The 110,040-nt window shown below is 37.8% G+C and overlaps 1 protein-coding gene across 1 annotated transcript; it reads left to right on the top strand.

Moving 5' to 3' along the window:
- The first annotated feature begins 20,562 nt into the window (after positions 1-20,562).
- On the top strand, positions 20,563-77,075 carry atp10a (ATPase phospholipid transporting 10A). Its single transcript, XM_077198422.1, has 21 exons — positions 20,563-21,213; positions 38,284-38,488; positions 39,839-39,924; positions 44,256-44,362; positions 45,057-45,188; positions 46,033-46,163; positions 46,377-46,629; positions 47,429-47,646; positions 47,744-47,938; positions 50,045-50,606; positions 55,131-55,234; positions 56,393-56,519; positions 57,170-57,354; positions 59,959-60,310; positions 63,611-63,687; positions 66,980-67,105; positions 68,011-68,211; positions 68,787-68,867; positions 69,726-69,830; positions 71,613-71,800; positions 72,627-77,075. The coding sequence occupies exons 1-21, from the start codon at positions 20,786-20,788 to the stop codon at positions 73,360-73,362; spliced, it is 4,599 nt and encodes a 1,532-aa protein (XP_077054537.1). The 5' UTR covers positions 20,563-20,785; the 3' UTR covers positions 73,363-77,075.
- Positions 77,076-110,040: the final 32,965 nt, after the last annotated feature.

The following is a 110,040-nucleotide window of genomic DNA, read 5'->3' as shown; positions in this document are numbered from 1 at the left end:
TGGACCACTGAGCAACAGTCCAGTGCTGCTTCTCTGTAGCCCATTTCAGGCGCTTCTGCCGCTGTTTCTGGTTCAAAAGTGGCTTGACATGGGGAATGCGGCACCTGTAGCCCATTTCCTGCACACGCCTGTGCACGGTGGCTCTGGATGTTTCTACTCCAGACTCAGTCCACTGCTTCCGCAGGTCCCCCAAGGTCTGGAATCGGTCCTTCTCCACAATCTTCCTCAGGGTCCGGTCACCTCTTCTCGTTGTGCAGCGTTTTTTGCCACACTTTTTCCTTCCCACAGACTTCCCACTGAGGTGCCTTGATACAGCACTATGGGAACAGCCTATTTGTTCAGAAATTTCTTTCTGTGTCTTACCCTCTTGCTTGAGGGTGTCAATGATGGCCTTCTGGACAGCAGTCAGGTCGGCAGTCTTACCCATGATTGCGGTTTTGAGTAATGAAACAGGCTGGGAGTTTTTAAAAGCCTCAGGAATCTTTTGCAGGTGTTTAGAATTAATTAGTCTGTTCAGATGATTAGGTTAATAGCTCATTTAGAGACCCTTTTCATGATATGCTAATTTTTTGAGATAGGAATTTTGGGTTTTCATGAGCTGTATGCCAAAATCATCAGTATTAAAACAATAAAAGACCTGAAATATTTCAGTTGGTGTGCAATGAATCTAAAATATATGAAAGTTTAATTTTTATCATTACATTAAGGAAAATAATGACCTTTATCACAATATGCAAATTTTTTGAGAAGGACCTGTATATATATATATATACAGAACACTGTTTATATACAGAATATATAAAAATTTAACTTTATTTACAAATAGTCCCAGTTGTTTTTCTTAGGAATGTTTAGAATTTTCTAAGCAATGCTTTCTCCTCGTCACTCTCCAGTAATTGTTCCAGAGCTTGTTCCACCGTAAATCGTTTACTGCTTGCCATCATAAAAGTGCTTAAACAATAAATAATGCTATAATTGTATGTGTATATGTATATATATATATATATATATATATATATATATATATATATATATATATATATATATATATATTATAATTGTTCTGTCTCTCTCTCATATCTCTGTGCGCTCTCGCTCCGTAAAGCCTTGTTTATACTCGACGCGTCCGTTTGCCTTCTGTCATCTCTGCCACTCAACGCTGTAATTGTATATAGTACCACCCCTTGCAAGGCTACAGAGTCCTCCGATTTGCTAGAATACGTCATGGTAACCTTCCTCTGATTGGGTAAGAAAAATATTCCTCCATCGGCAATTTTTCCATTGGTTGTTGCTCGTGAATCTGCCAAACAACATCGATTTCATTGGACTTTAGTTTGACGAAGTGGTATTGCGCAACAAGGAAGTGTGTATGCAAGCCGGGTAAGTTTGTTATCACTGTTTTCAGCAGAATCTGAGGAAGACGGCAAAAAAGACCGCACCTCTCTATCATTAATAGTTTTTAAGATAATTACACATTTGTAAAATTATGTCATTTTGGGCGGTACCGCCCAATCCGTCCCCTGAGGGTTAAGAGAAGAACTCTAAATACATCATGTAAATAATAATATTACTAAATATTCAATATTTGTTCAATATTGCTTGATGCCGCAGCGTATCCAATGTGCGTATCTCCTAATGTTGGCTGACAGTTCAATTTGTTTGTCAATACATGTTTGATGGACAGTTCAATATTCATTCTGTTTGGGGATACAAACAGTTCCTGAATCTACTTGTGTTGGTTGTTATCCTGCAGAACATGCATCCAGGCCACAGAGATGAGAACAGACTGTAATCAAGGTGACTGACACCTTGAATGATGGTGCAGGCCTTGCTGTAATAGATGCTCCCTCTACCCTCTCCTCTAAAACCTTGTGATACAATGGTAAAAAGTTCTTACATTTACTTCTGTAGTTCACAGGGCACATTTCAATAGAATCGGAAGACGGTGTTCTGTGTTCCACATTTCCATAATGCATTTGTCTTGATGAATACAGCCTATTCATGCCAGGTTCAATAAAACACAAGCTTATAAAGGCATATTCTGGGTTCAATACAAACTCAATCAACAGCATTTGTGGCATAATTTTGATTACAACAACAACAACAAAAATGCAGCTTTTCCCATTTTTACTTACAGAACAGTCCTCATTAGCGCCCCCTTTGAGAACAACAATGACATGGCGTTTGACATTTTGTATAATAACTGTATGTTTGTATGTAATTTTTCATAATAAAATTGTATGCAAAATTAAATACTTAAAATATATTCTAAATAATATCTAAATTATTTTTTTTAATAAAAATCTTATTTTTTGTCAACAAAAAAAAGGATTACAAAATAAATTAAAAAACTGGTATTAAAGTGAACATTAGGTGCATTCAATCCAGAAAAACAAGCAACGTTTGTGCATTAATGATTGTGCCATTAACACTAAGTGAGTGTGTTCAGGAGGACGAGGAATTCCTCAGACTTAGGATTCCAAATATAGCACATGAATGCGTAATGATGTCCCTGAAGGAATGCTAGAGGAGGAAAAACACCCACTAAAAATAAAGAAAATAGTGTATAGCAATATTTATATATAAAAAAAGACACATGTAAAAAGACTTTTAGAAACAAATGTCTTTTTGGTAATTTGTACTATACAGGTATACTGTACTGTGACAAACATCAGCAAGCTTTAAGAATACCACCACGGACCAGCCTAATTCTGAATAGAGCAGTTTAGTTTGTGTGGGCTGTGCATTTAAAATCTGACACATCATGACTGGGCGTTTTACAATCAGGCATCAGATGCAATCAAAGCTTCTAAGACACTGAAGGCTTTGGCGTTGAAAAGAAGCCGTAACATATACACTACATCTTAAGGAATAGATTACCCAAAATGTTCTGTTGTTTAATCTCTATAAAGTCATATCCAACATTGACCTAAATCATAACAACATTGCAGGTGCAATGTTCACTTCCCTTTTTCGTCATGTTTACACACTTCTTTACATGTTTTCGTCATACACACTTCTTTATGCACTATCAGCAATGCCAAAGATGCTTGTCATTGGTTAGTGCCCGACAGCAAGCTGTTGTTGTTGTTTTTTAAGTGCACTTAGTTGCTTACAATTACTTTTCTCAGTCTAAGAGCAAAGCAAGTTGAAGGAAACTTTCAAAAGCACACGCAAACCAACATTTCTTGGCACATTAAGTGCTTACAAGCACAAGAGTTTACAAGAAATACCCAGACCCTTGCAAGGTTTTCAGCCACTCCACTTCTCATTTCACATCTCTCTTCATTTCTGTCAAGGGGAACAAGCATGTTGCAGTTCTCTAAGCAAACATTTTATTTCTCACGATTTTTTGTTTGCCTCTGTAAATAATGCATTTGCTTTCCATGGCATATAATAGTGTTTCTGAGATGAAATTTGACAATGAAATGTCCATGAGATTAATCTGTCTATGTTAATGTATGTGCAGCACATGAGTTGGCTTTGTATGAAAATGAAACTTAAATTAATTTAGAAAATGCAACCAAACAAAAAAAACAGCATGTCATATTAGTACAAAGTATACATCTTCATGATAAAGTAGGCAAAGTTCTTGAAAATACAGGGATTCGGACACAGACTGTGATCTCAGAGTGTAAAGACCTGCACATTTCCTACTTCCTGAAATGAGAATGAAACATTTATGACCACAAGGCAGGAGGTGAGAGTAAGTATGTAAGAGAAAGAAAAGGAGGGGTAAGCGGGAAAATCTATTAATTATTTGTGAGCACTTTGTTTTCTACATAGGAAATGTCAAATGTGGAATTAAGAACCTATATAAATAAAGTAATGTAGCAAAAGAGTATATAAGTTATTCATACTGAATAAGTTGTACAGTACATGTATGTAATGATAAAAGTATTTTACCACACCACTACCATACTACACCCTTAGCTAGTTTATATACATATATATATATATATGGAAGGGGGGGAATCACATTGTGAAATACATGTTTTTCTCCAAAACACATTGGTAACAAGTATTTGCGCCCATTTAAATATATGGTATTTGATCAAATCCATAGAACCCGTCCCGTTTGAAGTTAGTGTCAGTAACTTTTCAAACGTTTCTATGGTCAGATGAAACAAAAAAGAGAGCTTTTTGGCAGCAAACACTTAAGATGGGTTTGGTGCGCACAGGGATAAAAAAGTACCCCATGTGTAAAATGAAATACTCTGCTGTATCTTTAATGCTGTTGGACAATTTTCTGAGGTACTGGACATCTTGTTCAGATACATGGCATCATGGATTCATTCGATCAAATACCAACAGATAAAAAATCAAAACCTGAAAGAAATCTTATAACGGGCCATGTTTGGATCTTCCAACAGGAAAACGGTCCAAAATAAACATCAAAATCAAAAGACAAATGGGTCACTGAGCACAAAACCAAGCATCTGCAATTGCCAATCCCAGTCCCTGACCTGAACCCTATAGAAAATGAGTGGGCTGAACTGAAGAGAACATGGAACTGGGAATCTGAAGGATCTAGAGAGATTCTGTTTGAGGAATGGTCTCTGATCTCTTATCAGGTGTTCTCCGAACTCATCAGGCATTATAGGAGAAGACTCAGAGCTGTTATCTTGGAAAAAGGTTGCAAAAAGTATTTAATAAAAGGGGGCAAATAATTGTTCCCAATGTGTTTTGGAGAAAAACATTTATTTCATAATGTGATTTTCCCCCACTTTCAATTCTTTTACTTCAATGAAAGGTTAGATTTTTCAAATGAAATATCAAAAGGATTAATATATATAAGTGCACTTGTATATATCGTGATTAATCGATTTGACAGCACATATATATATTTTTTCAGCTTTACTTCACGTAACGATAAGAATACTGCTGTAGGCCAATCCTTTTTGTAATTACAATTGGTGCTACTAGTAGTGCTAAAGTTACACGCTTCACCTTAAAACCATTACCAAATATTGACCTTTGACTTTTAAAGCAAAAAACTACAGGTATTTTACAAGCATAATAGTCCCTCTAGTGCTGCGTGTTCTTCGGGCGAGTAGGAACACAGGAAGTTGAACAATGTGAGCGAGAGGGGTCTTAAGGGAAAATAATGAGCTGATCAAATGAGGCACTTTTATATCCAAGCAGCAGGCCATGGCAAACTGAGATGTATTTGTGTTGTGTGGGTAATGCGAGCCTGTAATGGATTAAAGAAACACGATTCTATCTTAGCGATGTTGAGCCACACTACCGTGCACAGAAGTGATGAAGATACTGTTAGACAGCACTGCCTCATGGTACCGCCGTCGTGACTGTGATACACAACACCATCCTAATGTCACCTAAACGCACAGCAATCTCCAACGCACCCTGCAGAGTACACAAACACACTCCCTCCCTGCTCTTTTTTTTCTCTCTCTCTTCTCTCTCTGTAGACGCCAATATATCATCCACTGCTATGGTTAGGAAAAATGCACTTCGGTTTCCAAGCCAGAGCCGGTATGATAATTTTGCAACTCTTCTAAATCTAAGTGGGCTGATAGTTCTTTAATTAAGCGGACCAGTGGTTCCTTCATAAACTCTTGGGTGGCTGAAGTGATCAGCCTATGTGCTTTCTCATTAAATACCAATTTAACTTTCAGGCTTCAGCATTGCTCTTGTTTTAGAGGGGTTAGAAGCAGTAGACCACAGAGGGCAGTTTGGCAGCTGTTGACCTCTGCCGGGAGACACTGGTTTATCAAGTCGGAGTAACACATTCAATCAAATTACTCCCACCTAACCTTCCTCTCTCTTTCTTTCTTTATCTCCCCCCTTCCTTGTCTCCCTCACCCCTCTTCATTCCCATAAATCAGCTCCTGCACTTGCCATATCAAATGTTGTTTGGGGTTTCATTTATGGTAAACTCCATTCGTCTGCCAGGATTGGCCATCCAGAGTTTTAACATTTTCTACATAATAGTTACCATTAAAAAAAAAAAATGAATGAATACTTTAATTCAGCAAGAATGCATAAAATGTTAAATAAATCAAAAGTGACAGTAAAAACATTTACAATGTTATAAAAGATTTATATTTCCAATACTTCTATTTCAAATAATTCAAATACTGTTTTTAACTTTGGAGGGGGGCTGGTCACAATTTCCACAAAATATTAAAAAGTAAAACTGTTTTCAACATTATTAATAAGAACCATTATTAATAATTTAGTACCAAATCAGCATATTATAATGATTTCTGAAGGATCCATAATATTTCCAAAATATTACTGTTTTTACTATATTTTTGATCAAATAAATGCAGCCTTGTGAGCATAAGAGGCTTCTTTCAAAAACAAAACAAAAATCTTAATTATTCTGAACCTGGACAAAACATTTGAACGAATATTTATAATGCAAATAAAATATTATCAATTTATAGTTTACTTGGGCCTTACTTTACTTGTCAATAAAGAAAGATGTTTTTGGGGTTATCTGCCCCAAGTTACCAAGCTAAACCAACTTTTATGGACATGTCCTATGATAGTGCTATGATTATTGGACATGTTGTTTTATGGTATAGTCTACTTTGAAATACCTGTATAAATATAATGGTATATGGAAATGGTAATCTTTCAATACCATAGTAGCCCTATATATAAAAACACATACACAAACAGACAAAAACATAGTCTTATCCACCTTATTTTTCAACACGGAAGTAAGATGTTTTCTGTGAATGTGCGAGACTTCCGATGTATTAGCCGCTATAGGGAAATAACGAGATATATCAAAGTTCAGCAAACTGTAAAACTGTTAGCACTACAAACCAGCCTGTTAATAATTAAGAAACTACATTAAAACAATTTCGTAAGAAAAACCAGTTTGCAATATTAAGCAGCATAATGAGCTGTTTTGTACAGCTAAAAATAACTGGACACGTTAAAATTACAAATTCCCGCTCTAACCTGACAAATAAGGTGGATACCATTGGTAACTTTGTAAGGCGAATGGGTGCTATAATTCAATTTGAATGATCCAATAAAAAAAGCATGAAGAGGTGTTGAGAGTATCTTTAAGGTTATGTTAAAGTCAAATTCAACATGGCTTCTAAAAGGCAGAAATGCATGCGGTGATGACTATTTCTCCAGGCTGCATTTGATAAACACTGGCCATAAATCAGAGCCGAATCAATCTAGATTACCCTGACAGTGGCTGAAATACACTCAATAGCACTAATAACACGGATAGCCTCTCATGTTTCTCTCCATGTAACCACTTGTTCCCTTAAAGAAAGCTGGTGGAAAAAGTGCAGAGGTGAGCGGAGCGCTCTCACAGATAGATCTGCTTGAGAGACAAGTGGAGTGATGGACACTGAGAAAGAAAGCTGGAAAAGAGAGAGCAGATGTATTACCTAATGTCCGAGCATTTGCTTGGGGGGGGAAATCACCTGTATTGATTGATCTACTCTTTGCCGGTATGCCTCTTTCCACCGTATTGTTCTAATCTAATAATGCTCTTAACAGATGTGGCTGATACGGTCTCTCCATTCTGGATTCGGATCGTTTAATGTCTGGTTTGTTTCTCCCATCGGTTCTGCTTTAATGGACTCTGAAATTCCATCAGTAAGGCTGTCCTTTCCCATACGATCTAATCTGAAGTGGAGGCATTGTGATCTCAAAGACAGCTGAATACCCGCACTTAATGGTTTGAATTATATGTGCAATTAATTGTGTCTTATTAGTTGCTGTTTTTTTTTTAAGTCAAGCCTTTACGTAATTTACCGTAGGCCTAACTAATTGGGACATCAGTGAAAAAAAACTTAGCCTAAATTATAATGCTACTGACTTAAACCTCAGCCTAATTTTGCCACAAACAGGATTTTATATTATTTTAAGAAATCATTACTAATTCAAATTTTAATACTTTAAGGGTTTCTTTCACGGTCATGCAAATCGTGAAAATTACAGACGAGACATTTTTTTAAATTGTTATTTCTGACCAGGAGTGCAAACTTTATAAAAGACTTTAATTTTTTTAAGTTGCCCAGCATCTTTTTGCATGAAGAGACTTTAAATGTAGGGACAGAAATCTCTCATTTTCATGAAAAATATCTTCACTTTTGTTTCAAAATGTGATTGAAAGTCTTTGAAATGACATGAGAGTGAGTAATTGATGACAGATTTTGTCGTGGGGTGGGGGGGGGGGGGGGGGGGTGTACTTTTTCCCTCAAAAAAGTTTCAGGACCAATAAGCCAAGTTCCAGACAATGTTGATGACCTACATGTACTTGTCAGCTCATTTAAAACCCACCGCTCATGGCCCACCACATCCCTCCTCCTGAATGATTTCCCTTCTCTGGATGGAGCTTATTGGTAGGAGTCTAATTACCATGAGCACAAGTGTAACTGCTGTGCTAATCGGTCTCAGAGCTGTTGTCCCGTTTCTATGTTCTCTCTGGTGGTTTAGAGAGCGTTTGTTTTAATATTTGTGGCAGTGTGGTGCAACAGACTCCCACACACATCAGATTATCTCCTGAAGCCCACTCTCAGTTTCTTGAGGTCTAAAATTGGGTTTCTCTTTCTCTCTCTTATATAAAACATTTGACTTCTCTTAGGCCTTTTCCTCACCTCACACACCCTAAACTGTGACTACCAACAGCTTAAATCTGGACTCAGTCAGATTTAATTAATATAAAGTGCTGTTTGTGTGGCTGTCACTGCGTGTGGATCTTGCCTCAAGTCTTACAGACTGGTCTTTTTTTCAAACAATGGCTGAGTAGTCCACTCCAGTATTTAATGTTACTTCATAAAATATTATATTAGAAAAGATTGTGTTGATAAACAGGTTTATAGTGATTTTTCAAATGTGTTCTCTACTGAGTTCATTCCACTGCATGGCAGTGTTAAAACACTTTGTGGACCTTCTGGTAGGCTTCTGCTGTGCAGCGTCTCTTAGCCCATGGAGGCAATGTGAAAACTGTAACCTGTTATTTATTTCCTTCTTGCTCTGCCCCTGTGCTGCCACTCAGACTATCTTTTGTGACAGGAAGCTCAAATGTGTCAATGTGGGTGGTTTCGCATATGTAAGGGTGCGACAGTGGACTCTTCCTCACACTTTACACTCTACCTGAGATTCTGTAGTCATGCCTAAGTTTGTACTGTGGCAGTGTGCTTTCTAATATGACATTAGCTCTGTTCCAAAATAGTGAGCTAGCTGCCTGTCTAACGTCTACATGGTCACATACTTTCTTGAGGCATCCAAAGGCTGTCAGCTACAGTAACTAAAATGGTACCTTATAGACTGAAAGACTTAAAAACATTTTATATTGGCAGCAATTCTGGTATATGTTCACTTATATGTTCAAAAAGGTCAATTGTACATTGTCAATAGTGAAGTAATGCATGAAGCACCGCTCACACAGAAGTCACTTTCGAGCCAAGTTGCCAAGCAAGCAACAACAAGTGAAACTCCAGATTGCACTTAATCCTATTAAATTGACGGGATTTCATCAGGCAAAATGACACAAGCATAACAAAATCACTAAAAACGAAAATTGAAAAAAAAAATTAAATACAGAAATAAAAATAAAATCTAAATAATTCTAAAATAACAGAAACTATAGGCCTATATGTGATTAAAATTACTGAATTAAAAATATGCATTTTCATTAGCTATTTGTCATGCATTCTGGGATGATGTGGACATTTTGGTCCAAAGAAACTAGTAATTAGTCATTTCTAATAGCCATTCTCATTTGGCTTCAATAAAGAAAGCATGTAAATAAGTGACTCGCCGATCGCTGAGTTCCCATCTGTCTGTAGCCACTTAGCTCATGTTAACCACGTCTATGTGTTCCATGTTTAGAACATATGACCAGATGGAGAGCCACTATAGCATGAAGATCGCCCACTGTTAGATTAAAATAGCCACATTCCCTCAATGTGTTCACACAACACCTTACAGTGGGTGTCGCATGTCATATACAGGGCTTATGTCATTCTCATTTTCGATGAGCCATCCTTTCCAAGAAAAGGAAAAGAAGAAAATCAATTTACCATGCACTGTTCTGAACGTCAGAGATTTTAGTCGTCATTTTAACACTGAACCATATGGTTAAATCCTAGTGTAGTGAACAGTGGAGGAGAGACAGAAAAAATAAAATAAATGACCTTTAAAGGAATAGTTCATCCAAAAATTAAAATTATCCCATAATTTACTCACCCTCAAGCCATCCTAGGTGTATATGACTTTCTTCTTTCAGCCGAACACATTAAGAGTTATATTAAATAATAAGCGATATTTTGTTAGAATAATATCCATGTTTAAAAATTTCTAAACTATAATCACTGGCTTCCAGCAACGTCTGTATTCGCATTCATGAGAGAGTTGAACCTCTGACCTGACATACAGTAGGACGTATATAGCTCCTCTTCTTTTATATCGAAATCCTCCAACATTTTTCTTTTAAACTTCCCATTTTAGACTTCTAATTTGTGACCGGATTTTGTTTTGATCTATCCTCTGCGATTCCACATTTGATAGTTCTCACCTTAGCTTACATGCTACGTCATTTGACGGGTCAGAGGTCACCCTTCCACCGGAACTCGATTGTCTCATGAACACGTGTACGGCAGTTGCCAGAAGCCAGTGATTATGGTTAATAAAGTTTTAAATATGGATATGTTTCTTACAAAAACCCTTCGCTTCACTTCAGAAGGCATTTAATAATTTATTTATTTATTTATTTTCGGTGAACTATTCAATTAATGATAGTGAGAAAATGTCATATGTCAAAAGATGGTCCAGTAGCTTTGGTGACTGAATTTAAAACATTTTGTATTTAAAGGAATAGTCATAATCATTATTTACTCACCCTCATGTCCACAAAGGGAGATATTCTGAGCTGTTATATGAATCCAGAAGACTTGAAATGTGAATAAGTCGTGCGGTCATTATACAAGACATTTATCTTCATGTCTGTATCATAATAAATATTCAGTTCTTGAAGCTTTAATACTTATTCATATAACACCGTGGAATAAAACTTGGACTTGTACAATTCCTTGAAATATATAAATAAATATTCAAAATAAACTCATACAGATTTTAACAATTTGAAACAGATTTCTGTTTTTTGTGAACTTTCACTTTAAAGTCAGTATGAAAAGGGAGTGCATACGAGTGAAATGACTTCTCGAACAAGTAAACACGTAGGGCGGGGCTTGATTTTGTCCATTGGGATTTGATTGGCTTGTTGTGGTTTGCTATTGCTGTGATCTCATGTGAGTGACAGGTTGTCCCACCCTCGCATCAGTAAACACCTCATCAGAGAAGAGATGTTGTTGCAAGAGGGAGTGGAAGTTAATTTGGTTAAAGATTACAAGATTTGTTTTTTTTTTTAAATATGATGTGCACAGATACAGTAAATAATTTACAACAAATACTGCAATATTGCATAAAAAATATATGAATTTTCAGTTTTGATTCCATGGTGAATTTAATGTGCCTTAGGCCTACTCCAGTGCATTTTAAAGTATTGGGGGGTGAGGACCTCATCAATCGTCTAAACTAATTATATTTCTCATTTCTCTATCGTGATTGATGCGTAGTACTCAATCTCGTCAAAACAGCTATTTAGAAATGGAAATCATCACAATTGATCAGATGCAGAGTGATGGTCACAAGAAAGTCATTAGCAAGCACCCTGTAGAGTGATATATGAAAAATATGAACTGCTTTTCCCCACTGAAAAACTCTTACTGACATTACTTCCAACTGGCTTTGGATGATGTTAATTGCATTTGGTGCCGAAATGCTTTGGGTGAGCCTTGTGAAAGCATCAAATGTCTGCAGATGGCTGTGTGGGCTGATCAGTGGAGAGTGTTGTACGGATGATTATATTTTTATTTGACTCTTTATTATTGTCTAAAAAGAAACGTATACATACAAGAATAACGGTTAAATCGGCACCTTGTTAGTCTCTTTGTTAGTCTATCTGCTGTCAGTTAACCCGTTCTTCTGTGTTGAGATGCTTGAGTTGTTTGACATCTCCTTACGATCAGAGCGAAAATAGATGTATGCTTGATATTTACAAGGGGAAGAAATAGCAGTGCTGTTTTCCCATGCCATTAGTCAATTTTATTATTTCATTAGTTTAAAGGGCATTTTCGAGTACCCTCGGATGATATTAGAGCTTCTTCGTGCAGGCAGAGAGTGGCACTTTGTCTCCCATATCAACACCATCCAAATCATACTCCTGTCTCCAGGCAACCAGGACCAAATTTAGGAGGATGTTATCTAACTATTCAGAGCCATTGTAAGGTGTCTGACAGGACCATCTCCAGCCTGTGAACTTTCTGTTAATCCTAGATCTTCCCCACCAGATTAATGTAATATAATAAGAGCTTGTCTCATTGCTGGCTATTACAATTGGCTTTTACCTAGCATTGATTGTAATACTCCCACAACAGCTTGTTGATCATGGAAGCAGGAAAAGGAATGAGTGGTCGGGTTTTTTGAAACGCGATGCTCCTCGCAGTATAACACTTATGGTGCCGATGGGTTCAAAATAACCTCGTTTTCCTCACTGCACCAAAATGGTCCGCAGTGAATGAGTAGGACAACATAGAATTGAATTTCACTAAAGAGGTTAACACTTTGAGGTTGTATATAGCTCTGTGTCTCAAAGCGCTCACACATGTACAGTGCTAACTCCTTTTCTCTCGCACACACACAAAGGCTGTTTGGAATAGCATATTAGAATACTAATCTCAGTATTTCTGCAGTATATAGTATGCATACTGTGCATATTAATTCATATTAAAACCTGGAGGAGCACTAACAGAACAAAGTGCATTGAATATTGTAATCCCACAATGCAATGCGCTCACATTTCTTGTAACTAATGAACCTGAAGAAATATCCACCACAATCTGTTTTTTCCATCTATTTCTCATTATTCATTTTCATTAATAATTAAGAGTTAGAATGTTTTTACACAAAATTAGATTAAAAATGCAATTAAAAAACGTTTTACTAAACTAAACTATTAATAGTATTAACTATTTAAAATAAAATTTGGTAACACTTTACAATAAGGTTACAATTCTAACTTAATGCATTAACTAACAATGAGCAATATATTTGCTACAGTATTTATTCATCTTTGCTAACATTATTTATTAAAAATACAAATGTTAATTGTTAATTCATGTTCGCTCAGGTACATTAACTAATATTAACAGATTAACAGCAACTTTTGATTTTAACAATGCTTAAATGATGCAATCAACATTAAGTGAGATTGATACATGCTTTTCATTGTATTTTTCAATTGTTAGTTCATGATAACAAATAGTTAACTAATTTTAACAAATGTATCCTTATTGTAAAGTGTTACCTAAAATTTTAAAGAAACAGTGCAAAAATGTTTACATTAAATGTTTGTTGCATAACAGTATTTTTCGTAAATAGTATGCAACATTCAATGTACACTGTATGGTATGCACTCAGCACTTTTGAACACAGGCAAACACCCTTGGCATTGTGAGTGTACTGGATGGAGTCTAGCTCCCTCTGCTGATGAGTCTTATATCTGTGTGTGTAATTGTCTTTCATTTCTACTAGACTGCAGCACAACTGAAGTCATCTATACATCATTACACCAAACTAGAGAGCCAAATGTAGAATAGATGGGACAAAACGGACTAAAAGAAAAACATATCATGAAAGTCAACATTTTGATTTGCTTTAAAAGTAAAAAAACAAATAAAACAAACCCATGAAATACATTATTTTGAGTTATTTGTTTTACGTAGATTTACGATTTATTATTATATATTTCGAGCTCTTTTTTTGAGTGTAATAGCAGATACTGTTCTTTACTCCTCCAGATCAAACCCCAGTGTCGCTCTGTTTCTGTTCTTGAACCACCTGACCACTCCCCAAATAACTCATCTTTAACAGATACTGCTGCATCCTCTTGAGAATGGCTCAGAAAGCACATCCTAGTGTTTCAGAGCTCTGCTTGTAAAAGAGTAGTGGTGATTGGGATGCGAGTGTGTGCTATCAGCACGAACTGCCCTCTTTTACTCATTAAAGCAGCCACGGACAAATGATGAAAACAAAACATGCTCTCATGATGCAAAAAAGTATTGAATTTGAAGAGTTGTTTATAAAAAGAGCACTTCCGCAGCATTGCGCATGATAGACTGAGCTAGAGGACACTATGATGAACCTTGTTGAACTATTGACATTGTTGTCAGTGTGGAAAAACTAATGTGCTTGATGTCACAGATATCTATTTTATAGAGATTTATTCTCTTTTTCACAGTCAACTGAAAAAAATACATAATTTCTTAAGGGACACGTCTGCTTTATGTGTGTGTTGTTCAAGTTTTGCTCACATTGGAGACCTAATGTTCCATTAAGTCAGTGTTTCTCATACTTTTTCTGCCATTCCCCATTTTGGAGGTAGGGAAGGGTTCCGTTCCCCACCTGTACCCAATAGCCCCAACAAAATGTTAATAAACTAGGCTTTAAGTTAAAATGTATTTTATCAACATGACATTTTAAAAACATAAACATGACAGTAGTTAAAAATAATAATGCAATTGTGTTTGTATTTTGCCTCTGATGACATCAAATTCAGAAACGGAGAAAATAAAAGTGTGGACTAGTTGTGCTTTGCTTTATTTTGTCCCTTCGCAAACTGCATTCAAAAAGAACAATTTTTTTTTTAAAGGAATAATAATAATCTCAGGGTTTTTCCTGGCTCAAAACGAGCCGGAGATGGTAAAATCCTAATAATGTACGTATTTTAGGTATTAAGAGTATTTTGTATTTTTCGAAGACTGTCATGTAAGCTACTGTGTTTCCCACAGTATTTTGTGTGTGGACCTCGGTCCCTGTAGGGGGGACCAGGGGCATGCTCACCCGGAAGAAAAGTTTGTACATTTTAAAGATAAATTCATAAATCTGGTGCACTTTGAAAGTTCAAAATTAAGTGATTAACTAATTTAGTGTCTGCAATGAGCCTGTTTTGTAGTAGGCTACACATCTTTTCTGAGCCAGAGACGGATGCAGGCACTTAACAGACATTAAGATGAATGGGAATGTGAAGACTTCTCCAAGTACTGCATTTATTGAGTGCACCTGGATAGTTCACCCAAAATGAAAAATCTCTAATTTACTCATCCTTGTGTAGCTCAAATTTGTATTTAGCACAGAATTTTAGTCTAAAAAATTGGATAGTGACCAAATGAAAAAAAAAAGCACTAAAAGTAGTACTCTAGTTGGTCTAGGCTGAGTTAATGACAAGACAATGATAATTTTTCAGTGAACTATCCCTGTCATTTAACCAGTAGTTGTAGTTTTGAAATTGTGTGCATTGTTTTATTTGCTGAAAGGGCAAAATTTGACATGCAGGAAGAAAAAAGAAAAATGAAAACCACGGTCTATACTGCAGATTCATTACTTGTGCTTAAAATGTGAGCTGTACGAAAGACCAAAATAGAGCTGAATAATATGTGCAAAGCAATTTTTTGAAGTTGTGCTATATGCGCAATAATCCACCAGAGGACAGGACCTTTGTCTCGCCAGCACTTTTGTGTTTGGAACTCATCACAATGCCATCTGCTCCTTTTCACATAGACCTAAATATACCCAAAACAATAATACAACCGGAAATTACCTATGCGACTTCAACAGTCAGAGAAACAGCATAAAAAACATACTAAACCCCATAATGTCCATTACTTTTGTTCTGAGTATATCAAATTTCAACCAACTCATTAATCTTTTCTGCAGAATATTGCAAAGCTTCAAATGCATTCTGGTGTGAAACGTGGAGATATTCAAACCACTTACACAAATTGCATGGCTCACTGGTTCATGGCTCACTGGTTCATTGTAATGGCTTATTATAGCATTAAAAAGCAAATTATGATGGAAACAATTTCAGATGTGAATGACAGTATGTGTTGACAGGTTGGAGAACTGCCTAAATATAATGGTGTTTAATTTCAAGTAAAATTGTATTCTTAGTAAATTGGGTGTGAATGAACGAGTCTACAGTACAGCAAGCGGATTTTTTCAACTTTGATATTGTTAAATTCTTCCCTAATGAATAAGATATGGTCTAAATAATTCTAATAATCTGTAAAGATTATATTTTATCTTAAACAATAAGTCGTACTACCCTTAACATAAATCATCGCCATTATGGAGATGAATTTAGTTATGATTGCATTCCTCCGCTGTGATTAGATGACTCAAATGAATCACTTTAATTACCCTGTGCTCATACGGTTGATAAATGATGTTATAATTTGTAAACATGGGTGATGTGTAAAACGAAGAAATCAATGATAAGTGTTACAAATATTTTCCATTGATGACACCACAAGTTATCAGCACATAAGTATAAAACAGACTGTAAAAAATGGCAACAACTGTACCACAAGAGGGCAGCTTTTTCAGATACAACCCCATAACAACATCAACGGCTAAATGTTCTAATTCAAGATTCATTCGATCTGTTAAATGACAATAATAAATCCACTTGCTAAGCACAATGATGTAGAGCAGCAAAACAGTGGCAAATGCTGAATCAGGTTTTAAAGCCAGCCACTCTCCAGGTTTATTGGAAGTGGAGGTTGCATCTATCCAAAGCTTCAGATCTCAGCAGATTTGCAAGTGCTGGGTCATTTAGCCCTGAGCGCAGGGGGCAGAGGGAGATCAATCAGGGCCCTATCCAACCCACTGTCACCCTTGATTTGCAGTACTAGTGTCCAGCTGTTGGTTTTGAGAAAAAATAATGGCTGATTGGACTCGGTGGCATCTTGGCATTGGGGAACAATTCAATTTCCCTGTGATGGATGGTCAAAGAGTGCCGGTCCTGAGACACTGCAGCATTCTGCTACAGACCCAACGCAGACCTGAAAAACAGTAGCGAGACAGGGAGAGTTTCCAGTCATCGAGCTGACTGCCAGAAAGCCACTGCAATGAAGCACTTTTCCCAAAGAGAAAAAAGCCATGTGGTCTCAGTCCACAAAAGCATGGGGAAAGACTTATGGGGATTGATCTAATTTCCTTTTCTGGTCGTCTGAGCAAGCTTTTCAAAAAACTGTGACAAAATTGACTGTGTAGTAATTCAAGGAATAAGCCATTTCACATAGACTAAAGAATCTCTATCCAAAGCCAATTTCACATGACTATTCTGAATGAAGCACAATGATGAAGTTGACCTTGTAACTCCTTATGATTTGAATTATAGTAGAAAGCATTAAATGCTACTGCTTGCATGTTTATTCATGCAAGAAATAAAATTGCTGTATTCAGACAAATTCAAGCAATTCACATGGCAAAGATAATTAATTTAATCAAGGCCAGCTATGCATGCTTTGGATGCCAAAAATCCTGTCCAAAGTACAGGAAAAAAAATCTGATTCAGTCCATTACCAGACAACTATACATTTACAACAAGAATTTTCAAGTTTTTCTAAATGCAATGCTGCTTTCCAGCACCCAAGAGAGAATATAAAATACCCTGGGCTGAGTTTTAAAAGGCAAAGTATGGTACACCGAAATGCCCTTAAGATTAATAGAAGTTTAAAATCTTTGACTTTGCAGTCTGACACATAAATCACCATGTAGCACACAATCCCTGCAGAAATATCCTTCATTTACACCAGCAGGTATTACAGAGAAAAAAATAGTGACCTATGCTCAGCATTTTCATAAAAGAACAAAGCAACACACTGTTACTAATGTATTTGCCTCTGCTGATGTCAAAATGTTTTTTTTTTCCTCATTTGATCAATAGCGATAGCAACTGTTTTATCTATTTAAAACTAGATCTAACTCATTGTCATGATTTATTGCTTAGATTTTATAGATAACTAGAAATTCAGCAGCTGGTATATGCCGCAGACAGATGTCAGAGCACAGAGACAACTTGCTTTGTTTACTTTTCTGTTCAAGGGTACACTACTAGAAAAAAAGAAGAAATTGCCTATATCCTATCCTGAATGGAATTCAAACCAGCTCTTCCCGTTCATGGTGAAAATCTTGTACCATTAACCCATACATAGATGCCACATTAGCAGCTGTTTCTATGGGCTGCTATGCATAAACTGTCTGCCATATTGGAATGGCCAAAGCCGGTCCATCATCACTCGAGAGCAAGTTGGCCGTGCAACTGCAACCGTAGTTATATGCATGTATGAATTTCTAAATCTGCAATAGACTTCAGCATGTGAGTTTGATACCTAACCCAATACAACAAGATGGAGGCATTAGCTAAAATGACATTAAAATGTTCCTATAGTTTAAAAGCCTGTAATATTGAGTTGATGCATATAAAAACACAAACCAATACACTCCAGCTGCACAATGATGACCGTTCCGAGATGGCGAATGCGTCAACGTATCTTGAGTGGTCGAATGTGAAATTTACCTATAGATATATATCTATGACATTAACCCACCTATTTCTGTAATCAAACTATGCCAACCTCATATCTGTTTACACAACTGCAACAATGGCAACTGTATAACATGAAACAGCTATAATAATCATCAGATTACTGTCTGTTATGCAGTGGAAAACAAACATGTTTTCATTTCAGTCCTCAAGTTAACATACAGAGTTACTGCGAAGTTGTTTTTCTGTATTCTTAAGACAGATGGTTTTATTCAATCAGAAGATAACAAGGAAGAGACATATCAAAGAGTTTATTAGACTGCATAGGCGGCACGTTTGCTTTCGTCTCTTTACAGGGCCCTGAGTCACAGAGAAGCTGATTAACTTGTTTGTGGAGATAATATAAACATCATGAATCGTTAATAGTTTCTTGGCTAAAGGAATCTCCACCAAACAAGGTCGTCGATTTGGGCGGGACCACAATGTCATGAAACGTTCATGTGCTATTTTTAATTGCGCTGAAATATCCACATTTTTGGTGTGGTCTGTTTAATAGTCCTCTGGAGAGGCAACCATCATAAAACCTACCTAATACCACACTAAATAATGTCCAATAGTATACATTATATAAATCCCTCTGTTTTGAGCATTTTTACTTCTAGAAGTAAATTTTTTTACGACCGGCATAAACAAGCGTTGCCAATTTGTTCATAATTATATATGAACATATATATATACATATATATAATTAATATAATTACTTAATTTCGTAATTTGAAAAATTACGTTTGTTATCTATAAAATAACAAAAGCACAAGAGTAACTGAAAATAAGTATCATGCAGTAACACAAACAGAACACACTTTAAATAATTTTGTCTGGATCCTGAGGTTCCATTTGTGCCAAAAAGTAACTGTTTTGTTCAATACATTTACACTTGTTTACAGTCATTGTTCAGATAAATTAGTATATGTTGATGTGTATGTTATTTGTTTATATTGTAATGCTTATATCTGTCATTTGTGGAAGGTTTTTTCTAAAAACTATTCCGTTCCATCTGTGGCAAAAAAAAAGTCTTGACTGCTTTGCACATACATTTGTCTGTCTACTGTTATTGCTGTAATTTTATTTGTTTTGTCCTCCCTGTCATTTGTTTGTGCTGCTTGTGTTGTCCTGCCTATCGTGTGTTCAGCTCAATTTTATGTTTTATACGTTTTACAGATATCAAGGTAAAAAATGTCAAAAACTTTTAGATACATTTACCTTTATGAATCTATAGTCCTGAAGTTTCCTTCTTTGTGCTTTGACATAACATTCTGAGTTCAAGGAAGATGGTGAGAAAACTCACTATTGAAAAAATAGACGACAAGGAGGACGACACAAATTAAACAAAGGCAATAACTGTAAACATAAACACAGTCAACATATTTTTCGCCAAGAGAATGCCATGTTAGGTTCCACATTTCTCTATTGTCAATAGTAGTTTTATGTACTCTCGGTTTCAAGTTGTTGGGAATGTTGTAAGTTTCATAAAAGCAACATATTCAACAACACCTGCCAGAAATCTGACAGATAGGTCACTTCCTGTAGGATATCTGATGAGACACTAAACCCAGACTAGACTATTCCTATTAATAATTTCTGACCCTGCTACTGTATATCCAGATGACCGACTAAAGAGACGTAGGGAAACTAAATAACTGAATGAGAGCATCTTGAAAGTAAAGAGTGACTGAGGTCATTCTGACAGAATTTTTACTTTTTTTGCGAACTATGCATTTTTGATAATAACTAGTTATCAAAAATGCCTAGTTGGCAAAAAAAAAAAGTACAGATTAGATGCAAACGCCGAATTTCGGTGTATTCTAAGCAAAAACTGTATTTATTCTAGCGTCTTCCATTGGAATCGCTTTTCTCAATGGTAACGCGTGGCACTTCCAGTTAAGATGCTTCACTTGTAAGTGGGCGGGGCTACGTTTGCGTCAGCGGTGACGTTATTTTTGTACCTCCCGTGATTGGCTTGTTTTTTTAACACGGTCTGGGTAAAACCCCGCATGTACAATCATATGGATAGACTTTGAATAGTAATACTGATCTGTAGGTTTATCCTAATGATTTATGTTACTAAAATGTGTAACAGGGCGTACGTATAGTCGCTCGGCCCTGCCTTAAAGCATCTTCATCTACTGAGGGAAAAAAAAAGATGCCGCTGTAAAACTTTTCAGTATTAACGACAGAAAGGGAGAGAATTGACGCGATGGGTGAGGACGATAAAACAGAATGAAGATCATTTCATACTGTCCTACATCATCAAGGAGGATCAGCATGATTACATAGATACCATCTTTTATTTGTTCAAGGAAAAGAGACAAAAGTTTTGGGCGAAGTATGGCGCGAGAGACTGAAGAGTCTGGAGACACGAAAAGTACCAAAGTGAAAAAGCATAAAAGGAGGAAAAGCAAAAAGGAGAGTAAAACAAGGATTGTACACGCAAACATTTTGTATGACCATACCAAAGGAGGGGATAACCCCAACAGACACTATGCAAACAATAAGATCAAAACCACAAAATACACTCTGCTTTCTTTCCTACCGAAGAACCTCTTTGAGCAATTCCACCGGTTTGCCAACGTGTATTTTGTTTTCATAGCCTTACTGAATTTTGTGCCTGTGGTCAATGCTTTTCAACCAGAGTTGGCTCTTGCCCCTGTGGTTTTTATTTTGTCCGTTACCGCTATCAAGGATTTATGGGAGGATTACCGACGACACCGCTCAGATAAAGAAATAAATCATATGGACTGTCTCGTTTACTGCAGGTAAGCACGTGCTTGAAAACTGACCCAATACAAACTGCCATAAAGCTGTGTGTATTTGTTTAGTTTTACTAGTCGACAATAGACACAATTACTGGTATATGATTTTTGCCTTGCTTCTGGACCTGTGGGCCTGCCTACCTGTTGACCGAGGAGTCTGAGGATGTGGATCATATCTGCATTTTGGACGCGCACCTGTTGGGTTTTTTTGTTTTAGTTTTTTTTGTTTTTGTTTTTCAGTTGAAAGTTTTAACCCTGGGTCAATGTAATCTTGGGTTACCTTGTTCCATGTTTCACACTCTGTACATACTTTATCCTGGGTTGTTATTGAGGTGCTGCTGATATATAACACACACACACACACACACACACACACACACAGTACATTCTGAAACGCTGTGTAAGCGTTATTTGAGGTTAGTAACACTGATTGAACAAATACAGCACGCAACCACCTGTCTATTAACTGCTTATCCAGTTGTCGCCATGTACATTTCCTCTGGTTGTCGTAAATCTTGTGAAATATACCTTTAAAACTCAAACACGTTTGACATTTTAACGTTTTCCATGTATACCTTAAACGCAACGCATGAAACATTTATCTACAAAAGGGAATGAATAGTTAAAGATAGTTAAAAAATCGAAATTTACCATTCTTATTTTTATTTAATATAAATAATTTATCCGTGCACATCATTTCAGAAAAGAAAAAGAATGTGCCCTGTAGTCTATTCTTTAAAGTCCCACAATACATTTTTTTTCTAGTTCCAGAAGCCGTTTTCTCGGACATCCGAAAATACCATCGCAACTTTGATTTAATTGCTTGCCCCATTGATATCAGCCTGAAACGGTTTTAAAATCGGTTGTCTGTTGCCAAAAACAAAACAAAAAACAATTACTTTCCATCAATTCATTTTACCTGCCGTCACACAAAGGCTTGGCCCCACACCACTTGGAACAGGGTTTCATAGATGTTAAAAAGCGATTCTCGTCCCCAAGTAGCCTACAAGTAAAACTGAAACGTTTTACTTAGGGTTAAACATGACTTTAACCCAGGGTTAAATGGATAGTTCACTCACCTAAAAAAGAAAATTGTCATTAATTAATTACCCTTATGTCATTTCAAACCTGTAAGATTTTCTTTCATCTTCGGAACACAAATGAAGAACATTTTGAAGAAATTTGAGACCTTCATGTCCCTCTGTTGACCGCTACGCAACTATTACGTTGACACTTAAGAAAGTTTTGAAGAGTCAATGTTTCTGAGATCAGAAAGCTCTCAGATTTCATCAAAAAGATCTTCATTTGTGTTCTGAAGATGAATGAAAGTCTTACAGGTTTGGAACGACATGAGGGTGAGTAATTAGTGACACAATTTTACTATCCTTTTAAATGCAGTATGAAACGTCTCAAAAGATGACGGGCAACTCGCTAGCTTTTTGAGACTCATGTTGGGAAGCTTGGGTGGTGGTGTTAGTTTGATGCCTTTATTTTATATTTCTGGTACATTTTGTTATTTGAAATGCCTCATACCACATGACACCCATAAGGGCATACTGTTGTACTGATATAGGCAAAGAAGGAACTTTGATTGAAGTATCTCACTGAGTGCGGTCACAGTGGTGGATATGATTGTGCATTTCAGGCCTCAGCATCACTCTTGTATATTAACACTGAATTTCAACGAGATTAATAACTATTCATCTCTGTTTGTCTCTAAAATATTTGTAATGAACATCTAGGGTTATTAGCATTATGCAATTGTAGCTGATCACCTTAGATAATGTCTTTATTCTAAATGTTGTTGAGTGATAATGATAACAAGGAATAAGGAATTATCCAAATAACTTGTAATATGTGTATAATAATAATATGTGTGAGTTTTCCTACATCTTAAAACTTTTAGTTTTATAAATGGGGGTAGTCTTTGAAGGATTAACAAATAATGTTTTGGTCATCACATTAGAAATAACATTGACATATGATAATATTTGAGTTTTGAAGTTGTGGAAAAAGATGTGTGACATACTTAAAAGCATTTTACTATTCCTGCCAAACTTTCATGGTTACAGTTAGTGTTACTAGGCCTATATTAAATCCATGCTGGTCTGTGGACTTAAAGCCTATAACTAGTTCATTCATGGCACAATGTTTATCCTGATTTCCACGTCAGCGCTGTTTGATCTAATAGAGATCTACAGTTAATAACGATGTGAATGCTTCACTAGATCTTGCAGCGATGTTATTACTTAAGTGGTGAATTCAAAAGCTTTCTTTACTGGATCTCTTAGCGCTGTGTAGTAACAGTGTCGCTCGATCAAGATCGGCTCACGCTGCACTGATATTAATGGTCCAAACTGATAAACGGTCCGTGAAGCAGAAAATAATGATTAGCGCAGTTTCGTTCCGCTTTCATTACGTTTTCCATTTGATGGTGGTCGCGCCAACTTTAACTTTAACTTGAACTTAGGTCCACGGGCGACGCGCATGATTTTTTATTAAAATATCGAGTACTATATCAAACATTTTTTTTATTGATCGTTAACGACAATGGTTTACCTTTGATAAATACCGATACCGTTTTATCTCCCAGCCCTACAAAAATGTATGCTAAAATACCGATACCGTTTTATCTCCCAGCCCCATAGATATATACACTAGATGTCGCCTTGGCTATGGCAGTTCATTGGAACGAATGCGTCAATAGAGCCGCCATCATGGAACAGGGGAGCCCCTCCTCTTCAATGCATCAGCGTCAATGTAGGTCAGACAATCAACGATCAGACATGTATTTATCATTGAGTCCAGAGAAATAAAACGAAATAAAAAAATCACATTCTTCTGAAATGTAATCCCTTGCTGTCTGGTTTATAGATTTCGTTCATGTGAACATCCATACGCAGCAAAAAAGTCCAGCATCATCCATGAATTCCGCGTTACCTAGCTACTTCCTATGACAAGATCCCTGTTCCAAGATGGCGGCGCTTTTGACGCATCCTTAGAACCCCAAGGCGACATCTAGTGTATAGATTTATGTCCAAGCCCTACAAAAATGTATGCTTAAAAACACTTAATCATCTTGTTGCCAAGGCAGCTTTTTCATTTAGTTTAACTTGATGTACTACTATAGCTAAAAATGAAATAAAAATGGATAAAAACTAGGCTATACTTATAAAAAGCTAATAAAATGACAAGTACACAACATTTTTAAAATATTAATGAAAATTTTTAATAAATTTTAAAAAAATTCAACATAACTATAATAGTATAATGGTACTAAAATAACAGCGCTCATTTCATTAAGTGAAATGAAAAGCTCTTCAAACTTTAAACACTGGAGTGAATGGCATTCAGCTCCTTTCTCATTGTTGATGTTACGTGGCAAACACATTACCCTAGTTGTGAAAGTGTGTCAGATAATCAAGTTAGGCACTCTTTTGCGTGTTTAAGTTCAGTTTTGTCCTTGGTTATTAACACAATGTACTTACAGTGTGAACTTGGAACAAACTATAAACCTCATCCACTTGAAGCTACAGGTCCTTTAGCAGATAAGACTTGTCAAGAAATTTCACTTTGTTCAGAAATGAAGGACGTTTGATTGCTGGTGAAAAATCTGCCTTGTTTGGAGATCTTCCTGTCTCTCATCTGCACTTTTGAGGGCTTCCACTTAGTTTATTTTTCAGAGTCAGAGAGTCAGACTGTATTTCTTGATGAAAAGCGGCTCTGTTAGCCACGTTAAGGCCATGTATCAACTCTGTCAAAAGCCACAGTGTTTCTCAAACTCCACAATCTGAGCTTGTCCTGTGCCAGTGTCGCTCTCAAGGCTGGGTTTGATTGAATTTTCTCAAGCAAATGACTCTATTTTGAAAACTGTTCCCTTTGCTAACAAAACAACACTGAATTGCAACAGATCAAATCTGCGGTATGATGTCATCCCAGATGAACCTGATTTGACCTTTAACATGATTGCAAAATTTGTCATGGAATCTCACATTTTGAATTGCTAGCCACTGGTTGGACTGTAAAGGACACATTTCCATTTAGTGTTAATGAGTACAATGTTTTGAAAAATGCATGTGTGATTTATTTGATGGGACGGTGCATTTTTCTTAGCTCTTCTCTCTAGAAATTCCATTGGGTTTCACAGGATGTTTTTGCATCTGAAATATGTTTTCCACGTGTGCATGGCACCCCAGCAGTACAGTATAACTACAGACATCTGTTGAAAGTGTCATGTTGCCTGATGTTATTGAAATTATAAAGTAATTTAATAGTTTAATGTTTAAGGAGAGGCTTTATATACTTTCTGTGCATAAAACACAGTTTGTTGTTGAACACTGACTGCAGCACTGTGTAATTGGCCACCATGTTTCCATTTTGTATTGCGTTATTGCACAATGATGTAAAAGTGGATAAAATTATAAAGGATAATGGATATTGTAGAATTTCTTCTTTCATCATCCATTGCATCTTGCCTCATCCATGGATTACGGGTTTGCCTGCACACAAACTTTAAAACAGCTGAGAAATTATAGAAGTCATTTATCCAAAAAATTTAAATACAGTATTTTAAAATGTACTTTATTCCTGTGATTTTAAAACTGAATTTTCAGCATCATTACTCCAGTCTTCAGTGCCACATGATCGATCAGAAATCATTCTATCATTCTCATACCTTGAAATTTATTTATTTACTGTTTATTTTTATCTGCCATCAGACTATCTACGACATTGTTGGCATACTACTTCGGTATGGGTTGTCTTGATTTGGACTTAACTGACAGACTGGCATTCTGACACCACAAGCTTCATGCATTGCTTATCTAACCTTACCTTATCTCCACTTCTTTATTTATTTTTTCTATGCAGTTATTCTGCTTATTGTACATAATATACGAGAAGTTTCAGTAGTCCTAAATTCATAATTGTGCCCACACAGTCTGTTTACAATGTCTACCATTGTTACGTCTACCTATATGAAAAAGTTAAGAGACCACTGTAAAACTAGCAGTTTCTCTATTTACTTTTTATTTGAGTAAAATTAACATTTGTTTTGTTCTATAAACTACTGACATTTCTTCCAAATTTAAGTAAAAACGCTGTCAAACAACATGCAGTGTTTTTCAGTGCCTTGAATAATGCAAAGAAAACAAGTTTATATAATTTTTTAACACAATACTAATGTTTTCACTTCAGAAGAGTTCAGCAATCAATATTTGGTGGAATAACCCTTATTTCCAATCACAGCTTTTGTGTGTCTTGGCGTGCTCTCTACCGATCAGTCACATTGCTGTTGGGTGAATTTATGCCACTCCTGGTATAAAGATTCAAGAAGCTCTGCTTTGTTTGATGCCTTGTGACCTTTGTGTCCTTCCTCTCGATCCCATTCCAGAGGTTTTGCAATGGGGTTCAGGTCTGGAGTTTGGGCTGGCCATGACAGGGTCTTGATCTGGTGGTCCTCCATCCACACCTTCATTGGCCTGGCTGTGTTGCATGGAAAATTGTCCTGTGGGGAAAAACAATCCTTCGAGTTGGGGAACAATGTCAGAGCGGAAAGAAGCAAGTTTTCTTCCAGGATAACATGTACAGGGTTTGAGTCGCACGTATGGGCAGATACTCAATATTTAGTGGCTCTGATCTGATCGGAGGCACAAAAAACTTGATCGGGACTTCCCTACTATAAAATATTTTGGTGCCACTTCTTGAAAGTGTCTGTTGATTAAGAAGGCACAGTGTGACTGAATTTGTTCTCTGGTAGGTAATTTTTTTTTTTTTTATAAGTTTAGGCTCAAGCTAAGACTCTGAGGGCCTTTTCATTTTAAGGTAGAATGAGAAACGCAGAAGGCTGTTTAATTAGTTGGACTGAATGAATCCCTCTACACTCTTAAAAATAGAGGTTCTTTATTTGAATTGATGGTTCCATGAAGAAGCTTTAACATCCATGGAACCTTTCCATTGCACAAAAGATTCTTTATAATGGAAATCTCTTTTAGATTTAAAAACTTTTCTTCACACTAAGAAAAAATGGTTCCGAAAATGGTTCTTCTGAGACAACACTGCAAAAAAAAAACTTTTTTGAACCTATTTTTGTAAGATTATAGGGTCGCAAAAAGCCATCTGTACATGGTATTAAATGATAGTACAATCAATATCTCACATTGTGTGTGCAACCTCCACCTCTGGCCTAAGACATATTTATGAGGTGCAGAGGATGCAGGCTGTGGCTGTGGCTTCTTGTTATGAGTTGCTCTTGATTTGATGTTTATGTTCATATTTTCACCATCTTAAATATAATTTGAAGGTTTGTCTGCCAAGCCATAACTTTTTGTTTGCTGATCTACTGTGCGCATGAAGGTACGCAGTTTATTTGCAGGGTCAACCTGTTCAAACAGAGAGGACTATTTTTGGGGACACACAAATTGAGTTCCTGTTTAGCTTCAGGGATAAAACACTTGGAGACATATCAATGATTCGTTAACACTGCAAGGTCTCTGAGATGTCCGCACTCAAGGCAGATGCTTATGTTGGATAAAGAAAAAGGGTTTTCTAAGATAAAAATGATGTTATTAGGTAGCAGCAAAGTCCGTTTGTGAGCACTGCGATTGGAGCATCTCGAGTCAGTGTGGTTTTTCTTTTCTTTTTTTTCTGGAAAATTACTAAAACCTTCATAGCCTTCCTCTGCGACAGTTTCACATTGCTTATTGTTTGTGTTTGAGGGCGGTATCAAGTGTAACTCGTAAAACAATGCAAGTCATTTTTCATGTGCGATATCGGGATCAGGAAAACAATAGAAATGTCTAGAAAGCGAGCGTGTCCCCTCCTTTCCTGGGTTCTGTGAGCAGCAGCGAGATCAAAAGACTTTCTATTGTGCTTCTTGCTGCTCTTTTCAAACGCTTACAACAAAAATATTGCACAGTTCTTATGAAAATCTGTTTACAGTGTGGTAAGGTGTCCTGGGGGATTTTCATATCAACACTTCTTTTCTTCGAGAGTTGAGAGAGGACAGGAGGCAGGAATTCAAGGAATTTTGAGCTTTTGCAGGGTGAGATAGTTCACGCTATTTCAAACGGTTCAGGTTCACCCCAGATCATTGTAAATCTCTGATACAGTTCTAAAATGGATATCTATATCATGGTGGCCCTTTAACAGAGGCCTTGACTGTAGTCTGAAAGTTTTTTTGAAACTTTCTGTAGTGTGAAAGTCATGTTAATCCATTAATGTAATAAAGCAGGCTTTATTAAGTGATTACTTGTCCTAATTATTTACTATTTGTCTTAATTTGTGAGTGTTTACACACATTATGTTTGCTTTATTCAGCAAGAACGCATTGAATTCTTCAAAAGTGACAAAGAAATGTTAAAAAATAACATTATTTAATAATAAATAATTTCAAATAAATGTTCTTTTAACTTTCTGTTCATCAAGAATCCTAAACAAAAATGCATCACAGTTTTCACAAAAATATTAAGCAGCACGACTGTTTTCAATAATAAGAAATGTTTCTTGAACATCAAATTCTAATGATATCTGAAAGGTCTTGTGACACTGAAGACTTGGGTAATGGCTGCTGAAAATTCAACTTTGTCATCACAGAAATAAATAACATTTTAAAAATATATTAAAATAAAAAAACAGTTATTTTAAATTTTAATAATATTACTGTTTTTACTGTGTTTATTGATCAAATCTATTCAGCCTTGCTAAGCATAACTGTTTAGGATACTGTCTATGTAGATTCATGACTTTCTAAAACATCCAGGTTATGAAATGTTCAAACAAACTCTATTTAAAAATCAGTGGATTAGATAAAAACGAAACAAGATGTTTCTTCCATCTTCAGTTGGTTCAAAACAGTATATTTGCGAGAGTTAGTTACTTGTGTTTTTACAACTGAAGATGGTGTTTGGGTTCTTTTAATGTAGTACAGTGATTTTTAAATAAAGAGCATATTTAAACTTGTTTAGGACATTTAAATTTCATATAAATAATGTATTACATTAATTATAAACAGTGTGTGGTAGCTGTTAATTTAATTTTGTGTATTCAAAAGCTCAGGTTTTCAAAGGTTGTATTTTGTTGATGAATCTTTTATACAATTTTCATAGTCTTTGGTCAGTTTGGTCTTGCTACAGTTTGACATGCTTATGTTTTGAGTAATTATCATTGACCAAAATTGAGAAATAACATTCTGCTCCCATGACACTTCTGTCCCACTCAGTTTTTCCATGCACACTAGTTTCTTGTCTTTGGTGTGAAGGCTTGCTTTTTTTGGTGGTCGTTTCAGTCATTTTCTTTCTTTTATACTGTATCTTTGTTAGCTTTAGCAGTGATGCGTTATTGGCTTGTATGTGGGACCATTTGGATTTGTAGGAATTGTGTAGAGAAAGAGCCAATCTGCTTTTCAGAGAGCAACCTTTGTTTCTGTTGACTATACCCGTAAGCCTTATTCTGCTGAGCTGCTTGTTTTCTCTCGGAAGTCTTGTTGGTGGACCATTTCCACATTTGTGTCGCTGGAGGAAATGACCTTAAGAAAGTTCAGTTCCAGTGGTCTTTTTATATGTAGATCTGTGCTTGAATATCCACACGTCCCCGTTCCCAACTGCATTTCTTTGCACATTTCTTCCTAAATTAACTGGGGTTTTCTTTATCGTGGTAATGTGCTGCTCTTCAAATAGTGCAATGTTTGTTATTCCTCATAACAGCTATTGGAACACACACACTTTAAAGAATCTAGAGTATGATATGACCTCGAACTCCAGAGGTGAAATAAAAACAATCACTGATTCCTCATGGGGGTTTGTTTTTAGTGACACACGAATGCACGCCACTCGGCATACCCAACACTTAAATTTAGAACACTTGGTGATTATCTTTGAGTGAGAGAATGCCAAGAAAATTTCGTAAGGAAACACGCCCTGTCTGGCGTGACACGTCATGTCTCCATCTGGTGAAAGCTTACATTAGCTGCGTTTACATGGACCTTTATAATCGGATTGACTGCTCAATCGGACTAAAAAAAACCCTTCATGTAAACCCCTTAATCGATTCCGATTGGAATTTCGATCAGATTGAGAGCGGTGGATTATTCCTTTTGTAGTCCGATCAAGAGAACATGTAAATACTTCATCGGATTGAAAACCAGAACTTAAAGGATTGCGCATGTGCAATGACTTTAAAATGGCGTAATGACGAATGACGCACGAGCTGTTCTTCCTGTTGAATAAAGTGTCATCAAAATGAGAGTCCCGTTATTCTAAAATTCTCTTTCACTCAGCGTCTGTGAAGTGGAGCAGGACATGGTCCCACCAGTCCTTGTTTCAGACTCTCATCCACACACGACTGGTTTTGGGCATGGGGTTTTACTGCGTGATAAATATAAACAGCACGGCAAAATGGTTCATATTCTCATTGTCTCCCAATCATGACCAGAGACGGATAAATATTAAAGGGTTAGTTCACCCAAAAATGAAAATGATGTCATTAATGACTCACCCTCATGTCCCTCAAAGCCCGTAAGACCTCCGTTCATCTTCAGAACACGGTTTAAGATATTTTAGATTTAGTCCGAGAGTTTTCTGTCCCTCCATTGAAAATGTATGAACGGTATACTGTCCTTGTCCAGAAAGAAAATAAAAACATCATCAAAGTAGTCCATGTGACATCAGTGGTTTAGTTAGAATGTTTTGAAGCATCGGAAATACATTTTGGTCCAAAAATTACCAAAACTACGACTTTATTCAGCATTGTATTGTCTTCCGGTTCTGTTGGGGATCCGCGTTCAGTGACGCTGCTGACGTAAGACGCTGCTGACGTGTGTCTGGTGCGCCCGAGCTTCGTTTACAGTCTGAGGGAGACTTACGCTGGAAACAAAACAATCTTCACAAACATGTCTAAGGATTTCCACACAGAGGAAGACTTGCATTTTTTTGCCCAGCCATATTTATTTGAACCCGAATACACGGACGCACTAGATACACGTCAGCAGCGTCTTACGTCATCAGCGTCACTGCGGACTCGTGAACGTGGATCCCCAACAGAACCGGAAGACAATACAATGCTGAATAAAGTCGTAGTTTTGGTAATTTTTGGACCAAAATGTATTTCCGATGCTTCAAAACATTCTTACTAACCCACTGATGTCACATGGACTACTTTGATGATGTCCTTATTTCCTTTCTGGACAAAGACAGTATACCGTTCATACATTTTCAATGGAGGGACAGAAAACTCTCGGACTAAATCTAAAATATCTTAAACTGTGTTCTGAAGATGAACGGAGGTCTTACGGGCTTTGAGGGACATGAGGGTGAGTCATTAAGGACATCATTTTCATTTTTGGGTGAACTAACCCTTTAAGTCTGCTGTTTAAAACAAATAAAGAACCAATAGAGGAGAATAGTTATGAGTGAACAGTGGCAGTATTCGTGCAGTGTGCGCATGTCAAAAAATCAATTCCAATTTGAAGCTTGTGACATATAAACGTGTACATCAATCCAATTACTTTATCGTTCATGTAAACACAGTGTTCAGATTCATCAATCGGATTGATTTCATGCCGATTGAACCAAAGGGTGTCCATGTAAACATAGCTTTTGTAGCAGAGCTAAATCTCAATCACTGTTTATGGACTAATACTGTTAGTATTGACTGATTATTAATGGTATTAAAGACATATGGATCATAGACATTTATTGAAAGAGTTTTAGTTTAGCATTATTGATTGAGTTCCCTTGCTTTGCCTATCTATGTATTGATTTGACTTTTACATTTATAGTGTTGATTTTCATTTATAGTGTTTATATTTAAATTTTTTGAATATGATTGAAAGCACACATTTTTCCCCCTTACCGTTTTGTGAGCCATTGGGGACATAGACAAGTGTAGATGCTAATTTGATGTATGCACTACTGTTCAAAAGTTTGGAGTCAGTATGTTTTCAAATAAATGCTGTTCTTTTGAACTTTCTATTCATCAAAACAAAAATCCTGAAATCCATAAAAATATTTGTAATAACTTTTTTTTTTTAAATATAAATAACTGTTATAATTAAATTATAAAAATAATAGGAAATATTGTTGTTGTTAAAAATTAATAATGATCCCACCATTCAAGCAATTGCCGTTAATTCTTTGATTGCCCGTGCTGTATTAGTGATTTAAAAGCAAGGTGCAAAAGAGAAACTCCAACAGAGTTGACGCTTAAACAGTTTAAAAGAAGTTTGAAGAATTTTTAAAGTCATTTTTCAAGATATTTTGAAAATGTTTGCAGGATGGTTAAAAAAAATACCAAAAACAAAAACTACGCATATAAAATTAGGATTTTTAGAGAAAAAAAAACAGAACTTGCATTTAATTAATTAAAGGGGACGACCTATTATGCAAAATTTACTTATACATGCTGAACATAAATGTGTTGGCAGTGTGTGTACACAGCCACCATATAATTATAAAAATCCACCCACTTCATTTTTTTTATCCCCATAAATCATAAGCAGGGTCTCAGAACAAGCGTTCTGGGCAATGTGACGTCACTGTGTACAGGTCCCGCCCACGACTGCTGATGGACTCTGCGGTATTAGCATAGACCCGCTCTGATCGCCCCGATACTGGTCACGGCAGTAATGAAAGGGCGAGCACACGCTTTATTATAATTCATCAGAGTTGTTTTTTATATATATATATATATATATATATATATATATATATATATATATATAATGTGTGTGTATGTTAGTTTACCATTTTATTAAGCACCTATTACTGGTATTACTGTTAGTTGCAATGAGTGTTTTGTGTAATTTGCTGTGTATGTTGATGATAACGCAAGGGAGAGAGATTTACGGATAAGATTTTAATGGACACTTGTGCTGTGTTTTATTCAGCTCTTACAGTGATTTTCAGGAGTAAAAACGGACACTTCATCTTTTGTGTGATGTACAATAAACTTAATAAAACTTATCAGTTTTGGCCGTCATCCAGATAGGGTCTGCTACAACAGGCTTGTACTAATAATGGATAAAAGCAGAGCCCATCTAACGGAGAGCCTTGGCACTTCCTATTAGCTCCATTGTATATCATCTTGGTTGCAGTTCCATTAGAATACCACTGGAGGTGATCGCGGGCGAGTGCAGAATGAATGGGAGTCTATGGAGCTAGACGGCTAAATGTATCCCTTTCTCCTGCTTGTCGTTGAATCAACGTAGATTTTATTGTTGATTCCGCAAGTTCAATATAGATTATAGTCCAAAAGTCGAATGAACGAGTACTTATGTCCTTTCGATCTCTTACAGGTCAGGTCGTTGTTGGCCGGAACACGATAGCATTCTGCTATTATGTGACGTCATCACATTTTTGAACGGATTTTTAGAATAGATAAGTGAACTTAAAAATGCAATTTTCAGCTGTGTGTATTATCTTAGCCCCCACTTTTGAATGCAACTTTTCAAATTACTTAACAAAAAATCACTTCCTGAGAAAAGTCCCCGGCCCCGCATGGACAGAGACGTGTTATTGCAGCCAGTCCAGAAACCGGAAGTAACCAGACTTCCTAAATTGCCAATTCTCTTCTATTAGAAATTCTCTGATAAGAGCAATACAAAAATGCATGCAACAATATGTATCGTGGATAGTTCACTTTGATGACATGTTTACTGGCATGAGGATGGGGCAACCTGTCAGTCACATGGGATCAGAACAGTAGCAAATCACAGCGATCCTATGATCCAGTCAATTCCTGATGGACAGAATCATGTTCCGCCCTACATTTTCTTTTTCTTGTTCGAGAAGCAGCCGTTTCACAGGTGGGGGGTTAGATTTAAAAACGTTAGATTAATAGCTGCGCAGTACTTGGTAGCCTTGTCCGCCTAAATGAAATATAAATAAACATAAAAAAACTAGTAGGCTATTTGCAGTATATTAAATTGTTTTTGACCTAATTATTTTTGCACTACACGTAAAGGGCAAGAAACTAGTGCAGATGCAATTACATTGATAAAATGACAAAATGTTTCATGAAGTGATATAAAATAACTTAAAATTCTTTCATATCTTTGACTTAATTTAAGATCTACTCTGAAACTGAATTAGTGAATTGTGTTCTCATGGTCATTGTGGCGAACAGGACGGCCGAGGGACGTGAGAGAACGGCGCAAGGCCGGTGGTGCGATTGCTAATGAGCAACAGCTGTGAAGCACACCGGTCTCGCATCTCTCACGGAGGAGCGGAAGCATAAACGAGGAGCGACGACGTTGATGATGGACAGAGGAACAGGCCTGTATTTTAGTTGTGTTTTGTTTTTGTATTTGTATTTTATTTTAGCCAGCAGTCGTCCGCGAGGGGCTGCTGGCATTTATATTTATTTTCGGTAGCCAGCAGTCGTCCGCGAGGGGCTGCTGGTGGTATTTTGGTTTGTTTATTTTATTTTAAATAACGTTTATTTGATTGTTCGCCCGTTCCCGCCTCCTCCTTCCCTTAACTTTGCTACACTGGTGCCGAAACCCGGGAAGATGGAGGAACGCGCTGTCAGAGAGTCCTCGCTGCTGTGGGGAATCCGCGGTGCCATCGAGCATGGTGCGCGAGTCGCCGCCGCACACCGTGGGCCGGAGCCTGCTGCCATCCGCCGGGCAGGGGAGGAGCAGGGAGCGGCGGACTCGCGGCCATGGACGCTCGAGGCGGTGCGCTGGAGTGAGTTGCCGTCCACCGAGGGAGTGTCGAGCCGTCCACCGAGGGCTACCCAGCGTCACCGCCAGGCACCGCGGAGGAGATCGCCCAGCTGGTGGAGGACCATGATGGCAGCGCGTTGTGGGAACCGGACCAAGTTTTTTTTTCTTTTCTTTTTTCTCCCCTCTCTCGATCTGTCGCCCCTCATGCTTCCGTCTCCGTTTCCCTCGGCTTGTCGGTCCATACCCCCCAGGGATCGCCGCCACCTGGGGGGGGGGGGGGGTTGGGGGGAGTAGGCAGAGGCTCGTGGGTACCCCCCCGCCTGTGAGGGGCGATGGGGGTATGTGGCGAACAGGACGGCCGAGGGACGTGAGAGAACGGCGCGAGGCCGTTGGTGCGATTGCTAATGAGCAACACCTGTGAAGCACACCGGTCTCGCATCTCTCACGGAGGAGCGGAAGCATAAAGGAGGAGCGACAATGTTGATGATGGAGAGAGGAACAGGCCTGTATTTTAGTTGTGTTTTGTTTTTGTATTTGTATTTTATTTTAGCCAGCAGTCGTCCGCGAGGGGCTGCTGGCATTTATATTTATTTTTGGTAGCCAGCAGTCGTCCGCGAGGGGCTGCTGGCGGTATTTTGGTTTGTTTATTTTATTTTAAATACAGTTTATTTGATTGTTCACCTGTTCCTGCCTCCTTCTTCCCTGAACTTTGCTACAGTCATCCTTTCACTTGTTGTCACATTTCCTCTCAGTAAACTCAATTTTCTTTTTCTTACCGTCTCTGGCTCATCTTTTTGTTCATTCATGCATCAATCTCCCAGGATGTTCAAAAGTCTATCCCCCAAATTCTTACTTTTAAGCGTTTACAGTGACCAGAATTATTTATAAAATAAGCTAGATTGTGAATTGCTTTTTCTGTGTAACATCCTCATGACCACCCTAATCTGTCTCTGCTTCCTCTCAATAACATGTTTATCTACTTACAGCTGGACACTGTCTGGCACTACTGACCCTCAGCCATGTGCCTGTAATCAGTAATACAGTTAAACATAGGTTCAGAGTTGATTAGAAGGTAAAGTGTTTTTTACACTTTTTACACTTTTTTTTATTACAAAAAATAGTGGGGCCAAGACAAAAGATGGCAAAATATTTAGTGTTCTTTTAATTCCTTATCCATTTTAGTCACAAATCACTGGTCAGGAAATTAGCAAGAATTACACGCATACAGATGCAGACAGCTTTTTACAGAAGGAAGAGTTAGTGTTGTTCCACTCAATGTTGATGGCTTCAAACAGTTCATAAGTAGTTGAAAATGTCTCCCAGTTTGGTTGAGTTTAATATGAGACCAAATATTCACTATAGGGTTCAAATCTGGACTCTGACCAGGCTAAAACATGAGCCTGATGGAATTGTTCTCAAGACACTACCTGGTTGTCTTTGCAATTTGGGCAGAAGCATTGTTGAAAAATAACATCTGACCATTCCTCTTTAGATTACAACTTTTCATTTGTGGGAAGAAAGCCATCCTGCAATATTCTCCTCTACTCCTAAGCATTAAATGGCTTTTTTTTTTTACTTACTTTTTTTAATGTGAAGTAGCTCACCATTACCAGCAGCTAAAAATGCTTCCCACACAATGACACCTCTTCCTCCATGCTTCACTGTGGTTGAGAAGCATTTATTATTATATATCCCACCAGGTTTTTGAACACACCGCTCTGGAGCGTCACCATGCAACTCTTGTTTCATTTTGTTTCATCATTCCACACACAACTTCCATATTCTGCCAAAAACTTCATTCTGTCCTTGATGTTTTTCTGAGAAAGCAATTTTAAGTATTGCATTTGCTTAAAATTTTCTAATTTCCTGACCAATAATTTGTGGTGAAAACAATGAAAAGCTTAGTGTTTAGCCATTTTGGGCTTGGTCCACAATGACCACCGACGCTATTTTTTTTTTTTTTTAATTGTAAATAAATAAATGTATGTGCCTCCAAACTGCATTGCCAAAGTAACAAATGAAAATGTGAGGGGTTTTTAATGTAGTCATTTATGTGACAAAAGATATTATCTGTCAAGAGACTTGACGAATCCTTCCGGTGGCCAGCTTTCCTCTTTTGCCAAGCCAACAGGCGGCGACTCTTCCTTTCCTCTTAAACCATGGAGAATTAGTTCTTCCTCTACTTTGTACAAAATTATACAAGCTGAATTTGTGTAAGTGGTCACACTACGTTTCTGTGTGGCAGTAAAAGCGCACTCTTATGTGTGGAAGGGCGGGAAAAGAAACAGAAGTTAGTTTTGTTTAGCAGCAGCTCTCAGAGAGCCAGAGTCCCTGCAGCCATGTTTGCCAAAGCCCTGTAATATTATTTTTGTCCTCCTGAAATAGGCGTCATGTTGTCCATCATGTTAGGCCTTCACCATGATGAACACTACTCTCCCAGTTTTGAACAAGGCACAGATGTGGTTTGTTTATTGTTCAGTTCCGTCCGTGTGGATTTTGTTTGGTCTGGTTGTTTTTCCACTCTCCTTGCTTATGGATATGTTCTCTGTTAATGCAGAGGCAAATAAGTTTATAGTCAAGCAAATTGTGAAAATTGAACACCTTGTCTTTAGAGTTTCTAGATGATTATTTGTAAGAGCACAGATCTCTGATGGGAGAACCAACATTTGAGTCTCTTTATTTCTGTGCCATTATCTCAGTCAAGGCTTTCTTGAATTACAATTATTTTTTCTACCTTCATATTAGTCATGCTTGCTAAGGCTAATTCAAAACCCCTAACCTTAAACTTTAGGATGTACCTTACATGGCTCCATGTGATCAGAATTGGAATTATCCACCCGGCAGATCCAAAGACTAAATTGCAACTAATGTCTGGTCTGGTGCACTGTTATTTGTTTTCAAATATATGCACTATAAACATAGTGAGATCCTATGCTTGTAAGACTGTACAATATACTTGCTAGGTAAAATTTACATCGTAATAATAATATTTACTTTAGAGTAATTTTAATGTTAATCAATGTCAGTGTCTGAGTTCAGAAATCTTTTAAAAACCTTCTTGTGCGTTCAATGTCTTGTGAAAGTTGTTTTTAATTTTTGTATGGATTTAAATAGCTATATTTTGTACAGCACTTTGGTCAACCAAGGTTGTTTTAAATGTGCTTTAGAAATACAACAAACTTGAAACTTAATCGTGATTAACATTAGAGTTGCTGACCCCAAACATAGAAATGGTGGTAAGGTCAATCTCAACTTAACTTGAGGATTAAATTTTATGATTTAAGTATTCAATATTGGAAGGCATGTATACATATGGAAAACATTGGTGTCTGTGAGATAACAAAGCCTCTTTGTTTGGCTACATCAATATGGGTAAATTACATTACAGATATGTTTTCTTGTGCCCTTTGTAGGAGTGAGAAACGGTATGTGGAGAAATACTGGAAGGAGTTAAGGGTCGGAGACTTCATTCGTCTGCGCTGCAACGAGATTCTGCCGGCGGACGTTCTTCTGCTTAGCAGCAGCGACCCGGACCGCCTCTGTCACATCGAGACGGCCACACTGGACGGCGAAACCAACCTCAAACAGAGGCAGGTGGTGCGCAGCTTTATCGACCTGGTGAGTGTTAAGGACTTTTGAGTGTTTGCTGTGAAAGTTGAGTAAAGAACTGAATAAAGCATCCTGGTGTCAAGAACAGTTAATGTGATGCTGTGTGTATTCAGCTGGTCTGCGTTTGCCCACTGAGATAACTTTAGTCAATTCACACTGTAGTCAAATATTAATTTCCCTTGGCACTGCTCAACCTGTATGCGTTACGTCCTAAGATGTCAATAAGAGAGATCTGAAAACATTTTGGCAAAAGAAATTGTGTATCAAAACCTATTTCAACCCCAGAAAATGATCTTAATCTAACAAAAATGTTCATGCTGCTATTGTTTCATGAAACAAAAGGGACAAAAAATACCTTAAAAATAGTCTTTTGCAACATGAAGAGGAATTGGGTATGGTTCGATACCACTTTTTTATGTCCGATACCACACACACACACACACACACACACACACACACACACACACACACACACACACACACACTAATGTAACCTGTCAAAATCTAGTCAATAGCTGTTTCCATGCAGTTGCGCTTTTATGCACAAAATTGGAATATCGTACAGAGCGTCACAAAAGTGCCTATGCACATCCCGAATGCGTGATTATGTGCTTAAAGAAACATGGTTTCACTGGCAACCCTCAATCCGCAATGAATAATTCATAACAGTTAGTGAACAAAAATAATATATTGTGTGTGTGAAACACCAAAAGTATTACATCTGTCCAACAGTTTACTGAGTTTCAAATTGCATTTAGTGTGTGAATGTCAAGTTGTATTCAGTCCACATCCAATAGAGAGTACCACATCATTCAGAAAGAATCACCAATAAACTCCAGCAAAATAGTCTTTTTAAACAAACTTTAAACAAACTTTAACTGAACTTTGTTCAGATTATGCACAATAATGGGAACATTGGAACATCTTGGAGAGAGCTTTACCATGCTGACTTTTGTAACTGAACGCGACATGCTGTTTGAAGATGCTAAATGGAGAATTACATTTACATTACACAAGAGTTTCCATGAAATTAATGTACTATCTATTCCTCAAATATAGCAATTTAATAGCTTCAGAAGACTTAATGGACAAATGGTGCTTTTGTCCCTTTCTTTTTTAGCTTAACGGTAACAACCATAGGTAACTAACAGTTTCGTTTATGTCTGACAGATCCGAAAAAATACCGATAGAGTATCGGCTGCACCTGAGTACTGCGTATACTGATAATCAGATTGATACATCCCTAGGGTGAATAGATGACAACTATCCTTTTGATCAATTATAAAAACATGAACTCTTTTATTATTCTGGTGATTTAGTGTTCTGATCCCAAATTGCAAATATGTTTTTCATTTCCAGGACTGTGAGTTTGACCCATCAAAATACAACAGCATTATTGAATGTGAGAAGCCCAACAATGACCTCAACAGATTTCGTGGATACATGTAAGTTAAATGCATTATTGCTTTATAAAGGGCATTTACATTATTGCTTAATGTATGGCCCAACCTAATCCTTTGAAGATAATTGCATTAACGATTTAACCCAACAGTCTTAATGTCATGGAAATGGCATGTCCATATTACATGTGTATTGTGAATTAGTTTAGCCCTAGCAATATGTAAAGATTTTCTTATCCATAAGCCAATGGTTTCACACTCATCTCCTGGATGGCCACTGTCCTGCAGAGTTTAGCTCCAACATGTTCCAAAACACCTGCCTAGAAGTTTCTTGTAATCCTGAAGACCTTGATTAGCTAGTTAGGTGTGTTTAATTTGCTCTGTTAGACAGTGGCCCTCCAGGAGCCGAGTTTGAGACCACTGCCATAAGCCATTTAGATGACTCAGATCTTTCCATTGTTTTGTTTTGCCTGCAGTGATTAAAATTCCATTAGCTCTTGAGATTCAAATAACCAGATGAATGCTTATTTTTTGACCCACATAGATCCAGTTTAATATATTTGTAATGGATAGATGGTGTGTATTTCTCTTACTCCAGCATTATTCGGATGACTTTTCAACCCTGTTATTCTACCCAATTATTCTTCCTCTTACCAGCCGCGTTCTCTTTTGGAGAACTGTAGGAATGGGTCACAAAGTTTTTTATTTTATTTGTAAGTGTTGGGGTTGGTAGATGGATGGAGGCTATCAATAATGCTGCTGTTGAAGTATGTGAAAAGTTTCCACCAGAATGTTTTTTGGTGCGTTTATATCGGATGCATGCTAAAATTATATTCTAAGAGTCATTCTACAAAACTGGTGCCATTTGTGACCCTCATTTATAATATCGTATTTATTGACTGTAACAGCAGTTAATGCCAAATTTAACTAAGCGAGTAAGCGTTAATACAGACAACCTTTCTAAATCTGGTAACTTTATTTTACTTTTTTTATTTGTCTTTCATTATGACTATGCCCTCTCATCAATGCTTCTAACGTATCCTTGCTACATCTGTAAATATAGCCTACACATTTTGATGAGAACAACAGTTAGAATTTAGTCTTTATTCTCTCTATATATACTTGTATATTGTGTTATTAATAAGGCTTAAAGTTGTGTCTCCAGGTTGTGCATTTACACTGTTAGTCACATTTTTCCCTTTTTGTATGTACTATTCGATACTATTCCATAAATAAATAAAAATACTAAATTGAAGGATAAAATCATTGTTTTCAAGAAGCGAGTTAAAGGATAAGTTTATCAATTGTGACCCTGGATCACAAAACCAGTCTTAAGTAGCACGGGTACATTTGTGGGAATAGCCAACAATACATTGTATGGGTCAAAATTATCAATTTTTCTTTTATGCAAAAAATCGGGAGAAGATCATGTTCCTTGAAGATATTTTGTACATTTTTCCTACCGTAAATGTAGAAAACATTTATTTTTGTGAGTGAATGCAGCACAATCGCGAACATAGATGGACAACTTTAAAGGCAATTTTCTCAAGGTTTCGATTTTTTTGCACCCTCAGATTCCATATTTTCAAATATTTGTATATCGGCCAAATAATATTGTCCTATCCGAACAAACCATACATCAATGGAAAGCTTATTTATTCAACTTTCATGTGATGTATAAATCTCAATTTCAAAAAAATGACCCATAAGACTGGTTTTGTCATCCAGGGTCACAATTTATCTTATGTTGTTATGATTTTGAGTAAGGTTAAAATGTCAACCCTGTTTCCAGGATATTGGTCAATTACCATGCTATAGTAAATAATTGAAAGTTGATATTTATAGAAATATCATCATTCAATTCTGAGAAGCCCCTTATAGTTTCATGACTTTGAAGACTTTGAAGGCTTGTAATGCCAAATTAAATTGTAAACTTTATCAAACTGGAAAATGCACCCATTTCATAGAATGATCCATGCTTTCCTTGGGTTTTCACTTTTTAAAACAGTTTGTTAAACTGGTGTTTAGACTTTCAGAGGTGGATTAAGATTATTCTGTTTGTCTTGCAGTCTTAAATGATGGCTAAAGTATACAGGTCATAGGTTTAGGATTAGCATGCAAAATGTATGAGCAGACTGATGTAGCTGTGCTAAAACAAGAACTTTAGCCCAGTCAGGGTTGTGCAGGTTTAAGTAAATCTCCTGTGTTTAGAAGAAAACCTGCTGCACATGGTATGGTAATGACAGCAGGGCCAAGTGAGTCAGCTGACAGGAACCAGAAGGATTGTGACATTTATTTCCCTGGATGATGGAGAACAGATGCTTCTGGTGTGCTGCCAGCTTTTTTGTCCAGTACACAAAGTGGCTTACCGGAGCAAAAGAGGGAACATAATGCACGATGGGCACCAAGGACTGTTCCTTGTTGGAGTGACAGCTTATTGCATTAAGATACAGTATCATCCCAGCTGGTGAATATGTGCAGTGCGATCTAATGAGGTTAATACCTGGAGGGCATAGGCATGTCTGCAACCAGGTTGTTTTCAGCCAGTCGCCTTAATGGTAAATTCCATGCAACTAATGGAGTCAAAAGAATTATAATTATGAGGTCCGAGCACATGGATGGCCAAGCGAATTTGATTTTAATGAAGTGGAAAACGCGTAGTTCTAGCTGATACACGAGTTGTGACAATAGAAGGGGCGTGTTGATTTGAAACATCGTCTTGAATGTGTGACATCGAAGTAACAAATACTTGACAGACTCGGATGTATGAGTTTCCCGGGTGCACTTTAAGGCAGCATATTTAGTCTGATGCAGCAGAAAAATGACAATGGTGACTGATGGATGACACCACACGAACAGGTACATAGGCTGATACCCTGAGCTGTGATGTGAAAGTCAGCAGACAGTGAAGAACATTTCAGATTGTTTTTCCCAAAAAAGAAAATTGTTGTCATTTACTCACCTCCCATGTTGTTACAAATCTGTATGACTTTGCTTCTTTTTTTCTGTGGAACACAGAAGATATTGTGAAGAATGTATAAACTGTTTATGTTCATATTATGAAAGTCAGTGGCGTCCAAAGTAACAATGGGCAATGATTTGCATTATATGGACTAATTTTGACATTTTCATCAAGTTTTTCAGACAATTTTGATATATATGTTATGTGTATTTTGTTTATATGAATATGTGTGTTTGTGTGTTTTACAGAAAAAGAAAATCTTACAGGTTTAGAATGACATGAGAGTAAGTAAATGATGTAATTTTCATGGGTAAATACATGCATTTACGAGCCCTCCAAACACTTGTGCACTAGTAAAATATCTGCTAGAATATAATGAAATATTTGCAGTTTATATGTTGCTCGCAATATATTTTATTGTGTCAGAATACATAAATTACATTTGAATGATCTTTAATGCTTTAGGTTTTTGCTGGCATATGATATGATAGTAGTTATGACCAAAATATTACTCCTTGACTAGCCAAAATTTGACACCTTGGTGCTGGATAACAAAGATACCAATTGCTCCGAACTAAGCCAGAACTGTGGTTGACAGTATGGGGCATGCAGGCAGCTAATATATCAGGTCTGCCTTTAAACGGAAACAAAGCTCAAAGATTAATGCACTACTAGGGGATAAAAAACCTTGCCAGAGGCCTTGTCAGATAATTGACAAAATGAAGAGTTCACAGATGTAATCCTGAATTTAGCAGTGGGATTAGTGCTTGCATTAAAGTTTATTGAGCTCCCACCACAGGTGTTTAGCATTCAGCGCTCATTCAGTGGGAGTTAATTTGCATTTGCCGCCATTTTTGTCAGCAAGCTTAGCCCTGGGGCCTCTTGAACTTTTTCCCGGTGTTGGAGTCACGCGCATTCAGATCTGAGGCCTCGTTGGATTTAAGATTTCAATCCTCGCCTGCTCGCCACTCGTCCTGTCTCATTTATCCTGAGAATCGTTTCACTTTGCTCAGTTCTTTTATGACGCGGCTTTGGGGTTTTACAAAAAGTGCTGCATTGACTAAACGCAGGATCCAGATAGCCTCAGGGCTTTACCTGTGTGCAGAGCCATTTTAGTGAGGTCATGGCTTTACTATTGATTTTGTGCTGAGAAAGAGGGATCCTGGGGGAAACCCTGTGGACTGTCAAGGATGATGGATCGATGTGGTCAACATCAAGGTACGCAGAATTATGTGGATATCCCATGGCAGTATCCACACCATATGGTTATAAAGGCCAGTGTTCTCAGCTTCCAATTGTAAAATTATAGCAAATGAGGACAGACGAATTCAGATTGGAACTAGATTATGTATAGTGCTCACTGATATGTTGTATTCTAAGTGTGACAAATGAGCCTGTGTGGTGTGTATGACAGAATCCATCGCAGTGGGAGGAGAGACGGGTTATACAAAGACAATCTTCTGCTTAGGGGCTGCACCATCCGAAACACAGAGGAGGCTGTAGGAATTGTCATCTATGCAGGTACGCTGCCTTCTATCCAAACCAGGACAGGAAACGTCCACTACTAATTTCCACCACATCTCAAATTATGAATTGTTTAACAGCTCTTATTGTCCAACTAAGTTCATTTTATTGCTATCCCCAAAAATGAATAATTTCACACACTGGGTAACCGACAAATTATGCAGCTTATTGGAAATGGTGTGCAATTAAATATTTTGTTCAAAAGTGATATTTACATTGATTTTCTTTATTTTCTTCACTTGTAATGTGTTATTCACTGACAATTATTTTTTATTACTTTTGATTCAACTTTATTAGTAGTCAGAATTATTGATTGTGGAGGAAATCTGTGTAGATGGTAAGATATAATGAAATGGTTCATGATTATCATTAATGTCTATTATAGTTTTTTTATGTATTTTTATCTTGGATTTTGGTATTTTAATATTTTAACTTTTTTATTTTTTTTTCATATTTTAATTTTTTAATGTGTGACAAGAATACAACAATATCTTTGCATATGGCATTTAAAAAGAAGCAAAAATAAGTAAACTGCTATTAAGTCAACAAAGAACAACTTTGTTAAAATGTGCATTTTACTGTTTCCTGTAATTTCATGTGTACAAACATGCCCGAATTGTTAAATGATTGGTCATCTGTCTGGTACAGCTCATATTATATTGACAGTGTTTTGTTTTGTACCGATTCTCAGGTCATGAGACAAAAGCAATGCTGAACAACAACGGCCCTCGTTATAAACGCAGCAAACTTGAGCGGCAGATGAACGTAGACGTATTCTGGTGTGTCATTATCCTCCTAGTCATGTGCCTCTTTTCCGCCATTGGTATGTAACCCTTTGCATCAATAGTTTTTTCTAGAAAATATAGTATTGTAAGGTATTAATGTTTTCATGTCTGAGATTTTTGAAGTTGTGTGTGTTTGTCGGCTATTTTAAATAGCCTAAACTATCACCAACTATCTGTATAATATTAGTTACTCTACTGTTAGTTACTGTTTTGAGTCTTACTGTTACATCATGTGAAGCTGCCAGATTCATCTATCATGAATAATCGTTTGCTTCCATCAAGTCCTAAATAAAAACAACAATTTTTTTTAAACAAGATGAAGTATTCAGTTAAGCATATGTCTATTTTGGGCACCATTTCGTACTGCCTAACACGACAACAAACCTCATTGGTTCTCGTACGTCAAACCAACCTGCTTGAGCTTCTGTTTACCAGATCTTATGTGTGAGTTGATGAATGTTTATATGTGAATAAAAGCCTAAATTCAGTCTGTTCATCATATAAAGTGATTGTCACTTCAGAAAATTTGGACTAAACTGCTCAATTCATGTGGATTAGTTTTACAATCTCTTCATGAACTTTTTGAAGAATCAAAGTGTCAGTTGCGTACTGTAGCTGTCAACGGAAGGACAGAAAAGTCTCCGATTTCATCAAAAAGATCTTCATTTGTGTTCCTAATGCCTGTTACCATGATAAAAATACTCTTACAGCCATAGATGAATGTATCTGATTTGAGGAAGCGTTGGATAGGAAGTAGTGGTTTAACTGTTTTGGTTTCCTTAAACATTTTTAGACTGCTTTCAGTGTCTCTTGAATAGCAATACCCATGATTCCATTTTACCTGCTTTATATAGTCAAGTGTTTCTCTCAAACCTTCTTTAGGTCATGGCCTGTGGGTGTTTCAGTACGGAGATAAGAGGCCCGTCTTTGACGTCCTGAGCCCAGAAGGAACAGACTTATCTCCAGTGGTCTCAGCAGTTTATCTCTTCCTGACCATGATTATAGTATTCCAGGTAAATTGCAAGTGGTGTGAGAATGTTACAATGTGCTTCAGATTGTGTTATGTAGAACAATTCCAAATTCCATTTGAAGAAACCATTCGATTAAACAATGTCACAATTTTAATTTTGGGATGAACTGTTCCTCAAATTCCTGTCTTATTAGTTGAAATGATAACCCTATGAATCTACACCAAACCTCTCTGTTTCTCTTTCTCTCTGATGCAGATGCTGATCCCAATCTCACTCTTTGTTTCCATTGAAATAGTGAAGATATGCCAGGTATACTTTATCCATCAGGACATGGAGCTGTATGATGAGGAAACAGACTCTCACCTCCAGTGCAGGGCTCTGAACATCACAGAAGACCTAGGCCAGATGCAGTACATTTTTTCTGATAAGACCGGCACACTCACAGAAAACAAGATGGTGTTTCGCCGCTGTACCGTGGCAGGAGTCGAGTACTCGCATGATGCCAATGGTTAGGATTATCAGTGTCTTCTGTGCCCAAACCAAGGGCTATTATGGTTCTGTGGACACAACATTAATTCTCTGTTAATGAGCAATATGTTGTATAAATAGTAATGCCGTCAATCAATGTAGAATGTAACATTTTTATCGAATGAAATGCTGATTAATGCATTTAATCACTTTGATTTGCAATTAATGACATATATCAAAAAGCCCCCAAAATGAGTATGACTGTAGAGATTTATTTCTAGATTTATTTATTCAATAAGGGTGATTTAAATTTCTCAAAAGTGACAGTTAAGCCATTTATAGTTACAAACGTTTTGATGCCAAATAAATGTTGTTGTTTTTTTTACTTTCGAATTGTCAAAGAGTCCTGGAAAAAAATGGTTTCCACAAAATAGTAAGCAGCACAACTGCGTGCATTACTAATAATGAGAAATGTTTTTGTGAAGGATCATGTGACACTGAAGACTGGAGTAATGACTGCTGATAATTCTGCTTTGCCATCACATGAATGAAATAACTTTAAAATATATTAAAATAGGAAACAATTATTTTACTTTATAAGCATTAAAAACTTAAAACATAAATACTATATATTTGCTTGGTCTTCTAAATTAACATGCAACTTAAGCAACCCTAATAAGTAATAACTAGATAATTTAATATTGAATGTATTGCTGGTTCACTCCCACTACAGCCTGTGCCCCAAATAGATACAGGATTAGTATTAAGAAAAGCCTTAGGTCTTCCATGAAGCCCTAAAGTTACGTTTCAATCAGTCTAACAAAGTGTCTTTCCCACAGCGAGGAGGCTTGCTATGTACCAGGAGGTGGAATCAGAGGAGGAGGACTGTACATCTCATGGTGGAACTCTCCCACGGCGGGACAGTGTCACCAGTCACCAGAGCGGAAAAGTGGTGTTGCGATCCCAGAGCACCAAATCTCACCGTCGCACCGGGAGCAGAGCCGAAGCCAAACGGGCCAGCATTCTGTCCAAACACACTGCCTTCAGTAGCCCTATGGTTAGCAAGTGCATCCATTCCACATTAAGCTGTTCATGTGTCGCTCAGTAACCCAATGCTTACTCATTTTTTCCATTTTGTTTGATCCGTTTGACAGGAGAAGGACATCACTCCAGATCCCCAGCTCATGGATAAGGTCAATGAGTGTAGCAGTCAAATGGAGTTCATGCGTTTTCACACTCAGCCCCTGAACCAGATCCCCCCTGACCAGTGTGACATCTTCGACTTTTTCATCGCCCTTACTATTTGCAACACTGTTGTTGTGTCCTCACCCAATCAACCCAGACAGAAGGTAAGCAAACAGTAGGGATGTGCAGAACGACTAATTCCGTTTTCATAATGACCAAAGTAATTTACCAAGAGCAGCGAAAATTAGCGTCTGGTTTAAGACGTGTTTTTTTTGTGCAGTAAATAATGGCGCAAATACCAGTAAATTGACTAGCCCACACATTAGTAAATCTCCTTGCATGATTCATTTTCATTTCAGTCATCATGGAAACTCCTACAAATGCATATGCAATAAGGTCAGCCACAACAATAACCCTGTCCACGCCTTTTCAGCACTAATTTTTCAATGCGTGCATTTAGTAAATCCTGTCAGAAGTTTATTTCTAATGCCAAAAGAGGGTTTGCACTGGTGCAAGCTGTTAGTAAATCTGGCCCTAATTGTGCAAAAAAAGTGTAAATGACTACTATTTCCAAATCAACTAGTAGCCGCAGTATCATTTAATCTACTAGTTTTGCACATCTCTAGAGGACAGGCCACTAGGAATTAGCTGGAACTGACATTCACAGCGTATTTTAGCTCAGAACTGAATGTGAGTGTGATGTTTTGGCGCACTTAACTTCCTGTGGTTTTCTGCTATGTTGAGTAGGAGCAACTTCCTGTTTCTGTTGAAGATGTGTGGCCTACCCTTCATTGTGTAATCTTTACCCTCTGAATTTATGGCATGAGATTCCAGCGAAACCCACCCTGTCTGTTGCCATCTGCATACTTATAATAAGTGTGTTTGTAAGTTTAGGTTGATGCTGCAATCAAAGACTTATCCTCCCTTCATGATACAAATCCGAGCTTAAACTGAGTGATTTGCATTTTGTTTTTAAAGAAATTGATGCTTGATAAACTGCTTAAAGTTCTGCTGTAATTCAGCCTTCTCTATTAACATGCAGTTTCTTAAACATTGGGGAAACTACATTTTAAAAATTAATAATCTCCTTTCCGTGGTAGCCTTTGTCCAAGTAACATCCTGATTGTTATTACATACCTGCAAACTAGTCGCTTTTCAGCGAAATTCGCCATTTTGAATCAAAATATGTCATTTATGTCAATCGTGTAGATCTGATGAGTTTTTTTTCGGGGCTGTGGTGGGGGTGGGGGGGGCATGATTACTGAATGATTCAGCATTTTGAACAAATCTTTTGTATGAATGACTCAATGACTCGCTAATTAAGACGGTCACTTGCCGCCATCTATTGGCGGTTAGTTTCATGGTGCTTTTTTTTTATTTGTATATTCAAACATTTATTTTCAACAATCTCATAACATTATTGCAGTTGTAATTTTGCTGTGCAAATTATTTAATTTGATGGGTAACTGCCCTATAGTGTAGTATTATTATTATTATTATTATTATTATTATTATTATTATTATTATTATAATAACTGAATTTATTGATCAAATGTAAGAATTTGACCCTAAAGATCATACATTTAATAAGGTAATAAAAATTCTCTTTATGAAAATAAATAACACTCTGGGGTAAATATCACACATTATGAAGATTTAAGTATGTACAATCTGAAAATATTGCTTCAGAATAAATATATTTACACCACCAAAAAATCCCCCCCTCCCGTACATGGTACAGTACAGACAATTTGCTGTCCCCAAATGTACTGTCCCCCCCTTGTACTGTCCCCCCATCCGGAGACATGTCACCTTTTTCACCACTGTTGAGTTTGCAGGTATGTTATTAGCAATTCTCATTTTTGCAATTACTTTTAACCAATTGATCTCAAAGTGCTTTTTAGTGAATATAGTCAGTTCACACATGTTTTTTATTTAAGTAAAATAAAACTATAAACACATTTATAAAAATATCTATCCATTACTTAATAATTTCATAAATAATGTTTCTTAAATAATTAAAGAGTACCTTTCATTTAAAATAAATGCCACTTGTTAGATATTAAGTTTTAAACAAGTGAATGAATGTTAAGTATGCTTAAGTATTCAAATATTTCTTGTGGTCACCATATGTGCGATAAAAACATGGAATGAATCTTCCCAGTTTGGCTGCCATATTAAAAAAAAAACTGTTGCATGACTTTTTAAAGTGATCATGCACAAATATTTAAGGAGTTTTATTTTGACAATATTCTTTGGATCTTATCAAGGTGCGTCGCTTCGAGTTGAAGTCTCCAGTGAAGACCATCGAGGACTTCATCAAGCGCTTCACTCCAAGCCGCCTGACCTCTGGCTCAAACAGCAGCAGCTCCTCCAGTCTGACCACCAACCGCTCGTCCTCCCATAAAGTGGGCTGCAGCATGCTGTCCTCCCCTTCAGCCGAGAGCACGCTCACCAAGCTGAACGAGGAGAAGCGCCCGGAGCATGACCTGCAGCATGCCTTCAGCCCCGTCCCACCCAACTTTGAAAAAACAAAAGCTTTGGCTCAAGATGAATGCGAGCTCAGATATGAGGCGGAGTCACCGGACGAGGCAGCTCTGGTTTATGCAGCCCGGGCTTATAAGTGTGCTCTCGTTGGACGTTTACCAGATCAAGTGACCGTGGAACTTCCACACTTGGGCAAGCTGAGCTTCGAGCTTCTGCACACACTGGGGTTTGACTCCACAAGAAAGAGGATGTCAGTGGTGGTAAAACACCCGCTGACTGAGCAAATTACGGTCTACACCAAGGGTGCTGACTCGGTCATCATGGATTTGATTAGACCAGCTGCAGGTATGTTAGCATTGATGTGCACACTGTTCCCACACCTTTTCTAGGGTTTAAAATTTGGGCTGCTCCATTCTGATGCATTGAAGCGTATGTTTAAAATATAAAACAGTGACATGGTCCAGCTTGAGTCATGTCACAATCCCAATGCCCCTTTCGGTCCCTATAATACAAAAAGTTCAAAAGTTTGGACTCCATGGGGTATTTTTTTTATTTTATTTTTTTATGTATGTGCTTACCTAGGGTGCAATTATTTGATTATAATTTTTTATAGTATTACACAATATCCATACATAATATTTTCAATTTAAAATAACTTATTTCTATTTTATATTTCAAAAAATTTCAGCAGCCATTTTCTAGTCTTCAGATAACATGATTATTTAGAAATCTTTCTTTATATGCTGATTTGGTGCTCAAGAAACATTTCTTATTTTTATCAATGTAGAAAACAGTTGTGCTGCTTTAAAGGTTAGTTCACCCTAAAATGAAAATGAAGTCATCATTTACTCTACCTGGTGTTGTTTTAATGCCATCAGCCCATCTTTCTTTTTCGGACCAGTAAAGGAGAATAATAAAAAAAAAAGTCCAGTTTGTCCATATAATGGCAGTGAATAGTGACCAGCATCAAGCTTTTTATAAAAAGACACAGAATACAACACAGATTACAGATACAGATTTTATATCACAGAATATCTGGGTATACGATAGGTTTTGTTGAAATTACATGCATTATTTATTGAAAATCCTGACCTTGGCCGTTGGTCTTCTGTGCTCGACTGCGCGTTTGTGCTTTTTTTATTATTATTAGAATTTTTTCTTATTTGGATAATATAACAATGTAGAAGTTTCACTGATACTTTTAATCAATTTAATGTTGCTGAGTAAATTGTTTTATTTTAATCATTGTTTTTAAACAAACTTTAAATGCATCCCACCCACCTTGAGTGTGGTGCATTATTTTTCATTAATTCAACGGCCCGTTGTCAATTATTGATTTTTTACAACCCAGTAATCACAACAAAAACATTATAATTTATAACATCTTATTAAAAAAAAAATCTGTCTAATTGAAATTTGGAAGCTATAGTTTTGATATTGATTCCCATTCATCTTTAAAATACACTTTCCATAATTGTCACCAGCTATAATTTCAACTGTCTGTAACTTTAGAATTATTCATTTTATTTATTAATGCCTCTTCTCTTTTATATTTGGAATTCAGATTAACAAACGTTTGGCATGCTGTCAAACATCCCCCCATATGAAATGAATCAAATATTCTGGGTTAGTTTATTTTGATGTTCAGTGTTGATTATGCTTTAGAATGCTTGTTGATCGTTTTAAAGTTTTAATGAAGTCTGTGTTTTCTTTTCCATGTCCCAGTTAGACAGTGCATGAGGCCTATTCCAGCAGAATTAATGAATAACGGCTCACGGCCAAATGGCCGAAAGTCATCTGATTTCTTCAGAACATTAAACAGATACTTTTTTCTTTTCCAAGAAATTAAAAGAGCTGGCAATCATCTACTAAGAGCAGACAGTGAGACGGTGAGATTAGTTTTTCAGGATATGTTTTGAATTTGTCATGTCTTTGGAGTGCTTAAATTGGCCCCTGTTTTTTGATTTACACAGTTGATCAATGCTGATAGACATTTAATTCCCAACATAGTCAGCATGGTAAGGTCACGTCCCCGTCGTCCCCTTCACCCAAACATCTGCTGGATGGCTTCCAGTTTGTTCCTCGCTCTTGATGTAGCCACGGGTTTTAGTGGTAATAAACTATCCTAATGGCATAGGTAGACTTGTTAGTATTCCAGGCACGAGAACCGCCTCAGTTCAGTTTTCTCTAATGCTGTGGACAAAAATGACTGAACAGAAGTACTACATACATAGCCCTGTGCTTTATATCTAAATGTCAATGCGAGAGCATAAAAATAGAGATAAAACTATGGCTTAGAATAGGTCACAAGCAGTCTAGTTGCTCAACTTTTTTGAGGAAAGAGCAGAATAAACCAGAGAATGTGTCGTTGTTTTTTTTTTTATTTATTCACTGTGGTATGTTGCCAATTTACAAAATGAGCAATAAATTGTTTGCTTTTGTAAAAGAAAGAAATAAAAAAACACTTACATGTGTCAAAATGACAGTTCGAGAAGCCTAAAAAGCATTTTTTGTAAAATAATTCATGCTTAATTTATTTGAATATTTTGGTAATATTTTTCAATTGTCACGTACAATTAGGGGTTCTAGACGGACACATTTCTGGTTATTCGTCGCCGACTGCAGAAAATCATATTATTTTGTCTTGTATTATAGTAAAAATATCTAAATACACTTAAATCAAGATTAATTTACTTAATATCTTTGCAGTGTTGCTCCATTTCAACTTTTTTCAGCACTGCAGATTTTGCAACTTTGTTTAATTTGCTTATAAACGAGTGATAATCTTCTTGTGAATTAAGACAAAATATTTATTTAAGCTACAGTCTATAAATAGTATTAATAAAACAGTTGCTTCTCAAGTAAATGTATTGTTTCAATGATGTTTAACTCAAGCCGTGTCTCAGACAGCGCGTGAATACTGAATTGAGCTCTTCATGTCGTCTTGTGATTGAAAAGACAAACTCGCACAAAGTATCCTAGTAAACCTAATCAGTTATGTCTTAACTAAATGCAAATAGTTGAGAAAGAAAACGCATGTGTACAGTATAGTAATCTCTATTGGATCTGTGCAGGTCTTAGACAGCAGGAGGATTATTAGGCTGCTGTAACTTTGTGTTGATAAAGCTACAAAAGAAAGAGAAAACCACTCTTGTAAGAATCTTTTTTTTTAGTGCATTGAAAATTGAGATTGTGCTGACTTTTTCCGGCTATATGGACCATAAGTATTTCTTGTCGAAGTAGTTAGGAAGTTTCCTCTCATTTGCTCTTTCTTGCATGTTTTTAGTTGGCAGTCAAGAAATGTGTTTAGAGACCTAGGTTTTTTAGTGTCTAGCCTATGTGGGGTTAGTTGGCATGAGCCTGCAAACACACACCCAGACTGTGCCTCACTAACAGACTGGGGATTATTTCATGCACGACACACATGCTAAGTATATTTTCCTGTACTTTTGAATCCAGAACCACTGTTCACATCTGGGTGTGGGCTTCCAAATTAGCACAGTGGACCAACTGAAGGTACAATAGCTTCTTTCAGAAGCAGTGGGACATTTTCCATGCTTGTCTAATGACACAATGTGCAAAAACAGTGTTGCACATTGTTTTCACCAGTAAATTGTTACTTTGAAGTTATAACTTCATTGACATAAAGCAGCTTTGACCATGCAACCATAAAGATTTGGAAAAATCAAACAGTACCTGTGTGTTTTCAGTCATTATGTAACATGCTAAAATGAAGCACATAGACGAATGTTTCTGAATGTTGGAAAGAACACCATGTTTTGCTGTGGAAATGGCAGTAATTTCCGTCTTTCAGTAATATGACACTGGTGCATAATTTTTATTTTAGTGAGTAACATTTTCTCTGGTTACATTTCCAGACTAAAGCTGTTAGTTAATATACAATCCATTATGACAGCCAGGTCTAGGTATTTTGTGTTGTTGCTGTTGGCATTTAGTTTTTGGTGGTGTCTTGTTTTAGGTGTCTCGGTTTTAGTGGTGTTTTTTTTTTTTTTGTTTTTTTTTTTGTTTTTTTTTGTTTGTTCTTTTTTGGTATGTTGGTTTGTTCAGTTTTTGGTGGTTTAGTTTTTACTATTTTGTTTAGTTTTTCATCTGGTTTTGTTTTCTGTTAAGTTTTTGGTGTCTGGTTAGTTTTTTTTTGGTTGTTTATGGTGTTTTATTTTTTAGGTAAGCTTTAAAGGCAAATATATTATTATTGATGTTTTTATGGGGGTTTTTTTAGTTGAAAATTTTATTTTTATGGGTTTTTTTTAGTTGAAATTTTTATTTTTTGTTTGTTTAATAAAAATGCTTTCTCCTATCATAGTTTTATGTAGCCTACATAGCGCTAAGCCATTCATAGGTTGACTTAGTATGGTGGTTTTGTGTTAATTTGATGACATTGATACCGTTTTCACTCTTTGGATGGTCATGTAAGGGAATGATATGGGGATTTAGTTTACCTATAGAATCATTAAGAGCATTTAATACCTGAGTCATCAGTCTCTGGAAAAACAGGTCCAGTCGTCTCAGTTGCAGGGGTGGTGATGAATCATTCTGTGAAAATGTGAGGTTTGGCACCCTCATCCTGGCTGACGGTCCTCCATGTTGGGAAGTGATCATCCCAAACAGTTTGTTCTGGTCTTAAGTCAGAAAAAGCTATGCACTGAGCAATAACGCAGGAGCGATAAACCTCAGAATGCAGAGTTATCCTGTTAACCTGTCAAAACACTTGTTGAGGAAGCCAATGGGCAACAAAGAGAACCAACCTTAAAGTGGCTGAAGTGATTGCTTTAGGCTGTCTGCTTAAATTGTGTTTTTCTGATGAATTGCCTAATTCTCTTGTTGCTTTTCTTTGTTTTTGTTTTGCAGATGATTGCAAAGGAAAGCGACAAAGGAAAATCTTGTATAAAACTCAAAACTACTTAAATCTTTACGCTGCAGATGGCCTCAGAACGCTTTGTATTGCCAAAAAGGTAACTGTGACTTTCATTAATAATAAGATAATTATATTGAAAGGGCTGTCACTTTTATGTTTAAATTTAGAATAGTTAATTATATACAAAACACAAACAAAAAATCAATGCTTTTGATGTACATAAATTCCAGTAAATAGTAAGACGTGATGCAGTGGGCAAAGGATATAATATAATAAAGTATATACACTTACACAAATAAAGTTAATTAATTGAATTACATTAATTTGGGTTATATTGATGTGCATTTAATTTGATTTAATTAATCAACATATCATTCAATTAAAATCTTTAATCGATTGAAAGCCCTAATTTTTATTTTCACATAACACTTTTTGGGTTGTCTTTATGGATAAAAACTAAGTGTTTGCCTTGGAAAAAGTGTTTTTGCACAGATGGTTTACAAGTGTGTGTGTGTGAGCTTTTTCTGTGTATCAACAACCATCTCTCTCACTCTCTGTCCATCATTCTCTCATCTCTCTTTCTCTCTCCATATCTTATGGATGGTAATATATGCTCTCACTCTCTTCTCTGACTTGTTAACCCGGTGTCCTGAGCTACTTGTGGGAGTCTGGTGTGATAAGATGTGGTGTTCTTGTTTTGTTTTCCCCCCAAAAAAAATTCACCAAACATTCACATGCTCACAATGACTTACAGATTTCTGCTGTCAGAGACTTTTAACCAACAAAACATGTTACTTTTTTCTCTCAATTTCTTAGTAACACATTTCCAGCTAACACTGGTTTAATAAAAGTATGAATATTTTTTTTTTTAAATTTGACATGCTTCACAGCCACTGTTGATAAATAGTCACCTTAACAGAAGGGAAGCTTTGAACAGCTCGGGCACAATTATTTTTCACACGATTAGTTGTGAAATCATACATAAATGGAGCTGCTTAAAGTTTAACAAGCCTCTTATTGTTAGTTTTATTTTCTCCACTTGTTTTTTAAGCCAGCAACCAGAATGCCTTATTGCGTTCTTCTCTCTTTTTCCTTTTTTCTCTTCAAAACTTTTTTTTTTTGTAGTACTACTACAGTTTGGCAATCACTGCGTTATCCATACTCGTTTATCACAAATAATATTTATTGAACATCATTGAGCTGATTTTACACCTCTATCTATCAGTGATATGATGATAGTTTTTGTTTGGTCCAGGTGCTCAGTAAGGAGGAGTACGCCAGTTGGCTACAGCGCCACCTGGAGGCCGAGACTGCCATACAGAAGAGGGAGGAGCTGCTATTTGAGTCTGCATTACGACTAGAGACCAACCTCCAACTTCTAGGTAGAAATAGTTCTTAAAGCACTCTTAGGGCCCTTTCACACCTACCTTGTTTGGTCCGGACTTTCTGACTTTTCAGTTTGGTACGAATGAAAATTACAGGTGAGAAACCTACCCCGGACCAATACTTTAATTGAAGTATGGTCTGATTACATAATAATAATAATAATAATAATCGCATGATTGCTTGCAGTCTTCTCCTCCTTTCCTGCCGGCGACGATAAAATGTTCGCACGACGAAAAAAGAACAATACAGTTGCAACGATAGGCTATGCGTCTGTTCATTCATGTTGTCAAAGTTACCTGCCGAATTGACAACACCCTGACGTCAGACGCACGTCCATTTACAAACCAATCAATGTCAAGATGCAGCCCACATAGATGATGACGACAGGACGCAAACATATCACGTAAAGTTCTTTAGTGCGCTCGCATAATTGCAGTGTGAAACCAAACCAAAACTTTCTGAAAGTATAAAATGCATCAAAACGTGAACTTTGGTTCGGACCTTGGAGCGGAATATTAGGTGTGAAAATCACAGGACTTATTTATGCCCAGTGTTAATATACATCTCAGGATTCAAAACACAAGTGGTTGGTGCCATACACCAGTGGTTATATGCATAAAACCTTTCTTTCGGTCTTTTTCAATAGGAGCAACAGGTGTTGAGGACAGACTTCAGGATGGGGTCCCCGAGACTATCGCCTCTCTGAGGAAAGCAGGGCTTCAGATCTGGGTGCTGACAGGAGACAAACAAGAGACTGCCATCAACATTGCCTATGCTTGCAAACTGCTGGACCCTGAGGAAGAGATAATCACTCTTAATGCTGACTCACAGGTACACCCAACATGCACTGCTGCAGTCTCTTCTTATGGGCTCTGCTCTTTCTCATCACTTCCTTCTCCCTCTGGTTGCTGACTGAGTGAGGATTCAGTCTGCATCTGATGACTATTTTGATATGCGATTGATCTGTTGATTATTTCTTTAGTTAACCATTAAATCAGATTTCACCTCTCCAAACAATATAAAAGTTGAGGACCACAAGCACATCTGTTTTGAATTCAGAAATCACTAAATTTAATTAGTGAACTGATTCATTGTAATTTTAAATGTTTGGAAGAATCGATTTACTGAAATGTTTCAGAATTCCCAATTGTTTAAAGACAATAACAATTACTCTTAGACTGCCTACTCCAGCTGACACTCAAATTTTAGGAATGCTGCCCAGTCCCGCCTACAACTACGGGGTTTGGTAAATGTTTAATATCAATTCTCACAAGGGGTTGAAAGCCCTTTATAATTCTGTTTTATCTAAGGAGGAGTTTGTTTTGATCTTGTTTAATTATTCATTCTCTGATTTGATTATTGTTCTTGTTTTGCTTTTTGCTACCAGAATGACAGAAATGTCTGAAGGTATTGCCCATAACCTGTAGGCCTGATTGTGCCGGTTGAAAACCCAAACCGTAGTTCCATTTCTGCCACTATTGTACCACTGTTGGTTTTCGTCCCCTAGGGGCCATTTATTCATTTATTTTTTATTTTTTATTGCTATAGATCTAACTGATCTCAATTTCCTTTGTTATTTGAAGGTCAAATTAATTGTTTAAGCTTTAAGTATGCAAAAAAGAAAAGTGAATTAGTGGTAGGCCAATATTTGCAGCTTTTTAGTTATTGGCACGGCCAGATAATAAGTTATTCTCTTTGACTGATAAGTGCCAAAAGCGGGACCGTTATATTGACAGCGGCAGGACTTTTGACAAACAGATGCTCCTATTCTCTGACTTCATTAGTTCACTATATTTGTTCAACAGTTCTGTCTAATAAATTTTGTCTATACAATTAGCATTACCTGAGCTTTATTTAAGGAGTGTTTGTTATAGTGTTTACTTCCTTTTTAGTCATGTTTGTAACAATTTCTTTATTTGCAAAAAATATATATTGTAAAAGGATTTAAAAAAAAAATTTTATTGATTCATTTTCAAATAATTTATAATTTATTCTAATTTTGTAAATATTATGTGAAATAAAAATAAATGTAATTGCAGCATATAATATCACACTATTTCATTTAAAGATAGTAAGTATCTCATATTAGCTTTATATCGGTCATCGGCCACCCTGCTCTAAGATTGTACCATCAAAATATCCATATCGGTATCAGTAAGCACTAATGAAAATATATGTTGTATATTATTTTATATTTTGGATACTTGAAATATTAGCTATGAAATTAGCCTACACTAGATAAGAAGTTGGCTATTTTATTCCAAAAATGTTTAAAATGCAATTTCTTCCACATAATATTTTAAGCAAAATACGTTATTTGAGATGTGGTAAAAAAAAAATCAGATTGTTAATTCAGGGGAAAAAAGAGAGAATTCTTATATGGTTCATACAGTATGTATTCACTGTTGGATGTTGTTAGTAGATACATTTAGCAAACTTATACCAAATTTGATCTGCATAATGTATCTTCTTTAGACCAAAAGTGTCTATAGTTGAAAAAACACCCATATACCAAACTATATCTGTATTCGTCAGCATGACATTGTCCACTATTAGACTGTAGATATCACAAAAGCTCATTCAAGTCAGTCCAGCTGTTGACGTTTCATTTTGTTTCCTTCGGGAACACGTGAAGCATCCGCATGAGTTTTGTTTTAAAAAACAGAGTTGAGCATTGGCACATTCTCAACAACTGTCTCTTATGTTTGGTATGGTGGTGGCCAAAAGGGTGATCATGATGGACTGGAAGTCCATTGTACCACCCAGCTTTCATAAATGGCTGGCTGAAATGGTTGCTGCCCTCAAGCTCGAAAGGATCCTGTTTTCTAAACCTGATGCTTCTAAAAAATTTGATAAAGTCTGGGGCCCCTTCCTTATGTATCTTTCTAAGAGTTGAAATATGTTTGGGCATTTATGTAATATGGATGACTTGTCTCTTTTATTTCTTCACTCCATTGTCAAAGTATTATTTTTTTTTTTTTTAAGTTTGATTAAGTGATTTAAAGTGTAATTTCCTTCTCTCTGTCTGGTGCGGGTGGGGGCGGGAGATGGGGGTGTTTTTTAATTTTATTTTATGTATAACATTTTTTTTGTAACTATTTTGTGAGACTTGGATATGTTTTGTGTTTGTATAAAAAACTGCTATAAATAAAATGTAAACAAAAAAAACAACAAAAAAAACAGTTGTCACATACTGTAGGAATGTCTAATCACTGACTCGTTGCAAATGCATTAGTCATAACTTTCTCCTTGCTTAAAGGGATAATCCACCCAAAAATGAAAATGTTATCATTTACTCACCCTCATGTTGTTCCAAACCTGTATGACTTTTTTTTCAGTGGAACACAAAAGATATTTTAAAGATTGATGTTATTACTATTCAACTAAAAAGAAGATATTTTAAGAAATGTCTGTCTCTGTGTGGACTCTTACCAGGAAACCTGTGCTGTATTGCTGGAGAACAGTTTGCACTACATCCAGGCCAAGTTCCTCTGCAACCCTCGACCAGATCCTCAAACAGCTAGAGACTATGCTGGCATCCACTTCTCTTCTCCAGTGTGTTCCCCGGCCTCTTCTGGCCACTCCAGTCCGTTCCTGGTGCACCGGCTAGGTTTGGTGATCGACGGCCGGACCTTGGCCTACGCACTGGACAAGAGTTTGGAGGACAAGTTCCTGGCGGTGGCTCGAAGTTGCCGGTCCGTACTATGCTGTCGTTCAACGCCCCTGCAGAAGAGCATGGTGGTCAAGTTGGTGCGCAACAAGCTCAAGGTCATGACATTGGCAATAGGTAAATAAATGACTGTATTGGTTATTTTTATTACGATTCTCTCCTATCTAGTGTTTGTTGCAACTGCTTAATCAACATATCATCATTCAACTGCGTTTTTAACAGTATTTAGTTTAGTTGAATTTGTTTGATGAAAGAGAACTACGTTTTTAAAGTCCAATATGCAGCTGATGGGCCCTTAGTGTTTGTAAACATCACACAACTGCAAACTAAGACAATACACACAAATAAACTTCATTGTTTTTCACAGAACTAATGCTGGTGATTTAAAAGGGATAGCTCTCCCAGAATTGAAGATGCCATCAGTTACTCACCCCGTCGTTCCAAGCCCAGAAAATGTTTCCATGCTCTTTTCATGCAGTTACATAAAACAAACAGAGACTGAAGCCGTGAAAGCTCCAGAAAAGAGCACAAAAGCACCATTAAAGTAGTCTATGAGAGGAAAAAGACAAGTTTTTCACAGAAGCAGTGTATTACAACCCCCTTTATGTAACATTTATGATGTTACAAAAGATTTATATTTCAAATAAATGTTATTCTTTTTAACTTTTTATTCCTCAAATAATCCTGAAAAAAATACATCCGTTTCCACAAAAATATCAAGCAGCGCAACTGTTTTCAACATTAATAATAGAAGGAATTTAATAGAAGAAATATTACTTGAGCAGCAAATCAGCATGTTAGAAAGATTTCTAAAGGATCATGTGACACTGAAGACTGGAGTAATAGCTGCTTGATAGTAAAGCTGAATATTCACAGGAATAGATTCTAATTTTAAATGTATTGTATGTAAAATAGCAAGAGAGCTTTTCCATGGTAATCCAAGTTTTTATACTAACCAGCCGCGACTGCAATACGCAATGATTCTTTTTTAGAAATATAATTTTCGACATTGAGGCTGGAACAACATACAAAGTATGACCATGATTATCCCAAGTAGGCTACTGTTTATATGCTTTTTTTAATGTTAAAAAAATCGAATGAGTTTGAATATCATTTGAAAGTGACAATTCACCTCAGATCAAGGAAACAAGAATGTTCAAACTGTCAACTCAATGTGAATAAACGAGTGTATTCAATGACAAAAATTGTATTAGTCACTCGGTATGTATTTGTTATAAATATTATTATTATATATAATCAAAAGCTTTGTGAGTTAAGTTGATCGTATAGACCATTGGTTGCAACGGTTCTACAATCAACTTAGGCTTACGATGCTTTTGGAGAAAACAGCCCAGATTGCTTTGTTCACGCATCTGACTAATCTGGTTCTTTGATATCGGCTGACTGATTCAGTGGGAAGATTATACAATATTTACATTATTATGCACTGCTAAAGTTGTATGTAGAACTTTTACATACTTTTTTCAAAGCTTCAGCCTCCATTCACTCTAATTGCATGGAAGAGCACGACCAGTACAAAAAAAAATGTTCATTTGAGATTGGCAGCAAAAAAAGAACAAAGTCATACAGGTTTGAAAAGATTTGAGGCCGAGTAAATGATGACAGAGTTTTCATTTTTGGGAGAACCATCCCTTTGAGCAATAAATGTTGTTTTCTTTGTAAGAAGCACAAAAAAAGTACAAGAAACTACAAAAAAAATGTATGCTACCCATATATCTTCTTTTCTTGTAGTTTATTGTACTTTTTGCTCAGCAAGTGGAATTTGGAGATTAATGGTACCAATGTTGCCAAGTAAACATTTCAGTGGTGACTGGATAGCACTTGTCTGTCCTTTCCCCTGCGAAGAATGCCACATTTACAAGCCTACGCAGCACTCTGGCTAATTATCCAGATGGCTTTAGGGAGAGAGAGAGATGCAAGGTGCATCGAGACTGAACCACCTGCCTGCTGGACGAGCGGGTTACCTCAGGTCATACCCCTGCCGTAAAGATTTTGTAATTCATTTATGCCTCATGAAAAGAAAGGAGCAGATTTTCTGAAAATTAACTGTCGTTTTGGATGAAAATGTGCGTGCAAGCCCTCAAAAGACCCTCAGCAGTGGTGTAAATAAACTCCTTTGCCTTTGAAATTGACAGACTCCCTTACAGAATGAATCAGAGCCTTGTCTCTAATAAACAAACTTATATGGTGTACAGACACGTTCGCAGCAGATGTTACCGGTTCTCACGCTAAGCTTGTTTGCTTTGTTTGGTGTACTTCAAATAAAGGTGGTCTTGTTGAATTTGGCTGCCATGCTTGTTTGTTTCAGTTTAGACAAAGGCGACTGACGGTCTCAGCGGGCTTTTACTTTTCTATATACTTCAAAGCCTACTAGATTTTTAGCTTGAAAGTCAGCTTTTGATGATAGCTTGGGGTCAAGTCTGCACTGCGCCTTATGCCTCAGGCTACAGAAGATGATTTTAAAAAACCACCTCGAGGCAGATTCAAAGGTCCAAAACAAACATCTTTGAAAACATATTATGTGTTAACTGAAGTACACTCTGCCTCTCACCATACAGAAGATTTAAATGCTGTCAATTTGGTTCATAGTTATGTAACTTATGTTTAATCCTTGTTTATATTTTCTTTCAAAAAGGCCACACCTTTATTCTCGTGTTTATAATAGTGTTCACACTTGATTTTAATTATAATATAATAAAAAATCCAAAAAATCTCACTAGCAGTTTTCCTGCGATCAGATATTCTGAAAAATTAAGTCTTTCAGGCTGTTCTGACTTTGTATACTTTTTTTTCTTTTTCTAACTGCTTGTTCACAATCAAACACACAAACCTTTAATCCACTCTATCAGTCTAACCCAGCTTAAAGCTATATAACCATTAAAATTGGAGGCTTTCAGACAGCGTTAAGCCAACATTTTGTCTTTGTCCCGTTTTCTTGTTGAAGTTTCGGTTTAACAGTGTGCATCATGTAGTTTTAGTAGTTAATTTGTAACATTTAGATCTTTTACGGTTCAAACGTTGCTATATGAATTTGCAGCTCAGACTTACCAAGCTTAAACTGATTTATGGCATGCAAAATTTAGCATGACCGTCCCCTAAATCTTGGGTTTCTGTGTGATTTGACTTTGTAGTACATTTTTCAGACTATAGGTGTGTAAAAGGTGACATTGATGTAAAGTCATGTCACCCCGTTAATGTCATTCTGGTTTATTTCTGAAAACACAGCTTGCTTCTGGCCTCTTTCGCGTTTAATTTATGTTGTTTATTTCTGCCAGCAGAGCACTTTGCTGCTGATGCAATGTTTGCATTAATGCAGGTTGACATTGTGCAAAGTGAACAGGAATGAATAAATCCTATACCTACTCTCTTGACCTCTCTTTTTCTCATTCGTCCTAGGTGACGGAGCTAATGATGTTAGTATGATCCAAGTGGCTGATGTAGGGGTCGGAATCTCCGGACAGGAGGGCATGCAGGTGAGGAGAAACTGAAAGAACAACAGGAAGTAATGTTGTTTATAAGAGGATGTGGATGGAAGAGATGACTGAATTCTGGCTCAATCTAGAGCATACAGTGTGAGCAAAATGTAGGCTCTGCCTCAAGTGTAGAGTACAAGAGGAATGAACAATTGCAAAGCAGGACTGCAGAGTTAATGCACCAAAAAAATGGATATACATAATTCATGTTTTATGAAGATGTTTTGGCCAAGATATGAAGAGACAGTTGATAAATGGTACCTTACACCAGTGGTTCGCAACCGGTGGTTTACACCCCAATTATGAGTTGTAGATCTCATAAATTCAAATGATAAGATGCAGTTAACAGTATTATTGAGTATAGTTACATATTTTCATGTTACCTTCTGATGCATAAAGTACAGTTATAACTCAAATGTGCGGTTTATTTTATTTATTTATTTTTGTACGTTCCTAAATAAGTGTGAGTTGCTAAACAAGGACTATAACAATTACCACAGTAATGGGATTTTATGTGTTTGACAAATCTGACAAACACTTTTTTGCTTGCATATTTATAACCATCGTGATCCAGGATAGGATAGTAAAATACACTAAAGTTTGGGGTCAGTTACAGTTTTTAATGAAAGAGGTCACATAAGCTCAACAAGGCTGAATTTATTTGATCTAAAATACAATAAAAACAGTAATATTGTGAAATATTTTATTCAAAGTTCAAAACATTAGAACTTTCAAAACAACAGAATTCAAATCAACTGTTTTCTATATTAAAGCTGCCGTCGGGAATTTTTTTTTGATCATATTCAGTGAAATTGAGACTATAATCTGACAGAACAACATAAATAAAGTGGTTTTAGAAAAAAACCCAAGCATCTAACTCCACCTGGAGAGTGTTATTTGTTTTGCAAAAATCCACCACTCCCGGATCATCGGGTCCAATCAGCGCAGGGGGGTGAGAGATCTGACTGTCAATCACATGTCGTGCACACGCCACCCTTCGCGCACGTTACAATCACATGCACACGCCTGAAGTTCGCGCAGTAAGGAAGAGTGATGGCGGAAAAGATTCCAATTCCTCGGTTAACCTCAAGAGCTAGGAGGACAAAAACAACACAGGAAAAAGAGAACGAAAGAAGTAAAGAAAGAAAACGACCGTGCCCGTAAATAAACCAGGATCAACATCGGATCGGCATTTGAAAGGTGGAGAGATTTACGTGATTTAATTGGGTTCAAGCTGGATGCAGAGCTTGCAACATTTCTTCTCGACAGGTAATTGTGCTTCATCAACCAGTTACTTTATTTCTTAGTGTTAAATTAGTAATCTAAGTATGTTTGCCCAAATGTGTTGGTATGGATAGCTAACGTTAGCACTTGTTGGGCAGGTTCGTTAGCTTTGTTTGCACTGAAATCAGTGTGAACGTAGGTGGATAAACATGTCCAGACGAAGGGATAAAGTTCGGTTTTTTGTAAGAATCAATGCTACTCTATCTTTCTTACGAGAGTAAGAACAGTAGTAAAGCTACTGTTATTGTATGTGCTATCTGACTAGCTCCAAATACTCCATGGTGTTGATGGATGCTGATGAGACGGGCGCGTTCACAGAAAATCTGTTGCACGCACTGACGAGCACGAACTTAGTGGGAGGGTATTCGTTGATAGTGGGGGAGGGACATGAGAGTTGTAAACGTTCAAAATTTTGCCTAAGTCCACTCAATCTGCCAGACTTGCCGACTGCAGCTTTAATATATTTTAAAATGTAATGTATTCCCACTTCAGAATAAGACATTTCTTAAGACCTGCTTCTTTGTGCTGCTATTTTTGTGAAAATTGTGAGGCATTTCTTTCAGGATCTTTTGATAAATTGAATTTAATTGACCTTAAAGTTTTGAACGGTATGTAGTTTTGTACATTTTTTATATATATATATATATATATATATATATATATATATATATATATATTAGTGTGTGCTATAAAATGCTAGTTGATAAAGAGTTCAGCAAGAATGTGAAGTATAAAGTTCATCCGTTTCCAAGCTTTATTTTAGGATATTTTCCTCGAGTTAATAGTAGTGTATTAACTTCCCACTTGATTTAAAATCTGGGTCCTGAAGCAGAACCGGTAGACAATCACTGCCTTGTACAACCTTTTTTTTAAATGGACTCTTCCACTGATATATTGACCCAATCCTTTTCTTAACGGCAGTTAACCTAAATGCACTGTATTGCAGTGGCAGCAGTCTGACTTTTAGGTGACTTGAAGCATATGGCTGCATCAGCGCTTCATTTATATCCACTTGTTCGTCTCTGGGATCCGCAAATCTCATTCTGGTTTCTCAGAAAATCTCAATGTTGCCCACAAAACACTTACCCACCCCCCTCTGCCCCGTTCTCAGTGGCAAGCGTACAGAATCTTCTGAGGTGAGAAGAGAGACAGGAAGCGCCATGAGCTCATCTGTCTCATTAATTAATTCAGAGAAAGATCTGGACGCAATGAGGCGCCACTCTCCGCTGTGTGCCAAAGCGCTCTTCTTATCTGAGATCTCTTTGAGGCCAGCATTCACTATAAACAAACCTAATGAGAATCTGTTTGTGACTGTCCCGTTGACAATGTACCAAACACAGCAGGGTAATAACTAATCTCACCTGCTTTTTATACCCATTTCATGCTTTCTTGATGTTGAGAGAACGACAGTGAGGGTGGCGAACATTGCTGATGGTGCTGTCAGGCCTATTGTAACTGATTAAAATACCCAAATGCTATTAGAGACGACAAGGCAGTATTCTTCACGCTGATGGATGACATGTTAACTGCCTGACGCGTGCAGCTGTCGTAAACGTATCATAAAGAATAGATGGGTGATGGACGTGGGATCGTTTTCACCAGATTCCACAGACAGGAAGGCTTTTTTCATAGTTCTTTTATGCAAAAATGTCCTTACTAGTGTTTTGTCAAAAGGCTGTTGTTAATCTTTTAGTCTTCTGAATGTACATGGATACCTTGCCACAATTTTTGTGCCTCACATGATGGATCTTTTGGGCCTTAAGGCAGATGTCATCAAAATCCATTTTATATGAATATGTTTGAACACTTGAACTCATTGGGACAACATGTAACAGAAGCATAGGGAAAAAAAATCCCCACTTTGTAGTAATTCTAAAAATATACTCTCATTTTTTAAAAAGCTATTCTACCTTTCAGAGTATTTGACATTGTTAATAAAGGTTTGACGACATTTATATTGTGCCCACATTTACTGCCTTTAACTGTTCTGTTCATATTGTGTTCATAGGCGGTAATGGCCAGTGACTTTGCCCTGCCACGGTTTCGATACCTGCAGAAGCTGCTCTTGGTTCATGGCCATTGGTGTTACTCTCGTCTCGCCAACATGATCCTCTACTTTTTCTACAAAAACGCTGTAAGACCCTGAAGTTTCCTCATTTCATGATTACAATTTTCTTTAATATATAGGTTGATCTACTGCAAAGGAACTTTGAAGAACTATATGGCAGGGATAATATAGAAGCTAATCATTATTGCAAAATTGGTGATGAGTCTTGTATCATCCTGAGGTTTTTTTTTTTGCGATAATGATCGGCTCGCTGTATATTATCCTGTTTATTACATGGCTAATTACCAAATGAATACATAAATATGAATGAAATGCTGATTTTATGTTGGAAATAGTTTTATTGTGAGATGGAAAATTAGTGATACAAGTGATATGGAAGGAAGAAATTAGTTTACAGGGTGTTCATGGATACTGTAAAATTCCCCCTATAGCATTCAGCCCTAATCACACTTCATGAAGTTCAACTGAACATCTTGATGCCTTAAAATATCGCTGTGTAATCATTTTACATTTAATGATTAAACAGCGATATTTTGTGTATTTGGTTTAATGAATTGGCCTTCATTTTTAAAACGTAAATAATTCAATTAGCACTAAAATGTTTTTATGCATTGAAATTAGTATCTGTAAACATCCATAACCTGTACTTCAGCCATTATACTAAATAAATTGACTTTAGGATTGACCAATTAGAATAGAGTATTCCAGAGAGTCATGTGATAATGCATCCAGTTTAACAGGTTGAAGTTTCGTGACTAGTTTATAGCTAGAAGCTCTTAAACGTTGTTGTCTGTTCTTCGTATACTCTTTGATTAATGAAGATCTATTCTTAGGGAGGTCCTAGAAACGTCTCGGACGTAATGAAGATGCATGACTTGTAATGAGGCAACAGCTGCAGACCTCACTGTAGACCTTTTTTTTTGTGTCTTTTTTCTTATCCTTTTTCCCCTCTATTGTCTTTCTCCCTCTAGATGTTTGTTGCCCTCATCTTCTGGTATCAGTTCTACTGTGGGTTCTCTGGGTCAGCCATGGTTGATCAGTGGTATCTGATCTTCTTCAACCTGATGTTCTCCGCCTTCCCTCAGCTCATCACGGGCATCCTGGACAAAGATGTGTCAGCAGAAACCCTGCAGGAGTTGCCGCAGCTCTACATGAATGGACAGAACTCAGAGGTACCGCCAGGGCATAATTACACCGTCTGTGAATAGCGTAAATCGAATTATAATTGAGATGGAAAAGACTATTGAAAGTGTAATGTAAATGGTAAATAAAACCCATGAACAGCGTTTTGCCACATGTATTCACACATGAGTTGCCCCAAGTTTGCAGCATCAGCAGATCCTCTATAAGCAGATGAAGTATATTGTCCCATGCAACGGTTGCCACAGATATTGCTTTGATTGTTTTTTGCTGACCCGTTTCAAAATGGGTCTTTTATTCCGTGCTGGGTTTCATGAGGGGGAAAACAGCACTAGCAAGAGCAAACATTTTATAAAAACCACTAATCTTCCTGAGAGTGCTGAAATTGTGCAACCTGGGATAATTAAACTGCTGTGGTTGCCTCTGCTTTGCTAACAATATGCCTCTGCAGAGGTCTTCCTTTTATTTTGATTTATTCACAAACCATTTCTTCACATTCTATGACTCCATTAGTGGAACCATCTAATGACATTATAATAAAACTGGGCTCGTCTGGAATCGTGGAATAGTTTTTGCCTGCCCCTGATTGTCTCAATTTCTTTTACAGGAATATAAACCCTACATGTTCTGGATGAACATGATTGATGCCTTTTACCAAAGTCTCATCTGTTTTTTCATCCCCTACTTTGTAAGTTTGATTTGATTTTTAGTGCATTTGCAGAAATGTCCATGCCAAATCCATGACTTGGCTGCTCAAGTATGCCTTGCTTGAGATGAAGGCCGTCTGATCTTAATGGAACATTCGGTAACACTAAAGCCATTATTTATAATGCATTATGAAAGTATTTTCAAAGCATTAATTATTCCTTGCAATGCACCTTTTAATGCATTGTATGTTCTCATAAATAATTGTAATCACAGTTATGATACATTGTAATCCATTGTTACACCTTTAGAAATGATAATGCTTTAAAACACATGGCAAGCAACTATTTTCAGATGTAATCTGCAAATATTCTAATGCATTTTAATTTTGGTTACAATTATTTATGAAAAGATATAATGCATTATAACATACATTATGAATACTGCTTTAATGCATTGTACATAAAGCTTTGAGTGTTACCATTCTAGTACAGTTTTTAAAGTTTTAAGTGCACTGCAAAAATGACTTCTAAATGACTTCTTAACTACTTGTATTCCAGTAAAAATATTGATTAAAAAAATCCTTAAAACAAGAAAAGCTTATTTGAAGCAACACATAAGATTTTAACTCTTTTCCCGGCAGTGTTTTATAAAAAAAGTCGCCTGCCACCACCATCTTTTTTTGTTCATTTTGACAATTTCGTTGCCCCCAGAATATTTAGTTTTATGAATATCTGAACATAAAAAATATTTTTAAAAAAACAGACCTGTTTAAAAAAACAAACTGCAACTTGATACAAAAATACAAATTAAGAATAGGATTTTTGCAGAGTGTGATGTTAAAATACTTCAAATCAAATCTATAAGTAAGCAACAGTGTCTGAGTGTCATATTTTTGCAGGCTTACGTTAACTCTGATGTGGATTTGTTTACGTGGGGAACTCCCATCACCACCTTGGCACTCTTCACCATTTTGCTGCACTTGGGAATCGAAACCAAAACCTGGGTGAGTAAGTCTTGTTTTATCAAATGCAAAATGTAACAGGATGTTTCGATGTAGTGGCTAAAACTCAGAGCCAAACTCACTCAGTCTTCATGGTTCTTCTGTACACCGTTTTGGCAGTGTAAAGGCAGTTGTGTGCTTTGAGGATTTCTGGTTAAGCCTGTTTATTCTGTTTCTAATACTAAATGTAATTTGCAAAAATGCTGATGGGAGAAAAGAAGTCTGTTGTCAATCAGATCAATTTCAGTCCATTAATCCATTTCAATGAATCGACTGAGCTGTTTGTATACGCAATCAGTTAGAAATGGATGTCCCTGCGTGGCATTTTGCATGCATTTAGGTAAAGAAACATTATTCTTTCATTAACTTACTCGGTAAAGCAAATACTTTAAAATCGTTTTTCACTATGTTTGCTGGCCTTGTCGAATGTGTTTTTTTATTTTATGACATACAGTATTAATTATATTTGTTCTGGTCTTTGAAAGATCTTAAACTCTAATGACAGCAGCAACCCTGAAACTTACTTTGTTCTGCTACATCACTATTGCTTAAACTTCCTCTAAAACAATCCATTAGGGTGCCGCAATATGCATGAATATATATATGTACGTCTTGTGTACGATCCACCTGACCTTTGAAAATGATAAAGTGCTTTAGCTTCACTGAAATCAGAAACCCATCCCACACATGTATATGAGGGGGAAGAGAAAGCAAGCATTTCCTTAATTTCTCCAAGTATGAAATATGGCCTAACACTGTAGCGAGGAAGACCAGGATGATGCTGACACGGCCAGAGACATTTTATGCAGGGAGCCTCCATGATTGGTTTGAACCGGGAGATAGCGCGCCATCAGGGGCCATACATCAGCCTGACAGCCCATGCAGGACGCCTGAGTCCAGGCCAATGTGCTCGTCTCTCTCGCTTATCACGGTGGCGTATACATGGCCCACACGCACAGGGTGGCCAAAGCTAATAGTTGATTTTACCGATGCATGTCCTCTGGTGTACTGCGAACTACATTTATGTATGTGCAGCCCGTACCTGCTTCTCCACTATTTTTCCCCTCTATTCATGAGTCGCTGTTTTAGATTTATGAGGGTGAATTGGATTAGAGCTTTTTCCATTACACCGGCACTGTAAATTTTCAGCTGACAAGTTTCGGTGCGTGAAAAATATCCTCTGCAGCCTCACTGTCTTTCCGGACGTGATGATGGCTTCTGGTGTGAAAGAGGCCGTTCTTCACAGTAAATGGCTCAAGTAGAGAGTAAACGTTTCCGATAGTTGGGCTGGCAGGTTCATCGTTCCACATGCTGCCTGGGAAAATGAACACATGTACTATAGAGAGCGAGTGAGACTCCTTTTAGGTCATTTAAGGTGAGGTCAGTGTGGAGGCCAAGTACAAATCAGGAGGTTGTTGCACGTACATTTTTGTGCACAACCCTTTTCAGTTCCACAATTTTATGTATTTTAGGATTCAAACAACAAGCTTTACTCTTGCTACACCAAGTGCAAACTACATGCTCACCAGAGAATGGTTGAATTTTGACATTAGGTTTTCCATTTTCTGCTGTACATAGCGTAAGGACTGAATCACATCATAGAAATAACCAGAAACTCATTTGATCCAGTGTTCTTGGTTTTTTTAATTCTCACTAATAACAATGTGAATAATGCATGAAGCGTTTTCATTTTGTTCTCATTCTGAGTCATGGTACAATATCTAATTCGGGCAATTTAGCAACTCCTGGTTAACTCTGCCTTGATTGTCTTTAATTATTTCACAGACATGGATGAACTGGGTATCGATTGGCTTCAGTATAGCTCTCTTCTTTACTGTGGCGCTGTGCTACAACGCCTCCTGCCCAACCTGTTTCTCTCCCTCCAACACGTACTGGACCATGCAGAAGCTGCTGGTAGATCCTACATTCTACCTGATGTGTGTTGTCACACCTGTTACCGCTCTTCTTCCCAGGTATTTCTAAACGTGATCATGCCCTGTTGTAACTATTTGGCCTAATTCAAATTATTTGACCTAACCATTTATTTAAGTTTAATTCCATGTTCTTGTTAAGATGAGGGAAGTTTATGCCAGTGACAGATACAATATTACGCATTTCTATTACATTTAATAGTTTAAAAATCATATGGTAACATTTGTTAGCCTAGGATCCAATTTTCACAATTAACTAATTAAGTAGTTATTAGCATGCATACTACTAGGATATTGGCTGTTTATTAGTACTTAAAATGCACATATTAATGCCTTATTCTGCATGTCCGTATTCTACATCCTTAATCCTTCCCAATGCTTTAACTCAAAAACTACCTGACTAACTATTAACAAGCAGGAATTAGGAGTTTGAGGAAAAAGTCGTAGTTAATAGCTAGTTGGACCCTAATCTAAATGTGACCAAAAATGACAATATGAGAGGAAACTCATACTGTCAATATGAAATGCATACAAATACTCTTTAGATCACGTTGTTAAAATACATCAGTTAGGATTAGGGGATAGAATATAAAGTTTGTACAGTATAAATATCATTATTTCTATGGAAAGTCCCCATAAGACCTGTAAAACATCTTTGTTTGTGTCTCAGTAAACAGAGAAAAAATGTAAAAAATGTTTTTGTGGTGACATTTTTTGGTCCCCATGAGTTAAACAGCTTATAAGTCACACTAAGTGATTTTTTTTTTCTTGAAAAAAGTGCTTTGTTACTGTATACTGTTACCACAATTTCTAATCACAGTTTTGCGGTTTTTTTCTTTGCTAACTCTTTACTGTGTTCATTTCTCAGATACTGTTATAGAGCTTGTCAGGGAACTTTATTCCCAAACCCTGTCCACGTGGGAAGACACCTGGACAAACTGCCAGTGGACATGCGCAGGCTCTTCCTGAGTCAGAGCCAGATGAAGCTGGGTTCGCTCGGGTCACTGTTTGCCCCCCGGGCCCCATTTTTCCCTCCCTGCAGGCCTTTCCAGAAAGATTTTGGGCCCAGGGTAAAGCAAGCTCACATGAGTGCCACCAAACAGAAGGAGAAAGCCATAGCCAGCCCCATCCCATCAAAGAGCATGGAGATGCCGGACACACCATTAAGCTCAAAGAACTCTGACAACCATATCACACTCAACTTCAGAATGCAGGAAAAAGTTCAGTCCTGCAGACAGGGCTCAGACGGCCCCCAATCTGAGAACTTACACTGCGTGAATAAACCTTCGAGTCCCAATACAGGCACTTTGCCTTACTCCAAAGACACTCCCGGCTCCAGGACTATTTTGGATAGCACGGGCTTGGAGGTCCCGCTGAGCCCAATAGACCTCTGTCAGATCGGGTTGCTCACCTCCACTCCGTTGCTTTCTCAAACCGAGACTATGCAGGTCATGTCGCCACCCAGAAGTTGTTTTTTGGGACAAAAGCTAGATGATGAGGAGCATTCAAACCAAAAATCCCTACTGAAACGGGCCGGGGATGTGGATCACACCCAGTCATCTAGCTGCCTACAAGAACATTCACTCAAAACAACATTTCTATGATGCTTTCTACCCGTTACGCTGATTCAAATTTGCACGTTAGCTTTAAGAAATGTTATTATATATTCATGATTATTTTATGAAGATATAGGTTGGTACTACATAAATATATATATATTAGATGTATAAAGTTTTTTTGTTTTTTTTTTGTTTTTTTTTTGAGAGAAAGAGAGAGAGAGAGAGTGGCCAGCATATGCAAACTGGATGGTCTTAGTTTTTCCAATTATTTTTCTTTGTAAACCATCTCAAAAGCGAAGGGTTTGTTTCTCGAGGCAGAAGCAGTCCAGACACATTCCTTTGTCTGTTTATTTGAACCTGGATGTTCTGGCGCACTTTAAAGAACCTTCCTCTTCTACCATCAGACACTGCTGATAGCACTACGCTCGTATTTCCCCATCCCAGTCCTAGAAATTCACGGTACCTTTCACTGTCAGTAGCTACAGAAATTCCGCTAATACTTTGCCAAAAGTGCACATGAGACGTCATTTACTAATACCTCAACTAATGCTTACTTTTAAATAAAGGTATGATCTAATTAAAAAACTAGAAATGTGCTTAGCTGTGGCTGGACTGGAGTCATTTGCAATAATAACAGCCTTAACAACCGTGTTGTAGTATGTTAGTTAATGTTTTAACACTTTCTGAAATCAGGTGATTTCTATTACAAAGAACTCAGCTTTTTTTTTACTCTGACTCTTAATAAATTAATCATGCATGATTTTAAAGTCATCATGATGCCTTCAAAACATTTGCTTCACATTTATATCTGGTACACTTTTCATTTACTTGAATAATCCCATTTAAAAATGTAATTAAAACATATTTATTAAAGTCAGATTAGTTTTTTTGCCAATTTAAATACTTATACAGCCAATCCAATGCATTAACTATCAAACTTGTTCAAAAATGTAGTGAAGCTGGGCATTATTCACACGACTCCCTCTGATTCCAGTCGTAGCTCATGCTAGCGCTTAATTAGTTCTTGATTGGTTCATTCACCAATAGTTCATGTTGAATAAACTATTAGTTCAAGTATTATTACATGATTTATGTACCCTTTTTGCAAAGTGTTAGTGAAATTCCTTAAACTTGCTCAGCACTGTCAAGTCACACAGGGGATTTGACGAATGCAGATTCACACTACACTTGTTGAGATTTTGTTTTTGCTGTTAGACGGACAATGCATAACACATTTTATTCTATTGCATTCCATTATTGGAGCTCTTAGACATCTACGCAACGTTAAAATGTTTGCTCGCACACAAGCATCATCACAGACTTAAAGGACTCAAACATTGCTTTGTATAGGAACTGTCTTCTAGTCTAGCACAGTTGAACATGCATATAAATTGCTTGTGGAAGGTTCCGGCTCAAGTATTTGTTTTTGTCTTTTTGTTAATTTTTATTTTTTTTGCTGCTGCTTTTTGTTTTTGTACACATTCCTGCAGAATAGGATATCAGTTTTGCCTTTTTTATATATAGTTATATTCATTCAGTCATAGTGCAGAGTGCTTTAGGAAATAGAGGCCGATGCATAAAGCTACTTAGTGTTTATTGACAGCAAAGGATCTTGGCAGACGGCCTTAGAAGATATGATTCAGTGCATGTGCGAACAGAAGGACGTGCTGATAATGCCACTTTACTGTTTGCTTTTGTCATTTTCGGCCTTATCGGTTCATATATGCATCTTCTGCTATGATTGTATTTTTCTGCTGTTTACTCTTTACAAGATCCTTGACCAAAGATGCAAGAAGCACATGACTGCTGGAGTTTTTGTACTGTAACCGGAAGCTCTTGCTGATCGATTTATCATTTAGCCATTTAATCGGCTCAGGGTTGCTGCTCCTCTATTAAATTTCAGCCAAAATTGCAAATTCTGTCATCAATTATTCATCCTCATTTTGTTCCAAACTTGATTTACTGTTTTCTTTTGTTTGTTTTTTTTTTACTTTTTGTCCATCCAATAAAAGTCAATGGTGTCCAAAACAACATTGGACCACACACTGCATGGATTCCACAGAAGAAAGTAAGTCATAATGGGTTTGGAACCATATAAGAGTGAGTGAATGATGACAGGATTGTCTTTTATGGTGGAATTAATCCTATATGTGTCTTTGTGCCCTAACGGCCCCAGATACTGTATCCAAACTGGTCCTATTGTTTCATTACAGGAAGCTCCATGTATTGTATGCATTCGTGACACGCTCCCCCTCAGGAACCGCAAGCACATGTTCATGAAAACATTCCGTTTTGATCAGTCTATTCCAAAGGGAACTAATGATATAGGCTGTGACTCGTTATTTTAAAGCTGCAATATGTGTAATGGACGGATCAGGCGAGCACATGACTGGTTATACTTTTGTTCCGCAATAGAATATTCCACGATTCTGCAAAATGTCAGGGGTGTGGCGTATCATAGAGTCCCCTAGAGAGATGCTAAAATAGTTTTTATGAGATGATTTGTCATGCTGTGCTCGTATAACCTCAAGGCCTCACCAATCTGTTCGTTCGAGATCTCATTTGGGCAGTCACTATCATAACTGCTGATTTATGAACAGCCTACCAGGAGGATTATGAGATCTATTGTGCTCATTACACAATGAATGGTGCGAGCAGAATGTGCTCGGACCAAAAAACAAGGGTGTTCTATTTTGCGAGCTCCTCCAATTGTGCTTTCTTCTGATTCTTGAACGCAAAAACCTAGGGTTGTATATAAAGTGGGCGATGCAGTATTAAGCTGGCTGTGATCGGGAGAAAATGACTGACTGTGTCTGCATACGATAGTAAAACCCTAAAAAGCTAATATGAAGCACTCAAGTACTTTGTCCCCTCAGTTTTTTTTCTGCACTGCTCAGTTTCAGCATTTCTTGCTTTGAGCAATATTTTTTTTGTCTCGTCAAAATTGTAATGTTTATAGCATCCTGGACTTTATTTTCATAGTCTGATAATAGCAACTTTTTTGTATGTGCTGAAGTGCTTTAGTATATGTGAGAAAAACGGTTTTATACGATGTGGAATATATGTTATGTGCCTTAACACTGGAGAACACACATGTAGACGGCAATACATAGTGAATTTTATATATGTGCAGTATATGTAAAGTTATTTGGAGTTCTTTTAAATAATGCAGTTTAATAAAAGAAAAACACTTGGTTTTTAAGGAATTTCAGAGATTATGCTGTTGCTGGGTGGGGTGGGGGGTTCGTTTTTGTTTTTTTGTCCACACTCTGTTTTGGTGTTTTTTTTTAGATTTGGAATGTGCCAGTACTTGGATCCCAGGTTTCAGGTCTGTCAAGTTCTTGGCCAAGCATCACATGCTGTAATATAATCCATTCACAGTTGCATTCCAGAGGCTTCCCTAACTTCAGGGCAAAACACCAGGAGTAATGCCATCCTTCAGAGTTTGTCATAGCACACATGTAACCAACGGGTGGACTTTTTAATACTCAGCAAGACTTTTGTCACTGTCGTCACTGCCATGACTGTTTCTGGCTCATTGTACTGTATTTGGTTTTTGTTAAAGTCACACAAAGGTTCAGCATGTTCTCAGTTTAGACTCATTACATTGACAGCCCTTTATAAAAACACCTGTTTCAAGTGTTTCTGTTACATGTTGGGGGGGGGGGGTTTGTTAAATTGTTCACTCGTTCCGTGTTTGTCTCTTTGACAAGAACAACTCTTTGTCATAAAACTTAAATAAATGGTAAGCCAATGTTTCTTGTGCTCTCATTCGGTTTTATTCTCTTCCTTGAACACTTCAAAAGCGTCATCAAAGAGGTCTGTATGACTTGTGCTATATTCAAAGTCTTATTGAGCCTTTGTTTGAGGAACAGTCTAAACTTAAAGTCATTATTCCCAGAAAAGTATTGGTCTTGTGTATGTGCATTCATTCGTTCAAATGGCGTGTCAAGGCAGATTTGTCCATGTCAGTTGATCTTTTTTTGGTGCTCGATTCTGCAAAATAAGTCATGAGTTTATAACGATATGAGGGTAAATGATGATGGGGTTTTTATTATTTTTGGTTGAGCGATTCCTCTAAGCCATGACTATCCCTGTAATGCACCTCAGAGACTTCCCTTTTCTCAACTCTACAGGATGGCACAAGTATTCCAGCACATTGTAATTGCTCCCTCTCAATAGGATCTTTTGAATGGCTATTGCACATGACAGCTGAGTGGATGCACTCACCTCAGGGCACAGCTGGAGACATTTCTCTCTGGAATAATATACACAATAGCAGTGGGTGGAGGCATCTGTCAGCTCAATAAGTGCTTGGTCACCCAAAGGCATGATGGTGTTTTGTATTTTTTTTAATGTCTTTTACTGGTGTTACATAATAGCTGGGTTGATACCTGATGTTCATCCAGCTTATCAAGGCTTTTGTTTGGGTTTGTGTGTTTTTTCCCCCAGCACAATTAATTAATATCAGCCACCACTGTTGTCTAAGAAATTCTTAAAGAAATTTTAAAAAGTGAATTTTGGTTTAAACTTTTACATTTATTTTTTTATTAATCTTAGACAAAGTTAATCAAAGTTGTTTGTATTTATAGATAAGTGCTTTTAATACATTTCATTTTTTCCAAAACACAGATAGTCAATTAATTGACAAATCTTGAATTAATTTAGCCTTGTGTATGCATTTCATTTAAATAGAATGAACATTGGATGTGTTTGGATTTGCTCACTACACTGAAATAAATAAATAAAAATTTGCTGCCTTAAGTACAATCAACTTGGATGAATTGCATTAAACTGACTTAAATTAGTTGAATTCTTGTATAACTTAGTTGAAAATTGCTTAACTTATTTTGACGATTTAAATCAATGTAAAAACATGTTGTCAGCGTATTGCTCATATAATATTTTACAGTGTACACATAATTGAATAGATGTAGCCTAACTCAAAATTTTGTACGAAAAAATTAAACCAATAAACGCAGATGTAGCATCTGGACCAATCAGACACAAATTATTCATTATATTTAATGAATAATCCAGCAAACTCACTCACCCAACAAAGGTCTATGAAACGTCCCCAAAACTAACATCCCAAATGAAGCTAACATGAGCAGAACCCGGTGTCCTGTTACAGGACATATTAAGACTGATAAGACTTTTTACGACCTCAAAAGGAATTTGCAGAGAGTTGTGACTCTCACTTAATTCTTGCTGAGAAGGCGAAATGAACCCTTTTAATCCTATATATTCTATATATATATAACCACTTGAGAAATGTATAAACTAGTGGTGGGCCGTTGTCGGCGTTAACCTGCTGCGTTAGTGACACTCTTATCGGCCGATTAAAAAAAAAAATATTGCCGTTAATCTACTCTCAAAGTTGGGTTGGGATCATAAAATAGCTTTTTCGAATATCGTTATATTTTCGCGCAATTCCATGTGTAGTAAACCACCTCTAGTATAAACATGTATCTAATTTTCCCATCTCATAATTTTACTTTTATGTGGTTTGGCCTATGTATCCGTTCTCTCTTTTAAATTCTTGGATTAATGTTTCAGACTTGCATACATTAGGGTTAATCAAAATCATATGTGTAGCATGTTTAGTCTCTATAAACTCCAACCTTTTGTCCACCATTTGTTAATTTACATCACATTTTGCTAACTTTGTGAAGCATTAGTATTATAAGAATCTTGAAGATTATTTTGTTAAACACCCAATCAAATTACATGTTCAAAGGCCTGCTTGAACAAAAGGTCGTAAAGAAATTCCCTACAAGGGAACAACTTCTTATTGGCTCACAAGCCTCCAGAGGGTGTGACTACTTCACGCTTTAATCACTGACCACAAGAATGCGTCTCTTAGTCTATTAGTTCCTTTCTGAAATCCTGAAGTAAAGATGATGCTGAACTAAAAGTTTTCTAAGGACCCCCAAGCTTGTACCAGGCTGCGGCCTTGTCTTTACATTCACCAAAAGATCCTCTGACTCACATTGGTTCTCTCTCATCAAGACGACATCAGCAAAGATCAATTGGAGCCTCAACAAATTGCATCAGGACAGTTTCATTCAAATGGACAAGACATGCAAGTATCAAACTTAGTCTCATTATTTGATACATTAAGTATCCATCCTTACCCCTTTTAAAGAAGGGCGTGTTAGAACTTAACTGATGGTTTGCTCAAGGCTGTTGATCTGCTGAATTTCAAACAATGCTATAACTTCTTGCTTTCCTGTATTCTGTTTCAGCTTTCTTCCCCTTGGTAAACTGTATGCATTTATGTATGTGTATGTTAGAGTAGTTTAAAGGTTGTATCAGTGATTTCTGGCCCAAAAATAAATGTCTAATCTTTCCTAACGATCCGCTAGCTGCTCGCCCCATAAGCATGCCGTCCAAAAAACGCGTCTCTGAAGGCAGCCTAGGCTCTGAGATCTGCACACAAAAACAAATGGGTACAACCACCACTCAAAACCAAAATAAACAGTGTTCCAACCAATCACTGACAGGGGCGGGTGTTGCTCCGATTTCGCGTCCAGCCGTGCACAAGCGCAAAACCTCACAACACCCGCCCCTGTCAGTGATTGGTTGGAACACTTTATTTTGGTTTTGAGTGGTGGTTGTACACATTTGTTTTTGTGTGCAGATCTCAGAGCCTAGGCTGCCTACAGAGACGCGGTTTTTGGACGGCATGCTTATGGGGCGGGCAGCTAGCGGATCGTTAGGAAAGATTAGACATTTATTTTTGGGCCTGAAATCACTGATACAACCTTTAAGTGTTTAATAAAATCTTGTTCATGTCACACGTAAAGTTGTCCGTGTTTCAAGCTCATATATACTGGAGCCCCTAATCATGCAGATTTTTACTACTTGCTCTTAGTAGTACTGTAAATTAAGAAAGACATTTCCCATACCCCGAAAATGTACATTTCTTGGAATTAATAAACAGTTAACACTGAGTGTTCACGGGACAAACAGGTTCATTGATTGTAATATTCATTTTACAACATTAAGTTAATTCTATCAACTGATCCAATTATAACAAGTTATGATTGATTATTAATATTTCTTTAGAGCTAATTTGCTACACAGAGAATCAATCACCTGCCTCCTATTACCTTAACAACATTTTTAAAATTAGTTTCCCCAGTGTAAGGTTACAAAACGCCTGGGCATTAGTCCCTGCTGTCCAAAAACAACTTAATCTTATTCTCTGATGTGTTGCGTTTCTCTCATGACTCAAGATGTATTTACTGGAGAGGAAAAAACTCTACTGTACAATTTTATCCCAAGCAGGAGTTGGCAAGGCCTTTAGAGGTGAAGATGGAAGATGGATGATATCTGGCCCAGATTTGCTCTTTCTGGTCGTTGGGTGGTGCGTTTAGCATCTGTGATCCCTCTTCAGGAGGCAGGAAAGAGGTTATTAATGAATTTCCTTTAAAGCACAAGGGAGGGGGAGGTTGTGCTGATGCTCCCGTACAGAGCTTCCCTCCGGCTCCCGCCACTGGCAAATTACTGGACGCCTTCTTTGCACTTTTCAAAATCAACTTCCGTCATCCAGACAAGGAGATAATGATCTTCCTTTACTTGCTAACGTTGTCTCTTTTCGGAGGTTAGCACAGCACACTGGAGATCTTACCTCTGTCTTTTTCTTTTCTCTTTTTAACTTCGTTCTCTTTTGTGAACTCAGGTCTTCTGTGACTTTCTATTTTTGGTGAGGAAGTTTGTTTTGCCGTTGCATCACTATTATATGTCCCTCGGAGACCAGTTGTGAAATCTGGAATGGAGAGGTTCACGTAGTTTGTCATAAACAGCCACTAAACTCTTAAGGGATAATGTATAGTCAGCTGAGGGTTATTGCTAAATAAACCCCAATAGGCAAATTAGAACCCAAATGTGAAGCACAGGTGTCTTTTATCGTCCTGAAGGGGTTTATTTTGCAGTGATGACTGGCTGACTGTGCATTAACGCTTGTATTTCATTACTTGCCAAACAGAAATAAATAAATGGACAAGAAATATTGACATGATTTGAAATTATAAGAAGAGATTGTTTTTGATAGATGCATGTACCAAAATACAGTAAAAACAGTAATATTGTGAACTATTATTACAAAAAAATTTAAAATAACTTTTTATTTTAATATATTTTAAAATATAATTTATTCCTGTGAGGGCTAAGCTGAATTACTCCATTACTTCCGTGTCACATGATCCTTCAGAAATCATCCTAATAAGTTAATTTGGTCCTTTCTTATTATCAATGTTGAAAAAAAGTGATACATTTTATAGGATTAATATGATAATTTAATAATAGAAAGTTAAAAAACAGCATTTATTTGAAATAGATTTTTTTGTAACAATGTAAAAGTCTTCACTGTCTTTTTGATCAATTTAATGTGTTCTTGCAACATAAAAACATTCATTTCTATTAAAACAATAAACAGTTATGCAGTAATTATATAAAAATAATAAAACAGAATATCACGACTGACCATTCACAATGAAGTATCCCACATAAAAATATAAAGTCACATAATATGGATTATTAATGGTATCATTAATTTCTAAATTTTGTTTTATGAATACACATTTATTCGTATCATGTCAAATGTTTGTCTTTTTCTTCCAAAACTTTCACCTTCACAAACACAGCTGAAAAGCAGATAGATATCAGTTCTTCTGTTCTGGAGGTAACTAAGGGTTTGCTGTGAGATTTGAAATGTGAGATTTAAATGCAACACGATTATTCATCTCTTTTACAGGTGTGAATCTTCCATTTCTTATGCAGCTTGTAAAACAAGCTACTGCGGCATTTGTCTTCTTCACAGTTTCCCTTCAGGCTGCCTGTAGGGATCGTTCACTTGGGAACTCATCCTGAGTTCACGGTCAGAGTTTCACTTTAATAACTTGATTAAACGTCTCTAGAAAAGTTACTAACCGTTTCATGAAATTTCAGTTGATGTCATTTTTCACAACTTTTTAAATGTATTTTTAGTACTTGATAAGGCAAATCTATCATCTTTTTGCGTGAAACAACAGGCTAAAACCTTGCAAAATTCATAATTCAGGCACTGGTAAAATTGCTATACTACTTCTCAATGAAATATTTGCCATTTTATATTTTCATATTTGCTTGCGAACCTCTATGAATTTATTTATTTTGAAGAATATGGGTAACCAAACAGTTGACAGTAGCCATTGACTTCTATAGTAAAAAAAAAAAAATGTCCGTACTATGGAAGTCAATGGGGTCCATCAACTGTTTGGTTACCCATATTCTTCAAAAGATCTTCTTTTGTGTTCAGCAGAAGGAAAAAAAATGATACAGGTTCGGAACAACTTAAAGGTGAGTAATGATGACAGAATTTTCTTTTTTCAGAACTATCTCTGTAACAAATATCAACACCCTAGCATGATCGCATTGAGGTTGACTGTTTCTCTACAAATGGAAATCTCCAAAATCTGTCAAACAATGTTGCAGTGTAGACCAGACCTTATTCCATTTATTTGTTGGAATGAAACGGAAGATGTGATAGTCTTTTCTTCCCTAATGTGACGTAGCCTATATGCGAGTGAAACAGCTTCCCTGACAAGAAAACATGTAGGACAGTACTTGATTTTGTACAGATTCTTAGATGGTGGCATAGATTGCTATTGCTGTGATCTCTTGTGAGTGACAGGTTGTCCCTTCCTCATGCTGAAAAACACTTCATGAGAGAAGAGATGCTGGAAGAGGGAGGTTTAAAGATCATGAGAGTGCATGAATTTAAAAAATGACGTGCATGGATGAATCATTTATAATAAATACTACAATAATTCATTGAAAAAATAGCAACTGTCAATTTAGACTTCATGTTGACTTTAATGGCTATGTGAGAGTCCAATCCCCAAAGAATTGTCTTTGAACGTGACGGTGAGCATGTTTGTAAGCTTAAAATGTGACTGCAATTAAACAAATGAGACAGGACACCATCTGAATGACAACCTGCCTCAGGTATGTGGAAGGGAAGGTCTTAAGACACACGCTGACACTCTCCTAATTGCCTTTTTGTCCCTCAACACGCACAGACACACACCCTCTTGCACTGTAACTGTGGCACCTATCCAAAATTCACTTAATGATCAGAAGAGCTGTTAATATTTTCTGAGCCTTCATTAACCCCCCCAATGATGGGCAGGCACATGAATATTCATTATACCATGCAGGGACATTTGGCTCCTTTGTGTTTAATGTGCATCATGCATCTGGGAGGTCAGCGCATCAGGTTGTGTGATCGGTGTTGGACATTCTCATTAAATAATGCATGGAAAAGGTATTTTGAAAGGTTTGTGCTAGCCTTTACTGTTGTGGAGTGCCCTTGCAAACTAAAAATCAAGGCTTGCTAAAGACCTCCATAAATCAGCCAAGGTACATCAGCGCAGTACAGTCTTTCATTAATGCCAGTGAAATGAGCTTCTTGTATGAGTACCTAAGCGTACAACATGATCTGTGCAGAAAGATCAAAAAGATTGTAGCAAATCTTTGACCAAACGATATGGACATTGTCCACATTGCAACTTATTCTGGTCAAAACACCCACCTCGACAGGAAGAGACTGTTTGACCAACATGTAAAGCAACTAATTAATTTTTTTTATGTATGTATGTATGTGCGGCGAGCAGGACGAGGCCGAGGGACGTGAGGGAACGGCACGAGGCCGATGGCGTGAGTAATAATGAACATCACCTGTGAGACGCATCTCTTACGGAGGAGCGGAAGCATTAAAGGAGGAGCGGCGACCCTGAAGATCGAGAGAGGAACAGGCCTGATTTTATGATGTGTTTTATTTCTGTTTTGTGTAGCCAGCAGTCGTCCGCGAGGGGCTGTTGGCAGAACCTTTTGTTTTTGTATATGTTTTATTTTTTTATGAAAGATGTTAAATGTTCGCCGGTTCCCGTCTCCTTCTCTGAATCTTAAACATTGCTACAGTATGTTTTGTCTTTTAAGGGTTATCTTTAAAAGACTATAGAACCATGTTACGTTCCGGCTCAAGGAAGTAACAAAAGAAAGGGTTCAGAGTCCAAAAATATATTTAACAATATATTTATTTAAATCTAGGGGTAAGTAATAAAGAAAATAGTTGTTCAACAGTAAATAAACAAACACTTAAAAGGAAAACAATATGAAGGTCCAGCTCCTCAGCACAACTGCAGGCCCCCGGTAGACAGAGGGCAGACATCTTATATCCATCCACAAACTCAAGACAGGTGTGGATCCTTAACTGACAACCTATCTAAGAGAGAAAAGACAAACAGAAAAAACCCAAAACAAAACTAATCCGTAACACCTCCCCCCTTAAAAAGGGAGAGGTTCTCGTTAGAAACTCTACCTTATACAATTTCCAACCCCAAAGCATACATAAGTTTATGAGGAACAAAAACAACCCTACCGGAGTTAACACCAAGTCATTAACCATTACAACTTTCCCAACTCCCCGCATCTCTTGGTTTCGAAACCAGCAATCTCCCGGCGCCTGGAGAAAGCAAAATTAAGGAATAGAAAACCAAAGAAAGAAAAGAGAAGAGGAAAATGATTGTCAAAAGACTTATTCTCCACCACATGGGGCACGGGACAAGGCGTCAGCTAAGACATTATCTACGCCTTTCACATGACGAATCTCCAAAGCATAAGGCTGTAAGAAAAGAGACCACCTAATAAGACGCTGATTTGGATTCTGCAGAGAGTGAAGAAATGTAAGAGGGTTATGGTCGGTGTACACCACAGTGGGCATAGTCCCACAAGACACATAAACCTCAAAATGCTGCAGGGACCAGATCAACGCTAACGCCTCTTTCTCGATAGTCGAATAGTTGGTCTGATATGAATTGAATTTCCGTGAAAAATAGCTGACAGGGCGATCGATACCATTCTCATCAACCTGCAGCAGAACAGCTCCCGCTCCAACCTGACTAGCATCCACCTGAAGTTTGAATGGTTTATCAAGTCGAGGAGCTGTCAGAACAGGAGATGACGTGAGCAAGCGTTTAACATTCTCAAAGGCACTTTCACATTTTGGAGTCCACACAAATTTAGCCTTTGCTTGTAACAAATCCGTGAGCGGGGCAACAACAGAAGAAAAGTTGGGACAAAAACTCCTGTAATACCCAGCCATTCCTAAAAATCTCATCAATTCACGTTTAGTCTGAGGGCTAGGAAATTGGTCAATCGCTATGACTTTAGCACGTACAGGTCGCACTTTGCCCATTCCAACAACCTTGCCCAGGTAAGTCACAGTAGCCCTGGCAAACTCACACTTTGCCAGGTTAACTGTTAGTTTGGCATCTGACAATCGTTCAAACAGTGCACGAATTCGGATAAGGTGTTGATCCCATGTGTCACTATAAATAACAATGTCATCTAGGTACACGGCACAGCCCTCTAAACCAGCGGTCACTCTGTTCATTAGCCGCTGAAATGTAGCTGGAGCATTTCTAAGACCAAAACTCATTACGGTGTAAGAATATAGTCCAAACGGAGTAATGAAAGAGGAAATATCCTGTGCTCGGGTGGTCAAAGGCACTTGCCAGTACCCTTTGAGCAAATCAAATTTACTGACAAAAGTAGCTGATCCAACTTGGTCAACACAATCTTCCATCCTAGGCAACGGGTATGAGTCAGGTCTAGTTAGAATATTTACTCGTCTATAGTCAGTGCAAAAACGCTGAGTGCCGTCTGGCTTTCCCACTAACAAACAAGGCGAAGCCCAATCTGAAAAGGAAGGCTTTGCTATGTTGTTTTCAAGCATGTAACTGACTTCAGCCTCCAATTTCTGACGTTTGTCAAACGATACACGATAAAATCGTTGCCGGACAGGTTTAACATCACCAACATCTATATCGTGTTCAATCAAGTGGGTACGAGAAGGAGTATCTGAAAAGAGAACAGAAAACTCAGTCAGCATAGATTTTAACTCGAAACGTTGTTTGCAAGATAAATGTTTTACCCATTCTTCTAGGTTAGCCAAAGTCTCAGAGTTTTTTAGACGAGGTTGTAAGATGACATCATCAGGTGATTTCACATCCTGTTGTACGTCACCTTTTTGACTTAAACTAGCTAGCGCAACTGAGGAAGGAACGAATTCAGGAGCAACATTACGAGAGTAAAAGGGTTTTAATAAATTCACATGGCACAACTGGGTAGGTTTCCTGCGCTCAGGGGTAGAAAGAATATAATTTTGATCAGACACTTTTTTAAGCACAGTGTAAGGTCCTAAAAACCTTGCACAGAAAGGAGAATCTGGTAAAGAAAATAAGGCTAACACCTGATCTCCTGGACTAAACATGCGAACCTCGGACTTACGATCAAACCAGCATTTCATCTTTCCCTGAGTTTTCCTCAACTTTTCTCTTGCCAATTCCCCAGCCAGGACTAGACGTCGACGAAAACCCTGTATATACTGAATCAGACTCTGTGGTGGCTCCTCCGGTAGCGCAGCTTTACTCAGTACTGCCATGGGTCCTCGTACACAATGTCCAAAGACTAACTGATTGGGACTAAATCCTAAACTCTCCTGGATAACCTCACGTGTGGCCAATAACAACCAAGGCAACCCTTCTTCCCAATCACCTTTTAACTCAGTGCAATATGCCCTCAACAAAGATTTTAACGTCTGATGGAAACACTCTAGGGCACCCTGACTTTCCGCATGGTATGCACTGGACTTGTTATGCCTAATGCCAAGCTGCCGCAGAACTTCTTGAAACATATTAGATGTAAAGTTTGTCCCCTGATCACTCTGAACAACTTTTGGAATTCCAAAAATAGAAATGAACTGGGACAAGGCTTTTACAACTGATCGTGTGGTGATTGAACGCAAAGGAAAAGCCGCAGGATACCGAGTGCTCTGACACATCTGGGTCAATAAGTAAACGCTACCAGACTTTGAAGGTGGTAAAGGCCCAACACAATCCACTAGAAGATGCTGAAAAGGCTGTTCCATAACAGGTATGGGATACAAAGGCACAGGTTTTATGGTTTGATTTGGTTTTCCAGTCAGCTGAACAGATCGAACAAGTCTTAATATACTGCCTTACGTCACTCTTAATACAAGGCCAGTAAAAGTACTGCAGCAAATGTTGGTAGGTTTTATTTACGCCCAAATGTCCAGACACCCCGCCATGAGCAGAAACCAATACAGAATTTCGCAAAGAAACAGGCACTACTACCTGTATAATTGGTTCCGTCAAACCTCCCTCTGTGTTAGAAGTCCACTTCCGCAATAGTGTCCCATTTTCAATGAAGTACCCATTAACGGAACTCTCTGCTACATCAGGAGACAAAGCAGCATCAAACAGCGAGTTCAGAGATGAATCCTCTTTCTGAGCAGACACCCAAACCTGATGGGGAATAGAAGGCAAAGCAAGGAGACCTGGCACCACTCTCTTAGAGGTTAACAAATCCTTCACATCCCTTAGTTTTGCATCGGCTGACTGTTTACGCATTGCACGTAGACACACGTGAGTGCACAAGACACAAATACCTCTGGATACTGCTGGGATATATCATTGTCACCCAATGGGGCAGGACAAGTAGCAACCACAGGTGGAGGTGGAACATCACGCCACACACGGTCACCCGCCAGATTATTCCCCAAGATCACTGAAACTCCTTCCATTGGTAGTGAAGGACGGACTCCCATCACAACTGCTCCATTTACTAAATCAGATTGGAGAAACATGTTATGCAGGGGTACAGACAATGTTTGCAACCCAATACCGCGAATCAACACACTGTTCCCTGTATTGGACTCCTGAGTAAAAGGAAGAACAGATTGCAAAATGAATGATTCTGATGCTCCCGTGTCTCGGAGAACCTTAATAGGAACCTTCTCAGTACTTTCAAGCAGTGACACATAGCCTTCTGTAATAAAGGGAGAATATCCAACATCTCCAACATTGCAACGTACCGCTGGTTTCTCCAGATTCTGCAAAATATCAAGACAGCAGTCAGAATTATTATCTGTCTGAACAGACGAAACAGCAAGAGCAGGCTTGGGTTCAGATTTAACACGCATCAGTTTCCCTTTAAGTGCTAAACAATCCTTTTTCCAGTGTCCCTTTAAATGACAAGAACCACACCGGTCATTTTTATCAGCGTAACTTTTAAAACTCCTCTCACTCTTACTATTATCAGCCCAGGCATGACGGACAGTTACATTCTCTGTTGGACTTTCACTGAACTTGAACCTACTTTTCTTGACTTCACATTTATGAGTGAGTACATACTCATCAGTAAGAATGGCAGCCTCCTCCGTAGATGTAACATTACGATCAGTCAGAAAGATGGAAACATGCTCAGACAAAGTGCTTTTAAATTGTTCTAACAGGAACAACTCGTGAAGATTTTCCCGACTAGTTACTCCTGAAGCAGCACACCAGCGATCTAACTGGATCTTTAAATCTCTCACAAACTCACAATACGTCTGTTCTGCAGGTTTTCGCATGTTTCTAAATTTCTGCCGATAGGCTTCTGGCACCAGCTCATAAGCCTTCAGAACAGCCTCCTTAACCTTATGATAATTCTGACTATCACGAACACTCAAAGAGGAGTAAGCTTTTTGTGCCTTACCGGTTAACACACACTGTAACATCAAAGTCTGTTCAGAATCTGGCCATTTCATAACATCTGCCAAGCGCTCAAACAAACTAAAGAATGTATCTACATCAGTTTCACTAAATTTGGGTATCAGCTTAATATTATTGGCTACATCCAACCCTTTTCTGACAGATCTGGTTAGAGCACTTGCACTGTCCCCCAGTTTACCCTCCTCAATTAACTGAAACCGCAAAGCCTCAACCTCCAATTTACGAATTTCAATTTCACGATTCATTTTCGCCTTTTCTAACTCTAAAAGCATTAGTTCTTTTTGTTGCTCAAAAGAGAACTTGGAAGCAATAACTGAAGTTTGTGCAGCGCTATCATCATCTTCATCAGAATCAACAGGCTTATCAGGATCAAAAACCTCTAACTTAACTAGAGTGGCTTTAACAATTAGTGCAACAGACTCTTTTAACTTTTTTTCTTTGGTGGTTAAGCAGATATCATACTTAGCGGCCACCTCCAATAACTGTTCTTTCGTTAATTGGTCAAAGAATTCCTCACTAGGAGATTCAAAAAATAAGTCTAACTCAGTAGCCATTCTCTATTCTATTCAGCAGAACTCGTAGTCGTTCACTCTGACTTACAAGCACCAAAAAGTGACTATTCCCCCTACTCTCTCTCTCCTCTCCCCTAAAATAACTCAACCCTAGTCTTCATGCCTCCACCAAGAGTCGAGTATCTTTAAGCACTCAAATACCGTCAGATGTATAAACTCACGGACAAACCAGTGAGACATACAATCGCGGCAGTGCTCTCAACTCAGCGTCAGGACAAAAACAACAAACTAAAATAAAAAAAGATCAACGCGATGCGTTGCTAAACCTACCGGGGAACCTCACTATTTGTGCAACAAAATACAGAGTTCGCTGACAAATTACCTTTCTTTCAGCAATCCTAGCTAACCGAGCAGAGTACCAGAGTAAACATACCCATCAAAATCCTGCCAAAGCTAGCCTATCAAAAGAAACAAACGTTTTTACAATGGGAAATATTAAGAGAAATCAATACACTTACCATATCTAATGGTCTATTTTGGGTTCCACTTACTTTCTCTTCAATTGAACCCTATGATGAAGAAAATCCACCGATTTAAAGACACCGAAAACTCTCGCGCACATTTCCCAACAAACACCTGTTTGCTAGCGCCAGAACGCCAAGCCACACGCAGGTGAATCGAATAGTAGCCTAGTCAAATACGCTCCGCCTACACATACACAGGCGCTAGCGAAAAATTTACAAACAATACCTTTTTTTTCAATAGAAGCTGGACCTTCCGAATTCGAACCAAAAAAAAACTTTGAGGACGAGCCCCCAATTGTTACGTTCCGGCTCAAGGAAGTAACAAAAGAAAGGGTTCAGAGTCCAAAAATATATTTAACAATATATTTATTTAAATCTAGGGGTAAGTAATAAAGAAAATAGTTGTTCAACAGTAAATAAACAAACACTTAAAAGGAAAACAATATGAAGGTCCAGCTCCTCAGCACAACTGCAGGCCCCCGGTAGACAGAGGGCAGACATCTTATATCCATCCACAAACTCAAGACAGGTGTGGATCCTTAACTGACAACCTATCTAAGAGAGAAAAGACAAACAGAAAAAACCCAAAACAAAACTAATCCGTAACAACCAGATGAGGCCAGTGTGAAAAGAAAAGGAATTTGAATGATGTTGCAGCAAATGGTTGTGCAAAAGCGATTTGTGGTTTCTGATTTGCGGTTGAAGAGTTTCACACATGCATGTGCTCAGACTCATACAAAGCTATAGTTGTCCTTTCATATTGTTGTGGGAATTGTGCTCACTTCACTAAAATTTGTGATTTTTAATTTTTTCTTCACCAAACTAGTTCAGTGCTGATTGCCTATGCAATACAACAAATAAACCCTAACCCTACCCTACACCTTAACCAATGAGATTGCCTGCCAGGTGGATGTTTGCTCTGAATTAGTTTTTTAGGGGATAAAAAATCATGCCTATCATTTATGAATCCTCTCATGAGGCCTCGTGGGATAGTAAAATGTCCTTTGTATATGTGGCCAATGGCTGTCTTGGGAACACAGTCAAGCAGCTATTTCAATCATGAAAGTACACAGCTCCTATATAATCACATTTATTTGACATTTTAAATCAATAAAACCCTACATGATGTTGGTTACAGGGGCTTAAAAAAAACTGGATGATAAAATAATCCACAGTAATAATACAACTGATCATATATTATGTATAATAATGATATACACTTCATCCAAGCAAATGAGAAAAATGCATACATATAATTCTGCACTAAACACACTTCACATTCATTGCAAACCACATTCCTTACATGCTAGTTGAATCAAAGTTTGCAAGGACAGACCATAAACTAACAGCATATAAAATCTACCATCATAGTTTGCAATCTTTTTCTGCCCTTACGAGTCCCATGAGTTGTTTTACTGGCTAAGCTTGCATTTGTACAAATACTACATGAATCAAGGCTACACAATCTGAGTACACAACTGTCACAACTTAATATACTCTCTATGTAAGTGTATAAGCAAAAGCTGAACAAACACGTACAGCTGAATCTAATCATACCAACAAATTTTTTTGTTCTCTCTTTGTTAAAAGAAATAAAATACAAATTCAATTTTAAAGGAGCAAAATAATTCTTAAGCAGACACTGAGCGAATGAATGTAGGCATTATAAGGCATGAGTGAGATTACAGAGACTCCCAGTGTTCAACTGAGTAATAGCAGAAACACCAGCGTTCTGCATTTTGATGAAATATGCAACGGCTTCACTTCACTCTTCAAACACACTGCATTCAACTTGCTCTGTATATCTATTCATTTTGTTCACCATAAATCCAGTTGTGGTCATAGATCACAGCAGCAGCCAACAATAATTCATCTATATGTGATATAATATACCATGCTGTTAGTCTGCTTTTTTTTTTTTTTTTGATGAGGATATCTGTCTTTGAGCATGTGTATGAGCTGAGGCTCACATCAGGGTTCAGCAGTCCCCACTTCTGTAATATATATAACTCAAATCTTATGATTTCTGTCTTTTGATTTAGAGTCTACAGCCTTTCAGCCACAAATACCAATGACAGCAGCCCAAACCAAACGGCACAGTGAATGTACGATTACAGAATAATGACACTCTCAAGGCCACATGGGAACTGCGTACATCAGGTAGATGAAATCATACATTATTTTATTTATCTATTTTTTTAAATCTATTTTAGAGTCAGACTCAAGTCAGTATGTTCTTACATGAGATGATAAACAAAATTCAGATTGTAATAAATCGGATGAATATGATTTATCTAGCATTACAGTTCAGATTCACAAATGTGTGCAGCTCATGAATATCAGTGATTGTTTCTCAGCGTAGGTTTGTTTTTTAAGTGAATGTCTGTGTTGACACATACTAGATTTATGCAGCTCAAAAACAAATATATATATAAATACCGAAAACCAGTCAGTATCTTGTCTGACCACCATTTGCCTCACACAGTGTAACACATCTCCTTTGCAAAGAGTTGATCAGGTTTTGATTGTGGCCTGTGGAATGTTGGTCCACTCCTCTTCAATGAATGTGCAAAGTTGCTGGATATTGGCAGGATCTGGAACACGCTGTCGTATACGCCGATCCAGAGCATCCCAAACATGCTCAATGGGTGACATGACCGGTGAGTATACTGGCCATGCAAGAACTGGGATGTTTTCAGCTTTCAGGAATTGTGTACAGATCCTTGCAACATGGGGCCATTATCATGCTGCAAAATGAGGTGATGGTCGTGGATGAATGGCACAACAATGGGCCTCAGGATCTCGTCACCGTATCAATAAAATGATGTGTTCGTTGTCCATAACATACGCCTGTCCATACCATAACCCCACCGCCACCATGGCCCACTCGATCCACAACGTTGACATCAGCAAACCGCTCCCTCACACAACGCCATACATGCTGTCTGCCATCTGCCCCGTACAGTAAAAACCGGGATTCATCCGTGAAGAGAACAACTGTGCAAACTGGGCAAAAGTGCCAGACACATCGAATGTGGGCATTTGCCCACTCAAGTCGGTTACAACGTCGAACTGCAATCAGGTCGAGACCCCGACGAGCATGCAGAGCTAAAAATAAAAAATAAAATAAAACATGTAGAATTTTAACTATAAGCATGTCCCAGCCAGGTTCGTCACTTATTGGGGTCCCTTGGAAACATTTCTGTTGTGGTCTGTGCCATTTGCATCGCGTTTTTGTATTTTCTTGTGTTGTGAACTTTTGCAGCGTGTAAAATTAATTTAATTGTGTTGTGAGTATTTTAAGCACACATGTGTTGTAAAACTGATGAAGATGTTTTCTTAATTTGCGGATGTTTTTTCTATTTGCATGTGTTTTCTTCAGTTGCAGCGCATTAAGCTCTCGCGGCCACCGTATAAAATACCAAAATAATTTGCCTAAATATTAGCCATGAATTATTAAATTAAGCCCAATATTTTCCCCAAAATCAGCAGGGGTTAAGTGTGCCAGTGTCTCAATATCAGCATTTTAATTTATGAAAAAGGGGATAATATGCAGCAAAATAAGAGTTTTTAAAAGGCTTTGTGCTTTAGTAATCTTCATATCTTGTATGTTCATATCTTGTATGTTTTTTTTTTAATGATTGAATGATTCATCTTGCTCCTTGACATGGCACAGCTTACCCCTATGGGCCTGTGTAATAGACGATTTCTTCTCATTACATTTGATAGCAGGCATCCAGAAAAAATAATTAAACGCATTAGTTTTACCTCATTTCTCCTTGCCTAGAGGATAATTTAAATAAAGTGTCACTGCATGCTTACCCTACTCTCCCCTGTATAAACACAGACAAGAGACACATAAAGAATCAACACTTTATGGTTCCTTTTCTTCTCGCTCAGTTGATTACAACAACAGTATCATTCTGCCTTTGAAAAAGGTCTTGTGCTGATCTTAGCAAATTTGTTTGCCCATTAGGCCTTTGAGAGAGTGACTTTGATGGCTTCCATCCAAGATTAAAATGAATTAAGACAGAAAGGCTCAGGGGCTGGCTGATTGATGAGCGTTTCTTCGTCAGTGCCATTTAACCAGATTGTAAAAGCTGATGAGAAGGAAAGCACCGAGCGATGAGCTCTCATGTGCATACTGAAGACTGTCATGTTAAAGAGCTCCTCGCTGCTTCTGCTTGAACAATAGCCATGAATTAACTTATTACTCCAATGATTAGAACCCTTCAATCTCTACGTACATTTTAACCTTTGTAGTGTAATTGGAATCATCATGAAATCAAAATTAACAATTTTACTTGTTTTTACGAAATATTGCAGTATTTTATATCAATGATTTATAACGACGTCCTGAAGACATGTTTGCTGGCTCGAGGAAGGTGAAACCTGTCACTCACATGAAATCACAGCAATAGCAAATCACAATCTTCTAACCATTCAATCAATTCTCGATGGACAAAATTAAGTCCCGCCCTAATTTTTTTCTTGTTTAAAGGTGTAAAGGTGGATAGATAAAGTAAAGGTGGACTCATCAGAGAACAATACATGTTGCACATTGTCCACAGCCCAAGATTTACACTGTTGGCATCAATGAAACTGATATTTGCAATTGGCACGAATGACCAAAGGTTTGGCTATAACAGCCTGACCATGAATATTGACTCTGTGGAGCTCTCGACTAACAGTTTCGGTGGACACAGGAGAGTCGAGGTGCACATTTAATTCTTCAGTGAGTTGGGCAGCTGGGGTTTAATGATTTTTGGATTCAATCCAAGTTTGGATATTTCTTTCAGACAACTTCCTCTTGTGTTGACAGTTACTCCTGTTGGATGTGGTTCGTCCTACGTGACGGTATATGCTGACATTACTCTGGATACCCCAGCTCTCGATACACCGCAAAGACGTGCACCAACAATTTGTCCTCTTTTGAACTCTGATATGTTTCCCATTCTTTTGTGTGGATTGCAATATTTTATGCTGTGCTATTTCTTTTCTAATTCAAGCTTCACCCTCTGTTCTTACTGATCGATAGTAAATTCAGTGAATATTGGCCAACAGGCCGCACATATAGGTGTGAAACATTCAGCACTATATTGGCCAGCATTTCAGTTTCATTGTCCAACCCCTGCATGTCACAATAGAGAAGTAAAGGCAATCACAACTTCCGTTTCACGTCGACTTGAAATGCTTTTGTTTTGAGGTTTCAGAAGGGGAAGAGAGGACAGATGTTGCTTGAAGTGTTCATGTATAATTTGTCGTGTTCGGGTATCAAATGTCAATTAAGCCATTCTGAGAACACTATAAAGCACCTTTTAGTATCCCACCAAATGAATAATGATAATGCCTCCAAGTATATCTGTTCTGAGACTGGATAAAATGTCTTTTCGCTGCAATCACTCAAGCGAATGCTTTCTACTGGTCATTTTAGAAGAAGCAATTACAACCTAATCAGGAATACTTATTTATGGATTTTCTCAGGAAGACCAAATCCATTTAAATTATAGCAAAAGCACTGGCTGCTTTAAAACACTAAACCTGAAGTAATGTCTTTGCTCTCACACAAAAAAACACAAGAAGGCCTTGTTGGGGGTGGATGCTTGCTGAATCCTAATAAATAAAAAACGGACACCAGCACAGGTGTTTGCATCCTTCTCCAGTCTCTGTCACAATTAACTTGTTTCTACTCAACTGTTAGATAATAGAGAACGCCTCCTGGCGTTCCCCGACGAACTTACCTGTCGATTGTAATCATCGATAAGGGAGTGATCCAGAATGTCTCTAGCAGGAACCCAACTTCTCTCCTCCGGACCGTAACCTTCCCAGTCCACCAGGTACTGAAATCTGTATCCCCGCCGTCTCGAGTCCAGAATACGATTAACCGAATACGTAGGTTCCCCATCTACGAGATGCGGTTGGGGAGGAACCGGGACTGGCAGATTAATGCGTGCATGAAACACAGGTTTAATCTTTGACACATGGAAGGCGGGTTGAATTCTCCTGTACACAGGAGGAAGTTTAAGTCGGACTGCCACCGGACTAATGATCTTGGTGACAGGAAATGGGCCGATAAATTTGGGAGCAAGTTTATTAGATACGGACCGGAGAGGAATGTTCTTAGTAGAAAGCCACAATTTTTGACCAACGACGTATACGGGAGGCTTCGACCGATGGCGATCGGCCTTAGCTTTGGTGCGTGCTCCCACTTGGAGAAGAGTCTCACGGGCTCTAATCCAAGTGTGGCGGGACCTCTGGACGAAGGCGTGAGCGGAGGGGAACGCGACCTCGGATTCCGTACTGGCAAAAACTGGTGGCTGGTAACCTAAACTATATTCAAACTGAGTGAGGCCCGTGGATGACACTGGTAACGAATTGTGGGCGTACTCCACCATAGACAGTTGTTGACAGCAGGAGGAAGGATTCTTATAAACCAAACATCGCAACACTCTCTCCAAATCCTGATTGGCTCTCTCAGTTTGACCATTGCTTTGAGGATGGAACCCCGTAGAAAGACTGACAGTCGCCCCCAGTAATTTACAAAATTCTTGCCAAAATTTTGACACAAATTGGGGACCCCTTTCAGAAACCACGTCCATCGGGAGGCCATGTAAGCGAAAGACGTGATCTACAACAGTTACCGCTGTCTCCTTGGCGGAGGGTAATTTAGGCAAGGGAATAAAATGAGCCGACTTCGAGAACCGTCCACGATAGTCAAAACGACCGTCTTGCCCTGGTAGGGCGGGGGGGCAGTGATAAAATCTAGTGCGATGTGGGACCAGGGTCTCCAAGGGACAGACAGCGGTTGGAGTAACCCATCTGGGGGTCGATTGGAGGATTTACCAGTGGCACAAACCGAGCAAGCCAAGACAAAACTGCGGATGTCACGAGCCATAAGTGGCCACCAGAATCGTTGCCTGACCAAATAACTGGTGCGATTAACTCCTGGATGACAAGCCACGCTGGAACAATGCCCCCACTGAATAACGTCGGACCGAAACTCTTCTGGCACAAACAACCGATTCGGTGGGCAATCGGGCGGAGGCGTTACCCCTTCTAAGGCCTTCATGACCTTCGATTCGACCTCCCATCTGAGAGTGGAGACAACTAACGTCTCAGGTAAAATACACTCGGGAGTAGACGGGCGTTCAGATTGGTCAAATATTCGAAATAAAGAATCGGGTTTGATGTTTTTGGAACCCGGGCGGTACGAAAGAGAAAAGTCAAAACATCCGAAAAAAAGTGCCCACCGAGCCTGCCTAGAGTTGAGTCTTTTGGCGGTTCTAATATACTCTAGATTCTTGTGATCGGTCCATACGATAAAAGGTACCCCTGAGCCTTCTAACCAGTGACGCCATTCTTCCACCGCTAACTTGACTGCCAACAACTCACTGTTACCAATGTCATAGTTACGCTCGGCAGGTGATAAACGATGGGACAAAAACGCGCAAGGATGCATCCTGTCGTCTGTGGAAGAACGTTGGGAAAGAACTGCTCCTACCCCCACCTCTGATGCGTCGACCTCCACCACGAACTGACGTGATGGATCAGGTGTAACGAGGATGGGAGCCGAAACAAATCGGCTCTTAAGTTTGGCGAACACAGCCTCGGCTGTGTCGGACCACCTGAACGTCGCTCTGGGGGAGGTCAAGGCAGTCAGAGGCGCAGCTAGTTGGCTGAAGTTGCGAATAAAACGCTGATAGAAATTGGCAAACCCCAGAAACCTCTGTAGGGCCTTACGGGAATCTGGACTAGGCCAATCAATCACAGCCTTAACCTTGTCAGGATCCATACGCATTCCCCCAGACGAGTCGATGAATCCTAGGAAAGTATCAGACAAAAAAGCATTTCTCAGCCTTGGCAAAAAGCCCATTCTCTAGCAACCTCTGAAGCACTCGTCTGACGTGCTGAACATGTTCCTGGAGAGAAGATCAAAAAATCAATATGTCATCCAGGTAAACATATATGAATTGGTCAACCATATCTCTCAGCACGTCATTGACGAGTGCTTGGAAGACCGCTGGGGAGTTGGACAGCCCGAACGGCATGACCAAGTATTCAAAGTGCCCCCTGGGGGTATTGAACGCGGTCTTCCATTCATCACCCTTCCTTATTCGGACCAAATGATAAGCATTACGTAAATCCAATTTTGTGAAGACGGATGCTCCCTGTAATCGCTCGAAGGCTGAAAACATCAACGGCAAAGGATAAGTATTCTTTACCGTGATGTTGTTCAACCCCCGGTAATCAATACACGTTCGCAGAGACCCATCCTTCTTCCCCACAAAAAAGAACCCCGCCCCCGCTGGAGATGAGGAAGGGCGAATGAACTTGGATGCTAGAGAATCAGAAATATATTTCTCCATAGCCTCCCTCTCTGGAACAGAAAGTGAATATAACTTGCCCTTAGGCGGAGACTTACCTGGCACTAAGTCTATAGCACAGTCATAGGGACGATGAGGAGGGAGAGAAGCAGCACGAGACTTACTGAACACTTCTCTCAGGTCGTGGTACTCCTCGAGCATGTTAGACAAATTCACTTCCTCCTCCTGAAACACAGAAACAGGTACAGACGAACACGCAGACACAAGACAAGACTGATGACACTTATTACTCCAAGTAGACACTGAATTGTGGCCCCAATCGACTCTGGGATTGTGTAAAGTGAGCCAGGGATGACCAAGTACAACTGGTGCGAGTGGTGAGTCCATGGGGAGGAATTCTATAGTCTCAATGTGATTGCCGGATGTGATGAGAGTGATGGATTTAGTCGTGTGAGGGATGTTGGGGAGAAGTTGGCCATTTAGAGCATTAACAGAGATCTGGTGCTTGAGGGGTGAAATGGGAATAGATAGTTTCTTAGCCAGTCCAAAGTCCATAAAATTACCTTCTGCCCCAGGATCCAGTATTGCATTGGTGTCGTGAGTGCAGGTTGCCAACCTTAGTCTTACCGGGAGGAGGGTAGATGATGATGGTGATGAGGTCTTCTCGGCGGAGATCCCACCCGATAGTAGCCTCATAGTTACTACCGGGCTTGACCTTTTACTGGACAGGCATGAATGAAGTGGCCCGCCTTCCCACAGTACAGACATAGTCCCTGGGATCTCCGCCTCTCTCGCTCCTCCCGGAAAAAAAAGCTCTACCCACCTGCATGGGCTCAGGATCGGAGATGGGGCTGACCGTGTCCCTACTGCTGACACGGGAATCCTCCGCGCAGAGGAACTGATGACTCTGCTGAAACCGACCCATCCTGGTCAGCCGAGCATCGACTCTCAGCGCTAGCTCAATGAGTCCGTTCAATGTCTGAGGAAGGTCCAGCATGTATATCTCCCTCTGGACACGGTCAGCCAACCCATGCAGGAAACGGTCCCACTGCGCCTCCTCGTTCCATCGGCACTCTGCAGCCTGGGTGCGGAACTGGATGGCTCCGACACCGAACCATTACCCTGGCGGAGATCGGCGAGTATTCTGGCCGCCTCCCTACCCGCCACCGCACGATCGAAAACCCTTCTCATAGCTTCGGAGAGTGCCTAGAACGAGGTGCAGCATGGATCTTGATTCTCCCACACCACCGTTCCCCAAAGAGCCGCCTTGCCAGACAATAACGTTAAAACGAACGCCACCTTAGTCTGTTCCTGGGAGCACGTCAGCAGCTGTAATGAAAAATGCATTGAACATCGGGTCAAAAATGCTCTTCAAAACTCGGGTTCACCTAAGTATCCTTCAGGGGTGGGTAGGCGTGGCTCGCGTTGATGGTGCGGCTCTGGTGGTACGGGTTGAACGGGCGGTGTGGGTGGCGCAGTGGGAACTCTCAGATGTTGTAGTTGTTGGGTGAGCTCGGACACCTGCGTCACAAGCGCTTGGACCGCCCGACCTGTGTTGGCGATGCTCTCTTCCTGTTGGTCCATGCGTGTGTTGCTTCTCGAAGCGAACTCATCCCAACCTCTTGCGCCTGCTGCATCCATAATGTGGTCAGATCGTTCTGTGACAGAGACTGGAGAAGGATGCAATAGCAAAATGCTTTATTAGAGAAGGTAAGTGTTTGAACAACACGGTCAGGCACACAACACAGGGGAAACAACACAGCTGGTAAGATGGTGGGTCGGACGGACACCAGCGCAGATGGTGGGTGACGCAGGGACCTCGGTGGACAACCAGTGTTGAATCTCCAGTGAGTTGCTCCCAGTCCAGTTATGAATCTCCAGTGAGGTGCTCGGTGAATCCGTGGAAGTGCGAGGGATCTCGATAAAAACACGGCGCAGAAACAAGGGTAATCCACAGGATGACGAACAGCTCAGGAACAGGAACACACCGGGAAGAACAAACGATCTGACAACATGAGACACCAGTTACTGAACATATAAAGGGACAAACGGATTGAAACCACCTGGTGCTGCTGATCAGCAATGATCAGTGACCATGCCCACAGATACACACACTCACATAACAGCACGCGAGACTAGAGAGAGACAGTGAATTCATGCACCGTGACATTAATAGGTTTATCTCTCTTTTTTAGCATTGTGACATATGTTTAAGTACAAGTAAGGCAATACATCAGAATTCAGATGTCACACTGTGAATAAAATACAGAAACATTCTCCAGAACCCTTTCTATCTGCTCTTTATCATTTCAATATGATTTCCGAGTCCGGTGATAGCAGCTAGCATTACTCCTAAAGTTGTAGTTTATCACCCTGTTAAACAGGCCTGCTGAAAAGGTCACAGGGAGCGAGGCGATGAGGGGACAGCTATATAACATATATAACTGGACCTTCTTGCTCTTCCAAAGGTCAACGGGAACATATTCCTAATGCATTTTAAACATGGCGGGAGAGGAAGATTGAGCCCCAAGGGGACTTTCTAGAATGGTCAGTGGGCTTTTTTTAAGGCGGAATTATCTAACACATAGTCCTCTCTCCCTCTCATCGCATGCCAGCTTGTCCTACACAGCTGGCCAGATTAGAAGCCCAGCCAATAGCCTGAATGATTGCTTTTATTTTAAATTCCTGCTTAACTGACATACTGTTGTCTATTTGAATCTATGCATAATTTTTCCTTTACAATATCCGACAATAATATTATTAATATTCATCTCAATACAGCTATTAATACTCATATAAAAAATTCATATATCCATATAAATTCTATTTAATTTTATTCCTGTATATTATATTATATTGGGCAAGGTGAGGGAAGGCAAGTGTCACCAACAGTTGCAAGGAACACACGATGAAGATGAAGATCAGGTATAAATTCTTTAATAATCCACTCAGAAGGCAATACAAGATGAGCAAATAAACCAACCGCTATGAGGAAACTTAAACACTTCTAACACAGCAATGGAGGGTAATTAATGACACTCAACTGAACTGAAAACTAATCATATCTGTTACCATGACAACTAAAGAGTGGCGGGAAAACTGAACAAAGGAAGACAGGAAACTGGTGAAAACAAACTAAAAGTCCATTACAATGAAACTAAAAATGAGTGTAACATCAAGTTTATTGATATAGCACATGTCATATACAACGGTAATTCAAAGTGCTTTATATAGAAAATGAATTAAAATAATCATGAAATAATCGCAACATATACATATGCATCCATTTAACTAAAGGCTAAAATAGCCTTGAATATATTTTTTCAAATTGGTTTCTTGAACATTCAATTCAATTCAATTCAATTCAAATTTATTTGTATAGCGCTTTTCACAATACACATTGTCTCAAAGCAGCTTTACAGAAAGTGCATTTCGGAAATGTACATAGAAAAATACAGTTAGTTAATCATGTATTAATATATGGCATAACATATCGCCGGCTTTGAGTCGTCTCTTCACAGGCGTCGAGTCGTCTCTTCACAGGCGTTGGGGCATCTGAAGTCTCCGTGAGAGGCTGGATACAAACTGGAGCTGACGAACGCTATTTACCTCGGGACTAGCGTCCCGAGATAACAGCAGAAAGGCAGATGGGAAATAATTAGCATAGCTGATGTTCATAATGTTAATGCATTCGAACTGATTCAGCAGTAGTATTAAAGGTTAAGCATTAAGTGAATGCTTGGTTAAAGAGATGCGTCTTTAATCTAGTTTTAAACTGGGACAGCGAGTCTGAGTCTCGAACAATATCAGGAAGGCTATTCCAGAGTTTAGGAGCTAAATGTGAGAACGCCCTCCCTCCTCTAGTGGACTTAGATATCCTAGGAATGACCAGAAGCCTCGAATTTAGTGATCTTAAAGAGCGCGATGGATTGTATGGCGATAGAAGGTCTGTTAAATACACAGGAGCTAAACCATTTAGGGCTTTATAGGTCAGTAGGAATACTTTGTAATTGATACGTAACTTAATAGGTAACCAGTGTAGAGATGATAAAATAGGTATGATCATATTTTCTTGATCTAGTAAGAACTCTAGCGGCTGCATTTTGCACTAACTGTAGCTTGTTTATTGAGGATGCAGGACAGCCAGCTAATAAAGCATTACCAGTAATCTAGTCTCGAGGTCATGAATGCATGAACTAACTTTTCTGCATCAGAAACAGATAGCATGTTACGTAGCTTAGCAATGTTTCTAAGGTGGAAAAAGGCTGTTCTTGTAATATATGAAATATGATTTTCGAAAGACAAGTTGCGGTCTAGTATAACACCCAGGTCTTTTACTGTAGTGGATAAAGTAACAGGACATCCTTCTAAATTAAAGTTGTATTGTAAGGGATTTTGTGGGTAGTTTTTTGGACCAATAAGTAGTACCTCCGTTTTATCTGAATTTAATAGCAGGAAATTACACGTCATCCAGCATTTTATATCATTTAGACACTCTGTCAATTTAGATAAGTTAGTGTTTTCATCTGGTCGTGATGAGATATATAATTGAGTGTCATCAGCATAACAGTGGAAATTAATTCCATGTTTTCTTATAATATTACCAAGTGGCAGCATGTATATTGAGAATAGCAGAGGGCCTAACACCGATCCTTGCGGCACTCCATAGTCTACTGACGTTATCTTTGATTTTTCCTCATTTAAACAGACAAAATGGTAACGGTCTGATAAGTACGATCTAAACCAGCTTAATGTCTGTACCTGAACACCAGTGTAGTTTTGTAGTCGATCCAAGAGTATTTTATGATCGATAGTGTCGAACGCAGCGCTAAGATCGAGTAGAACTAGTATTGAGATACAGCCTTGGTCAGAAGCTAAAAGTAAATCATTTGTAATTTTAACTAGCGCAGTTTCTGTGCTATGATGCGGTCTGAATCCCGACTGGAATTTTTCATAGATATCATTTTCTTGCAAGAAAGAGCACAATTGAGCGGACACAACTTTTTCTAGTATTTTAGACATAAATGGAAGATTTGAGATGGGTCTGTAATTTGCTAAGTTATTTGGATCTAATTGCGGTTTCTTAATGAGAGGTTTTATTACTGCCAGCTTGAATATTTTTGGAACATGACCTAAAAATAAAGACGAGTTAATAATATTAAGAAGAGGCTCTTCCACTACAGGTAACACTTCTTTCAGTAGTTTAGTGGGTATTGGATCTAATAAACATGTTGTTGGTTTAGATGCAATGATAAGTTTATTTAGCTCTTCCTGTCCTATAGTTGTAAAGCGGTGTAGTTGTTCTAGAGGGGCCATAATTGAGGCCGAATCATAAGACATCATAGAGGATTGTATATTTACAATTGTGTGTCGGATGCTTTCTATTTTCTCATTGAAGTAATTCATAAAATCATTACTACTATATTGTAACGGAATATTTTGCTCTGGTGATGTTTGTTTATTTGTTAGTCTAGCCACGGTGTTGAATAAAAACCTTGGATTATTTTGGTTATTTTCTATTAGTTTGCGGAGATGCTCAGGCCTGGCTGCTTTTAGAGCCTTTTTATAACGTGACATACTGTCTTTCCACGCGATTCTAAAGACCTCTAAATTAGTTTGTTTCCATTTACGCTCTAAGTTACGAGTTTCTCTCTTGATAACATGTTGTACCATGGTGCTTTAGTTTTCTCTCTAACCTTTTTTAATCTAATTGGTGCAACAATATCTAGTGTACTAGAGAACATGGTGCTCAAACTGCTAGTCATTTCCTCTAGTTCATCTGTTTGTTTGGGTGCACTGCGCAGCTGAGATAGATCAGGTAAGCTATTTGAGAATCTATCTATAGTGGTTGGAAGGATTGTTCTGCCTGGTCGATCACGTGGCGCAACATGACAAATTTCAGCAGTACGTATTACGCAAGATACCATGTAATGATCAGTGAGATCGTCACTTTGCGGTATAATATTTATATCAGTTGGATTGGTTCCATATGATATAATTAAGTCTAGTGTATGATTTAGACGATGAGTGGGACCACTGACGTTTTGCTTGACCCCAAAGGAGTTTAATAAATCTGTAAACGCAGCCCCTAACGCATCATTTGTATTATCTACGTGTATGTTAAAGACTCCAACAATTATTGCTTTATCGACATTGACCAATAGATCTGAGAGAAAGTATGCAAACTCTTTTAGGAAGTCAGCATAGGGCCCTGGAGGTCTATATAGGGTAGCCAAGGCTAGAGATATTATGGATTTGTTTCTTACATCTAAGAGTGTAACATTTAGCACAAGTACTTCAAACGAATTAAACCTGTGACCTGTTTTCTGAGTAGCATTAAGAATATCTCTATAGATTGTTGCAACACCGCCGCCACGACCGATCAGATGGGGCTCATGCTTATAACAGTATCCTGGTGGTCATTTACCATGACCGCCTTAGGTGTGAGCGATCTAATGTTTAGAAGACCTAGCTTTAGAAATTGTTTTTGTTCACTGATATTTAGATTTTCTGGTTTAATTACAATAAGATTTTTGCTAGATCCTACACTAGATTTATTGTTTGGCCTCACTAAGCGAGGAATAGACACAGTTTCTATATAATGTTCTACACTACTTATATCAATTAAGTTGGGACAGCAAAGACTGTGATTTGGACTTTGACTTACTAGTCATACGGTGTGTAACGACTTGGAGATGTTGTCCGACAGAACAGCCGCTCCGATTCTGCTGGGGTGCAGGCCATCAGCACAGTAGAGCCTAGGTCGCTCCCAGAACAGATTCCAATTATTTACAAAGAGCAGTTTCTGTTCATACACCATGACATTAACCATTCATTTAGAGCAAATAATCTACTGAACCAACATGACAATGAGTTCACTGTACTAAAATGGCCCCCCCAGTCCCCAGATCTCAACCCAATAGAGCATCTTTGGGATATGACATATATATATAAAATAGCCTTGAAAGGCTAAAATTGCCTGCCATAATCACTATATTATATCATATTATATCATAACGTAGTGCTCTGATACACAAAGCTTGAGAATCCTAATGCAGTTTTTAATGGGAGAATCCAAGATCATAAACCGTATTATACAGTGGCAGTAGTAAAAAGAACAGGGCAATCAGTCCAAACAATGACAGGGCACAAGAACACAGACAAACAGGGTAATCCAAAAGACAGGTGAACAGGGGGGAAAAAAAACAGAGAACATAGAGATGATCGAAATGGACAAACACTGGAACGCTCAGAAATGCAGTGTAACACGTACAAGACTTTGCAGGGAATGAATGTGAAAACCAGGCTTAATATTGGGTGAATAAACAAGATAATGACATACAGGTGGATACAATGAGTGCTGATGAGTCCAGGCGGGGAATTATGGGAGATGTAGTTTGTGAGGGAATGACAATAGTCTGATGTGGAGTGCCCTCTCGTGGCTCTCAAGGGCACTCCAGCTGGTGACCGTTACACATATCATATCATAGTATATCAATAGTATATCAATCATATCATATCATATCATATTATATTATTGTTAGTAAAATAATAATCATAATTGAAAAAAAATATAGTAATAAGAAATAAAGAAATAAAGAAAGAAAGAAAGAAAGAAAGAAAGAAAGAAAGAAAGAAAGAAAGAAAGAAAGAAAGAAAGAAAGAGAAAAGAAATTAGGGCTAAATTATTACTTTTTTGGCCAGAGTGATTTAATGTTCGCATGTTCTGAATATTGAGCTTTTTATGAGTGATTTAGGAAAATGGTATTAATATGCAGCAAAATAAGACTGTAGAGTGTGGGCATTCATAAATTGCTTATTATTATTATTATTATTATTATTATTATTATTATTATTATTATTATTATTATTATTATTATTATTATTATTATTATTATTATTTAAAATGTAAATTCTTCACATTGCCTAATGTTTTATCTTCCCCTTTGACAGGGAACATCTTGGATAAGCTTATAAAGACAATTTCATCTCTCATTTGAAAGCAAACATCGTATATAGCCCTATAAATGCTTTTTTTTGTCATCTAAAAAAAATCCATAATATTTCCATAAATATGTATGGTTATTATCAGGTTATTACTTAAAGGTTTTAGGGTTATTAACCCTACAGTAATAAGTAACAAATATAGCCTACTGTTCCATTTCTCAAAGAAGAGATGTCATCTTTTGACAAATTGATGGAGAAATCACCTCAACTGTTACCACAATGTTTGCTTCCATTTGTTCGGTCATCACACTTGCTGCAAATCCAGTTTGCTCTGTCTTTTTATGTAGGCTATGTGGCTCAAGGGTACAGCTTGGAAGATTTATGCTATTTTGAACACATGGAGAGGGAAATGAAATGACCCCTCAGATATTGACAATTCACTTACTGTTTGTTTATTGGTTTGTGGGAGCTATAATGTCTCTTTTTCTTTGAAATGAAATAATTCAAGGTATGTAGCCATTCATTGTATGATGTCCTTTTTTCTCCACAGCAACAGATTTGTATTTGAAAAGGTATTTGACTCTGGTATTTGAAAAGGCTGAATTAAAATTAAATGAATGGTTAAAATACAGTGTGGATTTTTTTTTTCTTCCATGGAAAGACAAACCATTCGGATAAAATCAGTTTTTCATAAAGTGCTCCTTAAAGTGTTCAAATATATGTATTCTGGGGAACACATTAAAAATCTGTTTTAAAATAAATCTGACAAATTATTGTGATCTTGCATTTCCAACCCCACAAATCAATGCGTTCAACCGTGCTTCATCATCTCATGCCCTAAATCCCACCGTCAGTCTAGAAAGGGAACACAGCATCACCAGAGACCTTGACTGCATGTCAGTAGTGTGAGGGTATTTCTACAGCAGTCCCTGTGGAGGCATGTGTGATTACTCTTGGCTGAAATGAACCCTTAGATAGCATGTAAAATGGACTATCTGTGTGTCAGATAATGACCGTGTCTTTAACTGGTAGCTTGTTTATGTTCTGTAGTGAGTGTCCTAAAGCTTTGGCACTTTTTAATCTCACAAAAGGGCCTGAAGTGTTCTGGGCTTCATGTGCTTTCGCTTTACGTGGCCAACCTGGCCGATGGCTTGTGGTGAAAAACAGCCTCCCCAATTGCAAAAAGTCCCCTCGAAGTCACTAACTTCAGAAATACATATTGTTTATAACTTTAGAATCTTTAAGATTTTTTTAATGTTTTTGAAAATGTATCTTATACTCACTAATAAAATAACAGTTTACTCTTTTATCAAATTTTATAATGTAAGTTATTCCTGCGATGCAAAGCTGAATTTTCAGCATCATTGCTGCAGTCTTCAGTGTCACATGATCCTTCAGAAATCATTCTAATATGATGATTTGCTGCTCAAGAAACATTTCTTATCAATTGAAAATATTTTTTCAGGAATCTTTGATGAATAGAAAAGTAAAAAAGAACACTATTTATTTAAAATTCTATTTTTTTTAAACATTATAAAAGCCTTATTGACACATTTGATCAATTGCTGAAAAGTAATATATTTTTAAAAAATAAATAAATTCTTACTTAACTAAAAACAAGTGAACGGTACTGTATCACAGTTTCTATAAAAACAGTACGCAGCAAAAACGGATTTCAGTGTCATGTGTCTTGAGCGCCAATTCATATTGACTCCTGAAGGATCATGTGACACTGAAGACTGAAGTAATGATGCTGAAGATTCAGCTTTGCTCACAGGAATAACTTTGATTTTAAAACATATTTAAATACAAAAAAGTTCTTTTAAATGTTAATAATATCTCGCAATATTACTATACTGTGTTCATAGGTTAAATATATTTTACAAACTAAAATATAATAACTAAACGTAATTCTTTTTTTTTAAATTGAGGCCAAAAGACTTCTCAAGTCTTTAGTGCTTTAGTGCATGCTAATTCCATGAACATTTTATATACATATGCAGAGTCTCTGATAAAAAATATAAATTGTTTTCTAACATAGAAATGCTGATCTCTTCAGATTAGTTCAGTCTTTCCGTCTCATAATGCTTGGGCAGATGAGTGGGGTGGGATCTCAAACCATGTTGACTCCAGGCTAAACAGCTGTCTATATTCATGAGATCCTCATTCTCCACAGCTGCATCATCATAAAGTCACCTTTTCCATTATTCAAGCCTACAAGAGCTTCCTCCGAATTTACAGAATGCCTCTTGTATCTTTCAAGGGGGGTTTTCTTGTAAGCCTGTGAGATAAGCAAAACACACAGTGGGATGCATGTTTAATCTAACTGGTGATTTTCATGCATTTTACAGTGATGAATAGCTTGGGATAAGAGTTAGATGTTCATATATCTAACAATTTCTCCATGTAGCACTGTGCTGACTCTAAAATATTCCCAGTTACTGCAGTTGTTCCATCATGCTATTGTGATGCACAGATTTTTAAGAAACGTCTGAGAAAATTGATAAATCAGTGTTACACGGTTAGATAAAGAACAAAAGTTCAGATCAATGATTGGTAATGAAGTCTTTCACAACTGCTGCTGCTTGCAGCTGTAAAAGGCTATATAGTGAGATGTGAACAGGGTGTGGTGACGTGATAGGTTGTCAATACAGGAACAGACTAACTCTAAACCAGTAAATAGGAAGCTATTCAGTTTGTGCTTCCTGTATTCAAACTCGGTTATTCAAAGCTATTTTATTATAGTGCTTGCAAGGGAAAGCTTTATTCATTCTTTAACATTCTGGTCAGGTTTTTTTTTCTAAACTACTAAACATCAGTAACTTCTGTAATAAATTCAGCCTAAACCAATATACAGACTTTATTCAAACTTTACTTATCAGGAAAATTCAGTCTTATGTGTGATATTTTCCTTTTTTGTCATTTTATCCATTTAAAAAAATATAGGGTACTGTTTATTAAATTCTGGAATTGACCTCACACCAAGGACGATAACTAACAGTAGTAAAGTTTTAATAATGTCCTAATTTTTTAGGGAACTATATAATAAAGACACAAAGGAACGATATTGTTGAAATAACTTTCAGAATGATTTTTTCCAGCTGATGCGCAGTAAAAACATTGGCAATCCACCCAACCATTTAAAGCAGCAGACAACATCCTGTAATTGCAGCACGCTCTTATAGTAAACAGCATTATTGTTCTTGGGTATGGATGCTCGCAAATGTAGTCATATCATAATAGATATCTTTCTTGGTGTGAATGGGCCTTTACACTGGCAGAATGTTCAACATTCAAATGTTAATAACAGCGACAATATCATAATACTATTTACTGAATTGTGATTTGCCCGTTATTGAAAACCTAAAGTCTCTCAGTAGATTTGTAGATACGCAAAGACTTCTTTCTCTTGTGAATGTGCGAATGTGTTTTTTTTTAACAAATTGGTTGAGCAAATGATTCAGTGACTTATTACACATGTAAATGATTCAAAGGCTCATTAAAGAGCCGTAACAAAGAACGATAAAGATAACATCATATGGACGTCCCGATAATGTTGTTCCTATAAGAACATTTTCTTTCAGCAAACCATTCATCAACTACAAATAACATCAAAAGGATGTTGCATGAATGTTGTTCTAAGAACATTTTCTCTCAACATATTACGTGAACCAGGGGCGATTTCAATACTAAGTGGGCTCAGCCCCAAAAGAGGGCATGATTTAATATATATATATATTAGGGCTGAGAAAAGATTAATCGCGATTAATCGCATCCAAAATAAAAGTTTGTG

Source organism: Siphateles boraxobius, unplaced genomic scaffold (assembly GCF_051911475.1).
Source record: "Siphateles boraxobius isolate OS27281-9 unplaced genomic scaffold, OSU_SipBor_1 41, whole genome shotgun sequence".
Taxonomy (NCBI): domain Eukaryota; kingdom Metazoa; phylum Chordata; class Actinopteri; order Cypriniformes; family Leuciscidae; genus Siphateles; species Siphateles boraxobius.
The sequence above is the reverse complement of the archived record's forward strand: the minus strand, read 5'-3'. Positions and strand labels throughout refer to the sequence as shown.

Coding starts and splice junctions, on each gene's coding strand:
- atp10a (XM_077198422.1), top strand. CDS start 20,786: ATGGCGCGAGAGACTGAAGAGTCTGGAGACACGAAAAGTACCAAAGTG. Junction 46,630..47,428: donor GTACTCGCATGATGCCAATG/GTTAGGATTATC, acceptor TCTTTCCCACAG/CGAGGAGGCTTGCTATGTAC. Junction 55,235..56,392: donor CGCTTTGTATTGCCAAAAAG/GTAACTGTGACT, acceptor TGTTTGGTCCAG/GTGCTCAGTAAGGAGGAGTA.